Below are 121,896 nucleotides of genomic sequence, written 5' to 3' on the forward strand. Positions count from 1 at the left end.
TTCCTGGCATGCCACTGGTCCCTGGAAAAGATGAAGCACCTGCCTATGGAACCCAAAGTGACCCTGAAGCCAAAGCTATGCATCAGGAGCTTGGTACTGTTGGACCTATCAAGCCATGAGATCAGGCTCAGCAACCATCCATCACAAGATGGAAGTGGTCCATCCAGGACAGAGGGCACAAGTGTGCTGCATGTGCAGGTGGCCCCATTTCCCCAGTCATCAACTGCTTTTACACCAGTGCCTCTCCTTAGCTCTCACTTATATGCACAGGAAATGGGGCAGAGCAGAGTAGATTAAAGAAGGATTCTTTATGAGCAGCGATCAGAGGAAGGAAAAGACCAAGCTTGATTCACGGACGAGTGTGAATGGCACATACCATGGCACATGGTTTAATCTGAAAATGTTTCAGGCCTTCACAGTAGCCCCATCCAGGTGTGGTCCTGAAAGACAGTGATGAGGAGAGTACTCTCCAATGGGCAGAGCTTTGCTTAGTACACCTGGTCATCACTTTGTGTGGAAAAAGAAATGGCTCAAGATAAGAAAATATTAACACTCATGGGCAGTGCAGAATGATTTGGCTGGTTGGTAAGGGCTCTGGAAGGACAAAGACTAGAAGATACGGGACACAGAAAAAAGACATGTGGAGGACCTACAGTAGTGAACACAAAGTGTGAAAATCTTTGTATCACATGTTAACACCCACCAGAGAGCATCTACCACAGATGAGATAATAAAAAACAAGTAGACAGAATAATTCAACCAGGTAACGTTAGCTAGCCTCTATCATCAACCACCCAGAGGCTGGCGCACTGGACTCACAAATGAGGTAGCAGTGGTGCCAGGGATGAAGGCTATGCATTAACCCATTGTCATGCATTCCATCTCATTAAAGCTAATCTAACCACTGGTACTGCCAAATGTCCAAGCTCCTAGCAACAGAAATCACAGTGGATCCCTGCTATGACACAATTCCTCACATACATCCACCAACCATTTGGTGACAAGTTGATTACATCAAGCCCATTCCACCCAGGAAGGAACAACAATTCATCTTATCTGGAATTGACACGTATTCTAGGTATGGGTTTGTCTTTCTCATCAATAGGACCGCCTTAGCCACCACCACTATCTGAGAGATTCCAGAGTCTTTGATCTACTAGTTTGGAATTCCATGTAATATTGCATGTGACCTAGGAACTGATTTTATAGCTTACGTTAAAGGAAGTACAACATAACCATGGGATCCATTGGTATATTCTGGACCACACAGAAGCTGCCAGCCTGGTATGACAATGAATGGAATGACCTTTTTAAAGTGCAGCAGATGTACAAGCTTGGAAATGCTCCCTGGAAACTGGAGTGGCATTCTCCAGGACTCAGTATGTGCCCTAAATCAGTAACTATTATATTGTGCTATGTTTGCAAAAGATAGAATACATGGTTATGGAAATGAAAGGGAGGAAGGAGCCCCAATTACAACCACCCCCAGTGACCTACATGGAGAATGAGTGTTTTCCATCCTTCAACTCTAGGCTCTGTGGACCTAGAGGTCCCAGTTCAGAAGGGCAACATCTCCACCAAAGGTGACAGCAAAAGTCTAGTTAAACTTTGAACTACAAATAACCTCCCTGTCACGCTAGCCTCCTTATGTTAAGAGATGACCAGTAAGGAAAGGAGGCGTTATCTCACAAGGGTAATTGACTTTTATCATGAAGATATAGGCTACTTTAACACAGTGAGGGCAGAGAAGAATGTGTCTGACATGCAAGTGATCCACTGGGTGGCTTTTTGCCCTCTTTTCCAATTTTAATAATAAATGGACAAGTGCAACTGCCACAGCCTGAAGAGGGCATAGTGGCCTGGAGGCCTGGGGTTTGGAGCTCTCAAGAGTAAGCGTCTCGGTCACCACACCAGGTAAGCCACCTAGATGAGGAAAGGAGCAGACCAAGGCCGAGGGGCACCTCCAATGGGTGGTAGAGAAAAGAGATGATGAGCACTTCTGCAGATGTGAGACCAGCCACAGCAGCAGGGCATGTTGTTTGTCCTGTTAACCTTCTTACTACGATTTTCCCCAAAACAGATTAAACAAGATTACTGAGGAGCTTTCCAAGATGAAGCAGACTATGAAGAGCAAATGGATCCAAACAGCAAAAAGACAGACTCTAGTGGATGATGTGGTAGACCACTCAGATGTCCCTGTCAGGACCAAGACACTCATTCTATCAGCGTCCAGGAATGCTAGCTGCTGATGGCTCACAGGAATTGTGTTGGCCAAGGGGGTCCCTCCCCAGGATTTGTCCTAGGCCAAAGGTTATGCTCTCTCCCCACTGGAATTCACATATAATGATTGTTTGCTGCAGAGGTATGAATGCATGGCCCTTTTGACTCAGTTCAGGACATGTTTAAAGGGTCATCCCAGCTGCTCCCTGTAGATTGTCTGAGATCTCTGTTACTGCATCACAGTTCATTTTCTTCCTGCCCAGCCTTGGGTCCCACAAAAAGGGACCTCAAAAAGCTGTTGCTCCTCAAAAAGCTCCTGAGTGCAAATATTTGTCTCAGAGAGCGATTCCTAGGAAAATCAATCTAGCAATCCCAACATTTTCAGGAAAAAAATATCACAATGATCATAATAAAATATTTCACTTTTTAAGTCTTATCTGTCTCATACACAGTTAAATACACCACTGTTTCTGAAAGGCTGAAAAACAGTGCCTAGGAATATCACTTTTGGGAAATAGGCTTGAATTCTTTAATTTACGTAAGCATCATATGCACGGGCTTTGTAAAAATCTATTCAGATTTGTATGTGTTATACTGAGTTCTGCAGTTATGTGCCTAGTTCAATATTTGGCTTGTAATAAATTCTCAAAGTGATAGCTAATGCCATTTTCATCATCGTCTGCATCACCATCACTTGGCATCTTTTTTTGCTTGCCTGGTTACCTGATCCTCACCAACTTCTCCACTCTCCTGCTGCCACACAGCATTCAGCTGGGCATTCTGCTCCTGCTCCAGCCATCCCCCAGGTCAGATCTGTCCTCCTGACCCTGTGCTCATGGTTCGCCTCAATCCCACTTCACCCTGCAAATAAGATGAGGCATTATGCCTTGCTGAGATGACATAATTGCTTCTGTTAGTGCCACGAAATATAAACCCTCCAAAAAAGCTTAACATGATTTAAAAAAAAAAAGTAAGTAATGATTTTCCAAGAGGAACATGAAGTTTTAAATTTATTTAATTTCCACAACTCTTTGTAAATCTTATTTGTAACCTTTCAACAAAATATAGTCATCCCTCGGTATACAGAAGATGGTTCCATGAACCCCATGTAGACCAAAATCTGAGTCCCGCAGGCTGGCCCAGCAGAACCTGCATATGAGAAAAGTTGACCCTCCATATAGGTGGGTTTCACTACTAAAGAATACTGTATTTTCCATCCATATTAGGTTTAGAAAAACCCGAGTATAAGTGGACTCTTGCGGTTCAAACCCATGTTGTTCAAGGGTCAGCTCTACTTTGTTGCAGTTTTTTTTTGTTGTTTTTTTGAGATGGGGTCTCACTCTGTCACCCAGGCTGGAGTCCTATGGTGTGATCTTGGCTCACTGCAACCTCCGCCTCCCAGGTTCAAGCAATTCTCCTGCCTCAGCCTCCCAAGTAGCTGGGATTACAGGCGCCCACCACCATACCTGGCTAATTTTAGTATTTTTAGTAAAGGCAAGGTTTCTCTATGTTGGCCAGACTGGTCTAGAACTCCTGACCTCAGGTAATCCACCCACCTTGGCCTCCCAAAGTGCTGGAATTGCACGAGCCACTGTGCCCAGCCTGTTGCAGATTTTAAAAGGCAATTCATTTTAAGATAGAACTATAGGTAATAATATGAAGATATCTTTAATACATATTAAGTGAAAAGCAGATTGCAGAACAATATGCTTAGTATAATTCCATTATGTATATCATTTACATTGTTTACATCTTTCATGCCCTTATTTATTTTTGTTCACTTGCTCTTTCAGAGACCTACTTATATAAGTTAAAATAGCCTAGTATAAATATGCATTTTCCCATTTCTCCTTATTATTTTTTTTTTGCTTGAAAATGTTGATGTTATGCTTTTTGGCACCTAGAGTATTTTAAATTTATATATATTGAGATAAATATATATAAATATGTAAAATTTATCTATATAAATATATATAATTTATATGTGTAAAATTATATATATATTTTTTAATATTCTAGGTGCCAAAAAGCAGAGAGTCAAACCACTCTTTGACAATATAAATATTCTTATTCTTTATGTCATTTAATGCATTTTGGCCTTAATTCAGCCTTGTCTGAAGTTAATCATCATAACCCTGATATTTTCTGTTTGGCATTTTGCCATTCTTTTACAGTCAACCTTCCTGATTTTAAATTTTAGTGATGCTCTTAAATATGGCATAACATTGGGTTTCGTCATGATATATCTAAAAGTCTTTTTGTTTAACTAATAAAAGTGATGTCTCATTTTTATGTTTTTGTTTTTATTGCCTTTGTAAATATTTTATTATATAGAATCTGCTGTGTTTGTGTTGTGCTTCTTCTCATAATTAAAAACGTGTGTTTTTATCCTAGAGGCTACTTTTATAATTCAAACTTCATCAGATACCCTATCACTCTATATTTGTAGAATCTATCAATTCCATACTGTGATCAATAAAAATAATGACATAGGATTTTCGTCTTGGTCACTTTGCAAGCCAGGGACCTCTGGCCAGCAACACCTGCCCAGGCCTTGCTTGACCATACTACCTGCTGCAAGAGATGGCCCTCCCACTTGGCCTGCCTGGGGCCAGCTCTGGCTTGCACACTGGTTCTCAAGTTCTTGTCCTGTGCCCAAGAAGAATGAGGATGTGCTGACAACCAAAGAGTGAGCAAGGCAGGGAGTTTTATTGAGTGGTGAAACAGCTTTCAGCAGAGAAGGGACATGGGGGGATCCCAGTACCTGAAGTCAGGAGAGTCCCCTCAATGTGGCTGAGTCCAGGGCTTTTATGGGTTCATAATGGGGGAGGGGCAGGCTGCAGGTAGTATTGGAAAAGGCAACATTCGATTGGTTAAAAGGCATTGTTCAGAAAGAATCAATCAGGGAAGGGTGAGCAAACAGGAATAGAAGTTCTCACTCTGGGTCATGGGTTTCATCCTGGACCAGCAGTCCAGTCTTTCAGCCTTCAGGCTGTTTTTGGTTTGAATGTGGGGTTTCACTGGGGACCCACCTCTGTCTGCCTAGGCATTTGGCTGCGTCCTGTTGCTATCAATAATCATTCTATTTCCTCCCTTTCCTCCACTCCTGATCACTCGTTTAGCATTTTGTTTGTTTGTTATTTCATTTTGTTTCTTTCTTTTTTTTTTTTTTCAGACAAGTTCTCCTTCTGTCCACCCAGGCTGTGGTACAGTGGCACAATCATGGCTCACTGCAGCTTCCACCTCCCAGGCTCAAGCAATCCTCTTACCTCAGGCTTCCAGAAAAATGGGACTACAGGCACATACTGCTACACCTGACTAGTTTTTGTATTTTTTTGCAGAGACAGGATTTTGCCATGTTGCCCAGGCTGGTCTCAAACTCCTAGGCTCAAGCAGTCTACCTGCCTCTGCCTCCCAAAGTTTTAAGATTACACATGTGAACCACTACACCTGGCACTCTTTTAGTGTTTACCTGAGAATTGTTACATACACTATTACTTCATTTGCCAGTTTTAAATAGTATCCTTTATCCTGGGAGTCAACAAATTTATTTCATAAAAGATTAAATAGTAAATATTTTAGGCTTTGTTATTCAATCTCTATCACAACTACTTAACTGCCAGTGTAGCAAGAAAGCAGCCATAAACAATCTTTAACAAATGGACATAGCTGTGTTCCAATAAAACTTTATTTATACAAACAGGTGGGCTAGATTTAGCCTGTGAGCTGTAACTTGCCCATCCCTGCTTTAATGTAGCAATTATAATGAGCACTTACATAACTTTTCACCTTCTTTCTCTTGTTACTTTCCAACTTTTGTTAGTTACATATGGTTTATATCATCAGGGAAAATGATATTTACATTGTACTATGTTACCCTAATTTCCATATTTACCTAGGTCTAGGTACTACAGTTCAATGGATTCATTCAATGCTCATCACCAATGTTTTTATCAGTTTTCCAGGCTCCTTGCAGTTGAATATACTCCTTCATCTAGCAAATTCCTTAAGAAGGGTTCGTGGGAACTATATTCCCTGAGTTCTTGCATGTTCAAATGGTAAGTTGCCTCTATAACTGAATAAAAGATTGACCGGATATAAAATCTGCATATCATACTTTCTTTCTGGAAGGATTTTGGAGTCACTGCTATTTTCTCTTTTTTTTTTTTTTTTTTTTTTGAGATGGAGTCTGGTTGTATAGCCTAGGCTGGAGTGCAATGATGTGATCTCTGTTCACTGCAACCTCTGCCTCCCAGGTTCAAGTGATTCTCCTCCCTCAGCCTCTCAAGCAGCTGGGATTACAGGCACCTGCCAGCATGCCTGGCTAATTTTTGTATTTTTTGTAGAGACGGGGTTTCACCAGGTTGGCCAGGCTGGTCTCAAACTCCTTACCTCAGGTGATCCACCCCCTTCAGCCTTCCAAAGTGCTGGGATTACGAGTGTAAGCCACTACACCTGGCCTATTTTCTAGCGTTTAATGTTACTGTGGAGAAACCAAAGATCAGTCTGTTTATCCTTCATACATAACTTGATTTTATTGCCTGATGATAAAACACAGCAAAGAGTCTATACAGTGAAATATTTACAGAGGTGATAAAAACAAACACAACATAAAATAACATAACACATATTTCTTGTATAAATTAAACAAAAAGACTTCTAGATGAGCTCACAAAACAAAATATAATTCCATCTATTGTATATTTTGTTTATAAGAAAATAACTAAAATGTTTATATAGTCAACTATGTGAAATATATGAATATATATATGAATATAAAATATATGAAAATAACTAAAATGTTTATATATAAGAAAATAACTAAAATGTTTATATAGTCAACTCAGGAAGGTTGACTATAAAAGAATGGCAAAATGCTAAACAGAAAGAACTTAGAGGTTATGATTATGAATCCAGACACTACTCCAAGGAGTCTTTAAACAGAGTTGAACTGCAGTATATTTATTAAGATCTGTCTCCATGTGGATCATTCTTGGTCAATTTTCTCCCAGACTCTGTTTACTTTTCCATTAAGCACATTCAAGTCACTAATTGCAGGAAGTTTTCTTGAATTATATCAATAAATTTGTGTTCTGTCCCATTAATTTGATAATTTTTCTCTTGGTCCTTCAATTATTCATATTTCTTTTCCCTGTCCTCCCATTCCATTGCTTTCTTTCAACCTTTTTCTTTTTCATTCTCAAATTTGTTTAAAAAGGTTTTTTTTGTTGTTGTTTTTAAATTATTTGCTTTTTACTATTTAAGTTTTGCCTTTTTCACATAAGCATGCCTTTACTTTTTATACTTCAAATGCTTAAGATAATATAGTACTATAAATGAAACTATTTTTTAAAATCCATACATCAATTTGTAGAAGGAGGAAACTCATTTTATGGAAGGTAAAATGTTAAGAGTACACAGGCTAGGAGTGTCTCCTAGGCTTTGAAATCCTTATTTGTTTTTCGTTTTGTTCAGATTTCTCGTGTATATCCTCTACAATCAATAGTGTCTGTTTTCCTTCGTGTTTCTTCCAACAGAGCCCTAAATTCAATTGCAGGGTTTGTTTGTTTTAATTCTAGGCTCTGGGCTTGTTGAGGATGACAGATGTTTGACAGCTTTCTCTCTTTCCTCTAATATAATTGATCTATGCAGATATGTTATCATCACTTGAAACTTATTTGGTAAATTATATTATCCCTATTTATATATCAGCAACTTTTAATTCAACAATCTCCCCCTGATTTTTTTGTATCTTTGCTTCAGGTCCATGGTTTAATTACTTTTTGAATAAATTCTAAAATATTTTGTCTTTTTTTTTTTTTTTTTTTTGAGACAGGGTCTCACTTCCTGGCCCAGGCTGGAGTGCAGTAGCGTGATCTTGGTTGACTGCAACCTTAACCTCCTGGACTCAAGAGATCCACCAAGCGCAGTGGCTCATGCCTATAATCCCAGTACTTTGGGAGGCTGAGGGGGGCAGATCACCTGAGGTCAGGAGTTCAAGACCAGCCTGGCCAACACAGCAAAACCCCTAAAAATACAAACATTATTTTTTTATGTATTTTAAAATACAAACATCTACTAAAAATACAAACATTAGCTGGGCATGGTGGCACCCACCTGTAGTCCCAGGTACTCAGGAGGCTAAGGCAAGAGAATCGCTTGAACCTGGGAGGCAGAGGTTGCAGTGAGCTGAGATCTGCCACTACACTCCAGCCTGGGTGACAGAGTGAGATTCTTCCTTAAAAAAAAAAGAAAAAAAGAGAGAGATCCTCCCGCCACAGCCTCCCAAGTAGCTGGGACTATAGAAACACGCCTCTGCACCCAGCTAAATTTTTTTGTATTTTTAGTACAGACGGGGTTTCACCATGTTATCCAGGTTGGTCTTGAACTCCTGGGCTAAAATGATCCGCCCACCTCGGTCTCCCAAAGTGGTGGGATTACAGGCGTGAGCCACTGTGCCTAACCACAGTTTTTTTAAATAGACTTTATTTTTTAGAGCAGTTTTAGGTCCACAACAATATTGAGCAGAAGATACAGTAATCATATATACTCCCTGACTGCGTGTGCATACAGCGCCCCTCAACTATCAACATCCCCCACCAGAGGGGTACAGGTGTTATAACTGATGAGCCTACATTGACAAATCACTATCACCCAAAGCCACAGTTTACATTAGGCTTCACTTTTGGAGCTGTACATTCTATGGATTTGGACAGATATATAATGACATGTATCCACCATTATACTATCATAGAGAGTAGTTTCACTGCCCTAAAAATGCCCTGTGCTCTGCCAGTTCAGACATCCCACCCCCCAAATCCCTGACAACCACAGATCTTATTACTGTCTCCATAGTTTTGTCTTTTCTAGAATGTCATATAGTTGGTATCATATGGTATATAGCCTTTTCAGATTGGCTTCCTTCACTTAGTAATATGCATTTAAGGTTCCTCCATGTCTTTCCATGACTTGATCATTCATTTCTTTTTAGCACTGAGTAATATTCCATTGTCTGGATGTACCACAGTTTATTTATCCATTCACCTACTGAAGCATATCTTGGTTGCTTCATGTTTTACAGTTATAAATAAATCTGCTATAAACATTTGTGTGCAGGTTTTTGTTCATTTGGGTAAATACCAAGGAGCATGATTGCTAGGTCACATGGTAAGAGTAGGTTTAGTTTTGTAAGAAACTAGCAAATTGCCTTGCAAAGGGCTGTACCATTTTGCATCCCCACCAGCAATGAATGAGAGTTCCTATTGCTCCATATCCTTGCCAGTATTTGGTGTTGGCAGTGTTTTGGATTTTGGCCACTTTAACAGGTATGTAGTGGTATCTCCATTTTTTTTCTTTTTTTTTTTTGAGATGGAGTTTTACTCTGTCACCCAGGCTGGAGTGCAGTGGCACAATCTTGGCTCACTGCAACCTTCACCTCCCAGATCCAAGCTATTCTCATGCCTCGGCCTCCCGAATAGCTAGGATTACAGGTGTCTGCCACCATGTCTAGCTAATTTTTTGTGTTTTTAGTAGAGATGGAGTTTCACCATGTTGGCCAGGCTGGTCTTGAACTCCTGACCTCAAGCAGTCCACCCGCCTCGGCCTCCTGAAGTGCTGGGATAACAGGCATGAGCCACCGCACCCAGTCTCATTCTTTTTTTAATGTCATAGTTTTATGAGTTGGGCTGCAACATTCGAATTTCTGGAGTCTGAACTTCATTTGATATTTGTTTTTCCTGCTACTTTCCTTCTTTCTTCCTGTAACTTCTTTGTATATTACAAGATCCAGTGATGGTTCCTTTTTTTATTACTTTTTATAGAAACAGGTGATTTTTTTCTCCTGTATCAGCTTTTTGCTTTCTTACTCATATGATTTTCCTGTATTAGCCAATGAATTATGGTGAAAATAGTGACACAGAAGGACAGGGGATATGGGGCAACAACTCATAGTTCCTTTTCCCTTGAGTTTTTCTTTTTCCTGTTCTTTACTTTTTTTCTTTTTTTTTTTTTTTTAAGAGACAGGATCTTGCTCTGTTGTCCAGGATGGAGTGCAGTGGTGCGATCATGGCTCACTGCAGCCTTGAACTCCTGAGCTCAAGCGACCCTCCCACCTCAGCCTCCAGGGTAGCTAAAACTACAGGCCTGCGCCACCACACCCAGCTAATTTTTAATTTTTTTGTGGAGACAGGGTCTCATTATGTTGCCCAGGCTGGTCTCAAATTCCTGGCCTCAAGTGATCCTCCTGCCTCAGCCTCCCAAAGCACTGGGATTACAGGTGTGAGCCAATACACCCAGCTCAGTTTTTCTTTACTCACCAGTAAGTCCAAGGTACAGACTATTGGTAGAAAGTCTGCATATCAAAAAGTGAAATGAAAACAATCTGAGTTCATTTTGTATAGCATTCCCATTATTCTGATAAAAACAAAATACATAGGAATATACAAACTAAGAAATCTAAATTGCGTAATTTTGGTGATTCTACATGAAATTTAAATGTTCTTGTATTTACATTAAAATTGCCATTTTATGCTAATATTATTTAATTTTGATTTTTCTTTACTTACAACAATTAAAAAAAAAACTTAATGACAAGTCGAGAAAGAAAGCACAGAGGAAAGGAAGGAGTTTCATGGTTTAGTACTTTTCAAGGCACTTTTTCCTTGATTTTTGAAGAAGGGCCGTGCATTTTCAGGCCCTGCAAATGATGCAGCCAACCTTGCCTAGGAGGTTAGTGCTGGAAAGACCTTAGAGATTATCTAGTTCAGTCCTTTCATCAGACAAGAAAGATGGACTGAGAAAGATGAAATGGTATTTTGCTTAGGAAATTGAAAAGGGAGAGTAGGATGGGAAAAACTTCCTCCATCTTCAGATCTTGAGGCGTGAACGGGGGTTTCACTGAAAGACACTAAGTCCACGGGGAGCTGCACCTCTCAGATCTCTCTTTCCAGGTTCTCTAACACCCACTCCCTCCCATGTTGATCTGGGCTTCTCTCGCATTAGAGGGCAGTAGAGCCAAGTACCCAGCATCCTTTGCAGCTGCTCATATTTTGGCTTCGTGTCCACCAACCTGGGTTTCCCCAGTGGGCATCCTTCCCACACATTCAACATCCAAGCAAGATCCTACACCACCGACAGAGCCCCGCCAGCCCTGGGCACCTTTGGGGACTTCCAGTGGACACGTGTTCTATTCTTGGGAACATTTTGTTTCTAAGAAATCCATACAGCCTTTGAAAGTTTGGAAAAGAGTTGAAAAGAATTGTAAGAGGTGGGATTTAGAGGAGAACAGGGAGTCCAGATGCAACATCCTAAATCTTCCTCCCTTTGACAACATTTTCCTTCCTATGAAGACAGTATGCAAGGGAAAAAGAATGCTAGAACTGAATCAAAAACAATGTAATGTCTTTTTCTATTGCTCTGGCAAAATGCTTGCTGGGAAACTGAGAAGTGTTGATTTTGAAAGATTTTTTTTAAATTCTTTCTAAGGCAACTTGATTGACTAATACATTAACAAGAGTCTTTTGTCAGATGCCCTGTCCTCTGATATTTTAGAAACCACATACACACACACACACAGGTGCACATGCATGTATGCATACACATTTTATTTTCATTTTTCTTCCCATCCAGCCCAGAGCACAGCAAAGCAATGTTTGTAGCTTTGAAAGGACACCACGTCCCTTCAAAACTTGATTGTGAACTCTACTCTGCCTTCTTTCCACCTACATTAAAACTCTTGAAGGACATTTTCTTCTAATGATAACATTTTCTGGGACTTCTTCATGTTGCCTGCAAATCATCTCCTTTAAAATCACAGCATTTTGGGCATAGACCATCACTCCCCATGGAGTGGTGAAGCTGACTGAGGCTATGGTTACAGAGTCAGAAAGAAGGGTCTCCTGCCCCAGGGACCGCCTCACCCTCTCCCAGCTTTCAAGCTGCCCAAGCTTTCTCAGAAAACATCTTACCAGGCCATCACCAGCAGCAGGTTTTACCAAAAAAGGCCCTTCTCTCTGGCTTCCTTGCTGATCTGGGGGCCTTGCTGGACTCACCCGCTCATGCACGGCCCTCCCCACAGACCTCTGCTTTGGCTGGATTCTTCCCTTCCACTGACTCCTACGTGCTGGACTTCACAATTCTCATTTGCTTCCTGAATTTTCTCACCGGGACTCAGAACTCAGTCCTCTTGTCCAGTTTTGCTCTTGCGAGAGCCAACTCACATCCAAGACCTCAAATCCTTCCTCATTGCTCTGAGGCTGGTTCTGGAGCACTTAAACCAGGCCTGTATTCTAGCATAGTATCATAGTGCTTGCCTCCCGCACTGAACTGTAAATCAGGAACAATGACTTCTTTCTCCAGACCTCCCCTTCCACCCAGATGCCTGGTGCTGGACTGGTATGCCAGCACACGGTAGATGCTCAATAAATAATTGCTGTGTAAAATAGACATTCTCCACTGTGAGCACAACGTTACTTGTTAACATACCTGTACAAAAATTCAGTAAATAAATGTGGTGGTAGCTTTGATTTCAGTTTGATAAATGTCTTTCAGTTGTGTTTCCAGAACCCCTCCTCCATCAACTTCAAAAGGCTGTGAACCAGGAGGTTGTCACACACGTAAGATCCAAGAAAGCCACATGGACTGCTCTGCCCAGCTGCAGGGGCACTAGGGGCCGTTGTTGAGCTCTGAACAGACCCTGGGATTATTTATAATTGAAAATCAGACTCCGAGAGCCTTTAGAGTCATGAAGGAATTTATTATTCTCTTTCCCCACGTGCTTCTCCTCTGTTTTTCCCACCTCCCCCTCTGACCTGACATCAGACCACACTCACAGCAGTCTCTCCAGATCCCCCAGGCCTCAGAGCACCTGTGCTTGGCAAACAGCCACCTTCCTGCTGGAGTGAGACCCACAGACCACCTGCACACCCACACATACCCTTCTGACTGCAATGGAGCATCAAAGAATGAGAGCGAGGACCGGATGGCCAGCTGAGGCGGAAACTCTGGCAGGGCTGACTTATTCCCAGGCTTATCTCAGCAGGGGTCTGCAGGAGTAGGGACAGGGAATTGAGGCCACTGTGAGTTTTTGGTGTAAGCTTAGTCCCATTTCCAATCCACAGGATCACCTCCCTGCCCCTTCCCCCCGCCTCCCACATTCTTGGCCTGAGTCACTCCCTCCCATGAACACAGCAAAGGCTAGGGGGCCAAGAAAGTGGAATAATAAAGGATTTTATACTGGTGGAGGGGGCAGGGAGGGGCAACTAATGATCTTCTAAGCCAGTGAATAAAAAACTCTTTTAACTGCCCAATCTTTTCTTCAAAAGAACCTTATTGGAAAGTCAAAGAGGCAGAGCCTATAAAAACCCAGAAAGAACAATCCACACTTCTGCTCGCTGGTTTTGCTTCTATCAGGCCATGATGTCTTCATCATTTTACTCTTCTGCCTTAGTTCCCTTTCATTCCTGACAAGCAGAGGCCTCTGACATCTCTGAACCCAAATATGGATACAGCAGTGCCTCTACACCAAGCAGTGCCAGGCCAGCAGCAGGGCTTGTCTTGCCCATCCAGGAATGGTGTTTACAGAACACCAGAGAAGACAGGCACACTGATGAGTGCATCAGTCAGAATATTCTTTCTTGAGAGTGGCTGAAACCTGTATTAGTTTGTTCTCACATTGCTGTAAAGAAATATCTGAGACTGGGTAATTTATAAAGAAAAGAGGTGAAGGCCAGGCACGGTGGCTCACTCCTGTAATCCCAGCACTTTGGGAGGCTGAGACTGGTGAATCACAAAGTCAGGAGTTTGAGACCAGCCTGGCCAACATGGTGAAACCCCATCTCTACTAAAAATACAGAAAATTAGCTGGGCATAGTGACGGGCACCTGTAATCCCAGCTACTCCGGAGGCTGAGACAGGAGAATCCCTTGAACTCAGGAAGCGGAGGTTGCAGTGAGCCAAGATCGCACCACTGCACTCCAGCCGGGGCAACACAGTGAGACTCTACCTCAAAAAAAAAAAAAAAACAAGAAAGAAAGAAAAGAGGTTTAATGGGCTCATGGTTCTGCAGGCTGTCCAGGAAGCATGGTAGCATGTGCTTCTGGGGAGGTGTCAGGACGTTTCCAATCAAGGCAGAAGATGAAAGGGGAGTAGCATCTCATGTGACAGGAGCAGGAGCAAGAGAGAGACATGGGGAAGGTGCCACACACTTTTAAATAAACAGCCAGATCTCATGAGAACTCACTATTCTGAGAACAGCACCAAAGGGATGGTGACAAACCATTCATGAAACATCTGCCCCCATGATCCAATTACCTCCCACCAGGCCCCACCTCCAATATGGGGATTACAGCTTAACATGAGACTTAGTGAGGACGCAGAGCCAAATCATATCCAAGCCCAATACAAATAAGTTTAATTAAAGTAGGGCTTTATTGGAAGGATACTGGAACATCCACACACATACCTGGACTCCCTGTACCTAGAAACGGGCCTCAGTGCCATGAGGACCCCTCTTTATCTCTCTCTCCTCTCTCATTCTCTCCAGTAGAGTTGGGTTTTCTCTGTGTGGTCACAAATATAGCCTCTGGGAGCTCTAGATTACCATCCCTCCAGATTCCCTGAGCCAAAATGCCCTCACCACCAACTCCTTTTAGAATCATCCTAGGAGAGGCCTCTGATTGGTCCAGATTCTGCCATGTGCCCATCCCTGAACCAATCACTGTAGCCAGATGGATGGGCACATGTTCTCCCCATGGCCAGGGTGCAAAGTTCTGGGATTGGCAGCCGCCTCCCGGCCACCAGCAAGGAGACCAGGAAGAGTAGTTCCCTAAAGAAAAAGGGGCTTCTGTTAGGCTGATGGTGAACAGCACAGGTTCTTAACATTTTGACAGAGACTCTCTTGGAAACTCCTATAACTGAAAAGATGCCTTAACCAAAAAGGTCGTACCTTTGATTTCAGACTCAAAGTAACTGTAACTGAATTCCATAACTAAGAATTCAGTCCTCCTGTCCGGTTCTCTCTACTGCTCTTGCAGGAACCAGCTCAAATGCAACCCCTCACGGCCTTTGTCATTGTTCTGAGGCCTGTTCTGGAGCATTTGAGCAGTGCCTACATTCTAACATAGTATCTCATCTAATGTTTGCCTCCTCCGCTAAACGGTAACTCAGGAACCATGAGTCCAAGCATTAGAGGCTGGGGCAAGACCGCCTTGCAGAGCTCCTCAGACCACCCGCAGAGGGAGCCACCTGCACTCCTTCCCTGCACGCCAGAATTACAAACCAAACGTTAGCTGGGAATGCATGTGTTGCTTTTCTTTTGAGACTTGATTCAACTTGAAAGGACTCTTCGTCTTGTGCAAGTGAGCAAGGGGGAGAGTGTTGGTTCTGCGGTGCAATAAATAACCTCTCATTATGAGAAACGCGATGCCTCTCTCCACTTAGCCATTTGGTAACCATAATCTGACATTACAGAAGCTTTTCTTGTGAGACCAGAGATATCTGAGCCACTTCCCTTTTCAAACGACTTCAGCTAATGGCTTTCCATGCTATTAGTGGAACAAGTCCAAGCTATCTTTGATTTGTGGTCGCTTGATTGGGTCCTAAAAGGAGAGGCTCTGCTTTGCAAGGAGGGATAATTGCCTGGGAATCCTGCAGAGTAATTTAATTCCTGTGCAGTTGGAGGGACCACAGATTTGGAGAAACTTATCTCCTCTGGAGAATTGACAATATATGCAAAGCTTCCTCACTCCCATGCTGGCCCTTCCTTTCCTCTGACAGCTCACTTCAGTCCTTTCTGCCTCATCAGTTTTCCTGACACTGGGAATGTTTTCCTAGAAAAGAGGAGGTTCTTCTTGGTTCCTGCCACACAAAGCCTGAGGCCACTTAGAAAATGATCCAGCCGCACAGCCTAACAGGTCCAACCACCACATCCTTAGGCAAAAAGCACCTAAACTATGTCTTTGAATTTCAAACTCACTCCAGCCACTGTAGGGTGGTCAGAGTGGGAGGGTAGAAGTATGTGAGGCCAGGATATCGACCATCCTTCACTAACAGGAAGGGAGAGACCAAAGCTGCCTGAACCCGAGGGCCCAGGGCCATTGTAGGAGTCTTTGGTATCAAAAGAGTTGATAGATCACTGTTATGGATGCTTCACAGGTTAAAAGAAAGACACCAATGAGATCACACTTGTTTTGACACTGGAAACCTAGCTTCATTTTCAGAACCATAACAACCAAAGGTTATCACAGGCTGGGAAGGGACTTTTTCTTCTCAATAAACTTTCTGTTTTGGAATAATTTGAGAAGTACAGAAAAGTTGCAAATATAGTGCAGAGTTCCCATATGCCTTTGACCCAATTCCCACTAGTGTTAACATCTTTCATTACTAGGCTACATTTGTCAAAACTAAGAAATGAACACTGGTACAGTATCATCAACTAAGCTTCAGACATGATTCAGATTTCATCAGTTTTCCCACTAATGTTCCAGGATCCCATCCAGGATCCCATACTGAATTTAGTCAACATGTCTCTTTCATTTCCTCTGATCTGTGACAATGTTTTACTTTTTTTTTTTTTCTCATTTATCATGACCTTCACAATTTTGAAGGATACTAATCAGATATTTTGTAGAATGTCCCTCAATTTGGATTTGTCTCATGTCGTCTCCTGGTTAGACTAGGGTTACAGGGTTTGAGGAAGAAAAGCCAAAGGTGAAGTGCCTGGAAAGGATTTTTTAAAAGAACAAGTGGATAAGAAGTTACAAACTGACTTACCTTCAAGCCAAATCCTGCTTTGTTTGTCCCATCCTGTTTCTTAGAAATGTCATACTAATTTTGTACTGAAATTTTCCAATTCAGATTTCCAGTGTCTCTTAAAAAATAGCAAGAGCTAATGACTCCAGGCCTCCGAGGTAGTCAGAGGTGGGCACTGAAAAATGCTGTCCCCTCCAGGACTGTGTCTTCTTTGGGTCACACCAGCCCAGTGGCCTATCCGGTGTGGAGGCCCAGGATCAGCTGCCATTGATCATGTCCATAGTGTTGGTTTTCTTATAGTAAAAAAGAATTCTCTATATTTCTATCATAACAGAAACAGGCCCTGTATTGTCCGTTCTCATGCTGCCAATAAAGACATACCCAAGACTGGGTAATTTATAAAGAAAAGAGGTTTAATTGACTCACAGTTCCCATGACTGGGGAGGCCTCACAATATGGCAGACAGCGAAGGAGGAGCAAAGTCATGTCTTACACGGAGGCAAGCAAGAGAGCTTGTGCAGGGAAACTCCCATTTATATGCCATCAGATCTCATGAGACTTACTCACTACCACAAGAACAGTATAGGGGAAACCACGCCCATGATTCAATTATCTCCACCTGCCCCCATCCTTGATACATGGGGATTACTACAGCTCAAGGTGAGATTTAGGTGGGGACACAGCCAAACCATATCAAACCCAGATAGTCTCCCCCTTCAAGAGAAATAAGGAAAAGCAAGAAATGTGGGGATCTGAGTCTAAGGAAAGTGCATTTAACAGGAAGCGGTGTGGAAGCACACTCTAAAACCTTCATGTGACTCTCTGTGACCACTGTCCATGTGACATGGTCCTCAACTTTTATTTGGCAACAGAAAAAAGGGACATGGGACAAGAGGGAAGCCAACTTTAAAGGAAGTAGATGGATGAAGGGAAAAAATGGTGAAGCCTCCACCTTCCCTGACTTCCTCCCAAGACCTTTCCCTAGGCCAAATCCACATGACCTCCCAGGGATTTCCCTGTGGCCTGCCAGACACAGTCATGTGGCAGGATCCACATGGCTGGGCATCCTCTGGGCAGGAATTTCCAATGTGGCCAGTTACACCTCAGAAGCCTGTTAGAGGCATGGTGAGGGTCTCCCTGAGGTCTCCCCTACTCTCCCACCCATGCTGTTTGTGAATGAGACATACCCTGTCACAGGAACTAGAATTCTGAGTCCCAGTCTCCCCTTCCCAGGAAAAATGGTGACAAAATCCCCAACTTCTCTTCTTCCTCATCTTCCTCCCCTTTCCCATCCTTCCCCAACACCCTAGCCTTGAAAGCTTTAGGATCTGCATAGAATGTGACCACAGCAGGTGCCAAGGCAGTGACCAAACCAAGTTTCTCAGCACCCACTCATATGATAAGGCCTACCCAGTACACCACAAGAGCAGACCTATGGTGGGTCAGGGGCAGGGGGTGTGGGGACTGTGCTTCAGGTGAAAGGAGTGAGCACTGGACCAGGAGTCTGAGGATCTGGACCCCAGCCCTTGCTCCAGTGCTATGTGGTGCTAGGCAAATCACTTAACCCCTCTGAGCCTGCATTACCTCAGCTCTCAAATCAGGTGACATTTTTACCTGCCTTGCCAACCTCCTGACTTCTGAGATGTGTAAAGATGATCAAACCTGACTCGTTCCCTTTACTCCGAAGCCCAAGTTATATCCTCGTCTATCTATCCATAGCAGCCCAATTTTCTCTTTCACTGCACTTACATCACAGTTCCTGCTTATTTGTTAAACCTGCACTCCTGCTATTAGTAGAATTGCCTTGGGGACAACATACACATATTTAGACATGGGACTAGTGCAGTGATACCTGTTCCAGGACTTGATATAGGAGGCGCTCAAGAAATGTTAAGTGATCCAAGATGGCTGATCACTAGCAGCTCGGGCACGTAGCTCCCAGTGAAAGCGCAGAGAACGAGAGGACGCCACACTTTCAGACGAATATTTGTGGCTCACGGACCAGGAGATTCCCAGCGGAGGAGCCCCACGGGTCGCCAGTGCGACTCTTGTGGCCGGCGCGGCGGTTTTGCTGGCGCCTTAAAGCGGCAGTTCTTGGTGCAGAGTCCGGAGATTCCTGGGCAGAAAGGCACCATCAATCTTAACACTGCTGTCTTGGCCGGCGCAGTGGATTGCTCAGTTTTCGGCGCTGGGAATCAAAAAGTTGGACGTCCGCTCAGAGACCTAGTTAGAAAGTTGGTAATTACAAAGACGACAGATGGATAAATATATAATCAAGGGAAGAAAGCAGCCTAAAAAGGCAGAGAATACTGAAAATCAGAATGCCTCTCCCTCTACAGGGGATTGCAATTCCTCATCAGTAACGGAACAAGGCTTAATGGAGAACGAGTGTGTTCCAGTAACAGAAGCAGGTTTCAAAACGTGGGTGATGAGAAACTTCTGTGAATTAAAAGAACTTGTTCTAACGCAATGCAAAGAAACTAAGAACCTTAAAAAAAGGTTTGACGAAATGCTAACGAGAATGGACAATTTAGAGAGGAATATAAGTGAATTGATGGAGCTGAAAAGCACCACACGAGAACTTCGCGAAGCATGCACAAGCTTAAACAGTCGAATTGATCAAGTAGAAGAAAGGATATCAGAAGTCGAGGACCAGCTCAGTGAAATGAAACGAGAAGACAAGATTGGAGAAAAAAGGATAAAAAGGAATGAGCAAAGTCTCCAGGAAATATGGGACTATGTGAAAAGACCTAATCTACGTTTGATAGGTGTACCTGAATGTGATGAAGAGAATGAATCCAAGTTGGAAAATACTCTTCAGGATATCATTCAGGAAAACTTTCCCAACCTAGCAAGGCAAGGTAATATTCAACTCCAGGTGATACAGAGAACACCACAAAGATATTCTTCAAGAAGACCAACCCCAAGGCACATAATTGCCAGATTTATTAGGGTTGAAATGAAGGAGAAAATACTCAGGGTAGCCAGAGAGAAAGGTCAGGTTACCCATAAAGGGAAATCTATCAGACTTACAGCAGATCTCTCAGCAGAAACTCTACAAGCCAGAAAAGAGTGGGGACCAATATTTAACATCCTTAAAGAAAAGAACTTTCAACCCAGAATTTCCTATCCAGCCAAACTAAGCTTTATGAGCGAAGGAAAAATTAAATCCTTTGCGAACAAACAAGCACTTAGAGAGTTCACCACCACCAGGCCTGCTTTACAAGAGCTTCTGAAAGAAGCACTATACATATAAAGGAACAACCAATATCAGCCTTTCCAAAAATATATCAAAAAGCAAAGAACATTAATACAGTGAAAAATTTACATCAACTAATGGACAAAACAGCCAGCTAGCATCAAACGCCAGTATTAAAGTTATATATATTTTAATTGAATAAAAAGCCAAAACCCATCGGTATGCTGCATCCAGACCCATCTTACGTGCAGCGATACACAAAGACTCAAAGAGAAGGAGGAAGATTTACCAACCAGAGAGTAAAAATAAACAAATAAACAAAAAGCAGGAGATGCAATTCTCGCCTCTGATAATGTAGACTTTAAAGCAACAAAGATCAAAAGAGGCAAAGAAGGACATTGCATAATGGTAAAAGGATCAATGTAACAAGAATAGCTAAAGATTCTATAGATCAACGAGATAGAAAATTAACAAGGATATTCAGGATTTGAACTCAGACCAGGAACAAGTAAACTTAATAAACATTTATAGAACTCTCCACTTCAAATACACAAAACATACATTACCACCTCACACCTATTCCAAAAGTGACTATATAATTGGAAGTAAATCACTCCTCAGTAATCGCATAGCATTTCATAGGTTTAAATGAAATATTGGTTGGCTGTTTGTTTGTTATCTTCTTCCCTTATTCCTTCCTGACTACATCATTAAGTATAATTATCAGTATAAAAGAGGTTTTCAATACCCATTACTAAATTGCATTCTAGCCTGGGCAAGAAAGCAATACTCCCATTCTCTCTCCCTCTTTCTTTTCCTTTTTCCTCCTCCCCATTCTCTCTCTTTCTTTCTCTTCCTTTTTCCTCCTCCCCCAAAAAAAAAAAAAAAAAAAAAAAAAAAAAAAAAAAAAGAAATGTTAAGTGAACAAATGAATTCAGCAAGCAAGTAAATAAAATAGTGTGGGTGAAAGTGTCTTTTCAACTATCAGGCTTGACCTAAAGGTGAAGGACCAGGGATGAACTTAACTAGTTCCTGGGTAGCTGACCTGCACTCACCCACAGCCAATGCCAATTACTTGCCCTGCCCTCCAGCCAAAACCGATTGCATATGAGGTTGACACCTGACTCAAATCTGTTCATCTATTGGCTGACAAACTGCCAATCAGACTCTTCCAGTATCTGAACGGTCACAGAAATAATAAATCGTGAGATGAAAGTGGGTGATTGAACGGAAACATTACGTAGAGTCATGGCTGGGACAGCCATATTGGTCCATTACACTAGAAGCAACCAAAGAGAGAGCAGATAAAGAGACACAGATGAGAGAGACCATCTGGGCCTTAGAACTGGAGAGGACAGCTCAGTTCCCAACATTCCCGTTGCATTTTCAGTCTGGCTGTACTTTGTGTCTTGTCTTTGGGAGTCTGAGAGACTTTTCCCTTAACATTGTAGAAGAAATCCTTTGCTTAGGCTGGGGTTGGAATGGGGATTGGAATATCTGTTCCTTACACTTTCATTAAAACACTGGGCAAACAAGACACAATCTCTTATTAACAGGTACAAACTTATCTACAAGGAGAAGAAAAAGACACCCACAAGGGCTGAGGCACATGTACTCTTCACTGAAGTAAATGTGAGGGCCCTCCTCTGGCCAAGGGCAAACTGAATCCCAAGGCTGATGGCACGAGTGGTCATTCTCTGAAGATGTTCAAAGATACCTCTTGAATGAGCAGAGGAAGTTGAGCCAGAAACCAGAAAAAAGTTCCAAAGAAATAAAGCGTCAGCCTGGCATGTGATTGCTGGAGCTGAGGGCCAACAGTCAGTGGCCAGTGCAGGCAGCCTCCCAGGACCCTCTACAGAGACTGGCTGACTAGAAGGGCTGGGAAACCCACCAAACCAAGAGATGGCCAAGTGCACAACAGGCCAAAATGCAAACGAATCATATGCACAAAGTAACATAACTAAGAGAAGGAGACGGGGCCAACTTCGGGCATGGTTAATGGGATCCTGGTGAGAACTGATTCCTCATCCAGAGCTGTAAGTAATTCAGATGGTGTTTGTTGTAAGATTATGAAACACTGTGGGACTTGTGGTTCCTGTAATTTGTCTGCCTCAGAAGAGCTAATGTTTATTGATTTTCTTCTGTACAAGGCAGAATCATCCATTTGGTTTGCCAGTGTTGAAAGTTCTCAGGTTTCTGGAAGAAGCATGGACCAAAAGCATTAAAATGAGTATCTCTGTATCAGTTTTCTTCCTAGTCACAGAGAGTGAATATTGCTATAATGAAAGATTTCACAAACATCCAAAATTTAATTCTTCTGCAAATCCTCAGAAATTGAAAATGGTGGAAGAAAATGAGCATTTATTGAATACCTGACATGTGTTAGGCAGTGAACTGGGCCGTTTCTCAAGACAGCCGTGAATTTGATCTTTCCAAGACCTCCAAGCATTATTATACTATTTCATTGAAGAGAAAACCGAAGGTTACAGAAACTAAATAGCTTGCCCAATCCCCCACAGCTATTATGGAGCCAGACTGAGATTCTGACCCATGACTGTCTGTTTCAAGTCCCTAATTTTTATGTGTCATGATACTGCCTCTCTATGACAGGCTTTCCAAGGGCCTTAGGAACCCAAAGAGCCCATACGGGAAAACACTCAGGCTGCTGGGGGTGGTGCGCATTCTTGATTTACAGTTTAATGTGAAGGTCTTGGGGTAGAAAGGGTGGGAAACATGGAAACTCCTTTTATTAATATCCTTTTTCTAAGATGCTATTTTAAAATTCTTTTTTTATTTTTCAAGACGGAGTCTCACTCTGTTACCCAGGCTAGAGTGCAGTGGCGCCGTCTCGGCTCACTACAACCTCCACCTCCCGGGTGGGTTCAAGGGATTCTCCTGCCTCAAAGGACTACAAGGCCACCACATCCAGCTAATTTTTGTATTTTTAGTAGAGGCAGGGTTTTTACCACGTTGGCCAGGCTGGACTCGGACTCCTGGCCTCAAGCGATCCACCAGCCTCCCAAAGTGCTGGGATTACAGGCATGAGGCACCATGCCCTAGATTCATATTTTTAATCCACCTGGAATTTATTTTTGAATGAGATATTAATTAGGAGGGTTTATTTTTGTCTTAAGGCTGACCCATGTATGGTAGTACAATTTGTTTTTTAAAGTATTATTTTCCCATTGAATTGAATATGTCACTTTCACCATTCATTATGTTTTTATATTCATTCACTCTACTCCCAGACTCTCTTCTTCTCTCCATTGGTCTATTTCAGCACCAATTCCTTACTGTCTGAATCCTGTAGCTTTGTTTTAAATTTTACTACCTGGTAGAGCAAGTGGCCACTCTTAGCTCTTCTCAGACACTTATTCTTCCATATTATCTTTAACATCTTCTTATCTATTCCTCTCCACTTGCTGAAAATCATCATTTGGATTCCAATTAAATTTAACTATGTTTGTATATTCATACAGATTATAAATAAGAATTGATGTTGTAAATTAAATATCACATTGCAAAATTGGTGTATATATCTTCATTTATTCAATTTTGTCTCATGTCTTTTAACACAATTTTGTTTTTTTAAGTATGTCTTTTACCCATCTTATTGGACTCATTCCTAAATATTTTACAGTTTTTGTTTCTATCAAGAATAAAATTTGTTCTTATTTTTATTTCTAACTGGATGCGCTCATTTAGAGAAAAGTTATTGATTTTTTATGTTTCTCATATTCAGTCACCTTAATTCTCTTCATCCTGGTAGGTTATTTAAGTCACTAAATTCTAACAGGTTTTCTAAATAACTAAATTATGCTTATATTTTCTGCAAAAAAAGATAATTTATTTTGTTTTTCTCCAATGTTTTACACATTGTACTATTGCATTATTTAAAACTTCCAAAACAATACTAAATAATAATAATAAGGTTGGGCACAGTGGCTCACGCCAATAATCCCAGCGCTTTGGGAGACTAAGGCAGTTGGATCACCTGAGATCGAGAGTTCAAGACCAGCCTGGCCAACATGGCAAAACTGTCTCTACTAAAAATACAAAAATTAGCTGGGCATGGTGGTGCATACCTGTAGTCCCAGCAACTCAGGAGGCTGAGGCAGGAGCAGGAGAATTGCTTGAACCTGGGAGGTGGAGGTTGCAGCAAGCCCAAGATTGTGCCACTGCACTCAAGCCTAAGCGACAGAGCAAGACTTTGTCTCCAAAAAATAATAATAATAGTAATAGCAGGCAATCTCTTGATCCTGATTTTAAAATGGCTCCGATATTTCATAGCTTGCTATAATTATTATGTTTTAAAAGTTCTATTCTTCTATTATACGTGGAATTTTTATTAGTAATGTTTAAATTTTATGAAATGCCATTTACCATCTACTGTTATAATCCAGTTATTTTATCTTTTCATTTGTTAATATAGTGATTAGATTTGGTTGATAAATACCCTAATTTTAAACTATCTTTAAACACCTAAAATAAACTTGATTCTATTTCTACGTATTATTTTTACAATTGTCTACGGGAGTTTGTTGACTAATTTTTGCTTAGAATTTTTGCTTTTGTATTTGTAGATGAAGTTGCCAAGTTTTTTCTATCTTTATCATGCTTTAGTATTAATTATTCTAGCTTTTAAACTGAATTTGGAGTTATTTTAATATTTTTCTATGACCTACAATAGTTTAAATAATAGCCAGCTACAGTTTCATAGATACTGATACAACACTCCTAGAACAGAGACAAAAGATGACTTATTACTCACAGCAATAACAGTAGTCAGATATCAGCATTTTTGCACCAATTTCCTAAGCCCTATCTCCCCCTGGGCGATGTGAAGAGAGACAGCTGACACCTGCACACACAGTATGTTGGATTACAGGAGAGGCATCCTGAGTTTAGGAATCTGTTTTATAATGAGCATGAAGCATAACTGCTCTTTGCTCCAGAAAGAGACTCTGTATCTTCCAAGGTTGTAAGCAAACCTACCCTTCACTCTGAAGAGAAACACTGTCTCCATCTTCCAAAGTTATTTACTATACTAACAACCTTGAAAAGACAGTCCAGGATAAGGAGCAGTCGATATTTCGCTCACAGATGCACAAAACATAAGAGATTCACGAAGAATTATTTCCCAGCAATGTGTAGCTGAGGTTGAAAGGACAAAACGTTCATACCTGTTAATTCTTAGGCAGTGGCCATGTGAATGTCATTACACTAGTCTCTGAAACATTTTTAAAATCTCCCCCTTGTCCCCAAAAAGAAAATGAGACTTGTCTAATAACGGAATAGTTGCCTCAAGATTTTGTGACTGTTCCAATAAAATATGGGTGACTTCCCTTCAGAAATATTGAATTTGATGGGTGGGGCAAGTTAGGGGCCTTTTGATTCAAAGAATCTACGATGTTGGATGGTCAAATTGGAAGGCCTTTCAGAGTCCCTTAGTTATGCCTATTTGGTACCTCCTCATTTCGTCACCTTCATAGATGGACCAGGAACAGGTGATTGGAAACTCTCTCTCTCTCTCTCTCTCTCTCTCTCACACACACACAGACACACACACACACACACACACCACACCCTACACAAACACAATTACCAAATAAATCATGCCTGGGATTATCCATGTTTCTTAATCCCTTTAGACTTTTTTAAATGAGGTCAATGGGAGGGCTGTTATTTATGATCTTAAAGCACTGGTATGCGGAAAACATAATGGACGTAGGAAAGTCAATGGTGAGCAAGAGAAAAATGACCCTGTTCCACAGAACTGACTATGTAGTGGGGAAGATAAATAATTCGATAGAATAATAAGATGTGATTGGATCTCAGATCCACTAGAAATTGATTTAACCTCACCTTCCACATGTACTTAACCACTAGCTCCGTAGAAAGTCATAATCAGAGAAAATAAGTACAGTTTTCTTGTGATCGTTCCTAAAGGAGTAATAGAACAGCAGTGCCAGGGAAACCTTAGATTATAAAAAGACCCAGCAGGATACTGGTTAACAAAAGGTGTCTTCTTAGGTGACCCCTCTCTCTCTCTCTCTCTCTCGCTCAGATTTTCCTTTACAAAAAAAATTCAAATATCTAGCTTCATACCTCAAATAAATACTTACTGCTTTAAAGCACCCAGCAAATCTAACATAGCATTAAAAAGTCCAAAATTAGAAATTGTTTTTGAGGTCTCTGCCCGAAATGCAAGATCAGCATCCCCAGGACCTTCCTCTCTCCTGCCCCTTCAAACATTATTTGGACATCATTCTTGTGAGCATGACAATATATAAAGCACGCACACACACACACATACGCATTTGTTTTCTCTATGTTTCTGAAAATTTCCCCTTATTCACTCTCAAAGCCTGAGTATGTAGGAGGGGGCTCCTATTGCTGAAATAGACACAAGATTCACTAATGAGAATGATGGTTTCTTTATCCATCCTCTTAGCAACAATAAAAATGTGGCTGCAGTTCAATTTAAGCAAACATATAAATGAAAATTTATATTTATTTATGTAAAGTATTAAATTAAATGCAAAACCAGATTCTAGTTTCCTTTGAAAGCTGGATTAAGCAACAGTTATAATTTGCTACATCAGATATGCTGAACTACCACAAATGATTTTGAAAGATGGGCTTTGTCTGCCCCCTGCTGTACTCTAGGTAAATAACAGGACTTCCTAATTTAGCATTGGTAGACAAGATCGCTAAAATGTGAAGGTGAGGGCAAAAAAGACTGAGCACATGGTTCACCACTGTTCCATGTAGCATAGTACCTGGAATATAGTAGGCACTCAATAAATGTGTTGAACGAATGAGCACACACGTAAGGAAAGTATGCTTACAGACTGAGTAGGCAACATACCAAGTTTTACAGGCCCAAGGAAAAAAAATGCAAATGTTTTGCAACGTTCTTCTGTTCATACGTTTTTGAAAATAACTTGGTGCTCATTGGACATGCATTGTCAACAACTCAAACTTGCTAATTTAGTTTGTGAGCCACCGTGCCTGGCCGTATATAGGTAAATTTTCTAAATGTGACTGTCAAAATTTTTTGAGAGCTTAGAATCTGAAAGCCATAAGGTAAAAAACCATGGAATTGTCTCCAAGACGGCAGAACTTGTAGAGATCGTGCAGAGTTCCCCGGGCCATCGCCATGCCTCGCCCCAGGTGACCCCTGTACCAGCAGCATAATCTTTCCTCAGCCTCCTACAACTGTGAGGATAATTATCTCAAGAACACAAAGCTTTTAATTCCGAAATGCAATTTTGTTTGAGGGATAGGAGAAAGAGAAAGTAGAAGGAAGTTACTGGGTGTTTTCCTTTGTTTGTACTAAAACATGCCCCAAACAATGAAACCTAGAGTGATTCATGCTAGATGTGCAACTGGTAAAGAATTAAGAGGTAGATGGATCCCCCTGAAATTTTGAGAAAATCAGTGATGCATAGAGCTCATGCCACCTAACAGGGCAACGCACATGAATAGTTCAGCCTCTTGTAGTTGATGGTCAGGGACACTGGTGATAACAAAGATATTGATGAGATAACTGGGAAAATTTGAATGCTGACTGGATATCTGCTATTATGTAATGATCTATTGTTTTAGGATAAAGGTATTGTGGTTGCTAAAAACGAGTCCTGTTTTAGAGATACATGCTGAAGTATGTATGATAGAAATGATATAATATCTGGGATTTCCCTCGAAATAGTCAAGTCTCAGGTGGGGGGAATGGGACTGTGTAGATAAAACCAGACATGTGCTGATAATCATTTAAGCTGGGTGATGGGTACATCAAACTTCATTACGCTATTCTCTCTACTTTCGTGTTTGAAAATCTTCATAATAATGTCTTTAAACATCCTTTTAAACATACCAGGCTACAGGTGATTTAAAATTTTTCTGGTTAACAATTGGTTGAGTTTATCTGAAGACCTGATATAAATAGAAAGAAAATGTCTGGGATAAGATAAAAGATTGTGGAGACCAAAGTTCTTATTTGCAGAGGAAGTCTTTAGGTAGCAGGCTTCAGAGAGAATAGGCTGTAAAATGTTTCTTATCAGACTTAAAGTCTGTGTGGATGTTGATGCCTGAGAGGTTCAATGAAGCATATCCAACCCCCACTTCCCATCATGGCCCCTTCATTGGCCTCAACTACATGGTCTACATCTTCCAGTATGATTCTACCCATGGCAAATTCTATGGCACTGTCAAGGCTGACAACGGGAAGGTTGTGATCAACGAAAATCTCATCGCCATCTTCCAGGAGTGAGATCCCACCAAAATCAAACGGGGCGATGCTGATGCTGAGTACATTGTGGTGTCCACCAGCGTCTTCACCACCATAGAGAAGGCTGGGGCTCACTTCCAGTGGGGAGCCAAAAGGGTCATCATCTCTGCCCCCTCTGCTGATGCCTCCATGTTCATGATGAGCGTGAACCATGAGAAGTATGAAAAAAGATAATTAGCAATGGCTCCTGTACCACCAACTTCTTAGCCCTCCTGGCCAAGCTCATCCATGACAACTTCGGCATTGTAGAAGGGCTCATGACCACGATGCATGCCATCACTGCCACCCAGAAGACTGTGGATGGCCCCTCCGGGAAACTGTGGTGTGACAGCTCCGGGGCTCTCCAGAACATCATCCCTGAATCTACTGGAGCTGCCAAAGCTGTAGGCAAGGTCCTCCCTGAGCTGAACAGGAAGTTTGCTGGCATGGCCTTCCGTGTCCCCACCACTAATGTGTCAGTCACGCATCTGACCTGCCATCTGGAAAAATCTGCCAAATATCATGGCATCAAGAAGGTGGTGAAGCAGATGTCGGAGGGCCTCCTCAAGGGCATCTTGGACTACACTGAGCACCAGGTTGTCTCCTCCAACTTTAACAGAGACACCCACTCTTCCACCTTCAATGATGGGGCTGGTATTGCCCTCAACTACCACTTTGCCAAGCTCATCTCCTGGTATGACAATGAATTTGGCTACAACAACAAAGTAGTGGACCTCATGGCCCATGTGACCTCCAAGAAGTTAGTCCACCAGACCACCAGCCTCAGACCCTCAGCTGCTAGGGATTCCCTGTCAAACTAGGTCTCCCACCACACTGAGAATCTCCCCTCCTCACAGTTTCTATGCAGACCTCCCTGAAGACGGAGAGGCCTAGGGAGCCCCACCTTCTCATGTACCATCAATAAAGTCCTCTGTGCTCAGTCAAAATAAAAAAGATACTCTAGTCAGCAGGATTCCATAATTTTTCTCCAACAATATTCAGCTGCTAGGTATAGGTACAGGTAGAGACTTGGGTTTATAAACAGGGTTGAAGTTTCATCAAGTGGGTACACAGAGTAGCTAAGGATATTTATAAAGGAATGGTTTGTAGTGATGGACCACTGTATCTCAGCTGAGTAAGAAGGCAAAGAGATGAGGGTGACATGTATGAACAAGCAGTAGGGAGAAAGGATGAGGCTTCAATGAGATTAGAGGATTGCTTGAAAGGGAATACTGCAGTCAATGAACTGTTCAGTCAATGAACTGATAGGAAGCCATCAAATCTAGATTTGGGAGGCAGTAGTGACATAGTAGAAGGGTATGACTTATAAGTGAGTAGACATGCAGGAAAGGAGGTCTTTTGGTGGCTGAAGAAATCAAGGAATGGGATGGGTCATTCATGTGGCATTAAGGATCCAAGAATGACCACAGAAGGAACAAGAAAAAAAGGCTGGAAGCCAGGTGCTAGAGTTATCAGTGAAGGAGCGGGGCATGGTAGGGAGGTCAGTAGATGGCCCACAGTAAGTTGAGATGACGAGTGGAAAAGTCTGACAACTTTAAAGAAGCTGTTTTGTTTATTTGTTGTTTAATAGAAAAAAGACTTGAAAGGGAGCAATGGAGCACAGGAACATCACCTCTGTTAGGAACGGCAGTAACTAGGGAGGGAGAAAGGGAGAAAGCCAGCCTTGAGAGGGTTGCAGGGGAGACACTCTACTGGGGGAATGGAAGACACAGGGTTTCAGTTAAACCAAAAAACGAGAGAGAGAAAGTGTTTAGGCAAATTGCTAATAACAGACAGTGGATTATAGAGAGCACAGAAGACAGGTGTGGGAGGGAAGGAAAAAGTTGAAGGTGGGATTAGATTAGGTAATGGTCCTCAGTCCTAGCTGCAAAACAGAATCATCTAGGGAACTTTTGAAAATACTGATGCCTACACCCAGATCAACTGAATTAGAATCTTAAAGGAGTAAGGTCAGGGTATGTACAACAGTAACCAAACTTTTAAATACAGTCATCCCCCAGTATCCATGGGTAATCAGTTCCAGGATCCCTGTGGATACCAAAATCCACAATGTTCAAGTCCCGTATATAAAATTGTCGGGTCCAACTGTCAGACTCTGAGCCAGTGACAGATGTACAAATGTACTGAGACACAGATACTCAGTGAAAGAGTGGGCTGGGGGTCCAGGCAGCTTACAGACCCCAAGGAGGGTACTATAAAGAGTCAGCAGCCGCAGCCCTGACCAGCTGGACTCCATGCATTTATTCAGTATAGATGTAATGACAGAGGATTTGAGTCAACACACTTGTAAATAATGATTAAAGGCAGGTTCCAAGGCCTAAAGCAAACACCATTTGTGGGTAATAACATTGTTGACCCCCTGAGTAGAGAGCAGTCATGCGCCCGTGGATGTTCAAAGGTTGGTCTTAGGACCACATGAGTAAACAAGCTCTTTAGATAAACTCCCCCCCATTCCTATGTATCTACTCCTGCCTAATTGCCCCTGGGTAAGAACTGCCACCTTTGGCTCATTCTTTCCAAGGCTTTTGCAAAAACCTTCTGGCCATCCAAGAAGGTTTGCATCTATTTTACAATTTTTCCCACCACCCCTACATAAAATGGCCTAGTATTTGCATAGAGGCTATGTACATCCTCCCACATGCTTCAAATCCTCCCTAGATTATTTAATAATACCTAATACAATGCCATTGCTATGAAAATAGCTGTTTAAGGGATAATGATAAGGAAAACAAGTCTGTACTGTACATGTTCAGTACAGATGCAACCATCCACTGTTCAATTTTCCGTCCAAGGCTGGCTGAATCCATGGATGCAGAACCCACAGAGGATCACTTACTTGTACACACTAACACAAATAATAGATGAGAAGGAGGAAAACAGTATCAGTGTTTATCTTTGATGAATACATCAAAGTCTTAAGGGTGAATGTCTTTATACTTTCAAAATTCTGTGTGCCTATTTTAGATTGAATAAAAAAGGGTGTTTCCTTGAGGGGGATTGCTTACAGAAAGGAGTTTATAATACAGTCTCAGTTTCTACTGTTTACACATGGAATTTATTTGACATGTCTGATCCAATTTGTTTCTGGTAAAAGGAGCATGACATGAGCTTTGAAAAGTTATGCAAAACTTAAAAATAAAGGAAAAGGCAGTAGAGCATGTCCTTTCAAAGTCATAGTGGGGTACTGCCTAAAATGCCTATCATCAAGAAGCCTTCTTGATCTAGGCCAGGGGTTCTGAAAGTGTAGTCCAAAGACCCTGGAACTTCCCAAGGCACTTGTGGGATTCTGTAAGGTCCTCCCCTTCCTGCTATGCATTTGTGTGAAGCCAGATTTTCTTCATCTATTTCAACCAAAACAACATATTGCAACATGCAAATGTAGAAGCTGACATGAGAATCGAGTTGTCTTCTGATAAACCTAGTAAATATTCTATTTGCAAAAGTAAATCAATGCCATTTTCCTCAAAATATTTAAAATATACTTACAATAAAAAAAAAATGTTAACATGGCCGGCATGGTAGCTCATGCCTGTAAGCCCAGCACTTTGGGAGGCCAAGGCAGGTGGATCACCTGAGGTCAGGAGTTTGAGAACAGCCTGACCAACATGGTGAAACCCCCATCTCTACTAAAAATACAAAATTAGATGGGTTTCATGGCACATGCCTGTAATCCCAGCTACTTGGAGGCTGAGACAAGAGAATAGCTTGAACCTAGGAGGTGGAAGTTGCAGTGAGCCAAGATTGTGCCATTGTACTCCAGCCTGGGCAACAAGAGCAAAACCCCAACTCAAAAACAAAACAAAACAAAAGTTAATGTAACAAAAAGGTGGCTTGCAGATTGGGAGAAAATATTCATAAACTGTATGTCTCACAAGTGGTTGATATCCAAAATATACAAGAAATTCACACCACTGAATATCAAAAATAACCCAATTTTTTAAATGGGCAAAGGACCTGCATAGATATTTCTCTAGATGACATAAAAATGGCAAACAGATACATAAAAAGATGCTCATCACTAATCACCAGGGAAATGCAAGTCAAAACCATATTGAGGTACCACCTTATCCCTGTTAGGATTGCTTTTATGAGAGATAAGTGTTGGAAAGAGTGTAGAGAAAAGAAAACTCTCGTACAGTGTTGGTGGCAACGCAGACTGGTGCAGCAACTGTAAAAAACAATACAGAGGTTCCTAAAGAAATTTAAAATAGAGCTACAATATGACCCCACAATCACTCTTTTGGGTGCCTGGTAAAGATATTTGATTTCTATGTTCATTGCAGCATTACTCATAATGACTAGGGTATGGAAACAACTCATGTCCATGAGGAATTTATAAAGAAATTGTAGTATATAGAGATATATCACATGTGTATTTCATATACAAAATTTCAGTGTGTGTGTATATATATATTTATTTATATAAAGGCTGAATATTTTGTATATCTATATAGTGTATGTGTGTGTGTATACATATATACACAATGAAATATTATTCAGCCTTAAAAAAGGAGATCCTGCCGTTTGTGACAAGGGAACTAGAGGATATTATGATAAGTGAAATAAGCCAAACATAGAAAGAAAAATACTGCATGATCTCACTTATGTGTGGAATCTAAACGTAAAATAAAGAAAGGGGGAAGAAATCAAATACACAGTAACAGAGTAGAATGGTGGTTACCAGGGGCAGGGGAAATGGGAAGATGTAGGTCAAAGGATACAAAGTTGCAGTAAGTTGGATGAGTAAGTCTAGAGATCTAAGGCACAGCATGAGGACTACAGTTAATAATATTGTATTGTATATTGGAAATCTGCCGAGACAGCTTTTAGGTGCTCTTAGCACACATAAAAAGGAGGGGGTAATTTGATAAACATGTTAACTTGTTTGACTATAATTTCACTATGTATATAAAAATGGCACGTTGCTATCTTTTATATAATTTTTAAAAGTTAACATATAATGGGCTTATTTTTTAATATTTTAACATTTTTGTTTTAATTTATAATAAGATAAATATTTGTAGACCATTTGGGGGCCTCAGTTTTTAAGAGCCTAAGAGGGTCCTGAGACTAAAGTCTAAGACTCACTGATCTCGATCTGTTTGGCTTTGCCACTTACTATTAAGGGCTCACATTACTCAGCATACTCATTTCAAAATGCCCTTTCTGGTGGACTAACATAACTCCTGTTTTTCCATTTCTGCTTTGAACCAGGCTTTTGCCATCTCTGATTTCCTCATTAAAGAGTTGAATACATTTTATTATGTGTTCATTGTGTATTTGGACGACAGTCGTGTATAATTTTAAGGATTATACTTTGATAGGAGGTACAATCTGCTGATGTATACAATTTAGTCCTAAGGTTCTTTTCTCTATATTCAAAAGCTGATGAAAGAATAGGGATGATTATGAAGTCTCATAATCATTCTTAAACACCTCCCTAATGAAATGAAAGAAGACTGCAATCATCAGCTATGTCTAAAACTATTGTGTTCCTTAACAAAAGTATTTAAAAGGAAAGAACAAGTACAAAGCTTGTGAAGCAAACTGGCCTAGTTTTGAAAGAATATCTAAGCTTGAGAATGGATCTGTAATTTGAGAGACAACGTTCACTTTAATATGGATGAAGAGCACACTTTCAATCTATTGCCAAGATCTGTCCTTCCCAATACAAGCTCCACCTTCCTCCCAGGGAAACAACACAATACAACATAATTTCAGCTCTGTCTGTGCAGAAACCTTTCTTAGTCAGAAAAGCATAAAAACAGCAGGAGAAATCCATAATCCTGCTACTCATTAGAAAACACTTAACACTGATCTCAAGTTTCAGTATGCATTAGAATTATCTGAGAGACCTGGTAGAAATAGATTTAAATTCACTAAGCAATGTAGGTGGGGCCCAAGTGTATACACTTAAACAACACAGCACTCCCTCCAGGTGACCAATAGGAAATAAAAAGCCAGCCAGCTGCAGGCCCATAGTCCCAGGTTGGGAGGCTGAGGTGGGAGAATTGCTTGAGCCCAGGAGTTTGAGACCCCACCCCCCATCCCTTAAAAAATTAAAAATAAAACTTCATACTTTGAGAAACTATACTAGAGTGTTAGAATTGCTGCTTAGCTGTTCTGTTTTTTTAAAGAATCATCCGTGTAACCTTAATATCTAAACGTCAATCCCCTCTACATGATCTGAAAGGCCCTTCACAATCTGGCCCAGCTCTTTATAACTTCAACTGCACTCCTACATCCGTCTCCGCCCTTCAGTGCCTCCCTAGCAGAGCCACACTGGACCACTGCTGCATTCCTCCTTGATGTTGACTCTTCTGTGTCTTTCCTCTTCTTTGTGTGGAACTATTTATTTTTCACAGTGGTGTGATAGGGTGGGTAAGTATATAGCCCTCTGGACTCTAAAGCTAGTAGATCTGGTTTCCAATCCCAGAGCGCACACCCTTTGTTCAATGTGGTTGACCTCTCTGGGCCTCAGATGACTCCTCTATAAAATCAGAGATAAGAATACCCACCCCAAGGCTATTGCATGAGCACTGGCAGCATTTAGTACAGATGCTAAACATGTTCATACCCCCAGACACACACAAAACCTTCAGTCTTCCCTGGAAGAACTGCCCTGTCCTTTAAATAATATAAACATCCCTCTTGGAGATACATACCACACACACACATTTTATATATATATATAACATAAACATATTTTATATTTTTATGTTTATATTACATATAAATATATAATATATGTATTTTATATATATATGTATTTTATATATATATATATAATTAAAACTCCCATCTCCTCACAGGGTAGGCCTGTAAACCCAATTCTGCTAGGACTCATAAGCACTTAGGAAGCTGCATTAGATCAAATCAGTATACTAAAGTTATAACACAAGCCGGGTGCGTTGGTCATGTCTGTAATCCCAGCAGTTTGGGAGGTCGAGGCAGGTGGATCACCTGAGGTCAGTTCGAGATCAGCTTGGCCAACATGGTGAAATCCCATCTCTTACTAAAAATACAAAAGTTAGCTGGGCATGGTGGTGGGTGCCTGTAATCCCATCTACTCAGGAAGCTGAGGCAGAAGAATCACTCGAACCTGGGAGGCAGAGGTTGCAGTGAGCCGAGATTGCTCCACTGCACTCTAGCCTGGGTGAAAGAGCAAGGCTCTGTCTCAGGGAAAAAAAAAAAAAAAAAGGTTAATATAACTCAAATCCATAAGGTAGCCTACCCTCATCATCCCCCAGTTATTTTACCAGACTTTTTTTTTAATGATCATGTTCCTTCATATTTTGATATTTTGATGCCAAGGGGAGAAAAAGAAACTGTCAATATTTAGGATCCCACAGTTGCCAAATAACCACCAAGTTTACCTACAGTAGGTGGCATATGCCTAAGTATGGAAGGCAGATGGAAGTGAATTGACTAATCCAGCCCATGTCAAAACACTCTGAGCATTTAGTATGCACAAAAATATTTGATAATGTAAAACAAGTCCATAAATTATGATTTCTTCTTTCTAAGGAGCTCAATCCAGTTGAGGAAAAGTATTGACAAATGCTTTCTTCCATACACAAAAATATCAATAACCATCACCCTCCAAAATTCATCTTGTTTATCCTCTTCAGGAAACAGAGGACGTTAACAGTAAATACAATTTGGAAGATAGGTATTTGTTTACAAATATCAACTCAATTAAAAAGATTTAAAAGATTGCCAGGATGTGGAAATTCTCATCACATCCTCCTAACATCTGTGAGGGATAGTAGAATTCCCATTTTATAGATGAAGCTGAGGCTTAACTGCTATATAAGCATTAGCACAAATTCATGAAGCTTAGATGGTGGTGCTAGGAACAGAGCTCAGTTTTAACTATAAGGTCATCTCCTTTTCTTAGAATTGGAATTTAAGTACTTTTCCAGATCTAGGTTAGAGTTTTTAGTAGTTTTCATGTTTTGTAACCAAGAAGTCTAAACCATGCCATTTTAGATGACCCCTCTTACTGTCAGTGGCTGCAGACCCATTTGGCTCCAGAATGAATATATTGTTTACTAATTACCATATAAACTTGCCAGAAAGTTAGAGAACTCTTTTAAGTAACAGCCCAAATGCCGGGGGTGGTGGGGAAGTAAGTTATGAACAAGCTTCAAGTACAGGTGGCCAAACAGTCAGCAGATGCAGCCTTAAAACAAGCAAACGACGGAACAAGTTTCTATGCTTGTACCTGCTTCCCAAGCACACTTCCTTCACATTTTGATTCTCTCAACAATCCTATTGTAGGAGGAAAAGTGCATAAAAAGCAGCTAAACACTTAGCAGTTGTTTTAGTCCATTTTCACACTGCTATAAAGATATACCCGAGACTGGGTAATTTATAAAAGGCTTAATTGACTCACAGTTCCACATGACTGGGGAGGCCTCAGGAAACACAATCATGGTGGAAAGGGAAGAGGCCCATCTTACGTGGCAGCAGGTGAGACAGAGTGAATGAGGTGAAGGGGGAAGAGCTCCTTATAAAACCATCAGATCTCGTGAAAACTCACTATCATGAGAACAGGATAGGGGAAATGGCCCCTGTGATCCAATCATCTCCCACCAGGTTCCAGCTGGTGATTATGGGGATTACAATTCAAGATGAGCTTTGGGTGGGGACACAGAGCCAAGCCATCTCACCAATGATCCCAGGTCGAGTGTTCTCTGCTTAAAACTACCCTAAGAATCAAATTAACCATTAAAGAATTACATAATGACCTATGAAAGTATCCCTATTACATGAAAATATATATAAATATATCATGTGCAGGATGATTCTATTTTGTGTAAAACAAAAAATCAAGAGCATGTTTTATGCATACAGACGTGTCAATAAGCAGACGGAAGCTTTCAATAGTACACACCAAACAATGTAATGGTTCTCAGGGGTACAATTAAATGGACAGGAACATTTTCACTTCTTGTATTAATTCATTTTTTAGAATGGTAATATTATGAGCAATTTTCACCTTGTTCAGTATTAGTTAAGATGTTACTTTTTCCACTTTGTGCCTTTAGGAATTCAGCCAAGACAGTCCTTACATCTTGAGTTGAGAATTTTACTTGTCAGTGTCTAAAGCTTCAAACTGATTCAAACCTCTGAAGGTGTCAAGTCCTAAGCTGGAAGCCTGAGATGCCCATGGTTCTTTTTGATGAAGTGGTTTCCTATCTATCACACAGGACTGCCATGAGTATGGAGAGTACTAACATATATGGAGGTACTTTATTGAGCTATGCAAAGGCTGTGACTTCCCTCCCCTAAGTCCTTTCATGTATATCTCTAGGCACTTTGCACCTATTCAACTGACATATTTGGCTCTGAAAAGCCAGAAATGGGCCAGGCACGGTGGCTCATGCCTGTAATCCCAGCACTTTGGGAGGCCGAGGCGGGTGGATCACGAGGTCAAGAGATCGAGACCATCCTGGTCAACATAGTGAAACCCCGTCTCTACTAAAAATACAAAAAATTAGCTGGGCATGGTGGTGCGTGCCTGTAATCCCAGCTACTCAGGAGGCTGAGACAGGAGAATTGCCTGAACCCAAGAGGCGGAGGTTGTAGTGAGCCGAGATCGCACCATTGCACTCCAGCCTGGGTAACAAGAGTGAGCCTCCGTCTCAAAAAAAAAAAAAAAAAAAAGAGCCACAAATGTCACAATCCTAAAAGGACATAAAAGTACATTAAGCGCAGCTCAATTCCTCATCTAACTTTCAACAAAATGCAAATCTGAAAGAGAGAAGTTCCTAGGATTTAATATAAGACTTAAGTAGAGAAGGGAGCAATTCTCTGTGCTACTTGGGAAACCCCCAATCTAGCTTTGACAGGAACCAATAACTGGAAGACTCCCCAAAGTCACATTCTCTCTATGGCAGAGGCTCCAAACAGAATCCAAATACAGCAGTCATTTGATGAGTAAACTCTGGCCAAGTGAGAAGATGGCTACCAGAGGCACAGCAACTCAAGCTGCACTCCACGACTATGACACAAATGGAAAAAACTTTTCATTTGTGCAGATCCATTTCAGATGTGCAGATCCATTCTGGTCAAGTTAGAGTGAATTCAGGACAGGAGTGTTTAAGCTAAAGCCTACAAGTGTGAAACAGACTTTTAACTCACACTAGCAGATAAGCAGCTAATCAAAAAGCCTATTACTTAACTGGTTAAAAGCCTAAGCACCTGCTTTCCAAAAAGCCATTTGGATTATACGCAACAGACCATTAACAGCCATCACCACAGTGCTTTCCAAATTACGTGGCATATTTTAATAGGTTCTTAACCACATTAAGACCAAAACTTTAAAAAAAAAACCCTAACAACAAAACAATGTAATTAAGACTAACAGCACTCATACCTACAACAAAAGTGGTCTCTACCCCTCCCAGCTTAATTCTGGAAGTAAAATAAATATAGCAAGCCCAGCCCAAAGTTCTCCAGAAATATAGCCCTCAAAACGGAAATACTGCTATTCAGATCTACAAGTAGAATATTTTCATTGTGCAAGCATGACTAGCTATCTTCATGAGAACTATGTGAGGAATATTCAATAGCAGGGTCACACATGATTGCACTTTTCACAACAGCAAATTTTTCATATCATAATTAGGAAGATAAATGATTTGTCATTGACAAAATCTTCATCTTTTTAAAAACCTCACTGGTAATACAGATTCCTAAAAACTGTACCACAGAGAATATGTGAACACTAAAGGTAATGTTTCAATCAACAGTTTTCAATTTTTCATCCTCTGATTGCTTCCTGCTTAACAATGTTCAGAATCTTCCAAAAGAATCACCAAAGTGCTTTCTTGGAATCCTGCAAAGAAATGTCTTCTTTGAAGAAAGCACTCTTTTCCAATAATAAATGGTTTTTAAAAATCCAATGGTCTAGATTTTACAACTTTTTTTAAAGGTAAGCTAAGTCTTCAATTTCAGAAAGTCTGCTTTTATACAAGCAATTATTTTTTCATTCATAAAAAACAGTCCACAGCATTCATAAAACAGGATGGCAGAAGAAATAAAAAGACACTTTTCAGTGGGATTCTTTGTTTAAGAACAGTTGAGTAAGGTAGCAATTTAATACAGATGGAAACAAATACAATCCATATAAAAACAGAATCTCAAAGGGAGTGGAGGAAACATATCAACCAAAGCAAATTCAGAGCGTTCACACATGCAACTCAACACCTGCGTTTTCATTGATTAAAAACCAAACTAGGTACTTTAATAGATGTTCATAAAGAAGACCATAAATGTGCTGAAAAAATGTTAGCCTTACATATACCACCAAAACAAAAAAAAAGAGAGAAAAAAATTAATAATCCCCAAGTACAACTAGGCTAATCATGGGTTTTCCCTTATAGAGACTGACGCAGAAAAGTAACTTTTTACAAGGTTAGCTTTGAGGTACAACACCTTAGAGCTCTCAACTGGGGTGTTTCCTGCTCATACTCTTTTCACTATAAACAAATGTGGTTTATGCAGTGGAATAATACTTGAAAAATTCCTTAGAAAAGAATCACAAGTTTCATTTTATATATACAACAAATTTTTAATTATGTACTGAAAATAAATTACAGGAAATAACTTTAAAATGCAACAGAGGACAAAGTCACAATAAACATTCCCATTGAATTCCCTTGGAAGGGGGGGGTGAGATTGCAGTGCTCAAGATAAATATCACAAATATATCAAAAACTTCAAATTGTCTATGCATTCACACACTGACATGAGCCACAAACATTCCTTTCACAGGGACTGTACTTATTTAGCCTACCACAGGACCAGATTTTGCCATAAACTACAAAACTTTTAATACAAAATTGTATTTATATATTTATAATTCATATACATGCCCTATCTGTGATTTTAGAAAATAAAAGCTACACACTGTACAGACACTCTTAACTCATAGCTGTAGGCAACATTTTTGGATGGAATTTCTCCCCCAATAAAATTAATGGCATATTTTATTTACATGAAGGCTAAACTGCAAAAAGACAGTTCAGTTTCCCAGATATGCATCTCCTTTTAGGGCAGGTTTATAAATTTAAAAAGGCAAGACAAATGTACACCTCAGATTTACTTTCTTAGCTACAAGAGTTGCCATGTAATTTCTGTGAAGTTTCTGATACATGCATTTATGTAATACTGGTACTGAAGGCAGTAAAGCAATATATACTTTTAATGTAGTGGCTCAATAAAGGCTTCATTGTCATTCCAATCTGGTTCTTGAAACAGTGATTCATAAATTCTCTAAAAATTAAAATTTCAATGGGACACTGTGTTAAAGACTCTAAATAGATTTCTTAAAATATTTCCCTGAAATATCCTTTTACATAAGACAAATTCCACTAACATTAGATTAAGTAAAAAGAAAGAAAAGAATTAAACATGGCACAAGTGTGCATGATTAACCAATGCTCCCCAGCCAATCTGCATGTCTTAGGAGCCATTAAAAGAATGCTTAAAACTAACAAACAATTTTCACACTCTGTGGCAGCCATCTGTGAAGCCAGTTACACTAAACTACTTCTACAGTTGATTGTAAACTTTGGTTTATTTTTATTTGAGTTCTCATTGTACAGCAAGCATGAAAAAAAAGAGAGTGGAGTCCGTGAGAAGATGAACTGTCAGTCTGTCTTTAATCTGGCATGATGAGACACCTGGTCAGTCAGGCCTGCTTTGATAGAGTTTGTTACAGACTGCCTTATGTTTTCCTCCATCAAATTATCACCCAGGGGCTTCAATACCTGTGGTATGAGAAATGTGCAAAACAAACAAAAACATGAGGTAAAAAAAGAGTTACATATAAAAATAGATATAAAAATTCAATTCAAAGCAATGATGAAAATAACCAGGAATATGGGAAATAAAAAGATGCTTCTCTCAAAAAAAGTTATGATGCTACTAGACATTATATAATGCAACAAAAATTACTTTCCTCTTATTCAAACCATTTACAATTCCTATGAGATGGATGTGCAATTCCATACCCTATATGCAGCATCAAATCTGGTATGTATACAGCATTTATGCAGACCGGCCCAGACGGTCCTGCTTATTGTCCTACATGTATAAGTGTGAACACTTCAGATAGAGAAAAAGGTTAAAAATACTGTCTAATTTTTCTTCTTGTTATTGTTGGATGACAGTCTCTGTCGCTGTGCTGATGAAAGAGCACGATGAACCATTCGACGTCTAGTAACTTCAAACAGTTTGGAAAACACCTAAAACATGAAGTGATTTGTTAGGAGAATGACTCAGAGTGCCTCGAAGCTAAAGAGTTTAAGACTACAAGAATTTGAGACTGTAGGTTTCTCACCTTCCTGGGACTCCTCTGAAGCAAAAGAAAAGAGAAATGCAAAGAAATTTAGACAAGGTTTGTTGAGAGAGCAAAGATCTCTGATTAGCTGATCACCTTACCTCAACTATACTGAAAATGATTTTATACACTTTAGATTCTTCCATTTAATCGTTTTGTAATAATGGTACCTCTAAAATCCTAGAATCAATGCTGTATAAGAGATGAGTATTTCTCAAAAGAAGATATTGTTACAATTACTGAAAATTATGTTGCAGAAAATAATGATCCAAAATTTAAAAGTAGCTCATTTTTTCTTAAAAGTGACATTGCGACAGCTTTGCATCCATCTTCTATTCAAAGAAACATGAAGTAGTGAGATTGAGATAAAAATTTAAATAAATATCCAAACATAAACTTCCCAATCAGATGTGAATAGATCATTTCTCTAAAAGAGTAAATACAAAATCCAAGTTAATATAGTGGGTCACTTTATAAATGACATTATTATAAGAAAAGTCAACATCCAATCAACTTTCTTCAAAAAAAAAAAATTGTCTGCTTCTTCAGTCTTCGAATTTATAGCCAAAACAAACACGGACCTGCATATCCTCGATCTTCAAATAAGCTCAATATTTCATGAGCCCAGAAACGACATCTGAAATGCCTATTATAGTATTCATGTTAAGTACATTAATAACTGTAGCTTTTATTCTGGTCCTTGACATGATGTTCAAGTATTTCACGAGGATCATTTTAATGACATCCGTAAGTGGAATTTTCTGTCCACAGGTAATTCCAGCACACAGGAGGCAGATAAATATACAAAATGGCTTTTCTTAGTAGATACTTGCTGGGCAAGAGTTCACAGCCTGGACTTCAATTCTGGTTTAAGGTAAAAGATTATGATGGAACATGGTTCTCTGCTCATGGCACTCTGCTTTACTAATTAGTATTTCCATAATACAAAGGTCAAAGTTTCCATGGTAAGAAATCCCTACAGGATTGTTCCTCATAGTACATCAGGAAATCCCTACTATCTTCATGGAAGGCAATGAAGATCTGTCTGCCATCCAGTATTTCTCCTGCATTGCTTGCCAGTATTAGGAAGAAACTTCTTCTGCTTTCCGAAAGCACCACTTCCAAACTTCTTTTCCTTACCTTCAAAATCATTCAATGATTAGATTTTCTTTCCTCAAAGAAAAAAATAATTACAGACTCTGGCCCTGCCCACCATCTGGTATAATCAGGCCTACAACTAAGAATCTATCCAGAGGACAGTACAGATTTAGGCTAACCAAAGTACATTAAAATTATAACTTTAAAGAAAAAAATCTTCAATTCGTAAAGATTCTACATCCAAACAAAACAGAAAACATCCTTTTGACATTCCTCATATAAAGGAAAAGTAGGAATACAAATACTGCAAATGGGGAAAAATCATAGGAAAATGAGATTAGTCACTGAAAAACCAAAAGATAGATACCAACCTGTTCCCATAGTGTTTCAGCAATCTGATCAATCATTGTTCCAATTTCTCTGAACTCCCCAGAGTATTTAACATATGCCCAAGTACAAAGAAATGTCAGTGCTAACCCCATGACAAGGTTACACAAGACGGCTATAGAGTTTAGGCCAATGAAGCCAGTCAGTCCTGAGATTATATACATAGCAAACATGACCGCAAACAGTGTGGCTGGGGTACGAGCAGCATAGAAGATATTTTTGCCATCATTGTGCTTTATAAAATTTGCATAAGTTTCTTCAATTTCAGCTTCAAGCTGGTCCTGATAACGACGGCAGAACTCATCTCCACCCATCTTTTTTACAGAACGAAATTGTTTTATCGCCACTTCCTTGAGATCCAAGTGTTTTCGCTCCAGATCTGAAGGTGCAATGTAAGGCTTGTCCCCTCCACATACCTGGACAGACAGAATGATAGTATTACATTCTAGAAATAATTAACACTTGAAAGAAGTTCCTGTTCATAGTTTTTAGTCTCAGAGAGTCAAACCACTTTTATGATTCAGTTTTAAACTCACTTATAATACCTCACAGGTTATCATAATCTAGTTATTTCTTCTATGTTGAACCTGCTCAAGCAAAATAATTTTCCAAATGTGACTAACTGAAACGGAAAACAAAAAAATTTTACACTGGGCTCTGTACCTGCCTTCACTTGACCACCCATATATCATCATAGTACACAAGATTGCTGGCAAGAGAGTGGGTAAAAGATAATGCCCCAAAAAGATATTTTAATGTTTGAGCAAAGCAAGAACAGAAACTGCTGTTGGTCTTAAACTCATGCTACTAACATCAGAAGTCACTAATAACAGCACTCTGAATCATACATGTCAAAAGATATTTTAGTACAGTTTATATAATAACTTACTGCCCAAATTCTGCTCTCTAATCATGTGAATTATTTTCTTGTAGTTTATTTCCAGCAGAGATCATAAAGGAGAATTCAGTTCAATTATTTTAAACAAAAATCTTCTCACTCCAGTATCAAATCTAAATTTTAGTTACAAACCTGTTCCATACTTTTACAATAGATATCTCTTGCTCCTGCTACTGCAGCAAGATTATTAGCTTCAGCTGTTGCCTAAAAAATAAAATTACATGTACCATTATTATGCAAAAAAACCCTATGACTCTAAAAATTCTGATAAACACATTAAGTTATGTACAATAAACAAGTCTGAAAACAAATCAGAGAAAGTAACTTCCAGTTTTTCTTTCCTATGAAAGGGAACGTTGGTATAAAGTTTATAATGGTAAGTGGTTCTAATAGGACTATCTGCCTAATTTTGTTTTGCTTAGGTTGATATTAAAGTGGGTCTGTAGAAAACACCACATATGCTCAGGAAATGGATAAAGATAAACAGATATAACCCTAAAATATGTGGATCTCCAGGTATTAGGAATCGAGAATCACCCATATGGTTCTCTCTCTCATAATCGGTATTATACAAGACATTTTCAAACCCACAAAACTTTCTGCATGAAGTTTTATTAGAAAAAACTGTTTTATCTACCATAAAATGGAATAATAGCCCAGGGTAGTAAATTTTTAAAAATATGAATGCATTAAAATGACACTGTCCATTTGAAAAAATACTGTCCATTTGAATGCCATTTGAAAAAGAAAAAAAAAACTGTGACTATATTCACTAGAAGTAGCTCTAAATCATTAACACCAAATAAAAATAAGACTTATTTCAAACAACCTTCATTGTCAAAGGATCAGAATAGAAGCAGCTTAGTTCAGAGAGGCCCACATTAAGCCAACTTATAAAACAGAAATTTTCCTATACTTTGAGCATCTGAAGAGTACGTATTGTGGACTCTCATTTCTTGTGGCCTAGAACATGCAAGCCCTAAAATCTGCAGTTACAGAAGAAAAAAAAATTGTATGAAACCTTAGGACCAATGACACATATGGCCTTAAATATACAAAACTTATTTGCATGCATAAAAGGACCCCCTCACCATTTTCAGCATTTCTCTCCAAAGCAAAGATTTTTATTCTCCCTCATAAATAAGTATATGTACAACATATATCACTCTCACACTCTCTCTACCTGAAGCATGGACTTTGGATGTGGAAGTTCCTCTCCTTGATAAATTTTGATGTAAGCCTAAAAAGGGAGTAGATGTGTTAGACTGATGGGTTATGCAATTTGGCTCCACATCTCCAGAGAAAAAACTCATTAAATATAATTCACAAAATTCTAGGCTTTAAAAATCATCTTATTCCAACAAAGTTAACCCTATTCTCAATATTATTAAATTCTTTGTTGCTAGATAATATCCTATATATTTCTATAACAAATATAAAAGTTGTAACTCATAAAGTTAGATAAATGCCATCCACTGTATGAAAAGAAATTCATAATTACCCCCTATTGCCAATGTTTTAATGTTTAAAAAAAACTTTTTTATCCCTTTCTTTAGAGATGGGGTCTCACTCTGACACCAAGGCTGGATTGCAGTGGTACAATCAGAGCTCACTGCAACCTCGAATTCCTTGGCTCAAGTGATCCTCCTGCCTCAGTTTCCCAAGTGGCTGAAACTACAAGATGTGTGCCACCATATCCAGCTTAGGAAACAATTTTACCTAGTATTTTACTTTGACCAGTTTAAATTGTATTTCAGCTCAAGAAAAAAAAGTCTTAATTTGTTAATTTGTGGTTTAAGAGTAAAAAGGAAAAGATGAGAGGTTTTTAGAAGTCCATATAGGAGTCTTTCATCTCAACTTTCTATTGACAAAATTCATTCATAACTGGGAAGGAGGCAGAGCAAAATGGCCAGATAGAAGCCTCCAGTGATCACTACCACCTCACAAGAACATCAAATTGAACAACTACCTATATAAAAAAGCACTTTCATAAGAACCAAAAATCAGGTGAGCAATCACAGTACCTAGTTTTAACTTCAAATCACTGAAAGAGGCACTGAAGAGGATAGAAAAAATAGTCTAGAATTGCCTACACCTCCCCTCCCCCACCCTCCCAGCAGCAACCACATGATGTGGAGAGAGAATCTATGTGCTTGGGGAAGGGAGAGTGCAGTGACTGTGGGATTTTTGCACTGAAACTCAGTGCTACCCTGCCACCGTGGAAAGGAAAACGGGGCAGAACTCAGCCAGCATCCATGGAGGGAGCATTTAGACCAGCCTCAGGCTGCCAGCCCCGCCACCACAGGCTAAGGACTCTGCCTGATGCCTCATTCTGCTTAGGACTCTGTGTAAACTACTTATATCCTGAGTAGAAAGACTAAAAGACGAACCTATAAAAAACATTAATTACCACAACTTTTCAAGACATAGTACACTAAGATATCAATAGAAACAGCTGCTCTGAGGTCCCAAATAAACTTGAAAGGCAGTCTAGGCCACAAGGCCTGCAATTCCTGGACAAGTCCTGGTGCTGCGCTGGGCTGAGCCAGTGGACTTGGGGTGCACACTAAGACACCAGCTGGGGCAGCCAAGAGAGTACTTGTGTCACTCCTCCCCCAACCCAGGCAGTGTAGTTCACAGCTCTGAGGAAGACTCCTTCCTTCTTCTTGAGGAGAGGAGAGGGGAGAGTAAAACGGACTTTGTCTTGCAATTTGGATACCAGCTCATCCACATACAGTGAAGTATCAGACAGAGTCCTAAGGCCCCAATTCCAGTCCCCAGTTCCCAGGCAAGATTTCAAAACACACCCTGGGCTGGAAGGGAACCCACATCTTGAAGGGTAGGACCAAGTCGTGGCAGGATTCATCACCTGCTGACTCAAGAGCTTTTGAGCTCTAAAGCAGCAGCAGTGGTAGCCAAGCAGTACTCACTATGGGTCTTGGGTGAGATTCAGAGATGTGCCGGCTTCAGGCGTGACCCAGCACATTCCCAGATGTTGTGGCTATGAGGAGAGTCTCCTTCTGCCTGAGTAAAGGAGAGGAAAAAGCAAAGGGGACTTTGTCTTGCAGCTTGGCCACAGTTAGGTGGAACACCAAGCAGGCTGGGTCCCTGATTCCAGGCCTTGGCTCCTGCATGGCATTTCTGAACCTGCCCTGGGCCAGAGGGGAGCCCATTGCCTTAAAGGAGGAGCCTCAGGCCTGGCAGTATTCACCACAGCTGACTCAAGAGCCCCTGGGCTTTGAGTGAAAATTGGCAGTAGCCAGGCAGTACTCGCCATAGGCCTAGGGCAGTGGCAGCCATGGAGGAGACTCCTCTGTCTAAGGAAAAGGGAGGGAAGAGTGGAAAGGACTTTGTCTTGCAGCTTGCGTGCCAGCTCAGCCACAGCAGATTCCTGAGGTTCCCAACTCTAGGCCCTGGCTCCCAGAGGGCATCTCTGGAACCACCCAAGGCTAGAGGGAACTTGCTGCCCAGAAGGGAAGGATACAAGCCTGGCTAGATTCACCACCTGCTGATTGTAGAACCTTTGGGCCTAAAGTGAACACAGGCAGTAGCCACACAGTAGTCACCATTGGCCTTAGGCAAGACCCAGTGCTGTGCTGGCTTCCAGTTTGACCCAGTAAAGTCCCAGGGATGGTGGCCACAACGGTGCTTGTGTCACCCCTCCCCCAGCTGCAGGCAGCTCAGCACAGAGACAGACTCCATTTGTTTGGGAGAAAGTAAGGGAAGAGAACAAGAGTCTCTGCCTGGAAATCCAGGGAATTCTCCTGGATCTTACCCAAGAGCACCAAGGCAGTACCTCTACAAATCTACAACAGCCACACAGCATTATGGGCTTGAAATGTCCCTAATGCAAATACAGCCACAGTGACCAAAGATCACAACACCCAAGTCCCTTCAAATACTTTGAAAGCCTTCCCAAGGATGACAGGTACAAACAAGCCCAGACTGCAAAGACTGTAACAAATACCTAACTCCTCAATGTCCAGACACCAACAAATATTCACAAGCATCAAGGCCATCCAAGAAAAAAATGACTGCACCCAACAAACTAAAATAAAGTACCAGTGACCAATCCTGGAGAGACAGAGATAAGTGACCTTTCAGACAAAGAATTCAAAATAGCAGTTTTGAGGAAACTAAAAGAAACACAAGATAACACAGAAAAGGAATTCAGAATCCTATCAGATAAAGTTAACAAAGAGACTAAAATAATCACACAGAATCAAGCAGAAATTCTGGATCTGAAAAATGCAACCGACATACTGAAGAATGCATCCAAACCTCTTTTTTTTTTTTTTTTTTTTTTTTTTTTTTGAGGCAGGGTCTTTCTTTCTCTGTCTCCCAGGCTGGAGTGCAATGACACAATCCTGGCTCACTGCAACCTCTGCATCCCAGGCTCAAACAATTTTCCTACCTCAGCGTCCCAAGTAGCTGGGACTACAGGCATGCGACATCAAGCCTGGCTAATTTTTTTGTAGAGACAGGGGTTTTCACCATATTGCCCAGACTGTCTCAAGTGATCTGCCCACCTCAGCCTCCCACAAAGTGCAGGGATTAAAGGCATGAGCCACCTCACCCAGCCTCAGCTTCTTAACAGAAGAACTGATCAAGCAGAAGAATTACTGAGCTTGGAGACAGGCTATTTGAAAGTACATAGCCGAGACAAAAGAAAAAAGAATGAGAAAGAATGAAGCATGCCTACAAGATCTAAAAAATAGCGTCAAAAGTGCAAATCTAGGAGTTCATAGCCTTAAAAAGGGGTAGATAGAGATAGGGGTAGAAAGTTTATACAAGCAGTAACAGAACTACTCAAATCTAGATACTAATATTTAAGAACAAAAGATTATAGAACACCGAGCAGACGTAACCCAAATAAGCCCAAATAAGACTACCTCAAGACACTTAATAATCAAACTCCCAAAGGTCAAGGGTAAAGAATGAATCCTGGCTGGGCGTGGTAGCTCATGCCTGCAATCCCAGCACTTTGGGAGGTGAAGGTGGGGGGATTGCTTGACCCTGGAGTTCAAGAGCAGCCTGGACAACGTAAAGAGACAACGTCTCTATTAAAACAACAGCAACAGGCCAGGCACAGTGGCTCACACCTGTAATCTCAGCACCGTGGGAGGCTGAGATGGGAGGATCACTTGAGACCGGGAGTTCAAGACCAGCCTGGTCAACATAGCAAGACCCCATTTCTATTAAACAACAACAACAACAAGCATGAATGGATTCTAAATGCATCAAGAGAAAAGAAACAAACATACAAAAGAGCGCCAATGCATCTGGGAGTAGACTTCACAGTGGAAACCTTATAGGCCAGGAGACAGTGGCATGACATAAAGTGCTGAAGAAAAAAAATTTTTTTCCTAGAATAGTACATCCAGTGAAAATACTTCAAACATGAGGGAGAAATAAAGTCTTTCTCAGACTAACAAAAGCTGAGGGATTTTATCAACATCAGACCTGTCCTACGATAAATGTTAAAGAGAGTTCTTCAATCTCAAAGAAAAAGATTTTAATGAGTAATAAGAAATAATCTGAAGGTACGAAACTCACTGGTAATAGTAAATACACAGAAAAACAGAATATAACACTGATTGTGGTGTGTAAACTTTCATATCCTGAGTAGAAAGACTAAAAGAAAAACCTGTAAAAAAGATTAACTACTGTAACTTTTCAAGACATAGACAGTATACTAAGATATCAAGAGAAACAACAAAAGTTTAAAAGGTGAGGGGATGAAGTTAAAGTGTATAACTTTTATTAGTTTTCTGTTTCCTTGTTTGTTATTTAGTTTGTTTATGCAATCAGTGTTATCAGTTTAAAATATATTATATTTGCAAGCCTCATGGTAACCTCAAAAGACATACAACAGATACACAAAAATTAAAATTAATTAAAACATACCACCAGAGAAAATCACCTTCACTAAAAGGAAGACAGGAAGGTAGGAAGACCACAAAACCATTAGAAAACAACAAAATGGCAGAGGCTAAGTTCTTACTTTTCAGTAACATTGAGTGTAAATGAACTAAACTCTTCAATTAAAAGACACAGAGTGGCTAAATGGATTTTAAAAAATGGTGATACACGCTCCATCTATAAAAACATGCAGAGACTGAAAATAAAGGTATGGAAAAAGATGTTCCACGCAAATGGAACAAAAAAAAAAAGAGCAGAAGTAGCTACACTTACATCAGACAAAGAAGGTCATTATATAACAATAAAGGAATCAATTCAGCAAGAGGATTTAACAATTGTAAATATATATGCACCCAACACTGCAGCACCCAGATATATAAAGCAAGTATTACTAGAAACTAAAGAAAGAGTGCCAAGCACGGTGGCTCACAAAGTGCACTTTAGGAGGCCAAAGCAGGTGGACCACTTGAGGTCAAGAGTTCAAGACCAGCCTGGCCAACATGGTGAAACCCTGTCTCTACCAAAAAACACACACACACACACACACACAGATTAGCCAGTCATAGTGGCGCACGCCTGTAATCCCAGCTACTTGGGAAGTTGAAACAAGAGAATCGCTTGAACCTGGGAGACGGAAGTTGCAGTAAGTTGAGATCACGTCACTGCACTCCAGCCTGCATGACAGAGTGAGACTCAGCCTCAAAAAAAAAAAAAAAAATTAAAAAAGATTGAGGCTCCTCAAAAGACTAAAATTAAAACGACCATATGATCCAGCAATCACACTGCTAGGTATATACCCGAAAGAAAAAAATCAGTATACAGAAGATACAACTGCACTTCCATGTGTGCTGCAGCACTATTCACTATAACTACGATTTGGGAGCAAACTAAGTGTCCATCAATGTACAAATGGATAAAGAAATGTGGTACATACATATAATGAATTACTATTTAGCCATATAAAATAATGAAATCCTGGGCCAGGCGCAGTGGCTTACACCTGTAATCCCAGCACTTCAGGAGGCCAAGGCAGATGGATCACAAGGTCAGGCATTTGAGCCTAGCCTGGCCAACAAAGTGCAACCCCATGTCTACTAAAAATATAAAAAATTAGCCAAGCATGGTGGCAGGCACCTCTAGTCCCAGCTACTCGAGAGGCTGAGGCAGGAGAATCACTTGAACCTGGGAGGCGGAGGTTGCAGTGAGCCAAGATCGCACCACTGCATTCCAGTCCAGGCAACAGGGCAAGACTCCATCTCGAAAAAAAAAAAAAAGGAATGAAATCCTGTCACTTGCAACAACATGATGGAACTGGAGGATATTTTGTTAAGTGAAATAAGCCAGGTACAGAAAAAATGAACTTCACATGTTCTCACTTATTTGTGGGAGCTAACAATTAAAAGAACTGAACTCATATAAATACAGAGTACTAGAACGATGGCTACTAGAGTCTAGGAAGGGTAGTCAGAGGGTGGAGGGGAGGCAGAGATGGTTAATGAGTACAAAAATATAGTTAGATAGACTAAGATCTAGCATTTGATAGCATAATAGGGTAATTACAGTCAATAATAACTTACTGTACATTTAAAGACAACTAAAAGAGCATAACTGGATTGTCTGTAATATAAGGAAGGGATACATCCTTGAGGTGATGGACACCCTATTTACTCTGATATTATTACACATTGTATGCTTGTATCAAAAATATCTCGTTCCCCATAAATATATATACTATGTACCCACAAAAATTAAAAATTAAAAGTAGCCAGGCGAGGTGGCTCATGCCTGTAATCCCAGCACTTTGAGAGGCCGAGGTGGGTGGATCACGAGGTCAGAAGGTCAAGAATATCCTGGCTAACATGGTGAAACCCCATCTCTATTAAAAATATAAAAAATTAGCTGGGCGTGGTGGCATGTCCCTGTAGTCCCAGTTACTCGGGAGGCTGAGGCAGGAGAATCGCTTGAACTCAGGAGAAGGAGGTTGCAGTGAGCCGAGACTGTGACACTGCACTCCAAGCCTGGGCAACAGAGTGAGACATCGTCTCAAAAAAATAAATTGATAAATAAATAAATAAAAAAGAATTAAAAATAAAAATAAATTTTAAAAAATTCATTCATAACTAAAGATAATATGAGAGTGACTATTAAGTATCCAATAAGTGAACAAAAATACACTCTTAGTTAAAACTACAAATAATACAACCTTCCACAATGGTCTTGTTCTGGCAGGCAAGCTATAAAGACTAGAGAAGAACGGAGGGAAAAAAACCTATGAACACTTTACTTGAACTCAGAAACCAATATAAATACTTTCAGCTGTTCTTATCAAGTCCTCAGAATTCTGAGGGAGTTTTTTCATGAGAACTTAAGATGTAAAATTATGCTTTCCATTCCCATCATCATTTACAAGTAACAGAGCAGCATTATAGCACAATGAATGGCTTGTTCTCTCCATACTGAGATGGAGAAAAAGTAAGATAAATTAAATCACCATCTAGGAGACAGAAATCTGCTATAATCTTTGAAATATCCTTAAATACAAATACATCTAATTCAAGGCAGAAAAATAAATTACAAATCTTACTCTTCTTTGCTTGAAAATAAAGACAAGCAATGTCTTATACATACAGATGAGTTTTAAATCAACAACATTTCTATCTTAGACAAAGTCATTTAATTTAAGAGCTCACCTACCTTAAAATATTCTACAAGATCTCTACAAGTGACTTTAGATCCACTTATCTCTTTTTCTACCAAATTTTCAGGGGCAAGCAGCAAAGGAACCAGATTTCGAAGCTCTCGTTTAAACTCTTCATCAATATCTAGAGAACACAAAAGTGAGCAACATATTAGTCCAAAAAAATTAAGTAAGTCCCCACTGGTAAGATTTCATAACGTTCTGTTTTATGAAATAAGAACACATAGTATGTATTACTGAAGTGGATTCATTAAATAAATAAATAAATAAAACTTAACCAACATGCCATATCTCACAGGAAAAAATATAATCCCCCCACTTTACTAGCTCATTTTCCCCAACCCCCAGTAACAGTGCCGTTCAAGTAATAAATAAAACATAAATGTGTGGATTACCAAGGCAAATTTCACATTTAGTATTAATGAAAATGTCCTTTTCAAAAGAGGCAAATCATTCACAAAATTGTATAAAATTTTACTACTAGATTTTGTTTCACTAGCCATACTGTAAAAGTTTTGTCAATCCCCAGGCATTCTGCCATCACACTCAAAATAATCTCACAACATAAATAAACTATACTATCACTCCTGAAACAGAGACTTATTTATATCTATCTGATTTCATCAATATAATAAAATGATAAAGTGTTTTAGCAGACTGCAATCAGTTGAAAAGAAATGCTCTCAGTCGTCAGAATTTTCAGGACATCAGTGCTGAGCAACAGACATTATAAAATAGGTTAATCAATAGGCTAGACAGCTGAAAATAAATCAATAGAATGCTAGAGAAACCACAGAGCATTACAATCACAACATGAACAACGCATACAAACATTCTCCAGTAACAGACAGGAAATTTAAGGCGTCATGTATTTTCTTTAAAAACGTTCAGCCTCTAATAAGTAAGTTCAGATTTTAGCAAGAATGGGAATTCCCACCTTTCAATCTCCCATCAAAACTAGGATTAGTGGCAACTTTAAGACCAGGATGTGGCAAAAGGAAGCAACCAAGATTTGAGAAACAATTGTGTATGTGCTTCCTTACATTCTGAAGCTCTTCATGTTGATTTTGTTTTACCTGAGGGCAGAGGGAGACAGGTGAAGTTGTAAACAGCAGAAAGAAAATGTTTTAACAAAAAACACACACAGACTCACATGCATGCACACTTAACTCAGATGCTACTCCAGAAAAGTCTATTTTTACAATTACAAAGACCCATTTCTGACCACTTTGTTAAGACTCCCACATTTTCTTTTCCTTTCTTTCTTTTTTTTTTTTGAGACGGAGTTTCACTCTTGTTGCCCAGGCTGGAGTGCAATGGCACAATCTCGGCTCACAGCAACCTCTGCCTCCTGGGTTCAAGCGATTCTCCTGCCTCAGCCTCCTGAGTAGCTGGGATTACAGGCATGTGACACCACATCCAGCTAATTTTGTATTTTTAGTAGAGACGGGGTTTCTCCATGTTGGTCAGCCTGGTCTTCAAACTCCCTACCTCAGGTGATCCACCCACCTCGGCCTCCCAAAGTGCTGGGATTACAGGCGTAAGCCACTGCGCCCAGCTGACCCCATATTTTCTTACACCAAAAAAGATGTTTTTCCTAAGTCAGCTGCTTGGAATAGGACAAACTACAAATAATATAGTTAATCGTAGTATCTAACAACCTAATAACAAGTTATGGCTGTGCCTTACACACCAGTAAATAAATTAAGAATTTACTTTTAAAGTACTTACAAGAGCAACAAAACAGAACAAAACAAAAAAAAAGTATAAATTTGCCTACAAATAAAGAGTTTAGCCCCTGAGCAAAGTAAAAGCTAAGATGAAAAATTACAGTCCAGTACAAAGAACCTTAGAAATTTGTTAGGATTTCAGGTCTCTTTCAACATGATTATTTATGATTTATGCTAGTTATGAGAATTTTGAGAAGGGAAACTGCCATGTATTGGGGGGGGAAATCTTAAACTTAGAAACATTTTAAATAATTACTTATCCCAATATAACTCACATGATCTCCTAAACACTCTTCTGAAAAAGAATTTTAACAAAATATGTGCTATTTATAATAAAAACCTGGAAACTACCTGAATCTCCATCAACAACAGAATGGAAAAACTGTTGTCTATTCATTCAATGGATACTATATTATATAGCAATGAGAATAAATGAACTAAACTATATGAAACAACATGGATTAACCTCAGAAACATAATATTGGGCAAAAAAGCTAGACTCAAATAAATATATTCTATATGTGACTCCATTCATATAAAGTACAAAAACAACGGCTGTGAGAAGTCAGGATAGTGGTAGAGGGTTTTGGGGGAGGGTTGGTGTATGGAGGTGGGTACTTCTAGGTCCTGGCTAAATGGCTATGTTCATTTTGTACAAATTCATTAAGCTATACACTTAAGATTTGAGCAATTTTTTGAATTTATGTAACATATTTCAATGAGCAGCTTAAAAACCTTCTTGTCTTTGAGTTACGTAATTGTTATGTAATTATAATTATTTAGTATGTTTATTGTGCTTTGTGTTCATTTCTTCTGAACAAACCAGAGACAGAAAACGCTAATGACTCAAATTATTTCCAAAAGTGGTGTCTGGAAATACCTTTCAAATAACCTAAGAATGTTGAATTGGTTTTAGTCTCATTTTAAAATTAAAAAAAAAATTTTTAATTAAAAAAAATCTTTAAATTTTAAAAATGGTATCATACCCCAAGTCTTTAATGTGGTTGAAAACCCAAACGCATCATTCCCATAGACAAATAAAACCTTATTAACCAAAGAGAGCACCCGCCTACTTACGAATAAAGGGGTCTTTATGTATCCATTGTGTATGTGAGTTAGACGGGCTAGTCTTTAAGTATCTGACCTGCAGGTTACCCAAATTGATTCGGTTTGGCTCTGTGTCCCCACCCAAATCTCATCTCAAATTGTAATGCCCATGTGTCAGGGGAGGGGCCTGGCTGGAGGTGATTAAATAATGGGAGCAGACTTTCCCCCTGCTGTTCTCATGACAGTGATTTCTCACAAGATCTGGTTGTTAAAAAGCATATGGCACTTCCCCCTTCATTCTCTCTCTCTCTCCTGCTGCTCTTTGAAGAAGGGGCTTGCTTTCCCCTTCACCTTCCACCATTATTTTAAGTTTCCTGAGGCCTCCCAGTCATGCTTCCTGTTAAGCCTGTGGAACTGTGAGTCAATTAAACCTCTTTTCTTCATAAATGACCCAGTCTCAAGTAGTTCTTTAGGCAGTGTGATAAAAGTCTAATACATAAGTACTTCCATGGAAGGGGGCAGGGTACCTTTACGAATAAAGGATCATGATCCCTAATTTTGATTCAAGGGCACTGTCTTCCTTGGTAGGAATGCAACCACTTTACTTTTCATCAATTACAAACAGAGTCACTTGGGCTAACCTGGAATACTTTATTCCAACAACATGTAGATACTGCTAATGTGAACAGCAGTCCAAACAGCCTACCTCTTCACCTGGCTTTGTGCTTATGCTCTCCTCTTTACAAAATAGGGTCTTACCTGTAATCTTTTTTCAAGAAATTGCTTTCCACCTTCCAAACCATATGAATGTTCATAAGGATAGCTCCAATCTCGAATCAAAAACATTAATGTCTATATACAGAAAAAATATAAATTGTTTATTTTACAATAAAGTTTACCAAAAAATCATAATTCTAGCAATTGAAGCCTACTTTACTCTCCTAAACAATCCTGATCAAAAGTTATAGTAACCAAATGGTCAGTACTGCTCATGGTTATATCAAGGACCCACCTAAACAACATTCTTATACCAAGCAATTGCCACCATTGGATAACTTCATTAAATATAAAGAAAGAGTCACCACAAGCAATAAAACAGGATTTTTAAAAATGAAAAACAGGTATATTAGGACACACAGATCATAATTTTAAGTGATGGTTGTATAACTACAAGACCAACTAATTCTAGATGGTTATCTAGATTGATTATAGATCTGATGTCAGTAAAGACATTTTCACAGAATGTCTTTACTCAAAGAGGGTTAGGTTTCTCAACCTCAGCACTGCTGACATTTTGGGTCAGTTAATTCTTAGTTGTGTGTGGCTGTCCTGTGTATTGAAGAAAGTTGAACCTCATTTCTGGCCTCTATGTGCTAGAAGTCAAGTAGCACTAAGCTCCCTGACAAAACTGTGACAACCAAAAATGTCTCCAGACATTAGCAAATGTCCCCTGGGTGGCAAAATTACCCCAGTTCAGAAAAAACTGAGATAGGCCAAATAGGGTATATTTCATCCATATATCCAAAAATGAAGGCATAATGTGCTCAACTACTTAATAAAAGTGACCATTCTAGGCAGACAAGAGTGAGACAGAATCAATGTAAACCCATTAAGACTAGCAATCAGTAGCAATGCTGTCATACAGGAAGAGCTTCACACACTTAGGAGCAAACATGGTACAGTCATGCTCTCCTACTGTAACTGCAGCTCACCAAATAGTATTAATGGCAACTTATAAATTACACTTTCAGCCGGGCGCAGTGGCTCACGCCTGTAATCCCAGCACTTTGGGAGGCCGAGGCAGGTGGATCACGAGGTCAGCAGTTCAAGATCAGCCTGGCCAAGATGGTGAAATGAGGTCAGCAGTTCAAGACCAGCCTAGCCAAGATGGTGAAAAAAAAAAAAATAGCCAGATACAGCGGCAGGCGCCTGTAATCCCAGCTACTTGGGAGACTGAGGCAGGAGAATCGCTTGAACATGGAAGGTGGAGGTTGCAGTGAGCCAAGATCATGCCACTGCACTCTAGGCTGGGCAACAGTTGAGCAAGACTCTGTCTCAAAAAAAAAAAAAAAAAAAAAACACGACACTTGCTTCAAAAAATAAAGAATAAAAGAACTAACCACAACTTGTAGTAAACCACAAAAAAGAAACCTGTAACAATCTGAAGTTATCACATATTTTAAAAATTGGCATGACTGTCTTGTATTTCCTATTGTCTTAAGTTTCAGAATAACATCTATTAAGAGAAACATTATTCCCCTTAATCTAAGTGAAAGTATTCAGAATTAGCTTAGATTCATTTATTCTATTTATCCTGTTAGCCTATTACTGGTAAATAAGCTGATGATGACATTACCATAATTTAGTTTCAACTGCACTCAATCTGTTGCTAGCGATGAGTCTGTTGTAGTATCCTGGTGTCTCCAAAATTACAAACTGAGGTGGCTTCACAACTTCTCACAGGCAAATCTTTAAAATCTTAAAATACTTATTTACCTGAAATGGTTTCTGGTAGATTTCTTCCATTGCAAGTCTTCCATACTCTGTAAATAACTATTAAATCGAGTTAGTTAAAATAATGCCTCTAAAGAGATTGAAAGAAGACATGTGTTAACCTGTTCTACATCATGGCTCCAGGTGCCAGAACCTTTAAAATCATCTGAAAGCCAAACATTTAATTTTCTAACACACTAAGTATATACAAAATTTCTTCCAGTTAAGAAGTCATACATCAGTTTAAACCCATGTAACATTCAATCGTGTTACCAGTATTATAGGTTTCCAAATGTAAATTCACAATAAAGTGAGGATTAAATTTTGAACACTTGGCACATTTTCTCTAAGAAACATGTACTTGCAGCCGGGCACAGTGGCTCATGCCTGGTAATCCCAGCACTTTGGGAGGCTGAAGCAGGCAGATCACCTGAGGTTAGAAATTCAAGACCAGTCTGACCAACATGGTGAAACCCCATCTCCACTAAAAATACAGAATTAGCCAGTCTTCACTAAAAATACAAAATTAGCCAGGCATGGTGGCACATGCCTGTAACCCCAGCTATTTGGGAGTCTGAGACAAGAGAATCCCTTGAACTTGGGAGGGGGAGATTTCAGTGAGCTGAGATTGTGCCATTGCTCTCCAGCCTGCACAACAAAAGCAAAACTCTGTCTCAAAAAATAAAAAATACGTACTTGCAAATGTTGAAGATCATCTTCTTGAATATTCTGAGACAAATTATATACCTGTTAAAACAAAATTCATTTTGTTTTTTATTAGTGTTTTATTCTGAATACCCAGCTTGTGTATAATTTTAGTTGTGGAAACACAGGTTATTTTGTATCTCAGTGCAAAGGAATCACTTAACCATTATCTTGATGCGTGACATGTGAAAAGGATTTTCTCTTTTTCCCTAACAACAGTCAAGATAGAATATTAAGGAAGAAGCAGTGGTGGTAAAATATGTAAAAATCATGAATATGTGCATACTCATGGTCTAAAAGTGGGAGAAAAACAAGTGTACTCATTCTCAAAGCTCTTTATGTTATGATATGATCTTTTTTTTTTTTTTGAGACAGAGTTTCACTCTTGTTACCCAGGCTGGAGTGCAACGGTGCGATCTCGGCTCACTGCAACCTCCGCCTCCTGGGTTCAGGCAATTCTCCTGCCTCAGCCTCCTGAGTAGCTGGGATTACAGGTATGCACCACCATGCCCAGCTAATTTTTTGACTTTTTAGTAGAGACAGGGTTTCACCATGTTGACCAGGATGGTCTCGATCTCTTGACCTCGTGATCCACCCGCCTCAGCCTCCCAAAGTGCTGGGATTACAGGCGTAAGCCACCGCGCCCGGCCTGATATGATCTTTTTTTAAAAAAGTATAGGTTATTTCCACCATCATTTTTCTAAATTAGTGAATGTAAGGGGCAACAGTTCACAAAGATAATTCCTCCCTGGTACAATCAGAGTATACAGTTACTCAGCGGGTGCCTCGACTACCGTCAATTCTAATGTGGTTCTCTTTTTACTCACAGTCATCAGTTTACTTACTCATCAGTTTTTACTTACACTCAACTTGATGATTTTACTGGCCTGTGGAAGCTAACAGAAATAACAGTAGGTGGCACTCTTGCTCTTTCCAGAATTTTTAGGAGGCAACTAGAGCTGATAAAGGAGGGTTTAAGTATCTTCAGGAAAGGGGGATTTTCATCCATTAATTCTAAGACAGATCTTTAGAAGGTAGTCTACACTGCCACAGGGGAAAAGTGGCCATCAACAGATATCACCTCTGCTAAGAAATAACTTACATCTTAGGAACCCGGGTGACTCCAAAGACAGAACAGTCTAACAGCAAATAAGTGATACTCTGGCTAAACCTCTTCGAGTCAAGAATATAGTCAATTTAGGCCAGCAATCCTAAAATGATATTCTTAGCTACTAGTTCTAAACAAGAATTTAAAAAGTAATTAATGACTGAGGTGATTAAACTTTAGATTTAACATAATGACACTATGACCAACCTATGTGTGCCTTTGCTTTCATTGTCAGGGCCAGGTTGCAAACAGCAGAGAAGGGGATTTATTTAACTTAGATCATTAGTACTTAGCATACTGTCCTGTATGTAACAGGTGCTCAGTATGTATTTGTTGAAGAAATAAATAGCAAGAAGATCAAATTATCACTGATCTGTCAGTCAGATACCTTACATAAGGAAAGAAAATTACCCTCCCTCAAAGGCAAGAAAGAAAACAATAATAATCTTAATCTTCTTGGTATTTATACTTTACAAAGCACTTTCATATGCATTATCTCATTTAAATCTCATTTCTGACTGCACAGAACAACCACATGCGAGATAGGCAAGATGAGAAAAACTCATTTTACAGACAACGAAGTGGCTGCACAGCTTTAAGTGGCTGTCCAAAACCAGGTCTCTTACTATCAAAAAGTTGAATAAACAAACAAGAAAGGACCAAGGGATAAGTTTTAGGACAGAGAACTCCCTCTACAGCCAGCTAACCTGAGGGGCTTCTGCTTGCTTCAAGGAAACTGCAGTTGTGCCATCTTGCAAAATCAGAGAAAAAAAGAGACTCAGAGGGTCCCCAACAGCATCATTTGGTGGGTGATGACAAATGTCCCAACCCATAATAAACTGAAGTCAAGCTGAAGAGTATTCTTCTTTTAGCTCATGTTAATAGCCAACCTCCTTCCAACTCTGATGGCTAGGTACTTCAAACTGAGGAAGGAGGGAAATGGGAGCTTAGAGAGACAAGTCATATGTTCCAGACATTACTGGAAAGCATAAAAAATATCCAAGACACTGTGACAGCATCTCCTATGATCTACCATTGATAAGAACAATTTCTTATCTTGGGAGGATCACATACCCATTTTTAAAAAATATTTACAAATATATTTCTTGATACACTATCACCAGCTGGGCCTAACCGCCATACTTCAATAATTCATTTTTCAGAGATATATCAGCTACAGCTGATCTCAGTAAAGAAAAAGTAAAGAAATACCAAATGACATGTGGTGGTTTAATTCAGTCTAATCCATCTAAATTATACAGAAAAGAAATGGCCTAGCCTGAAGAATCTAGAACCTAACAGAACACCAAACACAATTTGAATATAAGTGAAAAAGAGAAGGGGTTTTATCCCTTTCTAAATGAAGCAGGTGCTAAAAAGCCTGTTTATTATTATATTAAATTCAACATTAATTAATTCTTCTGTTTTTATCTCCTTTAGTTCAAATAACTGAGTACCAGTTGTCATAGATATGGAAGAGAAAACTAAAATTCTAAACTTAATTACTTGGGTTTTTTGTTTGACAAAAAAAAACAAAAACGTACTCTCCACATTACTGTGTCTGGTAGCCATCTGACTGATTTCAATTACAGATAACATGTGATATCTTTTCCTTTAAAAAAAAAAAAGTATATATTCCATAATGAAAAACCAAAGAGACTGGTTGTTGGTTTACTGTATCCTTTGTAACTATCCCAAAATTTTGCATCCTAAGCCAGAACACCATGCATGGAAATGTAAATAACCAATAAGAAATGTAAATAGCTCCCTTTAATTCTTTTTTTCCCCTTCAATCGAAAGGCATTTTGCCAGGACAAGGTGGCACATGCTGATAGTCCCAGGTACTCAGGAGGCTGAGGCAGGAAGATCACTTCAGCCCAGGAGGTCAGGGCTAGAGTGTGCATGATCACATCCATGAACAGCCACTGCATTCCAACACGGGCAACATAGTGAGAATCCACCTCAAAAAAAACAAAATTAAAAAGGCATTTTCAAGAGAGGCCAAATGCCAAGTGTCGTGGCTCAACGCCTGTAATCCTAGCATTTTGGGAGGCCGAGGCAGGTGGATTACCTGAGGTCAGGAGTTCGAGACCAGACTGGCCAACATGGTAAAACCCCGTCTCTACTAAAAATACAAAAACTTTGCTGGGTGTGGTGGCAGGTGTCTGCAATCACAGCTACTTGGGAGGCTGAGGCAGGAGAATCGCTTGAACCCAGAGGCAGAAGTTGCAGTAAGCTGAGATTGTGCCATTGCATTCCAGCCTGGGCAATAAGAGTGAAGTTCCATCTCAAAAAAGAAAAAAGGAAAAAAAAAAGAGGGGCCAAAAGATTATGTGAACTGATCAAACCACTTAATCTTGTGTCTCACCTGGACAGAACTAGTCATAGTGCTCAAAGCAAACACCGTTGCACAGTCTTTGATAGTTGACTGGCTATCAAAGGCACCCTGGGTATCCATAAGCAGCACAGCAACCTAGGAATTTGAGAGTTTAAAATATTTAGTAAAACAGTTGCCAAAAATAACTATTAAAAAAATCAAGAAATAAATCTGAAAATCCGTAATTAAATCAAGAAAAATACTTATATCTCATATATTTGACATAATAATCCATATGTTAAAGTTATCAAATAATAATAGTTCTGTGTTGTTTTGATTTTTAACACCAGAAAATAGCCCAAGAAAGAATACGGGGTAGAAAAGTATAAACAAAATTTTACTTTAGTTCCATTAGGTCTGTCAATCACAAATACTTCATTCCAAACTTGTATGCCTGTTGTTTCTCTTTCACAGCCACCTCGCCATGTAAAGCCTGTCAATGGTTCATTGTTTCCACCAATCCAACTTTGAGAATCCTGTTAAAGTCAAAGATAAATGCAAAATAAAACACAATTAAGAAATAAAAGAAACCAAAAAAAATCAACCATTATTTATTTTACAGATGGGGAAGCTAAACCCAGAAAGATAAAAAACACTGTGTAACATACAAAGCAGTCCTTAAATCCCAGGTGGGGTTCTTTCTCTTATAGAGACATAGTCTCCTCTGAATGTGAGTCTTCTCAAATCAGATCACACTATTACTCTCTAGGCTTCCAAATAAGCTGACCAGGCATGACAGCTCATGCCTGTAATCCCAGCGCTCTGGGAGGTTCTGAAGCAGGCAGATCACTTGAGGCCAGGAGTTTGAGACCAGCCTGGCCAATGTGGCAAACCCCATCTTTAAAGAAAGAATACAAAACTTAGCCAGGTGTGGTGGCGCACTCCTGTAGTCCCGGCTACTCAGGAGGCTGAGGTTCAAGGATCACCTGAACCTGGGAAGTTGAGGCTGCAATGAGCTGAGATTGTGCCACTATACTCCAGCCTGGGTGACAGAGTAAGACCCTGTCTAAAAAACAGAGAGAGAAAGATTTCCTAAAATGTTTAAAATCACAGAAAAATCAACACCAATTATTTTAATATCTTCTTACACAGAGAAGCAAAACTATGTTCCAGGTAGAATGACTATCAAAACAGCACTGCTCTCTTAGAATAGCTTATACTAAGAAGTTTTCACACTGCCTTCATTTCCTCTTCAAAAAAAATAATCAATTTTAGGCTGGGTGCAGTGGTTCATGACTGTAATCCTAGTACTTTGGGAGGCCAAGGTAGGTGGATTACCTGAGGTCAGGAGCTCGAGACCTTCCTGGCCAACATGGCAAAACCTCATCTCTACTAAAAACACAAAAATTAGCCGGGCGTGGTGGTACATGCCTATAATCCCAGCTACTCAGGAGGCTGAGGCAGGGGAATCCCTTGAACCCTTGAGCGGAGGTTGCAGTGAGCTGAGATCATGCCACTGAACTCCAGCGTGGGTGACAGCAAAATTCTGTCTTAAAAATATATATATCAATTTTAAAAATAACCCCAACACTTGTTTGGAACCTGGTTTAACCAATCCAACTATTTCAAATGCCTTTTTTGAAACCAACAGGAAAATATGAACCCAGACTGGTTATCTCATTAGATCATGTTAAATTAGGGTAAAGATTGTTTAGTGTGCTAATGATACTGTGGTTAAGAAAAAAAAAATAATAGAGTTCTTATCTGTTAGATAATCAAATATCTGTAGTGAAAGGATATGCCTGGTATTTGCTTTAAAATATTCCAAGAGGCGTCTTGGAAAAGAGAACAGATAAGCCCAGTAAAATGTTGACAGGTACACTGGGGTTCATTATACAATTCTCTTTATTTTAGGGTATGCTTAAAATTTTCCATAATAAAAGGTTTTAACTAGAACCACAGGGATAAATTGTTATTATGAAATAATACAAAACTTAATATATAAGGTAATTTATCTAGAAAATTAAATCTGGGACATAATAAATGAGTACCTTTGACAGACATCAAGATCCCTATACTTTAGGATACTTAAAGCCCATATAACCTTTATTCAATGTACCCCCCAGGAAAAATTCCCTTGTTTCAGAAATACTTCTAATAAGCTTGGATATCTAGTCTAAAACAAATTACAAAGCCTGAATTAGGAGTGGAGAGATGTTTAGGACAGGACTAATGAGGGATGAAGCAATTGATGAAAAGCAGATAGACAGCGGCAAAAATAAAAACAAAACAATGTCAGCCAGGCACGGTGGCTCACACCTATAATCAATCCCAGCACTTTGGGAGGCCGAGGCAGGCAGATCACTTGAAGCTAGGAGTTCGAGACCAGCCTGGCCAACATGGTAAAACTCCATCTCTACTAAAAAGACAAAAAAAAAACTTTGCCAGGCGTGGCCGCACATGCCTATAATCCCAGTTACTTGGAAGGCTGTGGCACAAGAAATAGCTTGAACCCGGGCTTCAGGCAGGTTGCAGGAGGCAGAGGTTGCAGTGAGCTGAGATCGCACCACTGCACTCCAGCCTGGGCAACAGAGACTGTCTCGAACAAAACAAAACAAAAAAAAGATAGTGTCATCCAGACCATCACCTGACAGAGCCTTAAACTTCAAATTATCTTTAATTATTATTCCACAAAACTCCCATCCCCAGTAAGCCACCAATCCTATCAATTAGAAACTTCTCTTGGATTCATTTGTTTTTCTTCAGTTTCCAATACCTTCAACTTAAGTATCTCCTCTCTGCTGGTTATAAGGCTGTTACCTCAGACAATTCCATTCACAGTATACATAATGGACTTGTGTTTCAGGAGGCAACCTTCACTGGAATCAGAAGATTATTAACACTCCCCAGTCAAGCAAAACTGGTGATCCTGACCCTTGACTACATATGTGGATACTCTGTATTGGTCTCTACGCACCTCCTGCTCTATCTGCTAACCCATTTTTCCCACAGTCACTGAATGTTCACAAGAAATGTAATCGTGCCACTGTCCTGATAAAAAGTCATCTATGGCTCCCCACTACCAGTAAGACTATCTGGAGATCTGCTGTGTAACAATCCATTTTTTCTTTTCTTTTTTTTGAGACAGGGTCTCACTCTGTCACCCAGGCTGGAGTGCAGTGGCACAATCAGCACTCACTGCAGCCTCATCCTCTCAAGCTCAAGCAATCCTCCCACCTTGGTCTCCCAAGTACCTGAGACTACAGGTGCACACCACCGCACCTGGCTGATTTTTGTATTTTTTTGTAGAGACAGGGTTTCACCACGTTGCCCAGGCTGATAACAATACATCTTTAATTTACTCTTATCTATGCTCCTGATATTCCCCATAGATCTCAACACACATCTTCCTGATTCTACCATACCAAAAAAGTTACCATTCCCCAAATGTACATGTAGTTTAGCTTAGCTATACCTCTGTTCTACCTATTCTCTGCCTAGACTCAACCAGCAGTCAAGAAACTTTAACTTTTCTGTACTCTTAAAGTGTATTATTGATACTGCATGGAGTTACCTTTATAAGGTTTTGCAGTTCTTGTGTGAGTCTCTTGAGAGCAAAGGCTGTAAAGAATCATCTTTGTTCACCAAACTGCTCCTATCAAAGTGCCTTGCACTGTTGTAAGTTCTCACACGCAGAATCTCATTCCCACATAATGTTAAAAAAAAAAAAAAATCTGGTATTTAATGAATTTATTATTTGTAAAAGTTACAGCCTACACAAATAACTTAAAAGAATCTATCTTCTAAGAGAACTCTGGTTTTACTCTACATTTTACTAATTTCTATCTCCTCTACAAGAAGGTAAGTTTCATGAAAGTTTGTTTGTTTCATTCTTACCAGTATTCCCAGCACAGAGAATAGTGTGCTTGGCTTGTAGTAGGCACTCTAAGTATTTCTTAAATAAATAAAAAATTTTACTTATGAACTTCAATGTACTCCCTTTTGCGCATGAGTAATAAATACAGAAGAAATATGATCTGTTATCATTCCTAGAAACAATACAATTACATGAAGAAGACAGTAAAAATAAATATTTTAAAGTATAGATGACTGAAATCACAGGCTTATATGTTTGCTAACCCCCTCGTCTAAAGAAACTTTAAAAAGAATTGGTGTCTTATAAAAATCTATGTATCATCTTTTCTTAGGTTACCTTGTAATAGAAATGTTTTAAAAAATACTAAACTGATTAGTCAGCAAAAGGATGAAAGAAGCTAAGCGTGGTGGCTACACCTGTAATCCCAGTACTTTGGGAGGCCAAGGCAGGAGGATCACTTGAAGCCCAAAAGTTCAAGGCTGCAGTGAACTATGATGATGCCATCACACTCTAGCTTCGGTGACAGAGTGAGACCCTATCTCTATTTAACAACAACAACAAAGACACACACAAAAATAAATCAGAGAACCTAATTAGTGTCTTCAAAACTTACACAAGTCTACAATTTTCCTAACATAGTGAACTCTGATAGCTTTCATAAAATAGAGTCATTCATTCATTAAATATTTATTGAACCTCTACCATGTGCCAACCATTTTTCTAGGGATACAGCAGTAAATAAGAATAAACATTCCTGCCCTCAAGGAGAATTTTAGTGGGAGCTAGAGGCAGCCTTGCTGATAACAGACCCTATCTGCTGTGTTAATTTACTAAAAGCAAACCTAAAAACTCAAAAACACCAATCTGATACTACTTACTACTATGGAGACAAAAGTCTCAAAACTCGGAAATACAAAAGTAATCCTATTCCACTAGGAATATAAAGTAAATAGGAAAAAAAGAAGTACTTAGAGAATAAATCTTAATTGCAAAAGGCAATCTGAAATCACCAGAAGTTCTTTTTTGAGCTGGGGTCTCACTTGCTATGTTGCCCAGGCTGGTGTTTAACTCTTGAGCACAAGCAATCCTCCTACCTCAGCACCTCAGCCTCTCAAAGTGCTGGGATTACAAACATGAGCCATGATGCCCGGCCTGAAGTTTAAGTATAATCAGATAGTGAATAAATACAGCCTTGCCAAAAAGACGTTCTACATAATATAATTATCAGCAATAAAGAAAACTTACCTACTCTAAACAGTAAGAAACAAATTCATATTTCACCAAAGGAAAAGTATATTCTCTAGCAACAAAGTGAAACAACTATGTAAACATTTATTTAGTTAGTTAGACAGAGAGAAAGAAAAAGAGACAGACAGACGGGGTCTTGCTCTATTGCCCAGGCTAGAGAGCACTGGCATGGATCACAGCTCACTGTGGCCTTGACCTCCCAGGCTCAAGTGATCAAACAAAAGGTTGGCTGTCTTGCCAGGCCTACATGTATCAGAGCACACCCGCTCCTGATTGCTGGCAAGCTGACTCCCTTTCACAGGGGACAGGCTGGAAGAATAAAGGTTCATACAGAAGCCATAAATCATCTCAACTAAAAGGAATAAAAAGGATGAAATTAAGATTCAAATAGTGTTACAATAATAAGCGAGATCCTCCCTAGTTGCATAGCATTCCCCATGCCACCACAAGTGAAAATCTTCATCTGTATAAAACTAGTACCTATTCAGGAGACAGGTTATTAACACTCAGCACCCAAACTGAGTGTTAATAACCTGGATAAACAGTAGACAGGATAAATACTGTACACATTCTAGCCACCAACTGTATTTACTATTTTCATTTGAATATGTGAGAACACTCTGCAAGTCCTGGAACAAATTATAAAATATTTGACTTTAAAATAGTTTAAAACTGTCTAACATCTTACCCAACCCCATCCCCACCCATGTCCAACTCTTCCCTTCTGGGGCTAGACAAATCAATGAAATTATGACTGACCCAAGTCACGAGCCCAGAAAAAGGACAATTCTAACAACTTAGGTACATGCTGAAGAGGAATTTAATATGTTTTGATAAAAGGTTCTTCTTAAAAAATGTCTTTGACCTTGAAGATACTATGCTAAATGAAATAAGCCACACAGAAAGACAAATATTCTATGATTCCACTCATACGAAGTGCTTAGAAAAATTCATAAAGACAGAAAATAGAATGGCAGATGTCAGGAGGAGGAGGAAATGGGGAGTTAGTGTTTAATAGGCACAGAGCTTCAGTTGGAGAAGATGAAGACGTTCTGGAGATGGATGGTGGCAATGGCTGCACAGCAATGTGAACAGACTTAATGCCACTGAACTGTATGCTTACAAATGGCTAAAGAGGTACATTTTACGTTATGCATATCTTACCACAATTTAAGAAAAAAAAAGTACCCTTGAAAGCTAACAAAATGGAAAGGGCAGATACCTTTCGTAATTAAATTGAGATGTGGCTTTGTCTTCTATTGGACTTCCAGTTTCAGCTTTCTCATGTAAAAAGCTTGGAAGTCATCAGACCCATCTTTACAACAAGAAAAAAGCTGAGCAAACTGAAAAATCAATAACTCTCCTTTCTTAGATCAAAGAACTGAGGTCACAGGTCAAATCACCTCTGCAAAATCACGAGAGACAAACTAACACAAAGGATCACGAGTTGAGGTCAACTTACCAGTAACTGCTGCAGCAACTGGTAGGAACACTTAAATGGCAATTTGAATGGTCAAAAGCTGAGCGTGAACTAGTTTAAGAGTGAAAAACCCCTAGAGGCTCAGTCTCAGCAAATCCCACATTTTCCTGAAATTTTATCTAAAAGAACTTCACCAAGTTCTCAAAGTAAAAACAGAACAAAGTTTTCCTCATGACTGACAAGGGGATAACCACTACACACACACACACACACACACACACACACACACACGGGAGAGAGAGGGGAGGGGGGAGAGAGCGAGAGAGCGAGCGAGAGCGAGAGAGAGAGAGAGAGAGAGAGAGAGAGAGAGAGAGAGAGAGAGAGAGAGAGAGAGAGAAAGAGAGAGAGAGACAGACAGACAGACACAGCAGTCCCCAAAACAAAAGTCTGCCCTCTTGAGAAAATCTGACTCTAGGCAGTAGCAATTAGCCAACTCCAGTCCCATCTAGGCTTTCTGTCTAGTTTAAGATTTTTTAAAAAAAGGGTCAAAGCCCAGGACTCAAGCCCACTAAAAAACTAAGGAGCTAGAGGTGTAGTGGTGTGTGCCTGTAGTCTCAGCTATTCAGGAGGCTGAGCTCAGGAGTTCAAGACCAGCCTGGGCAACGAAAGGAGACTCTGTCTCAAAAAGAATAAAAATAAAACTAAGATTTACCCGTAAGGTGACATATGATGCTTCCGCTCTTCTACATATTACCACCTCGCTCCAATATAATAACAGTGGATTACAAATAAGAAAGCTGCAAGACACAGATTTCGAATTCAATAAAAGTCTTGGGAAACCATAAATAGGGAGAAACTGAAGCCTCTAGGACCTGCAGCTACAGAAAACATTAAACACAGCTGATCTCCAAGCCGGATTAACATATAACCTCATAATAAAAGCCTAAATCTTTACTCTTTATTACCTGATACTTCATGTCTAGCTTTTAGCAAAAAATTACAAGCCATGCCAAAAGGCAAGAAAAAATAGACTGATAAGACAAGAAAAACATCAGAACCAGACTCAGATATGACAAATTTTAGAATTATAAGATAGGAAATTGATCCAGGAAGAGGACAGAACACAAAGCAGGATAAATACCAAAAAATCCCCACTAGGTATATCACAGTCTAGCTGCAAAGTCACACAAAAAGAAAATCTTGAAAGAAGCCAGGGACAAAACACTTTACCTAAAGAGGAACAAAGATAAGAATTTCACTGAACTTCCCATTAAAAATCATGCAAGCAGATAGGCATGGTGGCTCATGTCTATAATTCCAGCACTTTGGGAGGGTGAGGCAGGTGGATAACCTAAGGTCATGAGTTCGAGACCAGCCTGGGCAACACAATGAAACCCCATCTCTGCTAACATACAAAAATAAAATTGGCTGGGTACAGTGGCTCGTGCCTGTAATCCCAGCACTTTGGGAGGCCGAGGAGGGCAGATCATGAGGTCAAGAGATGGAGATCATCCTGGCCAACAAGGTGAAATCCCATCTCTACTAAAAATACAAACATTAGCTAGGTGTAGTGGCACACGTCTGTAGTCCCAACTACTCAAGAGGCTGAGGCAGGAGAATCACTTGAACCTAGGAGGCAGAGGTTGCAGTGAGCCGAGATGGTGCTACCACACTCCAGCCTGGCAACAGAGAGAGCCTCCCTCTTAAAAAAAAAAAAAAAAAAAATAGCTGGTGTGGTGGTGTGTGCCTGTAGTCCCAGCTACTTGGGAGGCTGAGGCAGGAGAATCTCTTGAACCCAGAAGGCGGAGGTTGTTGCAGTGAGACAAGATTGCACCACTGCACTCCAGCCTGGACAACAGAGCAAGACTCCATCTCAAAAACTAAAAGAAAAAAGAAAACAAGTATTATAGCAATGGAACAGAACTGAGAGTCGAGAAATTATTTCTTATGTCTATAATCAACTGATTTTCAACAAGGTACCAAAAGCATTCAATAGTAAAAGTGTTGAACAGTCTTTCCAAAAATGGTGCTGGGACAGATAACCAAAAAATGAAGGAAGAAGCCTCTTTCACATCGTTATTATTATAACATATACAAATAAAAATATTTTTATGTAATTAATGTATTATATATTAATATGATTATAGTATTATTCCTAATAGTAATAAAGTTGCAAACCAACCAATTATCCATTAACTGATGAATGGATAAATAAAATGTGGTATATCCATACAAGAATATTATCCAACCATAAAAAGAAAGAAGTACAGATACATGTTATAATATGGATGAACCCTGAAAACATTATGCTAAGTGAAGCCAGTCACAAAATACCACATTTTTTAAGGTTCCATTTACATGAATGTCCAGAATAGACAAATCCATAGAGACAGAAAATAGATTAGTGGTTCCTTCAGGTTGAGGGTTTGGAGAAAGGCTGTGGAGGTAACAGCTAAAGGGCTGTTACAGGGATTCATTTTGAGATGACGGAAACTTTCTTTTTGAGACAGGGTCTTGCTCTCTCCCAGGCTGGAGTGCAGTGGCACAATCAGGGCTCACTGCAACCTCAACCTCCTGGGCTCAAGCACATCCTCCTGCCTTAGCCACCTGAGTAGCTGGAACTACAGGTATACACCACCACGCTCAGCTAATTTTTTAACTTTCTGTAGAAGTGGAGTCTCCCTAGGTTACCCAGACTGGTTTCAAACTTCAGGGCTCAAGTAATCCTCCCGCCTTGGCCTCCCAGAGTGCTGGGATTACAGGCATGAGCCACCATGCCCTGCCAGCCAATGGAAACATTTTTTAATTAATTGTGGTAATAGTTGCACAACTCTGTGAATATACTAAAAACCACTGAATTGCACACTTTTAAGTGAACTACTGACATGGTAAGTGAGTATCTCAATAGCACTGTTAAAGGAAAAACAAAAAATGAAATACTCTTAGTGCACAAGTTCAACAAAGACTCCTAGTCACACAGAACCCACTCACATAACACTACCAGAATCTACAGAAGAACGAATGGCCCACTAAAATTTCTGTTAACTATCCATATACTAGTGCAATGTAACATCAATCTTACAGCTCGACACTGCTTCTTGATGAAAGGATTATGGTATACATTCTCCAACCTACAGAAAATGTATCATATTAAAGGAAAGAAATTTGTGAGAAAAAGAAATTCTGAAGCCAGGCTCAATGGCACATGCCTTATAGTCCCAGCTACTTGGGAGAATGAGGCAGGATGATTGCTGGAGATCAGGAGTTCAAGGACAGCCTAGGCAATAGAGTGAGACCCAGTCGCAAAAGAAAAAAAAAAAGAAATTCTGAACTAAAATTCATAAGCTGGGCTATGCACAGTGGCTCACACCTATAATTACAGCACTTTGGTAGGCCAAAACAAAAGGACTGCTTGAGCCCAGGAGTTCAAGACCAAGCTGGGCAAAAAAGTGAGACCCTTTGGGATCGATTACCCAAACCCAGGAGTTTCAGGCTGCAGTGAGCTGTGATTGTGCCACTGCACTCCAGCCTAGGCAACAGAGTGAAACCATATCTCTAAAAAAATTAAAATTCTTTTTTTAAAAACTTATAAGCTGAATAGCAAAACTGTCCTGGTAAAGTGGGGGAAGGAAGTAGGGAGTTATTACCTTGAAAAAAAGTCTCCTCCAGAAACGGTTAATATTAACATAAAAGGAACTTACATTATACAAGATAGTATAATGTAAAATTATACTATCTTACAAATGAACTGTGACTTTGACCCCTAAACTGCAAGGGGGAACTTGCAGAGCCAAGCTGGAGCAGCGCTGTCTTGCTGGAGTGGGGACCTGGAGCATTTACTCCCTAAATGCTCTAAAGCTGGTGTTTGAGTAGTCAGTGTTTATGTGTAACAGTCTGTTGCTTATTTTTCAATAAATAGCCTAAATAAAACCAATTACTTTAGAAACAGTTAATATAACCTACTAGAACAAAGACTTCGGAATGAAAAAACATCTATAATTTATGTTCTCTCAAATCCAAAATCAAAATACGTGATGACAGGGGCGCCATATCTTTACGATACTGCAGAAGAGGCAGTACATACATCTGTGGCTTAAAACTGGAAAAGCTACACAGGACAAAGTATTTTCAGGCAACAGGTTCAGGAATGTAATCAAGAGAGTCTCTCCTAAAACACTGCAATAAGGACTTCAAACAATATTGTAAACACTTCCATCTCATTTACTTCTGATTCCTCTAGCTTTGGCAACACTTGATGAAGTTTTTCTAACTGAAATCTAATCTAATTTGAAATCTACATAGGAAAGAATTAAAAATTAGTTTCGATTCCAAAATCAAAGTCTCAGCAGCAGGGACACCAATACGCAAGAGGAAGATAGTCCACATAACCTCTGTATCCAATCTGCTTATCTTATATTCAGGTAAAAAATAATAATAATAATAATAATAATAATTAGCCCACAATTTTTATTTCCTTATTGAGTCTTAAAATTCTGGTCAAAGTTTGCCTGCTTCTCACATTGACAAAAATAATAATAATATAAAATTCAAATTTTCAGCAGTTTGTTACATAAGTTCTATAGTTTCTCTTATAATAAATATTCAAAAGTAAATTCAGTTAAAGTAATTAAATGAATAAGCTAAACTTCTACATTAAATCTGGCAAAAAGTTTTCTGAGCAAATGAACTTGTATATAGATGTATATAGATAATTTTAAATCAACAAAATGCACATCTATCAGAATAGCTAACATGAAAAAGACTGACAATACTGTTTACAAGATATACAGCAACTGTAAGTCTCTCACACTGCTGGTGGACGTGTAAAATTAGTAAAACCACTTCGGAAAAAATTTTGGCAATCTCTACTAAAATTAAATGGGTATTTTTCCGTTGTGAACTGGCAATTCTACTCCTGGGAATAAACCCAAAAGAATTCAGTGCTTACATCACCAAGACTTGTACAGAAATGTTCATTAGCTGTTTTATTTGTAACAGATAAATATTAGAAACCCATATGTCTATCAGTAGAAAGGGTAAATCATATATTATCCAGTGAAATATCACTTAGCAACAAAAGTAACATACAACATATTTTTGATACATATAACAACATGCATACATCAGCCTTAATGCTTAGTGAAGGAAACCAGACACAAGAGTACATACTCTATGATTACATTTATGTGAAATTTTATAGTAGGCAAAACTAATCTACATTAATACAAGTCAGAACGGTAGTGGCCCTTGAGAGCCAGAGATAGCAGTAACTGGGAAGGGGAATGAGAGAGCCTCCTCGAATGCAGGAAATGCTGTCTTGATCTGAGAGACAGTGGTTACAATGGCATATTTATATAAAAATGCATTGGCTATACTAAGGTTTATACACTTTAAGCATGTAAGTTACACCCAATAAAAAATAAATAATAAAATGATCCAAGAAGAAGCATTTTAAAATACTGCTCCTCCTTCAAATACATTTCATTCTTGAGAAAGAACATAAAACAAACCAAGTTTTTCTTCATGTATTCATTCATACATTTCCAATGAAATCTCAGGTACTGTTACCCTTAAAGAGGAGGCGTAAAATCAAGTTCAACACCCATTCTTAAAGATAATTTTTTACTCCTGGTCTCTGGCAACAGTTTAGGGAGCAGCTCTTTAAACAGCAAAGAATAAAAACATAAAGAATAGTTTCTTTAAAATGCCATTAGCAAATATGCTGTAGATGGAGTCAAAACTCTTGTGTAACAAATAAAGCAAGGATCTTTATTTAAGCTTAGATACCAATGGACAGCAAGAAAAGTTACATTTGTACTCACACATATCCTCCCATAAGCCTAGTCCAAACTCTGAAGTAAACAATGAAAAGTGAACATTTACAAAATGATTAATGTAGGTATATCCTATAAAGTAACCTGCACTTTACATACTGTAAATATATGGGAAAATGACCAAATATAATTTACATAATAGTTTTTAGAATAAAGGCTTTGGCATCAAATTGCCAGGTCTGGAATTTAAGCCTTGCCACTTACTTTGAGTCTCATTTCTTCAACTATCAAGTTGAAATACAATTATTACTGCACAGGGTTATCTGTGAATACGAAGTAAGATAATGCCTGCTAAATGCTTAGTAATCAAAATACCTAGAATTCAGTAAAGATTAAAAAACCATTACATCATAAAATAATATGTGCCTTCTAATGGAAGAAGACATAGTTGTCCATGAAGTACTCTTGCCAAAAGAGTGTCAAACCTGAGTCTGATGAAGTCCCTAACAACTAACAACTTACAGAAGATTCACAGAACACAGAACATGTAAAACTACACTAATGGGATGCAATCGGCAAATCCAGAGTGGGAAACCCTATAACCAGCAATCGGTATCTTCAACAAATAAACTGCCAAGAAAAAGAGACGAAGGGAGGGAGGGAGGGAAACCTAAAACGTATTAAAAATACTTCAAACACAACCAATCACAATGTGGACCTCATCTGGTTGGATTCAAACTATTAAAAAACAAAAACAAAAACAAAAAGTAGTTGAGGCAACTAGAAAACTGAACACACAAGACATTTTATAATACTAAGGAATTATTTTTATATTATTGTAATATTCAAAAAAGTCCTTATCTTTAAGAGACACATACTGAAATATTTATAAAAGAAAGGATATGAAGTCTAGGATTTACTTCCAAATAATACATAAGGTATAGAGTGAGTTGGATTACAGATGAAACGAGATTGATGGAGTTGGTAAGTGCTAAAAATTGTTTAGTATATGGGCATTTATATTGCTGTCTACTTTTACATGTGTTTATTAACAAAGTTATTCATAACAAAGTTTTAAAAAGAAAAAACAGGAAATGGTATAAAAGTAGAAGCAACTCTATAGAGAATTAAGAATCCTTATCTAGGAGAATTCAGTAATAATAGCTATCACCATTACTTAGCATCAATATCCCAAGCACTGTGTTTAGTTTCATGTATATTATATAATTCTACTAAGTTTGACCATTGCAAACTGATTCCTAGAATTCAAACTACTTTGACAATAGCCAGATGTGACAATCTAATCAGCATTTTTCTAACAGTTCCTACTGACACTGGATAATCTATTTCACTTGAAAGGATTTAACTAAAATCATGCAGCTACAAAAAAGAATGAAATCACGTCCTTTGCAGCAACATAGATGTAGCTGGAGGCCATTATCCTAAGTGAATTAATGCAGGAACAGAAAACCAAATACCACATGTTCTTACTTAAAAATAGAAGCTAAACTAGGGTACTCATGGACATAATATGGCAACAACAAACAATGGCGACTACTAGAGGGGAGAGGGAGAGAGGGGGCAAGGATTGAAAAACTATTGATTACTATGCTTGGTACCTGGGTGACAAGATCAGTCATACCCCAAACATCAGCATTAGAAAATACACCCTAGTAACAAACCTGCTCGTATAGCCCGATTCTAAAAGATGAAATTTTTTTTATAAAAGTAAATGCTTCAGATTATAACTCAGTATAAATGAGCCCGTAAATAAAGAATTGAATAAATAAATAAATGGGGAGAAGATACAACTCTTCCCAACAGAAGAATTCTAGGTAATATATTTAGATGCCTTCCTCCTATCAGAAGGTAGAGCTTAATCCCCCTCCTTTCCTGTTCTGTGAGGAGCTTAATCTTCCTCCTTCCCTGTTGTGAGGCTGGGGTAGAATTAATGACTAAAACTAGCAAGACTGCAGGGGTGAAACATGGCAAACACAATCTTAACCAAGGGGTGAAGACTATCATTACTAGCAGTATCATGTGACTATACACGCCCCCAGATATGATGTTATGAGAAAGGTACTTGACCTCAGTAGTATTCTTTCCAAAATCCCATAATCCCAGTCTAATCAAGACAGAAATGTAAGACAAACTTAAATTGAGGAATATTCTTCAAAATACTTTACCAGTACTCCTCAAAATAGTCAAGATGGCCGGGCGTGGTGGCTCATGCCTGTAATCCCAGCACTTTAGGAAGCCAAGGCGGGCAGATCACCAGAGGTCAGGACTTTGAGACCAGCCTGGCCAACATGGTGAAACCCCATCTCTACTAAAAATACAAAAATTAGCTGGGTGTGGTGGGGGTGCCTGTAATCCCAGCCACTTGGGAGGATGAGGTGAGATAACTGCTTGAATCCAGGAAGCAGAGGTTGCAGTGAGCCAAGATTGAGCCATTGCACTACAGCCTAGGGAACAAGAGCAAAACACCATCTCAAAAATAAAAAATAAACAGTCAAGATCATGAAAAAAAAAAGGAAAGGCTGAGAAACTCTCATGGACCAGAAGAAACTAAGGAGACATGACAGCTAAATCTAGGAATCATATTCTGTATTAGATCCCGAGATTAAAAAAATAGCACCAATGGAAAAACTGCAAAAGCCTGAATGAAGTCTGGGGTTTAGTTAATACTAATGTACCAATGTTGGTTTCTTAGTTTTGCAAATATACCACACTAATAATGATAACATTAGAAGAAACTAGGTAAAGGGTACAGGTATACAGGCTCTCTTTGTTATATTCCAATATAAAAAATGTATTTGAAAACTTATAAAATATATGACCTCCAATATTGTGTTAAAAAAGAAAAAAAACTTTTGAAAAATTAGATGACTACAAATTTGTAATATCAAAGCAAAAAATCCATCAGCAGTTAAATAGATAAGTAAAATGTGGCATAATCATACAGTAGAATATTTATTCATTTATTTTATTTATTTTTATGAGACAGTTTCACTCTCGTTGCCCAGGCTAGAGTGCAATGGTGCGATCTCGGCTCATTGCAACCTCCACCTCCCAGGTTCAAGCAATTCCCCTGCCTCAGCCTCCCAAGTAGCTAGGATTATAGGCACATGCCACCACGCCCAGCTAATTTTTATATTTTTAGTAGAGATGGGATTTCACCACATTGGCCCAGCTGGTCTTGAACCCCTGACCACAGGTGATCTACCTGCCTCAGCCTCCCAAAGTGCTGAGATTACAAGTGTAAGCCACCATGCCCGGCCCTCATACAGTAGAATATTAAGGCAACAAAAATAATGCAGAAAAACGGGTACATCTCAAAGTTATAATGTTAACAAAATAAGCCAAACACAGAATACCTATGGTATGATTTTCATTCATGTGAAGTTCAAAAACAAGTGAAATGAACCTGTGGTGAGAAGTTCAGAACAGCAGTTACTTTTGGGGAGTAGATATTAACTGAGAAGGAACACAAAGTGCAGGTCTGTTCTATATTTTCATCTGAGTGGTGGTAGTAAGGGTGTAGTTCTATGTAAAATTTCATCAGGTTGTACACTTAAGACTTGTGCTCCTTTCTGTATGTAAATTATACTTCAAGGGAAAAACATCCTAAGGAAAAGATGTATTTATCTAAAGCACAACCCTAAATAAGCAAATAAGAATTAAAAGTGGTGGGGGGACATAGAATACATGAGAGAATAACATTTATCTAGGAGGGGAACGCCAACATCCCTCACACCACAACCAAACCCACTGATTCTCTTTGATTACAGATTTTCATCTCCTCTTGCAAAACTACTCACTACCTTCGTCAACTGCATACTTACATACATTGACTCAGGTCAACCTTGAAAACTTACACTGTCAGTATGTCACTATTCTTCTACTTCTTTTAGCTAGCATCCCACCTCTGCAGGCATACAGGTTAATAAAATAAATCCAACTATCCCATTATTTCTCCTTCTTTACTTTCATCTCATAGGAAAAGCATGGCCCACCACATGATCAGTGTAAGTGGAGGCACATTATCCAAAAATCAGATACCAGTTAAATGTAATTTTTGACTGGCAGAATAAGGTGATTTATATCAGGAATTCTATAGGAAAATACTATAAATGAAAGCTAATAAAGACATTTCAGCTTAAAAGCCTCTACCTAGATGTTTAACCTCACTCAGGCCATCATAACCTTTGCATGGCTTCTGCAACTCCCCCAGGAAAGAGTTCCGTTTGTGCAGAGATTGCAAATACATGACAAATGGGGGCTGCTACTCCCCTCTGAACAGCCACTACGATCAGAGATGGAAACAGAAATGGCACCTGAGGTGAAACTTATCTGTCATTCCTAGATAAGTGATCTAAGTTTCCCTCTCCTTCTAACTTTCTACTGTCTGTGACCTACTTGGAACAAAATACATTTGCACTGAACAGCTAAGACACAGATAGATACAATATACACAAGCTAACTTAAGGACTTAGTGGAACTGAAAATATAGAAACCCTTTATCATTTTTAAATGTACAGTTTTTTTAAAAAAAAAGAGTATGCCACTACTTATACATTTCTCTATTTCAAATGTAAAATTCTGGATCAAGGCTAAATGGGAAAACTTTAGCTGAGCATGTTCCATTCCTGGAATAAAGATGCTCAATCACATGCTTCCATATGTAGTATATGCAGAAAGGAATTATGGTGATGAAGAATCAAGAGTTCAAACTTATTCATACCTATAATCCCAACATGTTGGGAGGCTGAAGTGGGAGGATCGTTTGAGGCCAGGAGTTCAAGACCAGCCTGGGCAACATAGTGAGATCCCCATCTTTACAAAAAATTTAAAAATTAGCCAAGCATCGTGGCACATGCCTATAGCGCCAGCTACCTGAGAGGCTGAGGTGGGAGGATCACTTGAGCACAGGAGGTTGAGGCTGCAGTAAGCCATGTTCATACCACTGCACTCCAGCCTGTGTGACAGAGTGAGATCATGTCTCAACCAATGGGAAAACTTTAAAATGATATTACCTCTCTCAATGTCCTAAACATGTAAATCTGTTCTCTAATATAAACTATTAGAGATAGAACCTGATACTCAGGTATATTTAAGAATATGTGAAATGATCGCTATTAAAAGATTTTATTGAAAAGCTTCCTGGAAAACCAATTGAGAATGTTTACTTTATTTCTTATCTCAAGAAGAATGCACACCCAATTACAGATTTACACAGAATTCATAAAGGTGAGCACCCTCATAGGTGTTTAGACAATTATACAATTCTGTCAAAGTATTTCTAGTAATTCACATGGCTTCTGAATGTCAAAAGTTCCCTACCCACTCCTACCCGCTAAGTGCTCCACTCCAAAACTTCCAATTCCTTCTCCTTGTTCCCTATCAAACTCCCATTCCCTCAGCCCAACTTGCAATCATCAGAAAAACATTCCAATTCAAGTGAAAATATTTTTTTTTTTGCTTTTTTTTTTTTTTCAGAAGAGAAAGTCAAAGTCTGGTACCATCTCAAAGTGAAAATGTATAGAAGAAAAGGAGATTCATCAATTAAAATAGTAAGTATCACCTAAGACCCAACTGTTGTGCCACGTGCTTGATAATCAACAGAGGGCCCACTCATGACAGAGATTATTACAGCAGCCAGAAAAAAAAAAAGCCAACTAAAGTAGTATCAATAAAACATACAACATGTACCATGAAAGTTAGGAAGAGGATATAATATAGTTTCAGATGTCAGGGAAGTCCCCCATCAAAAGATGAGCCAAGAATACCATAACATTTGAGAAAAAACATGGCATACTCAGGAAACAGCAAAAACTATAGTTTATTTGACATACGAAGGGCAAGAAATGAGATTCAGCGACACAGATGGCTGCAGAAGCCACTCTACGAAACTGGACTTCATCTCAGAAAGTAATGGTCACTAAAAGTGACTTGTTTGAGGAACACAGATATACTTTTTCAAAGGTCTTTATCCTTCTACTTTCCTCACTATAAAGGTGGCCAAGAAGGAAAGTGTGAAGAAATAACAAAAAGGGAAAGAAGATAAATAGTACTTCAGAGACTTTTAGGTTATACTCAGACAACTTGGGTTAGAGCTACATTGCCTGGAACATAGATGCTCAATTACATGTTTCCATATGTAGTATATGCAGAAAGGAATTATGGTGATTAAGAAGAGCTCTAACTTCACATTATTATCTTGACCAGGAATTCCTATAAAGAATTATATTTCTATAAAATTAAAAATGCAGTTCTGCCAGCTTGGACAACAAAGTGAGACCCCCATCTCTACCACATTAAAAAAAAAAAAAAAGAGTTGAGTGTGGTGGCATATGCCTGTAGTCCTAGCTTCTCAGGAGGCTGAAATGGGAGGATTGCTTGAGCCTGAAGTTTGAGGCTGCAGTGAGCCGTGATCACACTACTACACTTCATCCTGGGCAACAGAGTGAGACCACTTAAACAGAAAAAGATATAGTTCTGGGTTTTTTCTATTTTTTTAACAGGCTTGGTTGGGACTTTTTTTGTTTTTAATTGGGTTCAATTTAAAAGACTATTCACCTTGTTATACATGTATCTAAGCATGAAGTCCAGCAGAAATGATTTCCCTTTACGAAAAGCTCCTGCCACAGATACCACTACTATGTTAAGATCTCGTATGTGCTCCTGTAGCAATATCTGCTCCAAAGCTTCTTCATCAAGTTCAAAATTATGGTCATCTTCATGAGCAAGAACAATCTGTACTGGACATGGTTTCTTCATAACCTCATCAGAATTTACTAGGTCATCATCTTCATAATTCTCACCTAGAATTTAAAAAGAAAGAAACCAGTTACTTTAATCCCTACATTACAAATTTTCATTAAGGACCACAACTAAAGCAAAATTTCAAATAAGTAACTGTCCCCTCCCCCATTATAGATCATTACAATGTTCTTTGGATTTCTCACTCCCTCTGTAAGAGGACAAAGAATGCTGATAAGATTTCCCACTTGATATGGTTGGCTGTGTCCCCACCCAAATCTCATCTTGAACTGTAGCTCCCAAAATTCCCACATGTTGTGATAGGGATCCAGTGGGAGGTAACTGAATCATGGGGAGCATCTCTTCTGTGCTGTTCTCATGATGGTGAATAAGTCTCACAAGATCTGATTATTTTATAAGGAGAGGTTTCCCTGCACATGCTCTCTTCTCTTGTCTGCCATCATATGAGACATGACTTTCACCTTCCACCATGATTGTGAGACCTCCCCAGCCACATGGAACTGTGATCCATTAAACCTCCTTCTTTAGCAAATTGCCCAGTCTTGAGTATGTCTTTATTAGCAGCATGGAAATGAACTAATACACCACTATACATAAACCATAATACAAACACAGGCTCTATCTCAATGAAGTCTTAACAGCTAAATGTGAGCAGCAGCTGTTTTTGAGCCCTGCATTATTCTGTAAATAACTTTAGCAACTGTATGTACACAGAAACTAGATAAAAAGGAGAAAAATCCATTTCACCTGGTACTTCAGATCCGAATTTTCCCTGTAACCACCACCTAGAAAATAACTCTACAAAGATTAAAAACATATATTAAAATTTTTCATGTGGCTGGGCACAGTGTTTGTAATCCTAGCACTTTGGGAGGCCAAGGCAGGCAGATCGCCTGAGGTCAGGAGTTCGAGACCAGCCAGGCCAACATGGGGAAATCCTATCTCTACTAAAAATACAAAAAGTAGCCAGGTGTGGTGGCAGGCACCTGTAGTCCCAGCTACTAGGGAGGCTGAGAGAGAACCGCTTGAACCTGGGAGGCAGAGGTTACAGTGAGCTGAGATCACGCCACTGCACTCCAGCCTGGATAAGAGTGAGACTCGGTCTTAAAAACATAAAAAAAACTGTTTGTTATTTTTCATTCTGAGACTTAAAGAGGAAAATTAAGGTTCTAACAAGTTTCCAAAAATGATATTTACAATGAATCTCTAATTTAGTAACAGTAACCTAGTACTATAGCCTCCTCATTAAAGTTTCAGTAAAGGATGGTCAGTGAGATGCACTTGTATCTGCAGTGGGAGAATTTCATCTCACACTGGAGCTCTTTCTTACCAAACACTACAGCCACCACTTTAAGACTATATAGCTCCCCAAAACAGCCATATAAACCCTTCCTTTGGTTACCACAACATACTAAAATAAGGTAACCTTTACTGAATAGTGATGACGAAGTACAGAAAATGTAAACAGCAGAGATAAACACTTCCAAAGTCGAGGTTTCTGCTCTTTAAAAAACACCTAGCTTCAGGGAACATGTACCTTGTCTGCCTTTCTTCTCTACCAACTGCTTGATCCATGTAGCAAGCAGTTACTCCTGGGGATCTTCTCCCACATCAAAATTACTAAGAGACACTCTCCTTGAGCCTGTCTACTAAGCATCAGTTTACACTCTAACGACACATACAGTATCCACTGTTTTCAATGCAATCAATGACTGTCCTTCCACTCTGAGGAGAAAGCCAGTCCACTGAGGTGTGGTACATTATTATTAGTCAGCAGTTCAACAATACCTTATCCACATAACCAATAGTCACAGAGCAAAGATTATATATTTACATTAGTGGATTTTTAATCTTATTACCAAAAGAAGCATCTCACTTATCTGATTTGCAAAGACTATCAGAGCCTTTACCACATCAAGAGACACCTTTAACTGTATATAGCAAAATCAACAGCACTATTTCAAAATGTGCTGCAAACAATGACAATGCATTATAAAGAGGAAGCCACTTCAAAGGAGAATCTTTGGAAGTAAAAGCAATCAATATTTAATTAAAGAGGACATTATCACTGCCGGTATCATGGTATATAGCAATAGTCAGGTATGCTATTTGAATGCATACAAAAGTGAACTTTCCAGAAAAGTAGCAATATAGTTAAATTCTAAATTAATGTCTCATGAGGTTAAGTTCAGATAAATGACAAAACAGAATGCAAATGGTGTGATTAAGTTTCCAAGTTTAATTAGTGGTTTAAGACCATGAACTAGGGAGCAAAACTGCCTTGACGCATGTCACTTAGCTTCTCTGTGCCTGTTTTCTAATCTGGAAAACGGGTGTGTGTAAAACAGGTGTAGCAGCAGTACCTACCTCATTAGGGTTGTCATCAGGATTCAATGAGTTGAAATATGCATGCTACCTAGTAAGCACTATAGGAGTGAGTTAACAGTAACTTCAAAATAACCATTCCAACAGAATAAGCTTTTATTTTCCCCTTGAAATGCTATGGTGATCCTCACTTGACCAGTGCAGCTGTGTACTGACATTGCCATCCACCCATCTGCTCTGGCAAAGACCTGTCGGCTGTCCCTGACATAGAGAGATATGCCTATATGTCTTTTACTTACTCCTAAATCTAATCAATAATCACCTTGTCTTCATTTCTGAATCTCTATTGATAACATTTCTGCTCTCATCACTGCCATCTTATCTCACACTGCGGCACCTAACTGATCACCCTTCATTAATAATACTCCTGTCCTTTTATCCAATCCAATCTAATCTCCACAGAGTAGCAACTAAATAATATAGTTAAATGTGAAGTTGACCAAGTTACCCTCCCCTATCTGGAATGCTCTGTCCCTGTAAATTCACATGGCTTACATCTCCATCATCGAGGTCTCAACTCAAATGTTCTGTCTTCAGCATGGCCCTCCCTGACCACTCAATCTAAATCACAGATCCCCTTCCTTAACACTTTAATGAAACAGGATTTTTCATAGTTCTTTTCAATTCCTAAAACAACCTTTTTTCATTTGTTTAAATGTGTACCTCATAGCTCTCCCTCCACAGAACGTGTGTGCCACTAAAGTAAGGATCGTAATTATTCTGTTGACCATTCTATCTTCCAGCACCCAGAATACTGCCTGACACCTAGCCTAGCAGATGCTTAATATTTCTTGAATGAATGAAATTTAAACATTTTGCTCAGGAGTCTTACATCTGCCCTTACTTTTTTTTTTTTTAGGTGGAGCACTCTGTCAGCCAGGCTGGCGTGCAGTGGCGTGATCTCAGCTCACTGCAACCTCTGCCTCCCGGGTTCAAGCGATTATCCTGCCTCAGTCTCCTGAGTAGCTGGAACTACAAGCACCTGCCACTTCGCCCGGCTAACTTTTGTATTTTTAGTAAATACAGCATTTCCCCATGTTGATCAGGCTGGTCTCGAACTCCTGACCTCAGGTGATCCACCCACCTCAGCCACCCAAAGTACTAGGATTACAGGCACGAGCCACTGCACCTGGCACTGCCCTTACCTAGTTTATAAGCAAATGTAATAATCAATTAGTTTGGGGAAATACCTCCAGCAACTCAAGAGTAGTTAAGTATATGTAGCACAAAACTTGCATAAAAATTATGACGTTCTACCAAGTAAAACACTTTACTTAAAAAATAACTCAAAAGTAATAACTGCTAAAATATCACAATGACCAAATGTGGAGGTTGGTGATTTTGCTAAAACCAACAAATAGTTTTGTTCTTATTTTAAAGAAAGCAGTAGTTGGTTTTTAGAAAGAAAAAAAAAAAAACCCACTGGGCAGAAAACCTTTGTTCACTTGAAAATTCACTTATATTAGTTGGCTATAATCGCTATGTGACCCACTTTATTAGCATGGACAAAGATGGGCCTTTCAAGCAGACAGAGCTACATATTTGTCACCATTTCCAGTCTACAGACTAATAAAGGGAATGGTAGCAAATAGATTTCAAAGGTATAATGGAGCATAACAATGATGTGATTCACCTGCATCTACTCCCCATTGTGATTTATCTACCAAATATGAACTAAATACAGATAAAGTACTCCATCAAACACTGAAATAAGCAATTGAATAAAAGAGAATTGTATGTAAATTTCATTAGGATACCTGCAAATACTATATTAGCATTTAGTGATTACCTACAATTAAAAGTCTTTAAATTCAGCACTACTCTTAAGATTTTAAACTGAAGTTACATCCTGCGTATAGAACAGTTATTTTATTTCCCTTCTTTAATGCCAAAAATTTACTGGGACAAGCAGATTTCAGTCCTCCAACAGATTTTTGTGATTCACAGTTCCAAGTCAGTTCTCCCTACTCTAGCCCCCAAATGGGTCTTTCAAGGTCAGAGCTAAAAGACGCCTACAGATGATCACCTGCTTCTCAAATATCTCTCCACACATTAACACTAAGGTACCTACCTAACATCTATTTGCCACAAGTCCTAGCAAAAAAAAGGCGTCTTAGTCAAAAGAGCTGTGACTGCCAGGGGTTAGGGGGATAGGGAGGGATGCACAAGCATGACACAAAAGATTTTTTAGGGCAGTGAAACTATTCTCTATAATACAAAATTGGTTGATACCTGTCATTATAAATCTGTGAAAAACCCATTTAATATACAACCACAGGAGTGAACCCTAATGTCAAACTACAGACTTTGGATGATGATGTGTTACTGAAGGTTCATCGATTTTAACAAAAGCATCACTGTGTGTGGGATGCTGATGTTGGAGGAGAGTGTGTATATGTAGGGGCAGGGAGTATATGTGAACTACACTTTTGCTTAATTTTGCTGTGAACCCAAAGCTGCTCTAAAAAAACCCAAAAGTCTATTTTAAAAAAGACACCTGTCTTTTTGTTGTCTAATCACACTTTATCTTAAATCTGCCAAATTAATAAACTCAGCATGTATTCTAACAGCAAAATTTATACTTCAGGGCTGATCTAGATTCATCAGCAAACTTCAAACTTAATCATAAACTAAGATAATAAAAAAAATACTACAAATCTGCACTACAATAAAATGTAGGATTAATGTTAGATTACATCAACCCAAAATTAAACTTATAAAAAGAGAACAAAGAAATCACTTTTCAAAAGGAATGAAAGTATATTTTAAGTTATTATTCACATTCCAAACAAAAACTTGAAACAAATTTTTATGGAAAGTAACCTTGATTCAATCTACTTATAGAATTGGTTATCCCACAAAAGCTAAGTCATGTTTTAGTGCCTAGTACTTTAACCTCAACATTTATATTTTATACCCAAGTGAAAACAGCATCTAGGTATTCAAGTTTATTCTAGCACATATTTTTTTAAGAGCCTTAAAGAGGTTATACCATGGATAAATATATCTCTAGGGATTTATTATAAGGAAATTAAGATGACAATGAAGATGTACAAGTCTGTTTACCAATTTTATTTTTGGTGATAAAAATTAATGTTGTGTGCCTCAAAACTAGAAAGTGGCCCAACAGTTATTTTAGCCATATACTGACATTTTATCCAGCTTAAAAAACACATATATATGCTTTATAATTTTTTTTTTTTTTTTTTTTTTGAGATGGAGTCTCGCTCTGTCTCCCAGGCTGCAGAGTAGTGGTGTGATCTTGGCTCACTACAACCTCTGCTTCCTGAGTTCAAGCAATTCTGCCTCAGGCTCCCAAGCATCTGGGACTACAGGCATGCGCCACCACACCCAGCTAATTTTTGTATTTTTTAGTAGAGAGAGGTTTCACCATATTGGCCAGGCTGGTCTGAACTCCTGACCTCAAGTGATCCATCCTCCTCGGCCTCCCAAAGTGCTGGGATTACAAGTATGAGCCACTGCACTTGGCCAACACATATACACTCTTTAAAAAAATTATATAATTTTTAAACAGCATAAAACTGGCCGGGCACAGTGGCTCAGTTTGTAATCCCAGCACTTTGGGAGGCTGAGGTGGGTTTGAGACCTGAGGTCAGGAGTTTGAGACCAGTCTGATCAACATAATGAAACCCTGTCTCTACTAAAAAAATTAGCTGGGCATGGTTGCAGGTGCCTGTAACCCCAGCCACTCAGGAGGCTGAGGCAGGAGAATCGCTTGAACCCAGGAGGCAGAGGTTGCAGAGAGCCGAGATCACACCATTGCACTCCAGTCTGGGCGACACAAGCAAAACTCCATCTCAAAAAAAAAAAAGGAAAGGCATAAAATTAAGGGGGACAAGGGCAGACTACAAAGTAGTAAAAAATCACCCCCGATTCTATTTTTTTTTTTTTAAAAACACAGCTATTTGGGGAAGGGAGGATATTTGAGACTTCTAGTCATCAGAGTAACTGGTATCAGACTGGCTCTCCACCACAAACAGCTATAAAATTAGACAAAACATATGAAGCATCTTTTTTCAAGCAATGGACAATAGGTAGTACAAGGAAACATGCAAGGTGAGCCCCATGATCACTCCCAGCTCTGTGCCTGGGAAAAATTTCCTAACTATAGCATAAGGAACTAGAGCACAAAGATCTGAGTTCAAGATTGCCAGAGCAGTAGGCATCTGTGAGGCAGGACATCAGAGAAAAAGGAGCTATACAGAGGTGGAGCCCAGAATTCCTTGGCCAAAGACAACAAGCTTCACAGGTGCAGGGGAACACAGAACTACGCAACACTTACCAGAAGGAAGCTACTACAGGGTTGAGACAGAAACAGAAGTCAAACATTACTGAGACACTTTGGAGTTCTTGCCCAGCCAGAGTGCAAAGAAACATCTTATGAATACCTCAGGCATCAAGCTGAGACATTAGAAGGGACATATCTTAGAATTAAGGGTCAAGTTCTAGAGAAGGCCTACTGACAATCCATCCAATCAAAGCCTAAATAAAACCGACCTGAAAAGATCTGCAAGGTACACAGTTTGGAAATTTAGTCCCACCAAGTTAGGGAAATTTTCTCTAAGCTTTCCACAGATCCACACTAACGAAGTATGAAGCAAAGCCAAGGTCAAGATCCACTAGTAATTGAACTGCTTGCCAAAACGGGCAAGGAAAGAGAATCCAAACTCTCTACAATGCGTAACATTTAATATACTGTATATAAATCAGAAATTACTAGACATACAAAGAAAGGAAATGTAGCCCATAATCAAGAAAGAAAAGCGGTAAACAGCACCAATTCTGCCATGACCCGGATGTTGAATGTACCAGACAAATGCTTTTAGCCAGATACTATAAATATGTTCAAGGACTTACAGGAAAATAAAGTCTTAATAAATAAACAGATGAGGAGTCTCAGCCAAAAAACTATAGAAACTATTAAAAAAACAAATGAAAATTCTAGAACTGATAAGTACATTAATTAAAATGAAATACTCACTGGATGGACAACAATGGATGGGTAGGTAAGAGAAGAAAGTTTGTGAACTTGAAAAGAGATCAAAAGAAATTTTCTAATCTGAAGTACAGAGAGAAAAAAGAACGAAGAAAAACTAAGAGAGTCTCAGGAACCCATGGAAAATTATCCAACTTGCAGTTAGAATCCTAGAAGGAGAACAAAATGAGGTTGGAGCTGAAAAAAATACTTGAAGAAGTTACCAAAATTTGATGACAGAGATTTACAGGTCCAAAAACCTCAGCAAACCCTCCGGTAGGTTAATACAAAGAAAACCACATCAGCTGGGCTGCTAAAAAAAAAAAAAAAAACAAACAGAACAGGACACAGAAGAATAATTCAAATAATTATTATATAGTTATGTAATAATTATATATTATACAAAGCAGAATAATTCAAATAACTGCTTCTCATCGCATCATCACTGAAGCATTGGTGGCCAGAAGACAAGGGACTGATAGCTCTACAGTGCTTAAAAAAAGTGTCAACCTAGACTATCATTCAAAAATGAAAGTAAAATAAAGACAGCAAAAGCAAAGAGTACCTGTCATTAGCAGATGTGCATTACATGAGAGCTAAATATTGTTCTTCAAGCTGAAATGAAACATTATGAAATGGAAAGTCTCTTTATTCCTTCCTATTGATCTGAATCCAAAATAGTAAATAGATACAAATATAAAAGACTAGTTATTCCCCCCAACTAATTTCCCTAAAAGATTGATCAATGTGGGGTTTCTGAAGTATGTAGAAGTAGAAAATTTTAAAAGACATGTTATGAGGCAACGTAAATGAAATTATACCCTAAGGTTATGATTTTTAAAGTGGAAATTGGTGCCGAGCGCGGTGGCTCATACCTGTAATCCCAGCACTTTGGGAGGCCGAGGCGGGTGGATCACGAGGTAAAGAGACCGAGACCATCCTGGTCAACATGGTGAAACCCCGTCTCTGCTAAAAAATACAAAAAATTAGCTGGGCATGGTGGCGTGTGCCTGTAATCCCAGCTACTCAGGAGGCTGAGGCAGGAGAATTGCCTGAACCCAGGAGGTGGAGGTTGCGGTGAGCCGAGATCGCGCCATTGCACTCCAGCCTGGGTAATGAGCGAAACTCCATCTCAAAAAATAAATAAATAAATAAAATAAAAAAATAAAGTGGAAATTGGTAAAACACTGATTCTAAATAGATATGTTAAGGATGAATATCATTAGCCTTAGAGCATTGGCTTTAAAACAAACAAATAAAAAAAGAACAAAGATACAGCTTAAAAAGCCAATAAGGAAGCAAAAGAAAGTACTAAAAAAAATTCATTGAACCCACGGTAAAAAATAAGGACAAAAGACAAAAAGGACAAATGGAAAACATATAAGATGGCAACCTTAAACCCAACTAAAATCAGTAATTACATCAAACAAAAATACACTAAACACTCCAATGAAAAGATAAAGATTGACAGACTGGGTAATAAAAGCAAAACTATATACTGTATATTGGAGGTGTCCTTTTAATATAAAGACAGTTTGGTTCAAGTAAAAGTTTGAAAGTAAAAGGGAAAAAGGCACAAGTATACTATGCAGACATTTATCATAAGAAAGCTAAAGTAGCTACATAAACATCAAAGCCAGCTTCAAGACTAAAAGCATTACCAGATATAAAATGTGTAATCATCACAAAGACATAATAATGCTTAAGACACTCAAAATACATTAATTAAAATTCAGAGAACTAAAAAGAAAAAAACAGATAAATTGGTAGTCACATTTGAATTTTTTTTTTTTTTTTTTGAGATTCTCGCTCTGTCACCCAGGCTGGAGTGCAGTGGCAGGATCTCGGTTCACTGCAACCTCTGCCTCCAGGGTTCAAGCAATTCTCCTGCCTAGCCTCCTGAGTAGTTGGGATTTCAGGCATGCACCACCATGCCTGGCTAATTTTTGTATTTTTAGCAGACATGGGTTTCCCAATGTTAGCCAGGCTGGTCTCGTACTCCTGACCTCAAGTGGTCCACCTACCTTGACCTACATACCAAAGTGCTGAGATTATAGGCGTGAGCCGCCATGCTTGCCATATTTAGTATTTTTTTTTTTTTTATTTGCTCATGTTGCCCAGGCTGGAGTGCAATGGCATGATCTCGGCCCGGCTCACTGCAACCTCCACCTCCCGGGTTCAAGCGATTCTCCTGCCTCAGCCTCCCAGGTAGCTGGGATTACAGGCATGTGCTACCACCTCAAACTAATTTTTATTTTTAATAGAGACAGGGTTTCTCTATGTTGGTCAGCCTGGTCTCAAACTCCTGACCTCAGGTGATCTGCCCACCTCGGCCTCCCAAAGTGCTGGGATTACAGGCGTGAGCCACCGCGCCCAGCCTCGGTTAACTCAGTATTTTTTACTTTTCTTTTTGAGACAGGGTTTCACTCCTGTCACCCAGACTAGAGTGCAATGGTGTGATCTTGGCTCACTGCAACCTCCTCCTCCTGGGCTCAAGGAATTCTATCTCAGCCTACCAAGTAGCTGGGGCTACAGGCACGAGCTACCACACCAGCTAAATTTTTTTGTATTTTTTTGTAGAGACAGGGTTTTGCCATGTTGCCCAGGCTGGTCTCGAACTCTGCTCGGCCTCTCAAAATGCTGGGATTAAGGGGTGAGCCACCATGCCTGGCTGATTATTAATTACATATGATCTTCTAAATCTGTTCTGTGTGTGTGTATATGTGTATATATACACATATATATATATATATATATATTTTTTTTTTTTTTGAGATGGAGTCTTGCTCTGTTGCCCAGGTTGGAGTGCAGTGGCTCAATCTTGACTCACTGCAACCTCCACCTCCCAGGTTCAAGCAATTCTCCTGCCTCAGCCTCCCGAGTAGCTGGGACTACAGGCACCCGCCACCACACCAGCTGGTTTTTTATATTTTTAGTAGAGACAGGGTTTCACCATATTGGCCAGGCTAGTCTTGAACTCCTAACCTTGTGATTCACCCACCTCGGCCTCCCAAAGTGCTAGGATTCCAGGTCTGAGCCACCGCACCCAGCCATCTATTCTGTATTTTACACCTACAGCACATTTCAACTTAGACACTAAATGTTTATCAGAAACACATAATCATTTAATTTCATAAAACTTAAACTGAAAAAGACTTTTGTATAAAAGTTGTTCCAACAAAGTTTTCCATAACTGAATCAAATACTAATCATTTTCCATTCATATTTGCATCCATACTAACAAAACTATGTTTTTTAATGTAAATAAAATTAAATAAAACTAAAAATTAGGTTCTTCAGTCACACCATTCAAATTGCTTTAATACTCATTTCTTTGACTAACAACCATTTCTCTACATGTGAACTGGGTATTCACAATCTAGACAGCTTTAAAAATAAATGTTTAAATTACTACCCTGAAGTCCCTTTAATTCTACACTAAATTAGATGCCAACAGTATTTTACAGACCGGTTTTTTAATTCAAAAAACTGTATGTGCTGCCTGTAAACTGGAATACCTGTATATAGTATATTATACACTATATTATATACTTGTGGGATTATAGATATTATATATAGTATATTATAATATAGTATACCACATACTATATTACATACTTGTATATTATAGTATATAATTTAATACTGGAAATTAATTTAAAAGATTTATAGTTGCTATATATATGCTTAATAGATTTATGATTTACTTCCTACAGAACCCTCAGTGAGAAATGTTTCCTATCACATTTGAGATTAAGGGGAAAAAAAACAGAGATACAACTTTCAGCACTCACTTCCAGAGCTCATATACTAAATACAGAGAAGATTAGAATGGCCCCTGCACAAGGATGACACACAAATTCATAAAGTGTTCTAGATTTTTCTGGTGTTCTATAACATAGGGTGACTGCAGCTAGTAACAGTGTATTGTGTATTTCAAGATAGCTGGAAAAGAGAATCTTAAAAGTTATCAACGCAAAGAAATGATAAAGGTTTGAGGTAAACATGTTATCCTGATTTGATCATTATACAGTGTATACTGTACCCCATAACACATGTACAATTATGTGTCAATTATTTTTAAAAGTTAAAATTAAAATAATTTTCAATAAATAAAATGCAACTTTCGATTTAACATTATAAAGCAAATTGTGCTTTTCTCATAGGAAAATGTGGTTCTCTCAATAGAATAAGGGTTAAAAAGCTGGATCTCGCTATAAATACTGACTGCAGACAGCAAAACTGGCAAGGCACCATCATTACACCTGTCTGTAAGTACAAACAGGCAAAAGCTCAAATTGAAATAGTTTTATTTTCAACAATCTACGCTTGCTTTCATGGCTTTTTTTTTTTTTTTTTTTGATAGGGTCTCACTCTGTTCCCCAGGTTGGAGTATAGTGGCACAATGATGGCTCACTACAGCCTCAACCCTCTGGGTGCAAGCAGTCCTCCCATCTCAGCCTCCCAAGTAGCAGGGACGACAGGCACGTGCCACAATGCCCAGCTCATTTTTTAATTTCTGGTAGGACCAAGATCTCCCTATGTTGCCCAAGCTGGTCTTGACCTCCTGGACTTAAGTGATCCTCCCACCTGAGCCTCCCAAAGTGCTGGGATTATAGGCTTGAGTCACCACACCTGTCCTCATGTCCTTTATCATAATTAAGAACCCTACAATAATAATCAAAATTCAGATTTGTCAATTTAAATTTTATAAATCAAAATTCATAGTGTTTATAGTGTAAACACTATGACCCCCTCATAACTAAGGATCACTAGGTAATCAGCTAAGGTGATGGCCCAGCTAAAAATCTGGAGTTGTGCTTAGCACAAATATGCACTCTACTTTCCACTTTTTGTAAATTATCACCCTAGAAATAAAGCATGGCATTTTACATCTACAGAAGTGAGGAATTAAAGAGTACGAGTTATCTTCCAGATTCAAACTATCATATTCAACAAAGCACAGTTGTGAAGGACAAGGAAACAGATCCGTAAGTCAGTACAATGACCAGTAATTTTTATAAAGTATGACATGTTGATTAGTGATGTGAGAAAACTTGATAGAATGGATTCATCAGCAAACCCAAGAAATTCATAAAACTGAACCAAAGCAACCATTTTCTTTTCTTTTTTGGGGTGGGGTGGGAATAGAGTCTCACTGTGTCACCTAGGCTGGAGTGCAGTGGCATGATCTCAGCAGCTCACTGCAACCTCCACCTCCCAGGTTCAAGAAAGTCTCCTGCCTTAGCCTCTCGAGTAGCTAGGATTACAAGCATGTGCCACCTCGACAATTTCTGTATTTTTAGTAGAGATGGGGTTTCACCATGTTTGCCAGACTGGTCACAAAAGCAACCATTTTCTTAGATGCTCTATCTACAGTCTACAAAATGCTTAAAAACTGAATAGGTAAGCTACCCAAGAAATAAGTTTTTAGCTCAAAAGAAGGTGCGAGAAGTTTAGGAAGAAAATCGATTGGCACTGAAATTCAGTGGGAAGTGTTAAGGGCCATTAAAGATGTACTGAAGAATTTTCCAGTAATATTACCTGGAAGTTAAGAAGGAATTACTATTTGAGATCATCATCAAGAAAGCATAATTTTTCATAAGGTGAATGTATTACTTAAACTATAATGCCAAGAAAGAAAGCAATGCATGGTGTCAAAGCAAACAACTGAATTGTTAGAATCCCCTTCAAAGCAGCTCAGCAACAAAGCACTTTTAAAGTGGAAAAGCAAAAATCATTGAAGAAAAGTGATTCTCCTCTAGCATTTAGTTTTAGAGCATCAACAAGGAAAATAATAACCAGGTAAAAATAATTTTGGAAGTCATTGCAAGATCTTTGGAATAACATAGACTTTTTATGGTTGCTAAAGCAAAACCTCTTTAAAAAAAAAAAAAAAAGAGAGAATATCCTGACTTGCCAGCCTTATTTTGCTCTTAAAAGAAGAGTTTTAGTTGGGCACAGTAGCTCACACCTGTAATCCCAGCACTTTGGGAGGCTGAGGTGGGCAGATCACCTGAGGTCAGGAGTTCAAGACCAGCCTGGCCAACATGGTGAAACCATGTCTCTACTAAAAATACAAAAAATAGCTAGGTGTAGTGGTGGGTGCCTGTAATCCCAGCTACTACAGAGGCTGAGGCAGGAGAATCGCTTGAACCCGGGGAGGTGGAGTTTGCAGTGATCCGAGACCACCCCACTGCACTCAAGCCCACCCCCCTGCACTCAAGCCCAAGAGACAAAGGGACACTCCGTCTCAAAAAAAAAAAAAAGACAAAAACAAAAAACCTTCAGAAGAGCCTCTAAGAAGCCTCAAGTAATTAATTTGGCAATCTAGTTACTGGAGAAAAATTCCTTAAAAAGCTCTATTAGTATTAAACACGTAATCATTATTAAATAACAATATATGCATATTAGATATCCAATATTTGTTCTTCATAAATGATTATAACATTTTTCCAACTTTCATTTATTTTCAAGATCAAGTATGACATGGAATGAAAATAAGTTTCCTAAAAGAACTCCAATTACAAATAATGTATTTATATGACTAACGATCTGACTTAAGACTGCTACCCAAAAACCAATTAAATAGTAAGGTCTAAGATCTTCCATAAATGGAAGGCATTCCCTAGAAACGGGGACTTCAAAAAGGCAGCAAGGCACAATGACTAAGGTCCATGGTGAAAAGCTGATGGGGTATATTATAATGGATAGATCAACTCCAAACTCCCCTGAATCAATCTTAACACAACAAAGGGATAATCACACATGTGGCTCCCGACATGATGCATGAGGAAGCATACGACAACCCCTATAATGTACTGGTGGGAAAATTTTTTTTAAATATAAATCTGATCAAGCTTTTAGATGTAATTACAAGAAAAGAAATGCAGAAGCAGAAGAAGACGTTAAACGTCACCACAGAGATGGAGTCAGAAAAATCCAGAATATGGGAAATTCCACTGGACAAAAAAAAAAAAAAACCTGGATAATTACAAAAGCAGAAGGGAGAAAAAGAACCTATAGAAAAGAAACTTAAAAGACATATCAACAAAATGCAGCATTTGGGCTTTGTTAATGCAAATCAATTATTTAAAAAATTTGGGCGAGGCACAGTGGCTCACAAATGTAATCCCAGCACTTTAGTGTGTATGTATATCTATATACATATATATACACCTATATACATACACACCCCATATTGGGGAGGAAAAGCATTTTGCAAGACGTGCAAGGTTTTAGGCATTAATAGAATATACATACACATCCTACATACAGGGTTCATAGTATGCATGTATAGGTATACATTAATAGAATATACATACACCATACCTCTCCGCCCAGATGGCTTCACTGGTGAATTCTACCAAACATTTAAGGAAGAAATGACACCAATTAGTGAGATAACATTACATACCCACCAGAATAACTAAAACTTACAAGACCACCATCCATTCCCTATAACCTACTCTCCAGAAATTCACTTCCAAACACGCATCAATGAAGTGGACCTAGGTACAGATCTTTGTACACTGTACACTGGTACAAGCCAATGCTATTATTATTATACCTTCTCTTGCCTCTAACAGACCTCTAATAGCCAAGAGAAGGTCTCTCAAATATTCTAGGACTGCTTCTCAATCTTTTTTCTACTTCCAAGGATTTTTATAATTAGGCGGCACCGGAAGGTACCATAAAGAAACAAAAATGTTTTCAAGGCATATGAAACAATGCCAAGTGATTCTAAAATTCTGTGTCTACCCCACCATTCCCTGTAACCTACTCTCCAGAAGTACAGTTCCAAATACACACCAATTACTGCCTCTTAAAATCTGAAAGCAAGAACCCCACCCTAATAAACTCAGTATCAATCAACTGGCTAACTAAAAGAAGGTTCTCACTCTTTAGTAGGGAAACAAAAAAGAATCAGCTTTAATAAATCAAATCCGTTAAACACCCTACAAAAAAAAAAAAAAAAAAAAAAAAAAAAAAAACCTCTCGGCCCAGATGGCTTCACTGGTGAATTCTTCCAAACGTTTAAGGAAGAAATGACACCAATTAGTGAGATACCATTCATATACACCAGAATAACTAAAACTTACAAGACCAAATTGTGTTACATATATACAATGGACTACTACTCTGAAATGAAAAGAAACAAATTACTAATATGTAAAAACACAAGTAAATCTAAAAAGCATTATGATAAGAAAAAGACAAAATACACACACAATGTATGATTCCATTTACAATAAATTCTAAAAAAAGCAAAATTACAGTGACAGAATGCAGATGAGTGATTGTGGGGAGCTGAGGGTTAAAGGAAGAGAACTGACTACTGAGGCAACTTTTTGACGTAATGAACATGTTCTACATAATCACCACAGTGGTGGTTACAAACTACACATTTGTCAACAAACTGCACCCCGAAATCAGCAAATTTTACGTAAATTATATCTCAGCAAGGCAGATATTTAAAAATCAGATCCAAACTCTTCCCCCTTAGTACTTTAATTTATTCAACAGAAAGAAGCAATAGAACAAATTTATTAATCATTTTACAAAACAAAAATGTTTTAGTTAGTATTGTCCCCTTGAAAGATAATGGCCTACAAAGGTTATACCAATGTGATGAGAAACTAAGCTATCCACTGATTCTGACACTGCTCAACTTGAATTTAAAATATTTTCTCATGACCTGATATAGGGACTTGAATATAGTTTTGAGTGTTTCCAGTGGTGACAAATTCACTCCCTTCTGGATGAATTCCTATGAATATAGTACCTAATCATGCCAAGATATTTTGGTTAAAAAATAAAAAGTTACTATGAAGTTACAAATATTTATTGTCTTAAAGAACCCTAGAGATTTTCTTATATATTGAAGAGGAAAAGTATTTTCCAAGACCCACAAGGTTTTAGGCATTAATAGAATACACATATACACCCTAGAATATATATCATGACAAGACACATGAGAACATTCAAGTTTAGTATATATGCTTAAAAATTAGCCTCAATACTTAAAAATTAAAACTAATATATCACTTCCACCAGTTTTATAGATTATGTATATCAACTTGCTTATTTTAAAAATAAGAAAAATGTACAATTAAACCTCTGTTTAGGGGGAAAATCAAGACCAGGTCTTCTTTAGTGTTATTTCCCCTACAGCAGTGCTTGTCAAGCTTACCATGAATACACATCACCTGAATATCTCGTTAAAATGCATATTCTGGGCTGGCACGGTGGCTTGCTTACACCTGTAATCCCAGCACTTAGGGAGGCCGAGGTGGACAGATCACCTAAGGTCGTGAGTTGGAGACCAGCCTGACCAACATGGAGAAACCCCGTCTCTACTAAAAATACAAAATTAGCCGGGTATAGTGGCACATGTCTGTAGTCCCAACTACTTGAGAGGCTGAGGCAGAAGAATCGCTTGAACCTGGGAGGCGGTGGCTGCAGTCAGCCAAAATCACATCATTGCACTCCAACCTGGGCAACAAGAGCGAAACTCCATCTCAAAAAAAATAAATAAAAATAAAGTAAAATGGCTAGGTGCCATTTTATTCTGGCTGGGTGCAGTGGCTCCCGCGTGTAATCCCAGCACTTTGGGAGGCCAAGGCAGGCAGATCACCTGACGTCAGGAGTTTGAGACCAGCCTGACCAATATGGTAAAACCCTGCCTCTATCAGAAATACAAAATTAGTCGAGCATGGTGGCACACGCCTGTAATCCCAGCTACTCGGGAGGCTGAGGCAGGAGAATCGCTTGAACCCGGGAGGCGGAGGTTGCAGTGAGCCGAGGTATTGCCACTGCACTCCAGCCTGGGCAACAGGAGCAAAACTCTGACTAAAAATAAAACCATTAAAGCATATTCTGATTCAATAAAACTGGGGTTGAGCTTCAAACTGCATTACTAAATCCAAGATGATGCCAACATTGCTGGTCCTCAGGACATATGGACTAACAAGGGTCACTCTATTTCACAGGTGTTTAGGATGTAAGTGCCATTCGTTTAATTTTATTTCATGTAGTTCCTAACGATGTTAAAATAAAATTTTCAAGGAAGGAAAAAGTTTTCAACCCAAACCATAATGCTGTATTTTTCCTGAGAGACTGCTGGTATTCTAATACAACTAACCGCTGCAGTGTTGCTATCAATGGTTTGATATACCAAAGTTCAAAAAAGTCAAGGTACAAAAAACCATCTCTACTTTAAAAAAAAAAAAAAAAAGCTATGGATATCATATAGAGCTAGGATTGAAAACATTAGGTAGTTTAGCTCTATTAAACGATTATTAGTCTAGCTCACCCAATCACCTGGGTGAGCTTTTATGGCAGTGCTGGGTCTCGCCCACAAGACTGATGCAGCCTGGGATACAAGTATTACAGATACTGACAAAAACTTCAATAAATTTTTTTTTTTGAAGAAAAAAAAGCAGCTATTAGTCAAACCAATACTACAAGAAAATATTTTAACTTATAACCTGGTCCTATAAAATACTAAGAACTTATAAAGTCAAATTTCTCTTATACAAAATTAGTAAAATGCGAATTACAAAAATAAAAAACTTTGAAGACTCCAGAAAAGGACCTGTTAACAACGTCAGTTATCAAATACTTTCTCCCATTAGCCTTGCCCCTTTCTTGCCAATGACAAAAGACCATCCTAAAACAGACTTTTTTTCTTTTCTTTTTTTTTTTTTAGAGATTCTTAAATCAAGGCAGAGAGAGAGAGTCAGAAAGCTTCCTGGAGGAGAAGGCATCTCAGCAGCACGTTAAAGCTTCTGTACACTAGAAACCCTCTTATGGGCTATTTTGGTTCAAGTACATGGTCAGTTACTCAGAACCAGAAATTAAAGAAACATAATGTATGCCTTAAACACTTAATTTAACATAAACATGTGGAGCATTTACGTCCCAGTTTATTTAACTGTGGGTGCAACATTTTCCTTTAAGCATAAATCTTCTAATTCGAGTTTCCTGTAGAAATCACAGGGATTTCTTTCCTGTTGAAATCACACTTTTTTTTTTTTGAAAGAAAGAAAGAAAAAAATGAAGAAGAGGAAGAAAAAGGAAGAGAAAAGAGAGAGAGAGAATGGGAGTATTGCTTTCTTGCCCAGGCTAGAATGCAGTTTAGTAATGGGTATTGAAAACCTCTTTTATACCAATAATTATACTTGATGTAGACAGGAAGGAATAAGGGAAGAAAATAACAAACAAGCAGCCAACCAATATTTCATTTAAACCTATGAAATGCTATGCGATTACTGAGGAGTGATTTACTTCCAATTATGTAGTCACTTTTGGAATAGGTGTGAGGTGGTAATGTATGTTTTGTGTATTTGAAGTGGAGAGTTCTAGAAATGTTTATTAAGTTTACTTGTTCCGGGTCTGAGTTCAAGTCCTGGATGTCCTTGTTAATTTTCTGTCTCGTTGATCTATAAAATCGTTAGCTCTTCTTGTTACATTGATCCTTTTGCCATTATGTAATGCCCTTCTTTGCCTCTTTTGCTCTTTGTTGCTTTAAAGTCTACTTTATCAGAGGCGAGAATTGCATCTCCTGCTTTTTGTTTATTTGTTTATTTTTACTCTCTGATTGGTTGATAAATCTTCCTCCTCCTCTTTGTTTTGAGTCTTTGTGTATCGTTGCATGTGAGATGGGTCTGGATGCAGCATACCGATGGGTTTTGGCTTTTTATCCAATTAGAATATATATATAGGTTTAATACTGGCATTTGATGCTAGCTGGCTGTTTTGCCTGTTAGTTAGTGTAAATTTTTCATTGTGTTAATGCTCTTTGCTTATTGATATATTTTTGGAAAGGCTGATATTGGTTGTTCCTTTATATATATAGTGCTTCTTTCAGAAGCTCTTGTAAAGCAGGCCTGGTGGTGGTGAAGTCTCTAAGTACTTGTTTGTTCGCAAAAGATTTAATTTTTCCTTCTATTATAAAGCTTAGTTTGGCTGGACAGGAAATTCTGGGTTGAAAGTTCTTTTCTTTAAGAATGTTAAATATTGGTCCCCACTCTTTTCTGGCTTGTAGGGCTTCTGCTGAGAGATCTGCTGTAAGTCTGATAGGTTTCCCTTTATGGGTAACCTGACCTTTCTCTCTGGCTGCCCTTAGTATTTTCTCCTTCATTTCAACACTAATAAATCTGGCGATTATATGCCTTGGGGTTGTTCTTCTTGAAGAATATCTTTGTGGTGTTCTCTGTATTACCTGGAGTTGAATATTACCCTGCCTTGCCAGGTTGGGAAAGTTTTCCTGAATGATATCCTGAAGAGTATTTTCCAACTTGGATTCATTCTCTTCGTCACATTCAGGTACACCTATCAAACGTAAATTAGGTCTTTTCACATAGTCCCATATTTCCTGGAGACTTTGCTCATTCCTTTTCATCCTTTTTTCTCCATTCTTGTCTTCTCGTTTCATTTCACTGAGCTAGTCCTCGACTTCTGATATCCTTTCTTCTGCTTGATCAATTGGACTGTTTAAACTTGTGCTTGCTTCGCGAAGTTCTCGTGTTGTGTTTTTCAGCTCCATCAATTCACTTATATTCCTCTCTAAATTGTCCATTCTCGTTAACATTTCGTCAAACCTTTTTTCAAGGTTCTTAGTTTCCTTGCATTGGGTTAGAACAAGTTCTTTTAATTCACAGAAGTTTCTTATCACCCACGTTTTGAAACCTGCTTCTGTTACTGGAACACACTCGTAATCTATTAAGCCTTGTTCCGTTACTGATGAGGATTTGCGATCCCCCGTAGAGGGAGAGGCATTCTGATTTTGAGTATTCTCTGCCTTTTTAGGCTGGTTTCTTCCCTTCATTATATATTTATCTGTCTGTCATCTTTGTATTTACCGACTTTCTAACTAGGTCTCTGAGCTGACGTCCAACTTGTTGATTCCCAGTGCCGAAATCTGAGCAATCCACTGCGCCAGCCAAAATAGCGGTGTTAAGATTGATGGTGCTTTTCTGCCCGGGAATCTCTGGACTCTGCACCAAGAACTGGCGCGCTAAGGCGCCAGCAAAACCGCCACGCCGGCCACAAGAGTCGCCCTGGCGACCCGTGGGGCTCCTCTGCTGGGAATCTCCTAGTCCGTGAGCAACAAATATTCATCTGAAAGTGTGGCGTCCTCTGGTTCTCTGCGCTTTCACTGGGAATTACGAGCCCGAGCTGCTAGTGATCAGCCATCTTGGATCTCTCTCCTAAAACAAACTTTTAAAAATGCTTTAAAGAGGCGAGGCGCAGTGGCTCACGCCTGGAATCCCAGCACTTTGGGAGGCCAAGCTGGGCGGATCACCTGAGGTCAGGAGTTCGAGACCAGCCTGGCCAACATGGTGAAAACGGTCTCCACTTAAAAATACAAAAATCAGCCAGCATAGTGGCACATGCCTTTAATACCAGCTACTTTGGAGGCTGAGGCAGGAGAATTGCTTGAACCCAGGAGCCAGGGAGACAGGGATGCAGTGAGCCAAGATCGCACCACTGCACTCCAGCCTGGGCAACAGAGCCAGATTCTGTCCAAAAAAAAAAAAAATTCTTTAAAGATTATATGCCTATAATCCCAGCACTTTGGGAGGCCGAGGCGGGCAGATCACCTGAGATCAGCAGTTCAAGACCAGCCCGGCCAACATGGAGAAACCCCATCTCTACTAAAAAAACAAAAATTAACCAAGCATGGTGGCACATGCCTATAATCCCAGCTACTCAGAAGGCTGAGGCGGGAGACTCGCTTGAATCCGGGAGGCAGAGATTGTGGTGAGCTAAAGATCGTGCCACTGCACTCCAGCCTGGGCAACAGAGCGAGACTCCATCTTGGTGGGTAAAAAAGAGCATATAACGGCATTCATCTCCTTCCTTCATTACTATTAAATCAGGAAACAAAGAGTTGTTTTTCCTGTAAGATTTACATATTATTTTCCACTTGAAATGTACCCCGTTTCCATAGTAACTACCACTGGTGTCAGAATTTTTGCTGTTCCCACTTAAAGAACACTAAGGCATAAAAATGCTTTTATGCATTTATTAAAACAGATGAAGAAAAGTATAAAACGGTTTATAAATATATAAACTCAAAGTATTTTTCCCAAAGTTTATCATCAAATATTAACCAGTTCTTAGAAGCACACACTTTAATATAAGTGTACTTAAAAAAAGTACTAGGCCAGGCGTGGTGGCTCACGCCTGTAATCCCAGCACTTCAGGAGGCTGAGGGGGGCAGATCACAAGGTCAGGAGTTCAAGACCAGCCTAATCAATATGGTGAAACCCTATCTCTACTAAAAATACAAAAATTAGCTAGGCATGGTGGCATACTTCTGTAGTCTCAGCTACTTGGGAGGCTGAGGCAGAAGAATCACTTGAACCCGGAAGGCGGAGGTTGCAGTGAGCCACGATCATGCCACTGCACTCCAGCCTGGGCAACAGAGCAAGACGCCATCTCAAAAAGAAAACAAAAAATACTCAATTTGGCTAGGCATGGTGGCTCACGTCTATAATCCTAGTAATTTTGGAGGTCGAGGCAGGTGGATCACTTGAGGTCAGGAGTTCGAGAGTAGCCTGGCCAATATGGTGAGACCCTGTCTCTACTACAAATACAAAAACATCAGCCGGGCATAGTGGCAGATGCCTGTAATCCCAGCTAATCAGGAGGCTGAAACAGGAGTATTGCTTGAACCCAGGAGGCCGAGGTTGCAGTGAGCCATGATCATGCCACTGCACTCCAGCCTGAGAAACAAAGGCTCCATCTCAAAAAAAAAAACTAAAAGTTAATTTAAATTTGGTATTTTAAATGAGGTTACAATTTATGAAGTCAACTTTGTTAGCTAGTCAGGAGATTCTAGAATAAACAATGGCTCAAGGGATTCTTTTTTTTTTTTTTTTTTTTTTTAAGATTTGAGGTGTTGTTTTGAGATGGGGTCTTGCTCTGATACCCAGGCTGGAGAAAAGTGGCACAATCACAGCTTACTGCAGCTTTGACCCCAGGGCTCAAGTGATTCTCCCATCTCAGCCTCCTGAGTAGCTGAGACCACAGGCATGCACTACCAGAGTCAGCTAATTTTTTGTAAAGACCAGGTCTCGCTATGTAGCCCAGGCTGGTCTCAAAATCCTAGACTCAAGGGATCCTCCTATCTCGGCCTCCCCAAAATGCTGGGATTCCAGGCATGGAACACTACACCCCGCCTTGGGGAACTCTATAATCAACAAGACAGAAATTCAGTCATTCTGTTCAGGTTCTGCAAGTCCTCGAATTAAGGCTCTTCATTTTCTTCTACAGAGAAGTCTTGAAGAAAATCTCACCTCAAGTCAAGACCAAAAAAAAGGGTCTTGGACTGGCTCCTAAGTACAGAGAGATGAGGGAGAACCTACTTTTGTTACGTGGACCAGATTTTTAAAAAATGAGAGTACACAATATTGAAACTTTCTTACTTTACTATTTTTCAGGTAAGTTGTTTACATCCTAGAGAAATTCCTGCATTCACCAAAGTATTGTTTGTAACTACAAAAAAAAATTTGAAACAACCTAAATACCCTGGATAAAAAAAATATAAGTCAGAGAATTGAAATTAATGCATAAGATCTAAATATTTATATATGGATAAGCTTCCACACCAATGTGGAATGAAAAATTAAATCAAGCTACAAAAGCATATAGTCTGAACTATTTACCATAATGTTTTAAACACAAGATACTATATGTTATTTATGAAATATACAAATGTTATAGAACTATTTAAAAACCAGAAAGTATATACCACTTTCAGGACAGGTATATATCTATAAAGAAAGGGGAGAAAAGTTATTGGGAGAACCATTCAACTGCATAGTAACATTTTATTTCTCTTTTAAAAAGGATTCAAAACCAATATGGCAAACATTATGCATTAGATTAATGCAATAGGTACTTGGGCATCTATTATATCCTTCTCTGTCATTTTTGTAAGTTTGAAATAAATTAATATTATTTTTAATGAAACATTTTAATGTGCCTCAAAATGTACTTCCACAGACAGGGAAGAGAACTTACATTTACTGAAATGACTCAATGAAATAATCCTCTCAAGAACCCAGTAACTTAGCTGTTAGCCCCATTTCTCATTTTTAAAGAATGAGAATACACAATATTGAAACTTTCTTACTTTACTATTTTTTAGGTAAGTTGTTTATATCCTAGAGAAATTCATGATTATGAGAGAGGAAATAAATGTGGAAATACAAAGAAGTTTTTTAAAAAATTATTTAAGATTCTAGAGCTAAAAGGTAGTGCATGCGTCAAGATTTCTATCTTTTAAGCCCATGCTGTTTCCACTATACTAAACTGCTTTTCAATGTTATAGGATAATTCTTAAACAAATCAATCATTGTTCCCCAGTGATACAGCCCTAGAAAGTAAAGAGACTCACATCAGTCTACATAATGATGCTTATCATTTAAAATAAATCCCTAATATTAGCTCATCGATTCTTACGAGTAAAAAATTACAAGCACAGAATAAGGGTGTGTTTAAAGGGCTTGTTTTTGCTTGGGAAAGGTGGATTCACTAACATCTGATATTTGAGATTTCTAGCTCCCTTAAGTTCCAGATTAAACTGGATTTTTGGGAAAAAACTAGAGTAACCAAAATAATCACAATTACAAATACACATAACCCTTCCTTACCATATCACAGGGGAAAAAACTGCTTACTAAAGAATAATCAACACATTTGTAATTTATTTATCACGGGCCTATGACTGAGTTATACTGTCAGTATTTAACGAGCCACTGCTGCACTGTAAAACAGTAAGTCTCACACCCATTAGAGTTTAAGAACCATCTGGGTGGGTCACGCCTGTAATCCCAGCTCTTTGGGAGCCAAGGTGAGTGGATCACGAGGTCAGGAGTTCAAGGCCAGCCCAGCCAACATGGTGAAACCCCCGTCTCTACTAAAAATACCAAAAAATTAGGTAGCCTTGGTGGTGGGCACCTGTAATCCCAGCTACTTAGGAGGTTGAGGCAGAGAACTGCTTGAACCCAGGAGGTGGCGGCTGCAGTGAGCTGAGATTGTGCCACTGCACTCCAGCCTAGGCGACAGAGGGAGACTCTGTCTCAAAAAAAAAAAAAAAAAAAAAAACCACCTAGGTAACTGGCTAAGAATACAGATTCTTAGACCCCCACCTCCAGAGTCTGATTCCACTGATCCATGGAGTCCAGAAATCTACATTTTTAACAAGCACCTCACTAACCAGCACCATGGCAATTCTGACGCAAGGGGTGAAAGGTCTAGAATTAGAGATGCATACATCTTTATTCTTTCAATAAACAGTCACTGAACACATATAACACGCTTCTGAGAACTACAGATTCAGTGGCAAACAAAACTAACAACAACAAAAATCCTGCCCTTAAGAGCTTACATCCTAAAGATAGAGCAACAGAAAACAGAAATGATGTCAGCTAGTGTTAAGAGCTACAGAGAAAAGTAAAGCAAGCCAAGGGAAATGGAAGCAGGAGTTGTCATTTTACAATAGAATAGTCAGAGATAACTTCTCCTACAAGACATTAGAGCAAAGAATTGAAAGAAGTGGACGTCTGGGGGAAGAGAGGAAAACATTATTAGCAACTTTCCCATCCCTCAAAACAATTTACTGTATGAAATAATTTTAGGTGTTGTAGCTTTTACTACAGAAGAGTGAAAAACAGAGTGCCTACTATGTGCCTATTATCTCTTTAAACCTCAAAATCGCTTTGTGAGGTAGCTATGAGTTTCCTTGTTTTCATAAAGGAGGACATTGAAGCTCAGATAAACCAATCTACAAGGATACACATTTTGTAAGTAAGCAACTCAGGATGCACAATCAGGTCTTTGTAATTGTTAAAATGCATCATCTTCCAACTAAACCAAACTGTATCTTTATTATCAAATGAGCATGTTTGCTGAATAAACTCAGATCTGAATTCTTATGTGCACTTATTTCTAGAAACCTGAAAGTTACCAAAAATGAAAGTTGTTAATTAAAAAGGTGGGAGGGAGGGGTTATTTCTCATCTTTATAACAAATCTTGGCATACAGCTATTTTACCAAAAATTTCCTAGTTATTACTTACTTATACAGTCAGCAAATTCTTTACAAAGTCTCCTAATACTTGGGGAACATTTTTTTCTTCACAAACTTTCTAGAAGGACAAGTGTTAAACTGCATACCTTTAAAATATAAGATGCAAGCCCGGCGCAGTGGCTCATGCCTGTAATCCCAGCACTTTGAGAGACCAAGGTGGGCAGATCACAAGGTCAGGAGTTCGAGACCAGCCTGGCCAACATGGTGAAACCCCGTTTCTACTAATAATACAAAAAATAAGCCAGGCGTTGTGACGTGCACCTGTAATCCCAGCTACTCAGGAGGCTGAGGCAAGAGAATCGCTTGAACCAGGGAGGCAGAGGTTGCAGTGAGCTGAGATCGCACCACTGCACCCCAGCTTGGGCAACAAAAGCGAAACTCCATCTCAAATTAATTAATTAATTAAGTAATTTAATATAAGATACAATGAAAGTATATTTGCCCATCTTTGGCAAGATATGTATATATGTTTAAATATAAGTAAATGTGCAACTCACCGTTTCCTATTCGCTGACTCCAACAATTCTCAGTATACCTACTATCCAATGTGTCATAAATCACTGAGGAAGGCATCCCACCCTACCTACTTCATACTGGTAACCAGAGAGCAAGGCGCTATGCTAGACAGAGAAGTACAATTCAATAACAACAGTCCTTACGCTTAACGGTTCTAACACAAACAAGTATAAAAGGATACTGTAATTTAAAGGAAATGCCATTTGAGCAAAAAAGCAGCCCTTTTTGGATTATCCAAACTAGGGTTATCAATAAAGACATTCTGGAGATAGCCTGAGGATCAGATCAAGGCTGACTTTAAAACTATAGTCTGAGAATGCTGGACATCATCCCTGAAGAGTACCACTGACAATTTTGGAGTACAGGAGAGATAGAATCAAGCTGTGTTGGAGAGATAAACTCAAAGTGATGAGTAAGAAGTGTAATGAGCAAATCATGTGTAAGGGAATCTCAAGAACCTGGATATAAAGTGAGAAGCCCAAAGTCAAGAGGTGACAGTAAAAATGGAAGAGCTAGTTTTTAAACATTCTTCAGCCTAAGGCCACAGATAACACTACATTATTCAGTATTTGTTATAAGGGACGTTCACTTTTCTTATGTGCCTTATAAAGCAACATTGTACTACATTCCTATTTCCGGAAGTACTTTTAGTACAATGACTCCAAGATCTCCAAGATTTTGTAACACAGGGATCAAGAATTCATCAAAAACAGAGAAGGTTTCCTTGACTCAGGCATATAGCTTAAGTATTCTCTTTTAGGCCCAAAAAAAATAACTTTGTAAAAGTTGTAAAATATCAAGCCCATAAGCCTGGCGCAGCTGCTCACCCCTATAATCCCAGCACTTTGGGAAGCCGAGGCAGGCGGATCACAATGTCAGGAGTTCAAAACCAGCCTGACCAAATTACTGAAACCCTGTCTCTACTAAAAATACAAAAAATTAGCCAGGTATGGTGGCACACGCCTGTAATCCCAGCCACTTAGAAGGCTGAGGCAAGAGAATCACTTGAACCAGGTAGGCAAGGTTGCAGTGAATTGAGATTGCACCACTGCACTCTAGCCTGGGTAATACAGCAAGACTTTGTCTTTATTAAAAAAAATAAACAAGCCCATAAAAGAGGTACAAAATTTGGGATAGCCAGTTGGCAAGGGAATCATATACACATATACATACACATACACACACACACACACACACACACATACACTCTTAAACTTAGAATATTTAAATTTAGAATAGATATTTAAATTTAGAATATTTAGATCGAATAGGGCTATCATGACAAATTTTAAAAGCTTTATGCCAATACTCTGGAAATTAGACACTAAGTTCCATTTTACCAAATCTCTCTACCTCAGATGACTGGTACAGCAGCAGTTTAAAAAAAGAGAAGGCCAGGTGCAGTGGCTCACGCCTGTAATCCCGGCACTTTGGGAGGCCAAGGCGGGTGGATCACCTGAGGTCAGGAGTTCGAGACCAGCCTTGCCAACATGGTGAAACCCTGTCTCTACTAAAAATACAAAAAAATTAGCTGGGAGTGGTGGCGTGTGCCTAAAATGCCAGTCACTCTGGAGGCTGAGGCAGAATAATGGCTTGAATCTGGGAGGCTGAGGTTGCAGTGAGCTGAGATCATGCTATTGCACTCCAGCCTGGGCAACAAAAGCAAAACTCTGTCTCAAAAAAAAAAAAAAAAAGAGAGAGAGAGAAGTATCCACTCAAATTCCAGACTTGGCTCAATACAGACAAAATTCCTACTACAACAGCAGCTGTGAAAAGAAGGGAATGGTGCCAAAAAGAGACAAATAAACATTCTTCCAACTAGATAAAATGTGACTAATTTGAAAAAAAAACAAAGATAAAGTCAGAGCTTCGCACTATACTCTCCTTTTGTCCCCTCTCTCTAGTTTGGCAATTTGAGAGTACATGTCAGGATTACTTGTGGTAAATAAATACACATGTTCAAAAACAGGAGGAAGAAAGGAGACAGCAGCACAGTTTTTAAGTCACATTTTGAGATCCTCAGACAATTTTTCCAGGAATTATTCAGTTATTTAAACCAAGTCTTTGCTTTATTTGGCTAGAGAAAAACAGCTCCATTCCTTTTTTTATTAAACATGCTCTAATATCATTTGGTCTTTCAGTTGCCTCTATCCAATTGCTTTTAAGTATTTTTCAAGCATCTCTTTTAGATTGAAAATTCTTAGAAATCAGGGTCAAATGCTTAAATTATCTCATAAAAAAGGTTACCAAAATACCACCTATCTTTTTATCTTCAAACTAGTGGCACAGCCTATACTTTGCTAATATCTACTCATTCTTCAAAGTGTGACAAAGCTTCCTTCTTCCATGTTCCTCAACAACTCTCCAGCAAACGGCAATTTCTACTTGAGAACATATAAGCTTAATGATAAACTTAACTCACAAATATGCATAAAGTATGATCTACTCAAAAGCTTACAACGAGCATCTGTCTATACTATTTCGTGCAGGTATTCACTACAAGCGGCTCAAAAGCCCTTTTATAAGGTAGGTATACAGTATGCCAACTAAAAATATCAAGGGAAAAAAGCTAATTCTTTGTCTAAGTATGGTCCTCTATTTGCCTGTCTTATTCCCGCCTCTACTCCCAAAAGAAAACTAATCCCAGCCCCTTCATGTCCTATCCTCAAAAGAAGAGATGATAACTTTGTGCACTCAGTGCACACCAAATGCTTTAAGACATCTTTATTACTACTATTATGTTTTTAAGAAACAGAGTCTCACTATGTCTCCCAGGCTCATCTCCATCCTGCAGCCTCAACCTCCCAAAGTGCTGGGATCAGACACATGAGACACCGAATATAGCCAAGATGTTATCTATTAATCTTAAAACTTTTCAGGTAGGTTTTTTACTTCAGGAAACTAAAACTTGTTTGTAGAGATCTGAACCCAGCTCCTAAAGCTTGCTTTTCTTCTACCACACTACTACACACTGAAATAGATGCCCACTCTCTGACAATAAAAAGAGATAGGAATAAACAATCAACATATCCCTAACAATTTAAAACAACTTTTTTTTTTTTGAGACAGAGTCTCACTCTGTCACTCAGGCCAGAGTGCAATGGCACGATCTCAGCTCACTGCAACTTCTGCCTCCTGGATTCAAGCAATTCTCCTTGCCTCAGCCTCCCAAGTAGCTGGGACTACAGGCGTATGCCACCACACCCTGCTAATTTTTTGTACTTTTAGTAGAGATAGGGTTTCACCGTGTTAGCCAGGAAGGTTTCAATCTCCTGACCTTGTGATCTGCCTGCCTCAGCCTCCCAAAGTGCTGGGATTACAGGCGTGAGTCACCGTGACTAGCCAAAACAACTTTTTAAAAGTACTCCAATAGCTGCCAGGCGCAGTGGCTGACGCCTGTAATCCCAGCAGTTTGGAAGGCTGAGGCAGGTGGATCGCCTGAGGTCGGGAGTTCGAGACCAGCCTGACCAACATGGAGAAACCCTGTCTCTACTGAAAATACAAAGCATTAGCTGGGCAAGGTGGTGGGTGCCTGTAATCCCAGCTACTCAGGAGGTTGAGGCAGGAGAATCACTTGAACCTCGGAGGCAGAGGTTACAATGAGCCGAGATCGCGCCATTTCACTCCAGCCTGGGTGACAGGGCGAGACTCCATCTTAAAAAAAAAAGACTGTAAGTTTGCTAGGGTAGATAGTAACCACCAGGAAGGAAAAAAACAGTTACAGAAAAACATTACAGACCCAGGCCAGGTGCAGTGGCTCATGCCTATAATCCCAGACCTTTGGAAGGCCAAGGCAGGTGGATCACCTGAGGTCAGGAGTTCAAGACCAGCCTGGCTAATATGGTGAAACCCTATCTTTATTGAAAATACAAATATTAGCTGGGCGTGGTGGCACGCACCTGTACTCAAAACTACTCAGAAGGCTGAGGCAAGAGAATCACTCAAACCCATGAGGTAGAGATTGCAGTGAGCCAAGATCACGCCCCTGCACTCCAGCCTGGGCAACAGAGCGAGACTCTTGTCTCAAAAAAATTAAATAAATAAAAACATTATAGACCTAGTATTAAAATCCAAGTATCCATTCTAAATCCATTCCAAAAGTCATAGGAAGTTTACAGAACTCAAGTTAAAATGTTAAAGATGGATGTAGTTCTAATCGCTGTCCATGACCCTATAGTAAAGGCTTAAATGAAGAGGAAAATAAGGTTTGTATGAGACTCAATGTTAGTGTGGTTTCAAGTTAATTGGGTTGCGTTTTTTTTTTTTTTGGCAATCCTGTGCATAACAGACCCAAGTTAGACTTTGCAGATTTACTGTTTGAAAAGCCGATGCACTATACAGTCAAGTTAGCCATCATATCTGTGAGTTCTACATCTATGAATTCAACCAACCAACAGAAAAAAATTTTAATTGCATCTGTACTGAACACATTTCTTCTTGTCATCATTCACTGAACATACAGTATAACAATGATTTACAGTGTATTAGGTATTATAATCTAGAGATTAAAGTATATGGGAGGATACACATAGGTTATGTGCAAATAATACATACACCATGTTACACCAGGGACTGGAGAACCCTTGCATTCTGTCATCAGAGGGAGGTCCTGGAACTAATCTCCCATGGATGCCAAGGGACAACTGTACTTGGAAGCTGCCATAACCTTAAAATACAAAATAAACTCATATGAAATCCTGTAATTGAAATAATTCCAGAACTACTTTGCCACAGGATTATCTAAAATGCACGTTTATTAAAATGAAGATAGCTAAGAAGCATGAATATATAATCACATCTTATGTTAAAAGCTGAACAAACACCTTCCAAGTTGCCTATTTTGAAAATCATTTTTTAGTTCAAAGTCTATTTTTAGTTCAAAGTTTATTTATTCCTAAATAACCACCCATTGTAGTAATAACTACCTTCAACAGAATACTTGGCAATGGGTTAAGCACTTTTAACACATTTGACACTTACAATAAGCCTATCATGAACATATTATCAGCATTTTACAGATGAAGTTTAAAACTTGCCTACCACCCTTGGCCAAACTAAATCTCTGTCCACATTACGGGAAAAAATCGTAACTTTTTATTGCAAATATACACATTATATATAATAGCATAATAACACAAGTAGTCACACTGGTACACACTTACATACATGTTACTGTGTCTTAAGACTGTTTTACCAACTATAAAGTACTACAAAACACTTGCATCCTATCATCTGTTTCCCATGACAGCCCTGTTACAGGATTATCATCACTACTAAATATGAGGGCTCAAGGTTCAGATAGCTTAAGTAAACTCACTCATTTGATTTCTCCTTCTTTTTCTACTACATTATCCTCCCTATGACTAAAGAAGCATTGCCACCACAATCAGAGCATCTTTGCAATAAAGATAAAATGTACTAGAGGCCCTAGAAAAGTATCTTTCACCAGTTACATACTTCTGCAACAAGTTATTAGAATTACTGGCCAACAGGATACCCAGCTAGCCACTAAGTGGTTGTTTGGGTGCCAATCATAAAGTTGTATAAACAGGAGTTATATGAATAACTTTTATTAAGCTTGTAGCTTAGCAAAGGAATCCCCTTGATTCTACTTGTATGGGTCAGAAGACCAAATCCAAAGTAAGTCAAAAGTACATATTATCTTCTTGGGAAAATAGAGGATGCTAGTCTTGGATGACTTAAAAGTTGTTTCTAGTAACTATCATCAGACCATATACCACACAGCCATTTGTCTCAGAGTAGGTAGGCTACTTAAATACACACATTTTTACAAAACTGTATCCAAGCTTAGCAATATGTGTATACACCCAAGCACACAAAAGTATGTTTATCATAACTTGGAAAATCATTTGTAAAAGTTATTTTGGTTTTGCCCTTCTGAAGACTTCATGCTTCTCCATGTCCATAACTAACAGAATTGTTCTACTTCCTTTACTAATTGTTCAACTTAAACATCTACGAAGTATTATCCTATTGCCATCATATTTTCAAGTTGGTATTTTCTTCCTCCTATCCGTTTTTAAAGCCATAGAGAAAGCCCTCAAGTGTTCTGTATCATGGGTGGTGTGGAGGACTAAAGGACAGGAAAAAACCTACTAATGAATTCACTGAGGGATCAAGTTCAGTTATTCTATGTTCACATCTACGTTCCTTAAAGTAAATAACACCCAAGTTTTCTAGAAAGTAAACAGTACACCTGGACTTTGAAAACCCAAAATGTCTACAAAATCAGAATACCATTTTACACTTTGGCCAGATACAGTGGCTCACGCCTGTAATCCCAGCACTTTGGGAGGCTGAGGCAGAAGGCTCACAAGCTCAAGGGATCGAGACCATCCTGGCCAACATGGTGAAACCCCGTCTTTACTAAAAATACAAAAATTAGCTGGGCATGGTGGCACACGCCTGTAGTCCCAACTACTAAGAAGGCTAAGGCAGGAAAACCACTGGAAACCGGAAGGTGGAGGTTTCAGTGAGTGGAGATCGCGCCACTGCACTCCACCCAGCCTGGTGACAGAGCGAGACTCCGTCTCCAAAAAAAAAAAAAAAAAGAAGAAAGAAAGAAAGAAAAGAAAAAGGCTACTTCCCTGCACCTATCTGGAGAAAATCCTTGTTCTATAAAGCTCTAAACCACCATTACCAAAAAAAGTTTAACTTCTACTTCTATCCCTTACGTTTCTGGCTCTTAACTTTAAGAGCCTGCCAAACAGCTTTGCTTACAATTGTGTGTGTCAAACAGGTCTTCCAAATGAGCATAAACAATTTTTTAAGACATCTTGCTATAAAGTCCCAAAATTTAAAAAATATATGTTGAACTCCAGCATCATCAGACTAGTTATCAGTCTCTTGGTACTCTTTGCAGCTGCCTAATACCAATTGTGGAAAAAGCATAATTTTGGAAAAGGTCTAACAATTTCAAGAAAGTTACTTATACTTGTGAATATTCCAAAACGTTAAAGTTACAATACAGTCACAAAAAAACAAATCCTGAAATACACCTATGTGTACTTGACTTCAGGCCATAATCTTATTTTCACTCATGGTTTCTTTTCCCTATAATATCTTTACTGTAAGGCAGCTCCTTCTCCCTAAATAATTTCCAAGAATTTTAAAACTTTACTAAATAGATTTAATCATTTCTACAGAATCCTATCAACTTATTTGCTTTCTAAAGATCCAACATTCCTAAAAAGAATAAACACAAAGCATCTTCCTAACACTAAACTACTGAAGTGACACTTGACTCACCCCAACTTGGTTTCTGAAGTTTATTTCTCCAGGAAGCAGAGGGAGACAAAGAGTTTCTACACAGTCAAAAATGGATGAGTCCCTGTTCATTCACAGCCTGTTTCTTCTTATTTTAAACACGAATTCTATCAAGTTCATTTAGTTTTTAATTCATTAAAGAGTGACTCGGAGCAAATTAGCAGGTACAGGGGCTGTTTTAGGCAACCATTTGCTAGGAATTATCAAGTGAAGGTCTTCCTGCCCCGTTCAAAAAAAAAAAAAGGACAAAAACGTATGAGTAGCAGACAAAAGCATTTATTAAATAATAAATAGTGGACCCTATTTTAACAACAGTCTGAAGAGTATCATCTCTTCTCAAGGTACCACAGCACAAAAACGACGTTCATAACCAAAACTAAAGTATAAATTTGTTTCTTCTAGTAAGATAAATACACAGAATATTTTGAAACCGTATCTAAAACACTTAACTCAAAAAAGAGGAAAGAAAGAAAAGAACACACACTTCCTCCCCTAGGGTCCAACAAAAAGATCGAAATTAATCCATCCGCATTCCAAAGCAACTAATTACTTGAGAAATCCAACCAGCAGAGAGATCTAAGGCGAAGCCTCTCTTCTTTGATAGTGTTTTATTCTACAGAGTGTTACCATTGTACAGTTCTGTCAAGTGTTTTGGTTGGCACACAATAACAAAATAAGCTTTATTTCCTTTTCTTTTTCCCTTAGCAAAACCCCAGCCTGTCATCACCTCTGACACGCGCCAAGGACTACCAGGAATGATAAAGTATATTTCAAATAAACCTTCCTATTAAAGTGAGTCCTTGTGGTTAATATAATACCAAAATGTTTTACATCTTAGCCAGCAAAACCTTTACAGACTGTAAAAAAAGAAATCTTAAGACACGAGCTCGTATTTAGTGTATTTAATAATAAACTCTTAACTTGGCCGTACTTACCAAACCGTAGGCTTTTACTATTTATAAGCCTTTGAAAAAACTTTATGCCTTTCTTAAGTACCATCAAAATTTTCAATCAGAATTTCATGCGATCAATTCGCACCACAGTAAGAGATCAAATGCTAAACTCCTATAAATAGGGGTGTTATGAGTGAGAGGGATACACAACACTGCGCTGCCAACGCAACTGCGTCTTAGAGGGGGCAGGGGCGCTCCTTGTACACGTACAGTAAGAGCTCACATTCAGCAAAACCAAGGAGCCAAGGATCAGGTGACTTCACACCACAGATACTTTCAGAGTGATCAGGCCTTACTACCGTCCAAGTGACTCGTAAACGGCTCATAACCCCAGTTTGACACGAAAATTTGGACTTGCACACTAGCCACGCGCAACCCGCGCGAATGGGTTCGGGGGCCGAGGAGCCCCGAAACGCGAGCCCGGGGCAGAACCCTGGCTTGAGAACTGCGGTTCCCTCCAGGAACGGTGTCTAAAGAGCTTTTGGACCCGGCAACAAGGTGTCCGCTCCCCGCGCGACCTCGTCCTCCGCGGGGCCCATCGCGCCCCGGCCACCCATTCCTCCTTGTCCGCGCAAGGGACCGAGGGCAGGGAGCCCGCCAGCTAGCGGGTCGCCCCGCCACATCCGGAGATCGCCGGGCGGAGCGGCGCCGCAGCCGACCTCCCTGCGCCCCGGGCAAGTGGCCACGGCTCAAGGCCGCCCCCTCAGGTCGGGGTGGACGCGGCGGCAGCCACGCGGCGGGCTGGCGGGCAGGGGGCCGGGCCGGGCGCAGACGCGCGCGCCGCTGGTTCTCCAGCAGCTACCGGAGCCGGGGCCCGTGGCCCGCCCTTTCAGGCCGCGCGCTGCGGGAGCGCGGGGCGCGGCTGAGGCTAGGCCCGGCGGGCAGGCGCGGCGGCGGGAGGAGACCAGAGACAGTCGCGGACTCCGACCCCACCGCCTGCGGCGGGTGCCCGCGAGCCAGAGCAGCGAGAGTCCTCTCCCCACCAGGGCCCCGCGGCCTCTGCCCCGCTGGCCCGTACCTAGGGAGGTCGTGGACGAGACGTGGTTAACCGCGGCGCTTGGGTCGCTGGTCCGCCTTCGGCGCCGCAACCCTTGGTGCGGCTGCTGCCCTCGCGCTGCCTCGTCCCCCTCCGCCATCTTGTACCGATTTAAAATTAACTCCCCACTGACGTCAAACGCCGCCGCCGCTTTATCAACCTCCCGGGAGCCGGCGGGGCCGCCGGCGGGTCCTAGCGCCGCCCTTGCACGTATCTCCTCGCCCTCCCTCCGCCCACGCCCCGCCCAGCGCTCGCTCGCTCCGCCCACGCCCTGCCCGCCTGCTGTTCTTTCTCCCCCGCCCCAAGCTTCTGGGCGGACTACCCCGCCGCCGCTGTCTCACACCCCCACCTCCCTGAGCTCAGCACCACACCCCCCTTAGCGCTGGGCCAGGCTGTGCAAACGCCGAAGGGATCTCCAGAGAACTAAGTCCCTTCCTCCCAATTCGCTTTACATTTCTAATCATTGATTCGTGCGTCCTGCACGTGAGGTGGCTTTCGCACCCCTTCTCTCCTTTTCATCGCCCCCTCCTCATCACAGCCATTCCCCTTCTCTCTCCCCACCCACCCAACAAGCCGTTGCCAGTGCCCAGCTTTTCCTCTTGATCTTTTCTCTCCTCTCCCAAGTCCCTACTGTTGCTTCCCCTCCCCCTGCCATCCTAAGATTTGTTTGCATTCTCTCCCCATCTACTTATAAGACCTTCCCCCATCTTCTCAACTGTGTATACCCTGTGCTCCTAGCACCTTGCACAGACAAGCCAGAAAACACTCTAATCGGAAAATGAATCGTGGCAGATTCTTTACTAATTGTGATGAACCTTCTTCTGGGGATCCAGTGACATCCAGAAGAAAGTTCAGGTCACTTTTTAAAATACAAATCAGCCTGTGGAGGCGTCCGTGAAACGTGATCCCTATTGGATTTTTACCATACCGTGCCAGCTGCATTAGAAATTCCTCTTCTCCAGTAAAAACAGATGTCCGGGTGTACAAACCCCTGTTTTGTCCAGGTCTTCTCATAAGTCTAAAATTCACAGCCTGCACGATCTCTAGAAGAGCACGGGTGTTATTGAAGCTTCCAAAATACCATTCTAGGCCTGGTGCGGTGGCTCACGCCTGTAATCTCAGCACTTTGGGAGGCCGAGGCAGGCGGATCACCTGAGGTCAGGAGTTCGAGACCAGCCTGACCAACATGGAGAAACCCCGTCTCTACTAAAACTACAAAATTGGCCGAGCATGGTGGCGCATCCCTATAATCCCAGCTACTCGGGAGACTGAGGCAAGAGAATCGCTTGAACCCGGGAGGCAGAGGTTGCAGTAAGTCGAGATCATGCCATTACACTCCAGCCTGGGCAACAAGAGTGAAACTCCGTCCCCACACACACACACCCCCCAAAAAAATACCATTCTGGAGGGATTTTTGTTGAACTATTTCAGGGTTGTTTCTTCATTTTTCTGTCTTTGAGGAAAAGGGTTTAGAGCTCCTTCTGGACTTTCTAACTCCCTGTATCCTGGTTCAATGTCCCTAGGGCAGCCTAACCAACTACATGCTTGCTAATGGATTTCCTTTCATAATTTCTGTATGCAACACCTATTTAATATTGTCCATGATCTACTTTATGCCACGTATCATCTTAGACATCAGAGAAGATGGGAAAAAATGAGGTTTTTTGCCTTCAAAGACTAAACTTCCATTTAGAATTAACAGTGAAGTTAGCCCTGACGGTCCCCCATTAGGGACCCCTGGAGAGAGAAGGTGATTCCCAAGGCTGCATCACCGGCCAGTTGGCCTCCTAACTGGTGTCCTTTCTGCTGTTAGACACTGTTTATCTCATACATCACTGCTACTACCATGCCCTGGACAGACCCACAGCTCCTGACTCCAAGGAGTGTAGAAAAGCCAAATGCAAGCACAGTGAAGACAGTAAGTGAGCATTGGTCCCACAATTGCCCCAAATCCATATGTTTAAAAAACCTTCCTCCATTTTCCCCAGTAAGCAGTTCCTCTTCAAGTTCTTACACAGTGAAACTTCAGTGTTACTCCAGACCTCTCCGTCTTCCCTCCCCTCTTCTCCCAGCAGGTCCCATGTAAAGTCAGTTCTGACTTGTAAATCTCTCTCCAGCTTATCTCGCGTCCATCTCCTTAGCCCCTTCTTGAGTCAGGCACTCCCTTTCTCCCACTAGACTTATTGTAACAACTTCCTACTGTTCTTCCTTCTCCTGTGGGTTCTCCACACTGACACCAGCTGGAGTTTTCTTTTTTTTTTTTTTTTTTTTTGAGATGGAGTCTTGCCCTGTTGCCCAGACTGGAGTGCAATGGTGCAATCTTGGCTCACTGCAACCTCCGACTCCCGGGTTCAAGCAATTCTCCTGCCTTAGCCTCCTAAGTAGCTAGGACTACAGGCGCATGCCATCACGCCCAGCTAATTTTTGTATTTTTAGTAGAGACAGGGTTTCACCATATTAGCCAGGATGGCCTCGATCTCTTGACCTCGTGATCTGCCACCTCGGTCTCCCAAAGTGCTGGGATACAGGCGTGAGCCACTGCACCCAGCAGTCTTTTTCTTTTTGGAGTTTTCTTAGATGCAAATCTGATCATGTTGATTTCTCTGCTCAGGATGAAGTCCAAACTCTTTAGTACACTTGACAAGGCCTTTCATAATTTAGGCTTTGTCTATATATTGAGCCTCATTTTTCACCACTCAAGTCATTCATTCCTTCATTCTTTCATTTAACAAATAAGTCCTGACTCTGTTGTGAGTGCTGAAGACCCAAGTAATGAATGACATCAACAAAATGGGTTTCCGTGGATTTTGTTTCTTTCCACACCCTACACAGACCTCTCCGCCACAACAGTGTCTGCCTTGCCCAGGGTATACCACCAGCACCTAGATCAGGCCTGTGACATAGCAGAGCCTCAATAAATACCTGTGGAATGAATGAGTGAGTAAATAAATAAATGAATGAAGGGTTTACAATTCTACCACTGATTCACTTAATGCTTCTAAACCTCTAGGTCTTTGTATTTTATAACCGTGGGATTCTTAGTGGATCAAATCAAATAATGTACAAAGAGTATTTTCTTGACTGTAAATAGCTACCATTTACAGAACGTTTGCTGTTCCAGACGCTGTTCAAATAACTTTATGTATGTTAAGTCATTTAATCCTTACAACAATCCTAAGAGGTAAATGCTAATACTATTTTTATCTTAGAGATGGAGTTGCAGGCACTGAGAGGTAAAATAACCTGCCTAAGTGGCAGAATTGGCATTTGAAGATAGAGCTTATGCTCATTCCCACTGTGATATTATTCAGCTTATAGACTATATGTTTCTAGAAGGCAGATTCATAGTTTATCTGTAGCAGGTACTCTGGGGTTCTGCCTTCAGTTAATGTAAACTGTATCCAAAGCTATTTCTGCCAAATAAGCAACTTAAAAAATTTTTTTAATCCTATAAGAAAAAAAATGGGCAAAAGACATCCACACAGGCAAAAGACATTGGGCACAATGGTTCACGCCTATTATCCCACCACATTGGGAAGCCAAGACAGGAGGACTGCTTGAGGCCAGGAGTTTGAGGCTGCAGTGAGCCATGATCCTGCCACTGCACTCCAGCCTGAGAGAGATAGCAAGATGTTGGCTCTAAAAAAAAAAATTAATTAATAAAAAAATAAAAATATATCTACAGACAATTCACAAAATAGTATTCTGGAAATGGACATTAAACATATGAAAAAATGTTCATTTTCAGTCATAAAAGAAATGAGAAATGCACTGAGACACCATTTCTCACCCATCAGGTTGGCAAGCTTCTTTTTTTTTAAGTGGAATTTTGCTCTTTTTGCCCAGGCTGGAGTGCAAACAGCATGATCTCGGCTCACTGCAACTTCTGCTGCCCAGGTTCAAGTGCTTTTCCTGCCTCAGCCTCCCAAGTAGCTGGGACTGCAGATGCCCATTACCACACCCAGCTAATTTTGTATTTTTAGTAGAAACAAGATTTCACCATGTTGGCCAGCCTGGTCTCAGACTCCTGACCTCAGGTGCTCGGCCCACCTTGGCCTCCCAAAGTGCTGGGATTACAGATGTGAGCCATGGTGCCTGGCCTGACAAGCACTTTTTAAGTTTATGATTACATGCTGTCAGCAAGGGTCTGGAGGAAACAGGTACTCTCATACATTGCTAGTGAGAATACAAAATAGTATAACCTTTATGGAAAAGAAATTGACAATATCCAACAAACCTCATTTGCTTTTACACTTCAACCCACTAGTCTCACTTCTGGGCATGTACTCTCACAGTGAAGCACTTTGCAGCTGTTAAAAAAAAAAAGAAAGAAAGGGCTGGGTGCCGTGGCTCACACCTATAATCCCAGAACTTTGGGAGGCCGAGGCAGGCGGATCAGGAGGTCAGGAGTTCAAAACCAGCCTGACCAACATGGTGAAACCCCATCTCTACTAAAAATACAAAAATTTGCCAGGAGCGGTGGCATATGCCTGTAATCTCAGCTACTCAGGAGGCTGAGGCAAGAGAATGGCTTGAGCCCAGGAGGCAGAGGTTGCAGTGAGCCAAGATCGCGCCACTGCACTCCAGCCTGGGCAACAGAGGGACACTTTATCTTTTAAAAAAAGAAAGAAAGAAAGAAAGAGGGAAGGCAAGATGAACCCTATAGAATGGACTAAATTGGAAGCATTGATACGGACTCAAGATTTCTAAAATATGTATATGTTTGTGTGTGCAAGTGTATATATGCATGTAAGTGTATATGCATACATACAGATGTATATTTGCATATGTCCTTGTGATAAATGATTTGGAGAGCTCACTTTGTCAATACACTTTCTGTTTTATCATTGGCCTGAAAAACATAGTATTTGAAAAAGAAGAAGACAAAGAAGAGCAAAAAATCTTTACAAGGATTGTTCTACAAATATTTATTCGCTGTCATTTACTCACTAAAAAACATTTGCTGAGGCACATAGAAAAAAGAAACCATTTACAAACAGCACAGCATAAGCCTTTTGCTAAATTAAGGTTGATACAGTCAACAACAATAAAAGCTACCTAAATCCTTACCAACCTGTAGTGTTCACCTAAGCCAAATCACCCTCTATACTTAGCGGAGGCACTCCTTTGGAAGATATGGAACATCCTACATGTAATATGTAATAAAAGACCTTATGGTTTCCCTCACTGTGCCTTCAGTTTTAAGGAATCCAATTCCATCTATTAATCTAGGTTGCTACTCTGTGTGTTTTGCATTTTGCTTTGCTTTTCTCTTTTCTTTTTGTTTCTTTTCTTTTCC

The 121,896-nt window shown here is 39.5% G+C and overlaps 1 protein-coding gene and 2 pseudogenes across 5 annotated transcripts; 2 read left to right on the top strand and 1 right to left on the bottom strand.

Annotated features, from left to right (window-relative positions):
• The first annotated feature begins 28,328 nt into the window (after window positions 1-28,328).
• LOC105733101 (glyceraldehyde-3-phosphate dehydrogenase-like) lies at window positions 28,329-29,260 on the top strand (annotated as a pseudogene).
• A 10,259-nt stretch (window positions 29,261-39,519) lies between these two features.
• ATL2 (atlastin GTPase 2) lies at window positions 39,520-116,708 on the bottom strand. Of its 5 annotated transcripts, none has more exons than XM_012475511.3 (14): window positions 116,580-116,708; window positions 81,116-81,360; window positions 62,619-62,753; window positions 62,269-62,373; window positions 58,784-58,834; window positions 58,091-58,147; window positions 56,354-56,446; window positions 53,755-53,893; window positions 52,814-52,941; window positions 45,381-45,437; window positions 44,330-44,401; window positions 43,284-43,715; window positions 41,815-41,829; window positions 41,149-41,719 (listed from the first exon to the last, which is right to left on the bottom strand). In XM_012475511.3, the coding sequence occupies exons 1-14, from the start codon at window positions 116,695-116,697 to the stop codon at window positions 41,612-41,614; spliced, it is 1,755 nt and encodes a 584-aa protein (XP_012330934.1). In that variant the 5' UTR covers window positions 116,698-116,708; the 3' UTR covers window positions 41,149-41,611. The 5 variants fall into 5 exon arrangements, with proteins under 5 accessions (XP_012330935.1, XP_012330937.1, XP_012330934.1 ...); XM_012475513.3 differs by lacking the exon at window positions 116,580-116,708 and adding an exon at window positions 115,544-115,641; XM_012475515.3 differs by lacking the exon at window positions 116,580-116,708 and adding an exon at window positions 111,876-111,933.
• On the top strand, window positions 92,487-92,583 carry LOC135269777 (U6 spliceosomal RNA; annotated as a pseudogene).
• Window positions 116,709-121,896: the final 5,188 nt, after the last annotated feature.

This window comes from Aotus nancymaae, unplaced genomic scaffold, assembly GCF_030222135.1.
Source record: "Aotus nancymaae isolate 86718 unplaced genomic scaffold, 86718_ANA_hifiasm-v0.15.2.pri h1tg000057l, whole genome shotgun sequence".
NCBI classification, from domain to species: Eukaryota; Metazoa; Chordata; class Mammalia; order Primates; family Aotidae; genus Aotus; species Aotus nancymaae.

What these genes read in the sequence shown, in the direction of transcription:
- ATL2 (XM_012475511.3), bottom strand. Translation starts at nt 116,697, where the DNA reads ATGGCGGAGGGGGACGAGGCAGCGCGAGGGCAGCAGCCGCACCAAGGG. An exon ending in TTAGATACATGTATAACAAG is followed by an intron (nt 62,754 to 81,115) that starts GTGAATAGTCTT and finishes TGACTTTAACAG; the next exon opens with GATTCTCAAAGTTGGATTGG. An exon ending in TTTTGATGGGAGATTGAAAG is followed by an intron (nt 52,942 to 53,754) that starts GTGGGAATTCCC and finishes TGTGTTCTCTAG; the next exon opens with ATATTGATGAAGAGTTTAAA.